Here is a 144,179-nt window from a genome sequence, read left to right on the forward strand (position 1 = left end):
CGGTGATTAGGGCTACCACTGTTGTGTCGTCGGCAAACTTAATGATGGTGTTGGAGTCTTGCTTGTTCATGCAGTCATGGGTGAACAGCAATTACAGGAAGGGACTGAGCACGCACCTCTGAGGGGGCCCCGTGTTGAGGATCAGCGTGGCAGATGTGTTGTTACCTACACTTACCACCTTGGGTTGGCCCGTATGGAAGTCCAGGATCCAGTTGCAGAGGGGGGTGTTTAGTCCCAGGGTCCTTAGCTTAGTGATGAGCTTTGAGGGCACTATGGTGTTGAACGCTGAGCTGTAGTCAATGAATAGCATTCTCACATAGGTGTTCCTTTTGTCCAGGTGGGAAAGGGCAGTATGGAGTCAATAGAGATTGCATCATCTGTGGATCTGTTGGGGCGGAATGCAAATTGGAGTGGGTCTAGGGTTTCTGGGATAATGGTGTTGATGTGAGCCATGACTAGTCTTTCTAAGCACTACATGGCTACAGACATGAGTGCTATGGGTCGGTTGCCATTTAGGCAGGCTACCTTGGTGTACTTGGGCACAGGGACTATGGTGGTCTGTTTGAAACATGTTGGTATTACAGACTCGGTCAGGGACAGGTTGAAAATGTCAGCGCATGCTCGCATGCTTGGTCAGCGCATGCTCAGTGTACACGTCCTGATAATCCGTCTGGCCCTGCGGCCTTGTGAATGTTGACCTGTTTAAAGGTCTTACTCACATCGGCTACTGAGAGCGTGATCACACAGTCATCCGGAACAGCTGATGCTCTCATGTATGCTTCAGTGTTGCTTGCCTCGAAGCAAGCATAGAAGTTATTTAGCTCGTTTGGTAGGCTCGTGTCACTGGGCAGCTCGCGGCTGTGCTTCCCTTTGTAGTGCTTCGGAGCTGGTGTAGTATGATTCAATCTTAGTCTTGTATTGATGCTTTGCCTGTTTGATGGTTTGTCGAAGGGCATAGCGGGATTTCTTATAAGCGTCCGGGTTAGGATCCAGCTCCTTGAAGCGACAGCTATTCGTATCATGCTCCTCTTTTAAATACATTAATTTGCGCTCATTAAATGCCATGGCCAGTTTCTCATGCATGCTCAGCCTCTGTTTTTGTCCTCTGGCCCAGTTTAGTGACATGTTCGCGTGCTGACCTTCATCCTGTTAAGTCCCCTCCAAGCTATGGTGATCATCTGCCTCTAGAAAATGATTACATTGCTGCATTAGAGAGCATTATGTCTTCAAGAGTTGTGTTCATTACATCATTTTTATTATGGGAGTGCAAGAGATGAATGACAACATCACATATTCCCTGCTGTCCAGGGATGGCATATGTTGAATGAATGTGTCCTACTAAATGAGGATTGGAACGGTCCCCAATCAGAACTGTCCAAATGGTCATCATCTGGGATACCTTCCAGGGGTTACTGGTTATCAATGATCCCGGTCAACAAGTCCCCCAGCACATCTGTCTGTCACACCCTGATCTGTTTCACCTGTCTTTGTGATTGTCTCCACCCCCCTCCAGGTGTCGCCCATCTTCCCCATTATCCCCTATGTATTTATACCTGTGTTCTCTGTTTGTCTGTTGCCAGTTTGTTTTGTTTCGTCAAGCCTACCAGCAGTTTTTCCCTCTGCTCCTGTCTCTCGATTGTTGCTGTTTCCTAGTTTCCCCAGTGTTGACCATTCTGCCTGCCCTGAGCCTGCCTGCTGTCCTGTAACTTTGCCCCACCTTTCTGGATTACGGACCTCTGCCTGCCCTGACCCTGAGCCTGCCTGCCGTCCTGTACCTTTGCCCCACCTTTCTGGATTACGGACCTCTGCCTGCCCTGACCCTGAGCCTGCCTGCCGTCCTGTACCTTTGCCCCACCTATGGTCCTACCAGTCTGGTCCTACCAGTCTTGAAATGCTCCCTACGAGCAACCGCATGTCTTCTTTAAGTAGATGTTTTAGTTTTTTCACAGGAACAGGAAGACAAGAGAATACAGAAATTATATTAGTCATTATGTATGATATTGTTTGTTACATTTGTCACACAAATACATTTAGAGGCCACTGTGTTGTATTACACAAGAACATTTTCCCATTTTACACTAAGTTGTTGTCGAGTCCTTTTGGTTACTTTTTCAGTTGAGTTGAATTCATTACAAATGGTAGTCCAGGCCTTCTTTTTCTTATTTTCTGTTGTCGATAATTAGGTGGTTTGACACAATTCGCTTCAAGAGGTTTTTTCAAAGTCACTGTAATTCTTTGAATGTTTTCTTTCACCTCCATCCATTGTTTGGTTTAGGTGACTTGCTCTAATTCCACACAATGCTTATGTATTAGTTGTCCATACCTGTTTTTTTAAGCATCCTCAAGTCCGTACCAAGTACACACTGTTAATGTAATCAGGCTTCAAAGATGAACTGGTTAGTCCTTACTTACCTTAGTCTGGGACTCCCTTGTCTATAACTGATTAATCTGAAATTAAGCAATGTCTCGAAGTACCATTTTTAAAATCTGGATTCATTTAAGTAGAATTAGCCTAGTCCTGATTTAAACTCTGTCTGCCCCGGAGTGTGTAAGAATGACAGTAGTAGTAATTGCATTGTAATCCAGAATCGTGTTTTACACATATGTTACTCACAGTTTGAGACCACTAAACCAAAACACTGCTATGCAGTCCAACAAAATGAACAATATATTCAGGGCATTAATACACTGTACATCAGTGTTTCCCAACTCCAGTACCCCCAAACAGTACACATTTTTGATGTATCCCCAGACAAGCACACCTGATTCAACTTGTCAACTAATCATCAAGCCCTCAATGAGTTGAATCAGGTGAGTTTGTCTAGGGTGGGGCTACAACAAAATGTTTTGCTGCAATCCTTATTCTCCCCACCATCTTCAGTACGGATCTCTGTTGATCTGTAGCTTTGGCAACTGCCTGTCTCTCCCTGGAGGGGTTGACATTGGATCCCCTCTCATTTGTGACCTCATGAAGGCCTAAGAGAGAGAGAAACTCATTAGAACAAAGAGACTATAGGCAGGGTTTAACGTTACGGTCATGATTTACAGTATGTTTAGCTCTGTCTGACATGTTATACAGCAGGTTTGACAAAGTACTGGGTGCTTTCTCTAGGACAACTACAGCTCTTTGATCACAGAGAGAGAACAGTATGTTTGTGAATCCACTTCATTCTCTTTGTCATCCTAAAACAATCTGATAAACACACACAGTGACTGTCTATACGCTTGCCTAGCATGGCTATGATTTCCCCTATGAAGATCCATGTTGCACGGATGGATTCACTGATCAAAATAGTGCCTAACTTGTTGGCAGTGTGTGAAGATGTTTTTCTGTGTGACACTTACAAAACATGTAGTGTTTTTTAAAATCAAAATACAAATTATAGGCCTACATTCTTTGAATCCTGACTGAAAGATTTGCTTGATCGACACAGACTCTTGTCTCTGTGGTTCTTTGACAAGGACACAATCTTTCTTGCTGGAAGGTCCTTTCATACAGGCAAAATCTTCATCTGATTGAACAAAAAATAATAATAATCCAAAACCTGGGGCTTTGACATTCTGTAACAGTTGGTATCATCATCATCATCATCATCCCCATACCATCAGCAAGCTCCATCAAGTCTGAGTAATTTAATTGGTTCTTGGCTCTGTTGACAAGAACAAATAGTCCTCATTCATCACACTCAAATGAAACAGTTATCATAGTCTTTGCGGCTGGGTCGTGCCATGTCATTTCAGCAAGCCATGACACCCACCATCTCAGATTGTTCTGAAATCGTTTCTGTAGTTAGAAACAGATCAAATTAGCATTCCTGCTACATTATTATGTTGAAATATAATTTGATCTGAGAAATTAAGTTTATTGATTGCACCCAAATTGGCCGTTTTAATTTATAGGATGCATATAATATTAAATAAAGTACCTAACATCCGAGTTGGACAAAACTTTTTTCTAACAATGTGTTAGACATGAGGTACCCAAAGAAAAGGTCAAAAGCCACCCACGGACCCCTCCCCCCACACCAATCCCAACCCAACAACAAGTATACAGTATCAGTTCTATATCTCTGACAAGTAGCCTGGTATAGAGCTGCGGCTCAGAGTATTGTTCTCAGTGAATTTGGTGTTTTTTCCCCGTTCAGAGAAATTAGTGATTGACGTTGTTAGGTTTATGTCCCATCCTACATCCTGATATTACCAGCTTCTGATCCCCCAATGTTAAAGGGATAGTTCACCCATACAAAATGACATTGTTTTTCTTACTCTGTAAGCAGTTTATGGACCAGGTATGACAGCAACCATGCTTTGGTTTAGTTAACCTGGTCCTTGTTTGAAATGCTAACTTTTTAGCATTTGTGGCACAAATCCAATGCAAGTCATTGGTACCTATATTAGCATTTTCACACTTCATATCCAAATAATCTATAAGTAGCATCATTGAGTTGCAATCAATTTTAGATACTTTAGGATACTTCGAACATGAAGCGTGAAAATGCTAATATAGGCACCATTGACTTGCATGGTTGCTGTCATACCTGGTCCATAAACTGCTTACAGGGTAATAAAAACAATGTCATTTTGTATGGGTGAACTATCCCTTTGTGGCCAACAAAACCAAAGCATGGGTTGCTGTCATACCTTGTCCATAGACTGCTTACAGGGTAAGAAACAAATGTACATTTGAAATTTGGGTGAACTATCCTTTTAAGATTGAGGTGGATCTTTAAACTTGTTTTACCTAATGGCAGAAACAGCACCATCTAGTGGTCAGGGTGTAGTATGGGACATTAACCTAACTTCAATGACTAATTTCTCTGAAAAGGGGGGAAAGAAACATTAGCAATTTCACTGGGAATACATTACATAGGATGAAGAAACAATTCTCAGAGCCGCAGCTCCATACTAATGTCAGACACAGAGAACTGATACTGTATAGCTAGCTAACGTTAGTTGCTAAATGACGTGTCTCAAGTCTCTTAACAGTATACAAACTATACCGAATGAATACTGAATAACTTAGCTAAAAGACCACATTGAAATAAGTACTTGATTACTTATTTCAAGCTATCCAGAGACAAACTGAATCTGGCATATCTATATTGTGTTTCTGTTTAGGTGATTCGTTCTTTTTTTGTGTACATTGACAAAATGTTGAAATATATAACCTTACTGTTAATGACAATGGAAAACCATTATTCGACTAATAAGATATAAAACTCCATATGGTTACACTTGTGTGTCCTACATTTACAAAAAAATACAATACGACGAAAGTTGTATTTCAAAAGCCCAGCTAGCTCAGTTGTGTCAATCAGATGATTGTCCAAACAAGGACACTTACACGGGCGTCAGTTTACATCCACAAAATACTAATGTACAGGTAAAACTAGACTTCTCCCATCTTTATTCTTCTGAAACAAATGTATCACGGCTGCAGTATGATTAGTGTCAATATTGTTGCTATTGGTTGCACTAAGCTAGGCACCGACCACTGCAATATTAGCTACTATTGCTAACTAGCGAAAGCTTTAGTTACGTAACCTGACGCATAATGACTATATACAATACATGACCAAAGGTATGTGGACACCTGCTCGTCGAACATCTCATTCCAAAATCATGGGCATTAATATGGAGTTGGTCCCCCTTTGCTGCTATAACAGCCTCCTCTCTTCTGGGAAGGCTTTCCACTAGATACGGAACATTTCTGCGGGGACTTGCATCCATTCAGCCACTAGAGTATTCGTGAGTTTGGGCGATTAGGCCTGGCTCGCAGTCAGCGTTCCAATTCATCCCAAAGGTGTTTGATGGGGTTGAGGTCAAGGCTCTGTGCAGGCCAGTCAAGTTCTTCCACACCGATCTCAACAAACCATTTCTGTATGGACCTTGCTTTGTCCACAGGGGCATTGTCATGCTGAAACAGGAAAGGGCCTTCCCCAAACTGTTGCCGCAAAGTTGTAAACACAGAATTGTCTAGAATGTCATTGTATGCTGTAGCGTTAAGATTTCCCTTAACTGGAACTAAGGGGCCTAGCCTGAACCATGAAAAACAGCACCAGACCATTCCTCCACCAAACTTTACAGTTGGCACTATGCATTGGGGCAGGTAGCGTTTTTCTGGCATCAGCCAAACCCAGATTGATCTGTCGGACTGCCAGATAGTGAAGTGTGATTAATCACTCCAGAGAACGCGTTTCCACTGCTCCAGAGTCCAATGGCGGCGAGCTTTACACCACTCCAGCCGACGCTTGGTATTGCACATGGTGATCTCAAGCTTGTGTGCGGCTGCTCAGCCATGGAAATCCATTTCATGAAGCTTCCGACAAACAGTTCTTGTGCTGACGTTGCTTCCAGAGGCAGTTTGGAACTCGATAGTGAGTGTTGCAACCCGAGGACAGATGACTTTATGCGCTACATGCTTCAGCACTTGGTGGTCCCATTCTGTGAGCATGTGTGGCCTACCACTTCGCGGCTGAGCCGTTGTTGTTCATAGACATTTCCACTTTACAATAACAGCACTTACAGTTGACCGGGGCAGCTCTAGCAGGGCAGACATTTGTTGGAAAGGTGGCATCCTATGACAGTGTCACGTTAAGTCACTGAACTCTTCATTAAGGCCATTCTACTGTCAATGTTTGTCTATGGAGATTGCATGGCTGTGTGCTCGATTTAATACATCTGTAAGCAACAGGTGTGGCTGAAATAGCCAAATCCACTCATTTGGTGTCCACATACTTTTGTATATAGTGTATTACCTAACGTTAGCTGAAGGGACCAATGGGGCTACACATTAATGCTTATTGTTTTTACTAGCTATCTAGGTATCTGTCAGCAATAATCTGAACCTTGCAAGCCTGGTAGTTAGTTAAATGATTCTATTTCCAATTGATACTAAATGGCCCCAGGCTATTTCTGTAGCCAGCAGATCCGACCCGGTTGCTTACAGATGCTCTAGGGTCGGACAGGCTTCCTGTGTAGATTAAGATACTGCAGAGCCGGCGCGAGATATTGCCTGGAAACGTACCTCACTCCAGGGATGAGAAATACGTTGTACTCCGAATTGTCCCATTATCCAACTATTACACCGAGAAGATTGAACGACTACTCGTTTTTTATCAGTCGTTCAATCTTCTTGGTGTAGTAGTTGGGATAATGCAACAATTCGGAGTACAACACATTTCTCATCCTTAGATTGAGTTATGTTTTCCAGGCCATATCTTGCGCCGGCTCCACGGGGTCTTAATCTACACTGGAAGCCTGTCTGACCCTAGTGCAGTTGTTAGCAAGTGGGTCGGATCTGCCTATAATTTCTGTAGAAATTCAGAATGATAGCTTGCCTTAAAGCACTGCAAAGACTTGGAAAATTTCCTTACAAGCCAGAATGTTGAATAAAATTGTATTTCTAATTACTGTACTGGTTGTCCCTGTTTGTTCATATTAGGGTTGAAATTAAAGAAGAGTTATCCAAAGGAAAGTATTATTCAACCGACTTTTCATAACGCTGGTACTGCCATTGGGGTTTCTACCACCAGGCACATGCGCAAAATCATGAAAACACCTGCAAGACTTTCAGTTAGTATGCGTGTATGTACTTCCGTCTTGTGCACCTGCCGTAGCAATCAAACCATGATGGCCACGCACAGAGACACTCGTGTTTAAGTCGCGTTAATAACACTTTCGTGTGGGTGTTTTGTCTCATATTTCCATCCGAATAACATTAAAGTCAGCGGACAACATTCTTGCTAGTAAAAGGACTGTTAGGAATTTTTTGTCGTATACGTTCGAGAGGAAGGAAATTCCACACTGATTGGAAAGGGGCAAAATGATAGTCTGAGATGCATATCTGGTATACATGACACAGGATGTGATTGCATTCTTATTACTGTACATATACTCACTACTCTATTCATTTTCATTGGTTTATAACTTCTTTCATCTGCTTTCAGCTGAGAAAATGAAGAAAAACAAGGGAAATGTGAACACCACCACTGAGAAGGAGTTTGTGTTTCAGTTCAGGGCAGGGAGGAATGTCTGTGTCCTCAAAGTACCTCTGCAATTCCCTGTCCAAGAAAATGTCAGTGATCTTCATGGACGACTTATGCTGCTGCACAAAATACCTTGCTTCGTTGAGAATGGTGAGATTTCCATTTAACTAAATAAAATGAAACTTTGTCTCTTCTATTCATCCACACATACCTTTTGGTACTAATCATTTAATGTATACTGGTTTAGAACTGAAGAGCACACTGTCCACCTTTATTGAGAGTGAAACCATCCAGGACTATGACAGAGAAGCAGAGTTGGCCCTACGGAGGCTGACAACAGGAGAGGTGGACATCAACCAGCTTACAAACACATGGGCAAAGGCCTACTCGGAGGTAAAAGCAGAACTCAAAACCAAAGACCATGTTTAGAAGCATATTTTCATATTAACTTGTTCGTCCCTAAAGCTTCTAACCCCGTCCCTGCTTCTGTTCTCTCGCTTCTTCTCCCTGATCCCTCGCTTCTGTCTGATAGTGTCGCACCCGCTGATTATTATTTTTTTTTTTTCATTCCCTCATGTTGTTCACCTCACATTACAGAAGTGGATGACACTGTTGGATGTATGAGACTACAGTGCAATCTGTATTCTTATGCTATTTTCTGTATGGAACAATCCAACTATCTGAAAGATGAGCTAGAGAAGTGTTTGCATACTGTGCCTCCTGATAATATGATTATCTCCCAGTGTCTGAGTTGTGGTCATAGATCATTATATTGATACAGAAAGTCAGTGAGTCACAGACAGTTGACTGCTCCTTAAGTTTCGGAGACAATATATCAAATTAGATTGGAAAGATTTGCTAAAAGTTCTTGGGAGTTGCCAAGATGTAGTGTTTGTCTTTGAGTTGCAGCTCATCAATTTTATACAAGCAAGACCTGCGTCATCTGTCTGACAGTTTGAAGGGGAATGTAAATCATTAAAACATCTGTGGTCTGATGAGAGAGATTACTAGACATGGTGGCTTTTACTTTAAATGGATGAAAGCGGAAACTCCCTTTGAAACAGAATATCTTCCGTATTTTTTTGTCTTTTAAAGTCAACAAGATCATCGGCTTCATGCACTTCAAAGTTCTGGACTTAAAATTCTGCTGCCACTTGCTCAAGCACTTGTAAAAGTAAACAAGGCTGCCCCTCCAATAAAGCTTGGTTGCTCACTGCTGTGATGTGTACAGGGTAACCATTAACATTTTACTGCACTAGCACAGAAATACTCATGGATGCTGTCCAGTGTATTTGAAGGAACTGCGATGGTCTTTTTAATGTATATCATGTTTGTTGCGTAAAGATCCCTGGACTTGTATTAATAGAGGAAGTGTCTAAACTTTTCTATGCCCATTCTAAATATGGCACAAGTACAAGGTCCCTCTCGTAGCTTCCCCTCTATTACGTTTGTTAAGGAGAATCACCTCTTGCTTTTCACGCTGTCCACTCACAATTGTTGACCGGGTCTTTCGTACAGCACAGTCACTCACTTTTTCACTTCCTACAATTTCCTCTGATCTACTGAACAATGTCTTCCTGTGATTTTCCTTTACTCTCAAAAGATTACTCCCACACGCCATCATCCTCTTTTCCTTGTTCCTATTTAGACCACGCTGGAACATGCTCGTCCTGAGGATCCCTGCTGGGATGAGGACTTTGCAGATGTTTACCACGAGCTCATCCACTCCCCGGCCTCTGACACCCTGCTCAACCTGGAACACAACTACTTTGTCAGCGTTTCAGAGCTCATCAGTGAGAGAGACATGGAGCTGAAGAAGTTACAAGAGAGGTTGGTATGATCATAGAGATAAGTCCTCAATTGCAAAGGAGCCAATTAAGTCATCGTAGTTGAAGTTAGTTTCATATAACAAATGCCTAATGTGTTTAGCATTGTTCTGTTTTTCTCAACTCCCAGACAGGCAGCAGAGATGGACAAAGTCATGCAGGAGCTGGGAAAGACATTGACTGACCAGGATGTAAATGCATTTGCCTCTCAACACTTCGATGCCCAGCAGGTAAGACACCGAACCAGTCAGTTTGGCCGTTTGAGCTACAAGCATTGCAATGCTCTATGCACAGAGCTACAGAGTCATGAATATTCACGATTGGTGATTCTTCTCTCTGGTCAGGTGCTGGAGAACAAGTGGGCCAATGAACTGAAACAGGTGACTCATATTCAGAAGCAGGAGTATCAGGAGTGGGTGATCAAACTGCACCAGGACATGCAGAACCCCAATAACAGCACTATTAAGTAAGAGAGAGAGAGAGTGTTTGTGTGTATATGTGTGTTTGCGTGCTTGTGAATGCATATGTGCAGAAATGTACTTACTCTCAAGTAGCTTTTTAGGGGGGTGCAAATCAGCAGGTTTTTGTCTGTTCCTTGAAATCCTACTAACACTTTCAAGGCTCACAGTGAAGCAACATTGGTTAAATCAAGATAATGAGTAGTCGAGTCAGGTGGTTAAGTGCTTGGATGGGAAAGAAAGCCTGCACACACAGTGGAATGACATATGCACACACAGCAGCACTTTCAAATGCACGCGCAAGAGGCATTGAAAGAGCATCCTTGCTGATTTTTTTGATGTCATATATGGTTTACTCCTTTTTATGTGCAGTTCGTCAGTCCCAATGCACCTCATCTGGGGTTTGATTGATAGAATTTATTTGACAATTTGTAAAATCCATAGATAAGGGCGCTCCAGCTGGTGACGCCTCCACATACAATTGAAGAAAATCATCAAGGATAACACAATAAAGCTTAACAGCTTATTTCCATCCTGGTCCTTTTGAAGAGGGAAAGGGGAAGGGGGAATACAACAAGGTTAGGCGGGGATTGTAATGACAACAGACAATGACAAACACAATGATTGTTTGTTTCACAACATCCGATATTAATACAATTTCCGTTCCTCATAAACAACTATGGACAGGTACATCTTCCTTGTCTCACATACCCTTAATATATCAACAATATATATACAGTGGGGCAAAAAAGTATTTAGTCAGCCACCAATTGTGCAAGTTCTCCCACTTAAAAATATGAGAGAGGCCTGTAATTTTCATTATAGGTACACTTCAACTATGACAGACAAAATCTTACATTGTAATATTTTTTATGAATTTATTTGCAAATTATGGTGGAAAATAAGTATTTGGTCAATAACAAACAAGCAACATTTCTGGTTCTCACAGACCTGTAACTTCTTCTTTAAGAGGCTCCTCTGTTCTCCACTCGTTACCTGTATTAATGGCACCTGTTTGAACTTGTTATCAGTATAAAAGACACCTGTCCACAACCTCAAACAGTCACACTCCAAACTCCACTATGGCCAAGACCAAAGAGCTGTCAAAGGACACCAGAAACAAAATTGTAGACCTGCACCAGGCTGGGAAGACTGAATCTGCAATAGGTAAGCAGCTTCGTTTGAAGAAATCAACTGTGGGAGCAATTATTAGGAAATGGAAGACATACAAGACCACTGATAATCTCCCTCGATCTGGGGCTCCACGCAAGATCTCACCCCGTGGGGTCAAAATGATCACAAGAACGGTGAGCAAAAATCCCAGAACCACACGGGGGGACCTAGTGAATGACCTGCAGAGAGCTGGGACCAAAGTAACAAAGCCTACCATCAGTAACACACTACGCCGCCAGGGACTCAAATCCTGCAGTGCCAGACCTTGTCCCCCTGCTTAAGCCAGTACATGTCCAGGCCCGTCTGAAGTTTGCTAGAAAGCATTTGGATGATCCAGAAGAAGATTGGGAGAATGTCATATGGTCAGATGAAACCAAAATAGAACTTTTTGGTAAAAACTCAACTCGTTGTGTTTGGAGGACAAAGAATGCTGAGTTGCATCCAAAGAACACCATACCTACTGTGAAGCATGGGGGTGGAAACATCATGCTTTGGGGCTGTTTTTCTGCAAAGGGACCAGGACGACTGATCCGTGTAAAGGAAAGAATGAATGGGGCCATGTATCGTGAGATTTTGAGTGAAAACCTCCTTCCATCAGCAAGGGCATTAAAGATTAAACGTGGCTGGGTCTTTCAGCATGACAATGATCCCAAACACACTGCCCGGGCAACGAAGGAGTGGCTTCGTAAGAAGCATTTCAAGGTCCTGGAGTGGCCTAGCCAGTCTCCAGATCTCAACCCCATAGAAAATCTTTGGAGGGAGTTGAAAGTCCGTGTTGCCCAGCAACAGCCCCAAAACATCACTGCTCTAGAGGAGATCTGCATGGAGGAATGGGCCAAAATACCAGCAACAGTGTGTGAAAACTTTGTGAAGACTTACAGAAAATGTTTGACCTCTGTCATTGCCAACAAAGGGTATATAACAAAGTATTTAGATAAACTTTTGTTATTGGCCAAATACTTATTTTCCACCATAATTTGCAAATTAATTAATTAAAAATCCTACAATGTGATTTTCTGGATTTTTTTTTTTCATTTTGTCTGTCATAGTTGAAGTGTACCTATGATGAAAATTACAGGCCTCTCTCATCTTTTTAAGTGGGAGAACTTGCACAATTGGTGGCTGACTAAATACTTTTTTGCCCCACTGTATCTATATACACACACAATATAATAAACAACAGGCACCAAAAAGGCAGACACCTACTTTAATTTTACCACTCACTTTTGAGACATGCTACTATTTAGCCATTTTTTCAGTGAGAACTTGAAACTACCTATGGAGGTTATACATTTAACAATTCTTCGGAAGATTATTCCAAAGAATGGCAGCCAAGTATACATTTTTTCCCCCCTATACCACTTTTAAATCTAAAAGGAACAACGTCAGTTTCACTCCTTCTAGTTGAATAGTTATGGTTATCCCTTACTAAGTTAAGGTAGTTACATAAGTATCTGGGGACCATACTGTGGACAATCTTATGTACAAGACACAATTTTATCTGAGCAACTCTCTGCTCCACTTTAAGCCATCTAAGGCTTTCAAAGTGGGAGTAGTCAAGATGCGTAAGTGCTGGAAGTTTAAGAGTAATCCTGACTAATTTGTTTTAATACATTTTTTAATATCTTTGGGGCACGATTGTACCAGGAAGAGCTTGCATAGTTGAAGTGGCACTGAACAAGGGCCCCTGCCAATGTCCCCATTGCATTCTTATCCAAATATTTGGAGGTTCTTGCCAGGAACCTAATTTTACGGTTCACTTTGGCAATAACATTTTGTGCCATGCTCTCCCATCAGATGGTTATCTTTGTAGCCCTGTGTCCACTCATCTTCCAGTCCCAGATCTGTTTGTGCTGTTTAGCCAACTTCTATGCTCATTGGCGTGGGCAAGACGGCAGACACAGGTCTGGGACAAGGCTAGTCATCTTGTAAACCCTGCCCTTTACAGTGTGAGGTTGTGTTTGTCAGTGAGGAGATCAAGGTGCAGCCCAGTCAGCTGACAGTGGAGTCTGAGCCTGGGGCCAGGCTGTATGAGGAGCAGCGACAGCTGGAGGAGAGCTTCACTATCCACTTAGGTAATATACTGTCTGTGTCCCCATGGAAACACTGCTGCCTGGTCCAACAAGCCTATGATAAAAATGAACCCTGATGACAGCCACTGGATTTATACTTTACTTCCTGACATCGTAAAATATAAAGACGTCCCATACGTGTTGAGTGTATATTTTTGTTTGTTTCTGATGTATTTTGACGGTGTCGTTCCTGTGGTGTCGTCCAGGTGCACAGCTGAAGACCATGCACAACCTGCGGCTGGTGCGGGCAGACGTGCTGGACTTCTGTAAGCACCGTCGGCATGGCAGCAGCGGGACCAAGCTGCGGCGGCTGCAGACTGCTCTGTCACTCTACTCCTCGTCCCTGTGTGGCCTGGTTCTTCTGGTGGACAACCGGGTCAACTCCTATAGCGGCATCAAGAGAGGTGAGAGGTCAGTGGCCAAGGATCAGTGGTCAACATTAAGCAGGAGACCACACTGTTAGGCCCTGTTAGTTACATGAGAGTGTAAAACCCATTTATCAATACTGAATTGATTCATTCTTTCTTATTGCCATGACCACATATGAAGATGTTTGGCTTGAGGACACCAGTGAGTTAGATGTTTGAGCATGATGATAGCTCATAAAGGTTTTGTCACAGTCAGAACATACGCCAACCCCTAACCTTCATAAACATTGTGAGATTGTAAGAGTCCTCATCATGTGTTTGTGTGTGTTTTCCAGACTTTGCCACAGTATCTAAGGAGTGTACAGACTTCCACTTCCCTCGGCTGGAGGAGCAGCTGGAGGTGGTCCAGCAGGTGGTGCTTTACGCCCGGACTCAGAGGAGCAGCAAGCACAAAGTTCAGCCGGGTGAGTCAGTCACACACACACCAACAGGGGTGAAAATGATTGGCACCCCTGTTTTCAATACCTTTCAATACATCCCCTTGTGAAGATAACGGCACTGAGCCTTTTTCTAACTGTTTTATGAGGAGAACACATTGGGAGGGATGTTAGACCATTCCTCCATACAGAATCTTTCCAGATCCTTGATATCCTTCGTCTGCTCTTATGGACTGCCCTCTTCAATTCAAACAACAGGTTTTCAATGGGGTTCAAATCCGGAAACTGAGATGGCAATAGTAAAATGTAAAAAAAAATTGTGGTCAATTAACCATTTCTTTTTGGATTTTGATGTGTGCTTGGGGATATTGTCTTCCTGGAAGATCCACTTGCGGCCAAGTTTTAGCCTCCTGGCAGAGGCAAACAGGTTTTTGGCTGAAATGTCCTGCTACTGGGTAAAGTTCACGATGGGGCTCCCGAGTGGAGCAGCGGTCTAAGGCACTGCATCTCAGTGCTAGAGGCGTCACTACAGAAACTGGTTTGATTCTAGGCTGTATCACAACCGGCCGTGATTGGTAGTCCCATAGGGCGGCACACAATTGGCCAAGCATCGTTAGGATTTGGCCGGGTTAGGCCGTCATTATAAATAAGAATTTGTTCTTAACTGACTTGCCTAGTTAAATAAAGGTTGAATCATTTTTATTGGTCTATTAACTAATTTACCGCACTAAAAGGGCATTGTAAATTTCACAGTATTATTCCAAATAATACTGTGAAATACACTACATGATCAAAAGTTTGTGGACACCTCGTTGAACATCTCATTCCAAAATCATGGGGATTAATATGGATTTGGTCCCCGCCTTGCTGCTATAACAGCCTCCACTCTTCTGGGAAGGCTTTCCACTAGATGTTGGAACATTGCTGCGGGGACATGTTTCTATTCAGCCACAAGAGCATTTGTGAGTTCGAGCGATTAGGCCTGGCTCGCAGTCGGCGTTCCAATTCATCCCCAAGGTGTTCGATGGAGTTGAGGTCAGGGCTCTGTGCAGGCCAGTCAAGTTCTTCCACACCGATCTCGACAAACCATTTCTATATGGACCTCGCTTTGTGCACAGGGAATTGCCATGCTGAAATAGGAAAGGGCCTTCCCCAAACTGTTGCCACAAAGTTGGAAGCACAGAATCGTCTAGAATGCCATTGTATGCTGTAGCATTAAGATTTCCCTTCACTGGAAATAAGGGGCCTAGCCCGAACCATGAAAAACAGCCCCAGACCATTATTCCACCTCCTCCAAATTGTACAGTTGGCACTATGCATTGGGGCATGTAGCGTTCTCCTGGCATTCGCCAAACCCAGATTCCTCCCTTCGGACTGCCAGATGGTGAAGCATGATTTATCACTCCAGAGAACGTGTTTCCCCTGCTCCGGAGTCCAATGGCGGCGGGCCTTACACCACTCAAATCGACACTTGGCATTGCGCATGGTGATCTTAGGCTTGTGTGTGGCTGCTCGGCCATGGAAACCCATTTCATGAAGCTTCCGATGAACAGTTATTGTGCTGACGTTGCTTCCAGAGGCAGTTTCGAACTCTCTAATGAGTTTTACAACCAAGAACAGAAGATTTTTTTCACGTTTCAGCACTCGGCGGTCCCGTTCTGTGAGCTTGTGTGGACTACCACTTTGCGGCTGAGCCGTTGGTCCTCCTAGATGTTTCCACTTCACAATAACAGCACTTACAGTTGACCAGGGCAGAAATTTGACGAACTGACTTGTTGGAAAGGTGGCATCCTATAACTGTGCCACGTTGAAAGCCACTGAGCTCTTCAGTAAGGCCATTCTACTGCCAATGTTTGTCTATGGAGATTGCATGGCTGTGAGCTTGATTTTATACATCTGTCAGCAACGGGTGTGGCTGAAATTACAGAATCCACTAATTTGAAGGGGTGTCCACATACTTTTGTGTGTGTGTGTGTATATATATATATATATATATATATATATATATAAAACGTAAGAAAATCATGTTTTTGACTGCACTGGTTCTTTAACAAGGGCCAATGACCAATGGAAGCAAAAATAACCCCATAACATCAAAGGTTATTTTCTGCATATGCATCCTTCTTTCGATGCCAAACCCACCACCGGTGTGCGTGGTCAAAGAGTTCTATTTTCATGTCATCTGACCATAGCACCGGTTCCAATCCAAGTGTCCAATGCCCTTTAGCAAACTCCAGGTGTTTACATTTTGTTGGATGACATGAAAATATAATTCTTTGGTCAGGATGACTGAGTGATGATGTAACAATGGCATATATACGGTCCAGTTAGAACAATGTTAAAGATCCTGGCCCAGTAAAGTCATGTTTGAACAAGGGCAAAGTAAATGGCAAACTGGACAGATGTGTTAGGGATTATGTCAGGAGGAAGGACAAGGCTCTTTTGACATCATTGCCAACGTGTGTTGTCGGAAACCTCTGTCAAGATCCGTATAACAATCCCCATTGAATGGCTGTTTGAGTGGAGAGCTATCAGAGAGCTCAGTATGGAAACAATCCTCCTGGCTATCAGGCCTTATATGGATGGGCCTTTGACCTCTGTTGCTATTGTCATTTACTTCCTGAAAAGTCATGTTTGCTCACACGATTTCCATACAGGAAATTCTGAACTCCTCTCTTGTTTTCCTTTTGACAGAGGTTCCTAAGAATGGAACTAATAGTGAAGATAAAAACAAACATTTGGAAAGGAATCCCTCCAATATCTTACCAGGTAAAGTTGACTGAATACATGGTTTTGACTAATTCTTTAAGGGACGAATCCTGACTTTGTGCATTGTGAACATTTTACTTAAAGATGCACTATGCAGAAAACGCTATGCCATTTCCTGGTTGCTAAAATTCTAATAGTTTGCAAAAGTTCAGATTGTGACAAAACAAGCAAGTACAGTGTAGCTAATCATTGTACCATGATGAGGGCGGCAGGTAGCCTAGTGGTTAGAGTTTTGGGCCAGTAACCGAAAGGTTGCTAGATCGAATCCCCGAGCTGACAAGGTAAAAATCTGTCGGTTTTACCCACTGTTCCTAGGCTATCATTGTAAATAAGAATTTGTTCTTAACTGACTTGCCTAGTTTAGAAATAGGCTTTCATAGGGCCTCCCGAGTGGCGCAGCGGTCTAAGGCACTGCAGTGCTTGAGGCGTCACTACAGATCCGGGTTCGATCCCGGGCTGTGTCGCAGCCGGCCGTGACCGGGAAACCCATGAGGCAACTCAGAATTGGCCCAGCGTCGTCCGGGTTAGGAGAGGGCTTGGCCGGCCGGGATGTCCTTATCCCATCGCACTCTAGAGACTCCTCTGGCGGGCCGGGCGCAGGCACGCTGACACGGTCGCCAGGTGTACGGTGTTTCCTCCGACACATTGGTACGGCTTGCTTCCGGGTTAAGCGAGCAGTGTGTCAAGAAGTAGTGCGGCTTGGCAGGGTCGTGTTTCGGAGAACACATGGTTCTCGACCTTTGCCTCTGCCGAGTCTGTACGGGAGTTGCAGCGAAGGGACAAGACTGTAACTACCAATTTGGATATCACAAAAATTGAGGGGGAAAAAAATACACAAAAAAACAAGACATAGGCTGTCATTTCTAATATCTTATCTTATTCCCTAAATTCTCTTCTGTCACGGTCTCAGGGGAATTCTACATCTCCCGCCACTCCAACCTGTCTGAGGTCCACATAGTGTTCCACCTGTGTGTGGATGACAACGTGCGCTCAGGCAACATCACGGCACGGGACCCTGCCATCATGGGCCTCCGCAACATCCTCAAGGTCTGCTGCACTCACGACGTCACCACCATCACCATCCCTCTGCTACTGGTCCACGACATGTCAGAGGTGAGAGAGAGCCTCATGTTATGTGTGTAAAAGGAGAAGATCATTTACCTCGAAGTCCCAGAAGTCAGATGCATAATGCATGTACAGTGTTGTACATTATTTACAGGTGAGAGATGACAGTTATACATATGCTATGCATGCATAACTGGTGCGGTGTGACTTGAGTTTATGTAAGTTCAGGTCACCAGCAGTTACCATTATGCTACATTTTGCATTGTTATGAACACCAATCAAAATAGTTCTTTGGGGTCCAGCATGTTGGTGATGTTTAATAGAAAAGGGTTGTGTGAAGAGCTTTTTATTTTTTACATTTTTTTTGTAAACCCAGTGAACTGTACTGACCACTCCTAGTTCCTTGGTTAGATGAATAGTGGGGGAAGGAGAAAAGGATGGAAAAATAGACGGAAGGAAAGGCGGAGTAATGACGGTCTTAGTTCAGGCCTTAGGAACTGATTTGCCCCTCCTGGCCTGCAGTTAAACAGTGCTGCAGACCTGGGTTCAGATCCTATTTCAAATATCTCCATTTCTTTCAGATACATTTCGAACTAAGTATTCAGATATTTTTTTTATTCTAAAAAACAATTAGTTGAATATTGGAATCTATTTGTAAATACACTTGAAATGTATTGGCATGTATTTTAAAATACTCGAATACACTTCCATGCATTTAACCCAGGTATTTTAAAATAGTATTTTAAAATACATTCAAATAGTTTTTTTTTTAATAGGAAATTATTTGAAATGACTTTAAAATATTTCCAATATAAGTAGTTGAGTTGGGCCACAAGATTTAAAAATACTCAAATACACAGAAAATAAGTATTTAAATAACAAATAATCAAATACACATGTATTTGAACCCAGGTCTGCAGTGCTGTGGGCTTCAGTCTGTTGTCTCCATTCCCAGTGTCATCCTGACATGTTCCTACCCTCCCCGATGGCACATTCACAAGCCTTTGATACTGTCTCTCATTTCTACTTCCTCCTCCACGTCTCTCTGCTTGTTTGTTCAGTGCAACCTCGGCAGTGTTCTGGCCTGTGCAGCTCTGGTTGTGAACTCTCCTTAGCATTTCCTCCATTCAGGAGTAGATGAGGGAAAAGCGGAGAGTCGTGAACATTTGTGTTTACTCAAACTGAGTATACAGCACTCTGTACACACAGAGCAGGGTAGCGATAGCATTGAAAGACAGCAGCACTCCTGAGTCCACATGGAGCAAACCAGAACCTGAGAACAGCCATTTCTCAACAAGCTGCTGCCTGATGTAGACCTCCTTACTGCGGTGCAGAGGGCCCTCTTCTTATCGTGCCACAACATGCCTGATGAAACACGCAAGAGCGTGTTCACAAATGTACTCTGTATAGTATTCTCACTTCCTAAGGTGCAGGAACCAGTCTCTTTTTCAGTTGAAAGCATTTCCGTCGGGATTCTTCTTTTCCAGTGCTTTTTCCAACTGAAGAAATTGTACTTTTGCCCAGCTCAGTTTATATGTACAGTGACACAATGTCCAGCATAGTTTGTCAAAGGAGCCATGAGAAAATGTTTATTCTTTATGAAAATATGTGTTTTGACAACGTCAGGCAGGCAGAATAGAAGGGAACAGTGAGGGGATGACAGAGGTTTAGTGTGTTCCACCATCCTGTGGCCTGACTGACTCCTCTCATTCTCTCACCTGCAGGAGATGACCATCCCGTGGTGCCTGAAGCGGGCCGAGCTGGTCTTCAAATGTGTCAAAGGTGAGATAGTAAGAAGCACCAGTGGCATTTTCCCCTCTTGTGTCTCCTCTGAGACCTCTCTGTCCTGACTTAAGATGTTTCCCTCTGCAGGTTTTATGATGGAGATGGCATCGTGGGATGGAGGGATCTCACGGACTGTCCAGTTTCTAGTTCCACAGGTAAGAATAGGTCTGCTGGTAAACTGGCCAGAACCTTAATGACTCAGACCTAGCTTGCACTGTATTGCAGAATATATACAGTACCAGTTAAAAGTTTGGACACCTACTCATTCCAGGGTTTTTCTTTATTTTTACTATTTTCTACATTGTAGAATAACAGTGAAGAGATCAAAACTATGAAATAACACATGGAATCATGTAGTAGCCAAAAAAGTGTTAAACAAATCAAAATATATTTTACGTAGCCACCCTTTGCCTTGATGACAGCTCTGCACACTCTTAGCATTCTCTCAACCAGCATCATGAGGTAGTCACCTGGAATGCATTTCAATAACAGGTGTGCCTCGTTAAAAGTTAATATGTGGAATTTCTTTCCTTCTTAATGCATTTGAGCCAATCATTTGTGTTGTGACAAGGTTGGGGTGGTATACAGAAGATAGTCCTATTTAGTAAAGGACCAAGTGCATATTATGGCAAGAACAGCTCAAATAAGCCAAGAGAAAATGACAGTCCATCATTACTTTAAGACATGAAGGTCAGTCAATCAGGAAAATGTCAAGAACTTTGAAAGTTTCTTCAAGTGCAGTCGCAAAAACCACCAAGCGCTATAATGAAACTGGCTCTCATGAGGATCGCCACAGGAAAGGAAGACCCAGAGTTACCTCTGCTGCAGAGGATAAGTTCATTAGAGTTAACTGCACCTCAGATTGCAGCCCAAATAAATGCTTCACAGAGTTCAAGTAACAAACACATCTCAACATCAACTGTTCAGAGGAGACTGCGTGAATCAGGCCATGGTCGAATTGCTGCAAAGAAACCACTACTAAAGGACACCAATAATAAGAAGACATGCTTGGTTCCAGAAACACGAGCAATGGACATAAGACCAGTGCAAATCTGTCCTTTGGTCTAACCAGTCCAAATTTGAGATTTTTGGTTTCAACCACCTTGTCTTTGTGAGACGCAGAGTAGGTGAACGGATGATCTCCACATGTGTGGTTCCCACCGTGAAGCATGGAGGAGGAGGTGTGATGTGTGATTTATTTAGAATTCAAGGCACACTTAACCAGCATGGCTACCACAGCATTCTGCAGCAATACACCATCCCATCTGGTTTGCACTTAGTGAGACTGTCATTTGTTGGCCTCCATAATCACCCGACCTCAACCCAATTGAGAGGGTTTGGGATGATGGAAAAGCATTCCTCATGAAGCTGGATAAGAGAATGCCAAGAGTGTGCTGTCATCAAGGCAAAGGTTGGCTACTTTGAAGAATATCACATCTATTTTGATTTAACACTTTTTTGGTTACTACATGATTCCATATGGGTTATTTCATAGTTTTGATGTCTTCACTATTATTCTACAATGTAGAAAATAGTCAAAAATAAAGAAAAACCCTTGAATGAGAAGGTGTCTTAACTTTTGACTGGTACTGTACTTTTAGTGATATTATTGAGGTCTATAACTGTACTATTAGAGTTGAATGTACAAAACCAGACAGGTTAGATGTCTATGTCAGGTCTCAGATGAAAAGAACATCAACGCAACCAGTCAGTATTTAGGGCTGATTACTCTGAGTTGATAAAGTGTTGCCCGCCAAATATGATTTAGTGAAGCCACAGAATGAACCCTACTTGAAGAGCAAACAAGTACTTGAGGAGAAAGTTATGGTCGTATGTTTCAGAGCAGGAATTTGGACCTACATTGGAGTTGGCGCTATTGCTTGTCTCAGCCATTCAGCGTCCAACAATAGTACCCCTGTACAGTATTTCTCACAAAGGCACACCTGGTCGTGCATACTCTCCAAGTACACTCTGTAGTGTACACTGTGTACCTACATTCAATTTACCATTGCAAAAAAAGTATGTACTTTTAGGCTCAGTCAACAATGTCACTGTTTGATGAAGATGATTATGATTTATGTACAGTACCAGTCAAACGTTTGGGGACACCTACTCATTCAATGGTTTTTCTTTATTTTCACTATTTTCTACATTGTACAATAATAGTAAAGACATAAACTATGAAATAACACATGTAGTAACCAAAACATTGTTATACTAATCAAAATATATTTTAGATTCTTCCAAGTAGCCACCATTTGCCTTGATGACAGCTTTGCACGCTCTTGGCATTCTCTCAACCAACTTCACCTGGAATGCTTTTCCAACAGTCTTGAAGGAGTTCCCGCATATGCTGAGAACTTGTTGGCTGCTTTTCCGTCACTCTTTTCCTTCAACTCATCCCAAACCATCTCAATTGGGTTGAGGTCGGGTGATAATGGAGGCCAGGTCATCTGATGCAGCACTCGATCACTCTCCTTCTTGGTCAAATAGCCCTTACACAGCCTGGAGGTGTGTTGTTTCATTGTCCTATTGAAAAGCAAATGATAGACCCACTAAGCGCAAACCAGATGGGATGGCGTATCACTGCAGAATGCTGTAGTAGTCATGCTGGTTAAGTGTGCCTTGAATTCTAAATAAATCACTGACAGTGTCACCAGCAAAGCACCATCACACCACCACCTTCATGCTTCATGGTGGGAACCACACATGCGGAGATCATCCGTTCACCTACTCTGCGTCTTACAAAGACTCGGCGGTTAGAACCAAAAATATCAAATTTGGAGTCATCAGACGAAAGGACAAATTTCCACCGGTCTAATGTCCATTGATTGTGTTTCTTGGCCCAAGCAAGTCTCTTCTTCTTATTAGTGTCCTTTAGTAGTGGTTTCTTTGTAGCAATTTGACTATATTTTGGGCTGCAATTTCTGAGGCTGGTAACTCTAATAAACTTATCCTCCGTAGCAGAGGTAACTCTGTCGTTTTCTCTTTGCTTATTTGAGCTGTTCTTGCCATTATATGGGCTTGGTCTTTTACCAAATAGGGCTATCTTCTGTATTCCACCCCTACCCTGTCACAACACAACTGATTGGCTCAAACACATTAAGAAGGAAAGAAATTCCACAAATTAACTTAACAAGGCACACCTGTTAATTGAAATGCATTCCAGGTGACTACCTCATGAAGCTGGTTGAGAGAATGCCACAAGTGTGCAAAGCTGTCAAGGCAAAGGGTGGCTACTTTGAAGAATCTCAAACATAAAATATATTTTGATTTGCTTAACACTTTTTGATTATTACATGATTCCTTCACTATTATTCTACAATGTAGAAAATTGTAAAAAAAAAAAAAAAAGAAAGAAAGAAAAATCCTTGAATGAGTAGGTGTGTCCGAACTTTCAACTGGTTGTGTGTGTATTTATATGTGTGTGTAGTATTATTTATATGACTTGTTTTGGTGAGATCTCTTATTTCTCTATAGAACCATTCCCTTTATTAATGTGGCTCTGTTACAGGTTAGTTATATAAGTCTATTGTTCTGAGGGAGGTTCCCTATAGACTGGGTCGCCTATACTATGATTACATGTTGACAGGCTCAGAGGATAAGACCAGCATCAAGGGTTATAACAGCATTTACGTCTGCCAGCCTTACGCTCCGACACCATTCAAAATAGAACTTCTAAAACAGCATTTTCTACACCTCAAACGAGACACGTACTGTATGCTCTCTAAATACGAGTGTTGTGAGTGGAGACATTAATACTTAAAATGCTTATTAGAAGGCCTGTTAGTGTTGTAACCTAACATGTTCCCTATGAGAGCCATAGCTGTCAGAGCACACACAATTACAGCATCTTGACTGGTCCCACAGGAAATGGGACACCGAGCTAAAGGTCCCTGCTTAAGTTGTCGTTAACACTTGTACACAAACAAGCGACAACAAAAATGTTGTGAATTTGTATGTTAAGAATTCCCCCCAAGTTGATGTTGTATATGTAAGCCATTTGTGTCCGTTTAGGCTACTCTGTTGGAAAGACATCCGTTCCCTGCGTGCCCACTGCTCACTAAGCATTGCTGTTTGTCTGTGTTTTATTGACAGAGTATATCAGAGGAGATGTTCTACCAGTTGAGCAACATGCTGCCTCAGATCTTCCGCGTCTCCTCCACCCTCACGCTCACCTCCAAACGCTGACGGAGACACATGACCAATCACATTGGCTTGGCAACTGTCAACACTGAGTTCCAGCAAACATATTTAAATAGTTGCATTTCACAGGGGTTAGTGTGATGGATGACTTTAGAGCTTCCTGTTACAAGTGATTATCAACCCCTGTGTAATTAGCATCTTGAGGCAAGGCGACATCATCTCGGGGCAAGGCGACATCATCTTGCCAAAAAGATAGATTGTGTCGTTGTCCGAGACGAGCATTATGCAGTTTTTGTGCATTGCAGTGAATTATAGTGAAGGCTCTGTCATTATTCCTCTCCACTCCAGTAACAGCAGAGGGCACTGTTCTCAGAGACGAAGCCCCCAACTCTCTGATAGATGTTTAATCTACTTTGTGCCTTAACATGGACTTTATTATATTTTGTTATGAAACTGACAGTTGGCATTAAAGTTGCACCCTATTGAGCATACACAAGTTCAGCACTTAAACTTTTCGATGTGGCATTCCAATGAACTCATTCCAATTTACTCCGTGTTTACACCTATATCGGCGGTAAATGTTTTTAGTAGAAATGTATGTAAGGAGTGTTGAAACGGTTTCAAGGAGAATGACAGGCTGTGTATATAGTCACAAACTTACATTACAGATCTAATGTGAATCTCATCTCTGTGAAATGTTTCTGATTTGACATTATTTACACTTTTTTTTACTGGGGCCTGAAGCACTGGAGTATAGCCTACACCATATTGCAGTTTCTGCACAATTTTATTTACTGTTTAGGGATAATCCACGATTGGCTAATCTCCCTGAAGCTAATATGACATAGTAATTGCATTCCATTTCTGCTTGGATTAGGTCATTTTAGATAGATTAAATAATAATTATTGTCTGACACTCGGGCTCCCGAGTTGCGCAGGGGTCTAAGACACTGCATCTCAGTGCAAGAGGCGTCACTGCAATACCTGGCTCGAATCCAGGCTGCATCACATCCGGCCGTGATTGGGAGTCCGATAGGGCGGCGCACAATTGGCCCAGCGTCGTCCGGGGTAGGCCGTCATTGTAAATAAGAATTTGTTCTTAACTGACTTGCCTAGTTAAATAGACAAATAAAACACTTTCCTGCCCTGATTGTCAGTGTTGAGATGATTAAACAGATCAAGTGCACTAATCAAAACAGTGTCTTTTTCACGTGAAAAACAGATGGCTGTTGGCATTCCTTCCGAGCTCTCAAGTCAGTGTCGTGTTAACTTGCCACACTTTTTATACCGTACTGCAGTGGTGAGAACCCACAAACGCTATGGAAATGTGTTACTGAATGCCTTGCATTCTTGCCATTGGTCTCGGTGGCCTTAAGTGTTGGGTTCCCTGGGGCAGAGGAACCATGGTGCCGAGTCAGCAGCATCATACACCGGCCGGGCCCAGTGTTCGTCCTTCCTCCTCCCTGGTGTTGTGTGCAGCCAGGCAGCCTGGACTTCAGAGCCTCACACACAGGCCCTCTGACGAGGACAGCAAATCCCTGGAACAATTGACCTCCTAGGGGGCTGATTGGTTCCTGGGTTCAGGTACACAACTATCCCTGTGTGGCACGTTCATGTCAGACTAGTCTTGGTTTGACACGCTTTACTGACTTTATTGTCCCCATGGGGAAATGTTGTTGCAGCATCATGTATGTGTTTAAATACAGTAGACAACAAATTGACAATAAAAAAATCACAAGTTACATACAGTATATACCAATGAAAGAGACTAGCCTGCTGACCTTACTGGGTGGATAGGAACATTAACCAGCTGTTTAGGAGGGATATCACACTTGGCACAAATTATTGTCTCGTTCTGTTTTTCCTGCCGGGGGAGGGGGGTGCTCTGTTTACAGTACAGGGCCCTGGATTTAATCAAACCTGTAAACAATTGTTTCCACGGTAAGTCAAAGACATGAATACTCTTGCACAGCAAGAAATAAATGAATTTGAGATGATTTTAGTTTCACACTGTTGATTGATGGGAAAGTGGGGCTTTTTCTCTGCCAAGGAGGGTTCAGATATGAGTTAACTTGTATCTTGTTATCTGTTTTAGTAACACTTTAATAATAGCTTTGTTATTGTGTAAAATTGAGTTTAGGGGTTATTGCTGCGACACAAGTGGAATAAGGACCATTCGAAAAATGGGTTAATACAATATTATTACTATAGAAATACTACGCTGGCATGGAGCTACGCTGAAGTTTTACCCTTTCTGTATAGCACAATACATCCTGTCCACATGATGCAGAAGAGACTCTTATTGGCTCCCAAGAACCCAACAACAGTGTGCTGTTTTATGTTACCGTGCCAATGTGGAGGATTGACACAAGCTTATGACTGTTATGCATAGAAACCATAAGAAACTCAACAGATTATACAGTGAAAATTGATTTTAAAGGAACGTTCCCAACCTCACCAGTTTATAATTGAAGTCTAGGGAATGGCCTCCGGGGGGCTAGATGTCAATGCATTAAGCATGGAGGTGACCACAGGGCTATTAATCTCTGCCTACTTTGGCTTCATTAATGTTAAATAAAGACTAGGCTAGTCTATTATTAATATTGGTAGTAGCTAGTGTTATGTTGCCCAACTCCTTATACCTCTGGGTAGGCAACATGATGGTCCTGACACCTGATTTCATTCAACATGTCTTCTGAAATTGTGTAACACTGAAGTATACTGATCCCGCAGGTGAAGAAGACGGATATGGAGGTCCTGGGTTGGCGTAGTTACACATGGTCTGCGGTTGGACGTACTGCCAAATTCTCTAGAACGGCGTTGGAGGCAGCTTATGGTAGAGAAATTAACATTCAATTCCCTGACAACAGCTGTGGTGGGCATTCCTGCAGTCAGCATGCCAATTGCACGCTCCCTCAACTTGAGACATCTGTGGCATTGTGTTGTGTGACAAAACTGCACATTTTCAAGTGGCCTTTTATTGTCCCCCAGCACAAGGTGCACCTGTGTAATGATCATTCTGTTTAATCGGCTTCTTGATATGCCACACCTGTCAGGTGGATGGAATATCTTGGCATAGGAGAAATGCTCACGAACAGAGATGAATTTGTGCACAACATTTGAGAGAAATACGATTTTTGTGCATATGGAACATTTCTAGGATTTTTTATTTCAGCTCATGAAAAAGGGGAATAACACTGCATGTTGCGTTTATATTTTGGTTCAGTGTTGATGTAATGTAAACATAGCTTTGTAATTTTGTAGTTTTGACATGTGTCCCATCTCTTTCTGTTTGAGTCAGTATTTAGAAATAAAAACAATTTCTTCAAATGCCCTATTGAGTTCACCATCAAAATAAAGTGATTCAACTGTTCGTGTTACATTGAGTATCTGATACATTGTATAATTGATAAGCTGATACATTGTGTCAATCGTATTATTACAGGTGGGTGTAAAATAAAGGAGGCAAAAAAATGTCGTCTTCGCTAGAGTTCAGCATGAAGTCTACCATTGAGCCTCCCCGCACTCCTCAGGAAAACAGTCGCCTCCATCCTCCCATGATCTCTCTCCTCTCTTTCCCCGCTCCATAGAATCCCGCAACGTCACAGCAGTCCTTCCTACAAGTTGGGCAACGACGGAACATCGTGAAAAGTGTACAAGTTGCTGCATGGATTTACTGGAGTTGCGTCGACAAGGTACAGTATTTCGCAATTATATCTAAGAATTGGCCATTCTTATACCGGGTTTGTTGTGGTATGCAACATACTTTCCGTGTTTCCAAATGTAGCGCCGCAGCTCGCGATAACTGAACTACTAACATGTAAAACTTAGTAATTGTATGTTTATAACTTCCGCTTTATACAACGCGCCCACTGCAGGTTTATTGGTTTTGCTTTTGAAAAATATAATGCTTTGCTTTGAAGTCCTCTTGCGGTTATGGTCTATCTATCGAACGAACCTAAAGCAATGTGATGTTTCATTCAAAATGAGCGCATGTGTCTACGACGTTGTGGTTTTTGAGGACCTTAAGTTGGTTCTTACTGTCTTAGTTGCCATATAGTTTGCTCTCTATAAATTGATATTGTGCCAAGTGCCATGGTGGCAACGAGTGTATACCGATTGCAATGGCAATCAGTGGCTTTCTTTCTCCTCGAAAGCATTTTTATCTTTGCTCTAAACATTTGGCGCTGTTGGGGTGACCCCTGCTGTTTTGACACATGGATGTGGGGGAGGAAGCGTTTGCAAGTATTTTGAGGTCATAGAGATAAACCTTTTAAAATGAACTAATTGGTAAAGTGGAAAACGGTGTACTAACAGAGTAGTAGATCTTCTATTATAGTATGTTCCAATTAACATGAACCAGGAATAGAAAAATATATATATTTTAATATAGGGTTAGGCCTAATTAATTTTTTTAATCATTCAACAGGGAAAGTAAATTGTTTTCACATACAGTGTGACATGACAAAACTGTCCCAAACAACTTCCACCTCATAAATCTGGAGATGAATTCACATGTTATGCTTGCTTATGTAGACCACAACAGCTGACATTTCAATAACTTGACATTTTCATACTGTTGCCCTTATATTTTCAGAAGTCATTTAGGCCAATTTCATACATTCCTGGAGATCAAACATCATGATGTTTCGGGGTCCTGAATGGCGCAGCGGTCTAAGACATTGCATCTCAGTGCTAGAGACGTCACTACAGACCCTGGTTCGATTCCAGGCTGTATCACAACCGGCCGTGATTTGGAGTCCCATAGGGCGGCACACAATTGGCCCAGCATTGTCCGTGTTACGGTTTGGCCGGGTTAGGTCATCATTGTAAATAAGAATTTGTTCTTAACTGACTTGCCTAGTTAAATAAAGGTTAAATAAAAACAATTATATATTTTGAAGATGGATCCTAGACATTCAATCTGCCTAGAGTTTCAATTTAGCGATTGGAGTGACACATTTTCCTCTGTTGTAGATTTAAAAGAACTGCTCCCAATGCTAGACGAATGACTGTAGAGCCATTAGTCAAATGGTCTGTGTTTTTTTTCTCTGTTTCTATTTAAACTTCCCTGGCTGGAGAACAAAATAACAGGAACTAGGTAATGCACATTTTCCATGAGACTCATTCTGTAAACAGAGGTTGTCATATTACATGTGTATAAATGGCAATTACAACTAAAAGTTTCCAATGTTTTTAAATAGCCTATATATGATGCTTTGGTTTTACCAGGAACCGAATGGCCAAACCCACAGTACTTACGAAGAGGATCAAAAGGTTAAACAGCTTCAACTCATGACAGAGGGACTTTTATTGTCTCTGTGGCCATGACTCACGCTACCTCCGTACAAAGGCCACTTGAGTGTGTTATTCATGTATTTCAGCAAAATACAGACTTCCTTTCAGTCCTATTGCCTGAGTCGATCTCTCCTCTCCCATCCATATTAGGTTCTGCTCTGTTCTCAGCTAGTTACTGTGCAGTCCAGTTATAACGTCAGCAAATTAACATCTCACTTCCCAACCTATTCTTCCAGCCTCGGACTGATCATTACTTTAAATAGACTAGAGTTGTTTTATGATCCTGTTAATAATGTGTATTAGGCTCAACATTAACATCCAATAATCACTTAGCCTGCTAAGTAATAAGCTGATTATCCCCTGGTAATAACACACTTATTAAAACTTTTTTTTATTGAATATAAAGGAAAAAATCTTCAGAATATGCAATTAGGGACTGTAGGCAGACAAACACAGTGTGTACAGTATGTTGGGCCATGGTTTTTCACCAGAGCCTGTAGTCGCCAATTGAGAGGGCCTTGGGTTGATCTCCTTAGGCCACATCTACTCCATCCTGAAGAAATGTCCTTCACCCCGAATGCTCCTGCCTGACCAGCTGCACTGCTCCCTAATGCTGTAGCGAGCAGGATAATCACACACCACCCGGCAAGCTACTTAAAGCTACTCAAGACCTTTAAACACACATTGATAGATAGGCCTAGGCCAATATCTCCTGCTACTCCTTGTTGTTAACCTCATTGTAGAAGCATGTATTAGTGAAGTGTTGTTCCTAAGAAATAAGTTTAGCATGACCACTGTGAGTGAAATTAGCTCAATGCCTTTCACTGAGCTGAAAAACGTGTGTTTCAGTGGGCTTAGAGGCTATTCACTCCTCTAAGCTCTTCCTCCTGTTTAAAGCATTGTATGCTATACTGGTATCATATGATGCCATGAACAATCAGTGGTATGCAATCTACACAATGGTTGTCTAGCTTTTGAGAACTGCGAAGGCGGCTTGCATTGAAATCTTTGAGAGCACTCTCTGCCTGTTCATGGAATTGGATTTCATAGATTTTTTTTGTTTTGAGACTTACTTGTTGTCCAGTCAGAAAATATATATTCTTCGGGCCTCCTGTATCGTTGTTTTTGCATTTTGTTGGATGATATTACTGTTTATTGGCAAATTTTCTTTAATTTGATCCATAACATCTAGTTGCCTTTGTTGATTTTCTGTCCATATGAGACCTTATCTTTGACCACACTTGAATATTAACAATGGCTTTGGGTTAGAAGAAATCTGAGCCACTGGGTCTATTGACAAAGTCCAAGCAGCTAAGACCGTTTTTACATTCACAATAGCAAAGGGACATGGCTGCACTGAGCCATGTAAAACTATGGAAGCCATTCCTGCCACAATTTCTTTTTAATGTCGATACTATCTAAACATTTTGAGATATGTAAGTCAACATTTTGAGATAGTAGATCACACAAATAGAATATGTTTTTGCATTTGTAACATTCATGAAGTACGACTGACCCCTGTCACTGAAGCCACGGAAGTACAAGGCCAAACGCAGCACTGTAGGCATTGTTAGCAGAAAACACGATCCCCCATTATAGTGAATGGAAAATGGCAATCTTCGTGGTCAATAAAAACATTTTGGAAGACAATCATGGTACCAGTAATTAGTTCTAATACACCAGATGTATGTCCTTGAACAGATTATTTAAAAATTGCACACAGAAGAAGTTATAAGGATAATTTAGTTGCTTACTGGAATAGCTCAAACTGTGCATGTTATCCCTCCATGAGACGCCATCTTAACCAAATTAATTTGGCTTCAATGCGCTATTGATTCTTCACTTAGAAATCAATGGTGTCACGTGATTGATGGCTTTGTCCGTTCATATATACAGTCATTGGTAACATTGTGTGGTGATTTTAGAGGTGAGACCGCAGAGAGACCATGTGAGGATATGATAGAGCCAAGTGACTTGGTGTATAGAGAGAAGAAGAGAGGGCATAGAAGCGAGCCCTGGGGGACACCAATAGTGAGAGTAAGTGGTGCAGACACAATTCCTCTCCACATCACCTGGTAGGAGCGACATGCCAGGTAGGATGCAATCCAAAAGTGTGCAGAGCCTTAGAATCCCAGCCCAAAGAGGGTGGAGAGGAGGATCTTGTGGTTCACGGTGTCAAGGGCAGCGGATATAAATAGGGGAATGAGAACAGAGGAGAGAGAGTCCGCTTTGGCAGGGTGGCAGAGCCTTTGTGACATAGAGAAGAGCGGTCTCGATTGAGTGACTTGAAGCCTGACTGGTTAGGGTCAAGAAGATCGTTCTGACAGATAGCGAGAGTGGGAACAAACTGTTGCATTTTTTCTTTCTTTTTTGGGGGTGGGGGATAGATCAGCTATGAAACTAGCAGACAGATTAGTCTATCAAATAACATGCATAATTTCTAATCCCCTTTTTATTTTATTTTTTTTACCACCCCCTCACCTAGTTGGAGGACCTGGTGGAAAACATTAAAATACAATATAGCGTCTTCCTTTTGTACTGGACTCCAATTGCATCGTCAAATCATCCAATCACTCTAATTTTAATTGCACCCTTCAGATGTCCACATCTTTCCCAGTGCATTTGGAAAGTTTTCAGACCCCTTGACTTTTTCCACATTTTGTTACGTTACAGCCTTGTTCAATATACACACAATACCCCATAATGATAAAGCAAAAACAAGGTTTCTATAAATATTTGCAAATGTATAAAACATCAAAACAGAAAAATTACATTTACATAAATATTCAGACCCTTTACTCAGTACTTTGTTGAAGCACCTTTGGCAGCGATTACTGCCTCGAGCCTTCTTGGGTATAATGCTACAAGCTTGGCACACCTGTATTTGGGGAGTTTCTCCCATTCTTCACTGCAGATCCTCTCAAGCTCTGTTAGGTTGGATGGGGAGGATTGCTGCACAGATATTTTCAGGTCTCTCCAGAGATGTTCGATCGGGTTCAAGTCCGGGCTCTGGCTGGGCCACTCAAGGACACTCAGAGACTTGCCCCAAAGCCACTCCTGTGTTGTCTTGTCTGTGTGCTTAAGGTTATTGTCCTGTTGGAAGGTGAACCTTCACCCCAGTCTGAGGACCTGAGGGCTCTGGAGCAGGTTTTCATCAAGGATCTCTCTGTACTTTGCTCTGTTCATCTTTCCCTCGATCCTGACTAGTCTCCCAGTCCCTGCTGCTGAAAAACATCCCCACGGCATGATGCTGCCACCACCATGCTTCACCGTAGAGATGGTGCAAGGTTTCCTCCAGATTTGACTCTTGGTATTGAGGCCACAGAGTTCAATCTTGGTTTCATCAGACCAGAGAATCTTGTTTCTCATGGTCTTGAGTCCTTTAGGTGCCTTTTGGCAAACTCCAAGCGGGCTGTCATGTGCCTTTTACTGAGGAGTGGCTTCTTTCTGGCCACTCTACCATAAAGGCCGGATTTGTGGAGTGCTGCAGAGATGGTTGTCCTTCTGGAAGGTTCTCCCATCTCCACAGAGGAACTCTGGAGCTCTGTTAGAGAGATCATCGGATCTTGGTCACCTCCCTGGCCAAGGCCCTTCTCCCCCGATTGTTCCGTTTGGCCAGGCGGCCAGCTCTAGGAAAAGTCTTGGTGGTTCCAAACTTCTTCCATTTAAGAATGATGAAGGCCACTGTGTTCTTGGGGACCTTCAATGCTGCATACTTTTTTTGGTACCCTTCCCCAGATCTCTGCCTCGACACAATGGCTTGGTCTTTGCACTGACATGCATTGGACCTTATATAGACCTTATATAGACAGGTGTGTGCCTTTCCAAATCACCAATTGAACATACCACAGGTGGACTCCAATCAAGTTGTAGAAACATCTCAAGGATGATCAATGGAAACAGGATGCACCTGAGCTCAATTTCGAGTCTCATAGCAAAGGGTCTGAATAACTATGTAAATAAGGTATATCTGTTTTTTACTGCACCGTTATTTGTCTGTTTGTGGCCCGCCTGTTAATTTGCACGATTCTTGCCATTCTCCTTTGACCGCTCTCATCAACGAGCTGTTTTTGCCCCTGAGACTGCTGCTGACTGGATGTTTTTTGTTTGTCGCACCATTCTGGGGAAACCCTAGACACTGTCGTGCGTAAAAAGCCCAGGAGGGCGGCCATTTCTGAGACACTGGATCCGGCGTTCCTGGCACCGACAATCATACCACGCCCAAATTTGCTTAGGTCACTTGTTTTGCCCATTCCAATGGCCAATCGAATAGTAACTGAATGCTTCGATGCCTGTCTGCATGCTTTATATACCAAGCCACAGCCACGTGACTCACTGTAGGAGCGATCCATTTTCGTGAGCGGGGTGTATGTTTAAGGTGTTTCCTCTGCATTTTTTCTTTTTTGGACATCTATACTGAGGGATGCTGAAACGCAATACAGACAGCTTGTTTAGACCATTCCCTTGCTATGCCCTTAGGGTAGATATGTCTCATGGTGGACATTTCTGTACTACTGAATTTGCTCATCTGTGTTATAGCTAAGCTAAAGAGTGCACTGTACATATTGTCTTAACTTTGGCATCTGAAGGATGGGCTGTGATGCGCATGTGTGTATGACCTCTTTGACTCCTTGTATGATGGCTAATCCTAATTGGTTTGAGAGACTATCATTTTAATCTGATTTATCCTCTATGCTTTTTCTCTCCCAATCCAATTTACCTCATCAAACCCTTCTCGACTTCCTCAATGGCAAGAATAAACCCCCTCCATGCCAATCTGAGTGGGAACATTGGCACCAGTTCAGTACTGCAGTGGCTCTACCAACTGCTTACCTCTTCCATCTTTATTTGTGTTTTTAATTACTTTGTAGTTTCAATTTAACTACATGTGTTAATCCAGCGTCGTCTTTTTAAGTAGATATTTTAAAGTGAAAAGATGGTAGCAGATTGGCAAATAAATAACACAACCATGACCATTATGTTTGAAGGCAATCTCTAAAAATAGCTATATTTTATTGAGGGAACATTTTAATGGCTTTCAATTGGACTGGCAGACAAATCCAATTATTAAGGCCATGCTTGTTGTCCTTGTGCTTGTGTATGCTTAGTCTCTGCCTAGTCCCCAACAAAAAGAGAGCCTGTGACGCGACTTCTGCTTTTGGACGTTAACAAGGCGACATTCCATCTGAACTATTCCTCCACATTTACTGGATTGGTTGAACAGTGCAGAAGAGAACCTCCCCCGACAGTTTTTTCTTCTTCTCGTCAAGACCTGTATGTAGGGGTTCTAGTTTCATGCATTTTTTAAACTTATACTATGTCAGGTTAGTGTATGCTTGGGTGTTAAAAATAACCACCCACATACGTAATTAATCTTAACTTTTTAGTGGTTGGTAGCTAGACAATATTTTGTTTATTACACAGTGGTAAATGCTATCGTTCTTCACTAATGTTATAAACGTACATAAGCAGAGCCTTAAAGTAAAGATTCACCCATTTTTTATGTTATTGTTTTTGTGCATCTCTGAGTGATGTTCAATCGATTCCCGGGGTCATTTCTGCCTAAATGACTAGCGCCCGTACCACTCACGTCGATAGCCATGAAGTGCTTTGAAAGGCTGGTTATGACTCACGTCAACACCATCATCCCGGAAACCCTAGACCCACCCTAATTCGCATACCGCCCCAACAGATCCACAGATGACGCAATCTCAATCGCATTCCACACTGCCCTTTCCCACCTGGACAAAAGGAACACCTGTGTGAGAATGCTATTCATTGACTACAGCTTAGCGTTCAACACCATAGTGCCCACAAAGCTCATCCCTAAGCTAAGGACCCTGGGACTAAACACCTCCCTCTGCAACTGGATCCTGGACTTCCTGACGGGCAGCCCCCAGGTGGTAAGGGCAGGCAACAACACATCTGCCACGCTGATACTCAACACTGGGGCCCTCATGGGTGCGTGCCTAGTCCACTCCTGTACTCCCTGTTCACCCATGACTGTGTGGCTAAGCACAACACCATCATAAAATTTGCTGACGACACAACAGTGGTAAACCTGATCACCGACAATGATGAGACAGCCTATAGGGAGGAGGTCAGAGACACTGCCAGGACAACAACCTCTCCCTCAATGTCAGCAAGTCAACGGAGCTGATTGTGGACTACAGGAAAAGGAGGGCCGAACAGGCCCCCATTAACATTGACGGGGCTGTAGTGGTGCGGGTCGAGAGTTTGAAGTTCCTTGGTATCCACATCACCAACAAACTATCATGGTCCAAACACACCAAGACAGTTGTGAAGAGGGCACGACAACAGCTTTCACCCCTCAGGAGATTGAAAAGATTTGGCATGGGTCCCCAGATCCTCAAAAAGTTCTACATCTGCACCATCGAGAGCATCCTGACCGGTTGCATCACCACCTGGCATGGCAACTGCTCGGCATCCGACCGTAAGGTGCTACAGAGGGTAGTGCGTAGGGCCCTTTGCATCGCTGGGGCCAAGCTTCCTGACATACAGGACCTATATACTAGGCGGTGTCAGAGGAAGGCCCAAACAATTGTCAGAGACTCCAGTCACCCAAGTCATTGACTGTTCTCTCTGCTGCTGCACGGCAAGGGGCACAGGAGCGCCAAGTCTAGTTCCAAAAGGCTCCTTATCAGCTTCTACCCCCAAGCCATAAGACTGCTGAACAATTAAACAATTAATAAAATGCCCCCCCCCCCCCCCCCTTTGTTTTTACACTGCTGCTACTCGCTGTTTATTATCTATGCATAGTCACTTTACCCCAATCTACATGTACAAATTACATTTACATTTAAGTCATTTAGCAGACGCTCTTATCCAGAGCGACTTACAAATTGGAAAGTTCATACATATTCATCCTGGTCCCCCCGTGGGAATTGAACCCTGGTCCCCCCGTGGGAAATGAACCCACAACCCTGGCGTTGCAAGCGCCATGCTCTACCAACTGAGCCTGAGCCACACGGGACCAATTACCTCAACTAACCTGTACCCCCGCACATTGAATCGGTACCAGTCCCCCCTGTATATAGCCTTGTTATTATATTGTTACTTTTCATTACATTTTTTACTTCAGTTTATTTAGTAAATATTTTCTTAACTCTATTTCTTGAACTGCATTGTTGGTTAAGGGCTTGTAAGTAAGCATTTCATTGTTGGTTATGGGCTTGTAAGTAAGAATTTCACGGTAAGGTCTACCTACACCTGTTGTATTCGGCGTATGTGACAAATCAAATTTGATTTGATTTTATGTTTTTATGTGTATCTGAGCTATTGCCGTTCAAGCAGGCAGTAATTTGGCCGGCATGACGTAGCATTGTGATAAAGTTGCTCTCAGTACACTGGAAGTTAATAGGACCCCTTTTAGATCACGAAAACATGTCAGATTTCAATACGTGCCGATATCATAACGCGGGAGGCTGCCTTCTCTCGAATGAGCCATTGATCATATTTTTGCAATATTCCTACCTCGAGAAATGTAATTTAACAGAGGGTCCGCGGCATTTCTCCTATTTGTCTGCCTCTTCAATCTAGGGAGCATTGCATGGTGCCGTGAATGTTGTGCATATCAGACTCCACTCTGCAAGGCGTTGATCTGCAGGTTGAACATGGTGAGATTGTAGACTCCTAAATATATAGTGCAATTTGTTTAGGCGATTTTACAGGTAACTAGCTACTTCACATGCTGATATTGACTTTGGTGTTATTGTGTGTACTTACGTTTGCTAGCTAGCCAGCCAGCCCTTGGAGAGAGCATTGCATTGTGGGTTTCGTAGTTGACTTGAGCTGCAACAGATTTCCACAATGATTTTCACATGTTTCTACCAAACTTATTATAACGACAAAATGAAAAATTTGTTCACCAAAAATATTGTTCTCACATATTAGTGTTATTTATCACTGTAAATGATAAGAATTGGTGGTTTTGGGTGGATTTTTCCTTTCAGACATATGTATCCATTGAAAAGCTCTTTGTCTCTCCCTTAATCCCCCAGTGCTTTTGAGAGTAGGCTAACTAAGTTACTCACACAACAATGAGAAAGAGAAATCAACAACTTACCCAACTGTTCCTTGTGCCTCATTGCAGTCTGACACCCCCTCCCTAGACATGATTGAATTTAGCAACTTTACTCAGTTCCGCCTAATTTGGTAATGTGTTTTCGTGGGAACTTGGCGTCTGAGGAGAAGGCTGTAGATCCAACTCTCACGAAAGCAGGGAGTGGAGGGCACAAGGCCCATCGCCTCGGCTAATTCTCCAGTAATGAGAAGCACGTCTTCAGTCTGATGCTGTTCAAAATAAAACCCCACACCACACTAATGGCAGACATTTGTGCCAGACTGAGACTGGGCCCCGCAGCTTGGATAACACAGAGGCTTGTCCTCCAACATTTTCCCATGGTGATAAGGACTTGGCCAGATGTTTTGCAATACACCCAAAGCACCAGCCATTGAGTGAAGTGTGGTAGAGGGGGCTTTAATTGTACCAAGTATGGATGTCATTGCTGCTACGCTCTTAGAAAAAAAGGTGCTATCTAGAACCTAAAAGAAGAACCCTTTTTGGTTCTATGTAGAACCCGTTTGGTTCTAGATAGTATGAGAGAAACCACCGTATTCTCTTTTATGTCGTGAGCTGAAAAGGATTAAAGGCCACTGTTTGAGGGAAGTGGGAGAGACCTTTGATGTCTGAGAACAACATATAATCTGAAATGATAAAGCCCATGATTTAAATCAATATAGGCGCGTTCACACTGCACCTTATTCCAGTCTCCTTAGCCCTGGGCTTTTTGCAACCTTAGTAGGAACTAGAGTATTTCAATGATATTTCTGCTGTGCGCATCCCATGGGATGATGCGGTGCACTCTCTAAACCCATAAGTCTATTCTTTGCTGTGTTATAGCCACTGAGGGTTATAGCTATAGCCTATGCAGACGGGACTATTAGGCCTATTACTAGAGACGTTGGTTATGTAATTATTATCCAAGCATGTGCGTTAATCCAGAGGACAATTCGCATGGGATTAGACAAACTGCCCCCTATAATTCATAATTTTCTTCTTTCAATTTTGGTGAATTTACAAGGCATTGCAAGACAAAACATTGCGAGATACAGATTACCAAGCAATAGCCTATGTGCACGGTTCCGACTCTGTCTGCCTGCCTGCCCCTCATCTTTCTCCCCCTCTTGGTCACCTGCTCTTTCGCTTCACTATGAAAGATGCGAGTGTGTGTTCAGTTCGAAATATAGCTTTTGATTACCAATGCCCGGTTCTGACTGTGTCTGGTGGCCGACTTGCCTACCTATGTCTGGCTGTGCCCCTCCCCTCTCTCCCTAGCTACCTCGCTCTTCCTTTGCTGTGAAAGATGTGAGAGTTTGTGTTCTCGGAAGAAGCCTACGGAACTACTCAGTCTCCTATGTTTCAAAAATACTAAATCTTAGAATTCGAGAAGTCGATTCTGAGCAAAATCTAAGCTTGACACCCAGAAATAGAAGTCGACACCGGGAGTTGACGGGCAAGGAGTCGAAGAATCGATTATTTTGGAGTTGACTCTCCATCATTAACCAAAGCTACAAACTTTACGGCATTCCCTGTACAGGGGAAAGTTCGAATTTCAACAGTGAAACATTTCCCCCAGATCAGACAGCAAGGTTTATACAAACAATCGCTGATGGAAATCAAATGCTAGGCTAGAAGCAAGATCAAATAATGTGTCGATAATTATTGCTTACAACATTGGTCGCATCAGAGCTAGAATGTTGGTGGCATGTTGTTTGTCCGTTAGCCCAGGGCTTTAGAATACAAGTGTGAATCCTTAGCCCAGGGCTAAAGCTTAGTTCAAGGTTAACAAATGCTTGTGTGAACACAGGTTAAGATAGCCCACGGCCAGTCTAGCTTGGGGTTAAGATAGCCCGGGGCTAAGAACAATGCAGTGTGAAAAGGCCTTATGTGTGACTGCTTTAATGCCCGTTTCAGCTGGACCATTGTCAGAAATGGTTTCCAACAGCAGGCTTATGGGTTCTGCCCTGAATCCGATGATGGGTTAGTAAATGTCTGGCTAGTGAATCAGCAACATGCATGTGTCAGTCAAAATGTTTCAACTACACATGCACACTAGGGATTAACATTAGTAACCAGGATCCCGGGAACACTCTTCATATTTCCCCCCAACATTAAAAGAACTGGGAAATTAAAAATAAATTCCCCAATGTCGGCACTAATACAGTTCCACAAAATACACAACATGTAATAGAACATTATCCAAACAGGTTATCTTATGGAAGCCTTTAGCCTAGAGTATTTAGTCATCATAAATTTAAAGCACACTCATAATTAACACAACCGGACTGCACACAAGACACAAATGTCATTAATAAACCCTACCGGAAACCCCTACAATATAGCCTATAAAATAAATTGTTTCTCCTTGTGCTTTCATTGTGACTCTTCAGACATTTGATAGGCCAATGAACAATTCACTACATGGGTATCTCTGTCACAGACATGAAGTCTGTTAACAATTCAGAGAGGCATCAGGGGAAATTATATGTTCTCCCGTCCTAAAGCCTAGGCTATTTTCCTATCCAGTTCCAATCCCACTGAAACCCATAATCTTGACTCCTGTCTCACATAAAAATGTGTAACTTTATAATGTAATCCATAGGTTGCGTTATCGCCTATGCATGTCAAAATACCGCTATAACATTTCTTCCGCTTCCCTGCGCTGTCCCATACTTGCTGCCCATATGAGGGCTTCGGTAGAGAATGTGTGATCAACAAATGGTATGAGAGTAGATATGGATATTTTTATATCTCCTTACGAAACCTTGATATTTAAACTATTTCCACTCTTCATCTCGTTATTCATGAGCTGATCTGCTATCTGCATCAACTTGATTTAGCCAAATTTAGGAGATATTCTGTAATTCGTTGAAGGTTATCTAGCAAGTTTAGGAACTTGGGTCATTTCAGTCGTTTGACTGCCGTTACAAAGTTTGTATGAATCGACAACGCTATACTTGGGGTGTGCTCTGTGTCGAGATGAAATGCCCTGAATTAATTGAGGAATATTCGCAAATCACTCCAATGTCATTGGCGATCAAAGATAGTTACTCTATCATTACTAAATATCAGTTTCATTTGCTCTGAAGTCTTTACAGCAGCCAAACCAAAAAGGTGTCGCAGGGCCCTCTTATTTGGGGAGATCCCTGGCATAGTGACCATATCTTGGTTTTAAATGCTTTAAATGGGCACTTCAGATTTTTGGGGTATTTCCCAGGACTCTCTGGATAAATATAAATTATTCCCGATATTGAAACTTAGTATATTTTCAGGAAAATATGAATCCCTAATGTACACACCAGGATGTTTTGTTACTCTCACACACAGAAACTTGTATTACTACCATATCATTTATTATTTTTTATTTAAAAAATATATTTTACCTTTATTTAACTAGGCAAGTGAGTTAAGAACAAATTCTTATTTACAATGACGGCCTACCCCGGACGACGCTGGGCCAATAGTGCACCGCCCTGTGGGACTCCCAATCACAGCCGGATGTGATACAGCCTGGATATAAATGATTAATACTCACCATTGAATGTCTCTGAAAACCCCCTCTGACTCACCCTCACACAGCTGAGTGACAGGGGTAAAGAGTGGCATGTAGAGTGGCATGCAAAGGAATTATAATCATTTGGTTCTTGTTACACTGTATCAGATAGACCTACAGTATGTGCTGTGCTGGATTGAATGTCATAGATCTAAAGAAATACCAGCAAACGGGACGTCCTGAGGACATTCAGCGACGTTCCCATTAGGTCCCTAACTGGTTTTCAGTGCGACGTTATCCCATTGACGTTCTGAGAATGTTGTAAGAACGTTGCGTTGATGGTCCCAAGGAAATGTTCTCTGCGGGACCTTTGTCTCTATCCCTGTAAGTTCCAAAAGACGTCACTGAGGACCATGTCAGGACCTTTATAGGACGCTCTCAGGACTTTAATTTTACTAGTCATTAGGTCATTGCATGATTATAGTTCCCGGTTTCACCCGGGGATGTTTTTAGGACGTTCTTTGGATGTTGTGTTATGGTCCCCTGGAGGTTTTGTCTAGTTCCCGGATGGTCCCAGGGATGTCCCCGAGGATGTTTTTATGACATTTGTTGGATGTTGGGTCAAGCTGTACAGCTAAAATAGTGTAACAAATATTTAATCAATGACAATATGATAACATTTGACATGATCACTTAGGACTGACTTTTCAATACAGTGCATTCGGGAAAGTATTCAGATCCCTTGAATTTTTTCCACATTTTGTTACGTTACAGCCTTATTCTAAAATAAAAATGTAATTAAATAAAACAATTCTTAATTAAATAAAAACAATTCTCATCAATCTACACACAATAGCCCATAATGACAAAGTGAAAACAGGTTTTTAGAAATGTTTGCAAATGTATTTTAAGTAAAAAACAGAAATACCTTATTTACATAAGAATTCAGACCCTTTGCTATGAGTCTCAAAATTGAGCTCAGGTGCACCCTGTTTCCATTGATCATCCTTGAGATGTTTCTCCAACTTGATTGGAGTCCATCTGTGGTAAATTCAATTGATTGGACATGATTTGGAAAGGCACACACCTGTCTATATAAGGTTCCACATTTGTCAGAGCAAAAACCAAGCCATGAGGTCAAAGGAATTGTCCGAAGAGCTCCAAGACAGGATTGTGTCGAGGCACAGATTTGGGGAAGGGTACCAAAAAATGTCTACAGCATTGAAGGTCCCCAAGAACACAGTGGCCTCCATCATTCTTAAATGGAAGAAGTTTGGAACCACCAAGACTCTTCCTAGAGCTGGCCGTCTGGCAAAACTGAGCAATCGGGGGAGAAAGTCCTTGGTCAGGTTGGTGACCAAGGACCCGATGGTCACTCTGACAGAGCTCCAGAGTTCCTCTGTGGAGATGGGAGAAGCTCCCCAAATACAGGTGTGCCAAGCTTGTAGAATCATACCAAAGAAGTCTCAAGGCTGTAATCACTGCCAAAGATGCTTCACACATTTCTTGTTCACAAACCAAAGTTTTTGAATTTTTCCAACAATTGTTTACAGACAGATTTTTTCATTTATAATTCACTATATCACAATTCCAGTGGGTCAGAAGTTTACATACACTAAGTTGACTGTGCCTTTAAACAGCTTGGAAAATTCCTGAAAATGATGGCTTTAGAAGGTTCTGATAGGCTAATTGACATCATTTGAGTCAATTGGAGGTGTACATGTAGATGTATTTGAAGGTCTACCTTCAAACTCAGTGCCTCTTTGCTTGACATCATGGGAAAATCAAAATAAATCAGCCTAGACCTCTACAACTCTGGTTCATCCTTGTGAGCAATTTCCAAACGCCTGAAGATACCACATTCATCTGTACAAACAATAGTACGCAAGTATAAACACCATGGGACCACGCAGCCGTCATACCACTCAGGAAGTGCAAATCAATCCCAGAACAGCAGCAAAGGACCTTGTGAAGATGCTGGAGGAAACAGGTACACATTTATCTATATCCACAGTAAAACGAGCCCTATATCGTCATAACCTGAAAGGCCACTCAGCAAGGAAGAAACCACTGCTCCAAAACTGCCATAAAAAGCCATTCTACGGTTTGCAACTGCACATGGAAACAAAGTTCGTACTTTTTGGAGAAATGTTCTCTGGTCTGATGAAACAAAAATAGAACTGTTTGGCCATAATGACCATCGTTGTGTTTGGAGGAAAAATGGGGAGGCTTGCAAGCCAAAGAACATCATCCCAACCGTGAAGCACGGGGGTGGCAACATCATGTTGTGGGGGTTGCTTTGCTGCAGGAGGGACTGGTTCACTTCACAAGATAGATGGCATCATGAGGAAGTAAAAGTATGTGGATATATTGAAGCAACATCTCAAGACATCAGCCAGGAAGTTAAAGCTTGGTTCCAAATGGGTCTTCCAAATGGACAATGACCCCAAGCATACTTCCAAAGTTGTGGCAAAATGGCTTAAGGACAACAAAGTAAAGGTATTGGAGTGGCCATCACAAAGCCCTGACCTCAATCCTATAGAAAATTTGTGTGCAGGATTGAAAAAGCGTGTGCGAGCAAGGATGCCTACAAACCTGACTCAGTTACACCAGCTCTGTCGGGAGGAATGGGCCAAAATTCACCCAACTTATTGTGGGAAGCTTGTGGAAGGCTACCTGAAACATTTGACCCAAGTTAAACAATTTAAAGGCAATGCTACCAAATACTAATTGAGTGTATGTAAACGTCTGACCCACTGGGAATGTGATGAAATAAATGCTGAAATAAATTATTCTCTCTACTATTATTCTGACATTTCACATTCTTAAAATAAAGTGGTGATCCTAACTGACCTAAGACAAGGAATTGTTACTCGGATTAAATGTCAGAAATTGTGAAAAACTGAGTTGAAATGTATTTGGCTAAGGTGTATGTAAACCTCCGACTTCAACTGTATGTAAATGTGATAGTTCCATTTTTGTTTTTAATAAATATGCAAACATTTCTAAAAACCTGTTTTTGCTTTGTCATTATGGGGTATTGTGTGTAGATTGATGAGTATTTTTAATACATTTTAGAATACGGCTGTAACGTAACAAAATGTGGGAAAAGTCAAAGGGTCTGAATGCACTGTATGACCCCACCTGGGATTTGAACTCATAACCTCTGGATTTGAGGGTATGCTGATATTTCTGCTGCGCTACAAAGTCTGAAGAATTTCAGAAGTCCCTTACAGATTCATTACCTATGATACTGCCCTTAGCAAAAGAGTGTAATCTGTACTGGATGTGTGATTCACCAATCAGTGGTTCACCAATCAGGGCCTTGATGGGCTTGGGGGGAGAACGTTTCTTTGCGACCATCAGGTGACCGGGAACTAGGCAAAAAACTCCAGGGTACCATGACACAATGTCCCAAGAACGTTCAGGGGACATCCCCGGGACCAACCAGAATCTAGACAAAACCTCCAGGGGACCATGACGCAACGTCTCAAGAACGTCATAAAAACATCCTCGGGAACATCTCTGTGATCATCCGGGAACTAGAAAAAACCTCCAGGGGACCATGACACGACATCCTGACGAGTTTAGGCAACCATTTTGTGACGTCATGGGGACGTGCTACCGACTCATTATTGTTTGCAGGGATGTTCTTGCTTCAGTGTTCCTGACATATTATTCTCCTGTATTATACCTGGAATTCCCCATCAGAAACTGTATGAATGGCCATTGTGTTCCTGTGACACATGGCTTCTGCTCCTTCTCACACACATGTACCTAGAACGGAAAGGAATTTCTGTCGGTTGATAAACGCCGAGAACCATGAGAGAGGCCTATTTTGTGAGGGGATTTTTGAGGTCTTTATTTAGAATAAGGTTAGTGATGGGATTTCTGCCAATCCCAGCAATAAACAATTTGCTATAGACCATTTGATGTCTAGTGTAGTGTCTATGTTTGAGAGGCTAATCAACGTAAAGGAAGGAAATCTTGGTTCTAGCCATTCATAGCCTTTTGTGTGTTAGAGCTGACGATTGACATGTCTTCTGTCCCAGCCGACTTTGACTTCCCTGCTGTGCCTCTGTAATGATTTGGGCTCACCATGAGGGTTATGTTTCAAAAGCTCTTTTATGTTTTGATTTTGTGTTTTAAGTACTTTGTCTGTATGTCTGTGAGGGAGTGGTTGTGTGATGTGAACGCTGCTGCTAAGCAACACACAAAGCGATTGTGTGTGTGTGTGTGTGTGTGTGTGTGTGTGTGTGTGTGTGTGTGTGTGTGTGTGTGTGTGTGTGTGCAAGTTAAATTTGTCAGTATAGTATGGGGGCAGAGGAGCCCTTCCTGCCTTGTCATCTCTCACTTCACCATCTGGTTTGTGTAGAGTTTGACTGAGGCGTTAATCATTGGGCCCTGAGGCTCGCTGCAGTCTGACAACAGCTGGAGACATGGACCTTGTTGATGTCCCACCAATCCCGAGCAACAGCCAGCCAAGCTCCGGCACCCTCTTTCTCTGAGGACAGATGTGTGTTAGGTCGAGACTCTACACTCCCAGCTTACCTAACAAAACAGCTGGAAGGGTTACACATGTGTGTCATGACTCCCAAGCCCAGAAACTTCACACAGATCCCGACAAACACAGGTTTAAGTGTTCCCCAACGCATCAGAGATATACAGATTTCATTTGGTAGTGGACTCCTATAAATGCATCTCTTGTTATAGGCCCATAAGTGCGGTCTGTGCTGTCTGTATTAGGCTGTGTGTTTATTATAATGTTGGCCTGTTTTCCCAGCAGCTTAACTCATGTCCTGCAGTGCGGCTCCTTTTCACCAAGAAATCACACTGATAAGGCCCAACCTTACTCTTTCATTGTCATCGTCTCTCGGGCGCTCTCCCCAACTAATAAGCTATCTATTTAGAGCAAGCAGAGAACAATATAGCTGTATGGTTACTTGCAAGGCAACCTCTAAGGATGGAAGCCAGTGCTTAAGCTAATGAATGTGCAGATCTGCGTTTTAGCAACAGCATCACGTATTTTTATTTAAAGGTTAATTTGTTATGTGAACACACAATGAGTGATTGAACCTTCCTCCGTCCACCGACTCATATGTGATGTGGGTGACATTTAAGTTTTATTGGGTCCTTCCTCTCGATGCCAAGAGCAGTAGCATTTCTGGTATATTTCTGACATGGTGGCTTTCATCTCCTTCTCAGTTAAGTGCAGAGAAGTCTGTCATAGCTTATTATGGACTCTGGGTTTGGCTTGTAGTCCTGGAGCAGGGTTTGTGGAATATTCAAACCAACATCTGATATGTTTTCAGCCAAGACCGGCTGTCATTTATTTATTTGCATTTTTTATTTAACCTTTATTTAACTAGGCAAGTCAGTTAAGAACAAATTATTATTTACAATGACGGCCTACCCTGGCCAAAACCTAACCCGGACGACGCTGGGCCAATTGTGCGCCTCCCTATGGGACTCCCAATCAAGGCTGGTTGTGATACAGCCTGGAATCTAACCAGGGTCTGTAGTGACGCCTCCAGCACTGAGATGCAGTACCTTAGACCGCTGCGCCAATCGGGAGCCCAAATTAACCATAATGAACCGTGAACAACTTCAATTAAACTAAACATCTCATGTTCAGTGGAATAGTGCTTCTATGAAATTCCAGATTTACTGACTCTTTGCAGGTAAAATCTGGATATTGTGGTCTATGTCTAGAGCTGTATCTATAGTCTTAAAGTGTGTCCTATGTGTACTTGTCATATGCTCCTATTTTAGTCATTTGGGCCGGCTGGATATAGAAATGAGACTGGGTGGCGCTCTAGTTCCTTGGCGGTTTGACTTAAGTCAATTTACTCAGCACCAACCCCATTATTCTTCCTTTGTTAAAGGCCCATATGTCTCCTTTAACTCTGTCACATACTGAAATGCTTGTGCATTTATGCTGCTTTTACTCTGTTAATGAATAACAAAAGGGGTATGTCTAGACTTGTGTTTAGACTCTTGTTCAAGAACATCCAGTTGTATAATTATCTCACATTCACACTTATGACTGGGGACTGGACATGGCTACCTTTTTTAATAAAAGATAGCCTAGTTATTAGAAAGGATCATTCGGAGACATCCTCATTTCATTTGCCTATGGTACGTTTTAAAGCAGAATCATTTCTGTTCAGTTATGCCCGGGTCAATGTATCTGGATGGAGAAACAAAAAGGAGCAAAAGCTTTTGTTAGTCAGGAGGATATGGTCTTCTAACAAACTCGGATCATTCCCTAAGCTGTGAGCTCTCTAAAGCTTATCTAATGCAATGCAAGCCACTCTTGTGGGCAAGGGACGTGTTACCAGCAGCCATTTGCTGCACTCATATTGATCTGCCCCTGGGCTCCAGGCTGCAGGAATGGAGATTCCTTAAACTACAGGCCATGCTCTAATGACTTACTCTCTCTGATTCCTCTCCACGCCGCTCCACTTCTCCTGTCGGTTCTCAAATTGAAAGGTTCTCCGTAGAGAGCTGGGCCTGCTTGGAGATGTGAGGAGCAGACATGTCAGCAGCCGTGGGGTTAGTGGCGTTAGTGTGTGTGAATGGGCCTGTGACCGAGGCTCTGATCCCAGGAACGGGAGTACATACAGGGGTATGGCTTAAGGCTGGGAGGAGGTGAGAGGGCTGTCCCTGATAGGCAGTTTAACATCATACCGGGTCAGGGGCTTTTATACAAACTTTTTGGGGAGGAGGAGTGATAGACTGGGAGATGGGAGGAGGAAGGGGAGCTCTGAGGTGGAACTGATATGAATTCACTCTTTGTTTCCGAACAGCCTGTTGTGCTCTGGCCAATCGCATATGTGTGTGTGTTTTAGGAAGAGGTTTGAGCCAGCGTGCCATATCTTTTCCTCCAGGAGAAGATTCCTGAAGTGCTCAGGGTTTTTTCTCCGACTTTACAGGATGGGAGAGCGTGAGAATATAGGGAGGGCTAGTAAGGAGGAGGAGGGTTCATTCTGAGAGGAGGAGACAAAGAGGGGGAGAGCATAAATGATATGAGTTTGGCCAGGTAGTAAGAAGAGGGATCTGTGTAGCTGTCCTCTAGCCAGTGGAGTGTTGATTGGATAAGGTGTGAATGCAAATATCCAGTGGTCAGAGTGTGAGTGGTTAGTAGACAAAACTGTGGGGTAGTCAGATATGCACTTCTGCAATTCTCTTGGACATCAGCTGTACTTCTCTACTTTACATAGTAAGTATTTTGCTAAATTCTACTACCCATTACTTTGAATGATTATAAAGTCCTAATTGAATGCGCAAACTGGTCGGAACCATCAGACTGTGAATTCACAGATGCAAACACTGTTCTTATAGGATCCTTTTGTTATGTGTGACAGTTATCTGACTGCAGACAGACAGTCACTCAGTTGTGTATGTTCATTGACAGTTAGGATTTGAAATATTGGCAGCCATGCATGATGCCAGTCCACGCCATGCTCATTGTAGTTGATGATGCTTGACTACACCGATTATTTGCTCGCATGAGGGAGCTGTGCCAACAATGCCAAGAAGGAGGCATGTATTGACCATTTGAGGGCAGACGGTTTAAAAGCTCTGTTTTTACTTAATACTATAAATATGAGCGAGATCAATTCTGCACAGGATGAAAACCATTTAATTTCAGGTTTTTGCCTCTCAATTAACTTAGTGCAAATAACTCTATTAGGAGGCTATTTACTCATAGTAGTCGTTTGACCTTTACATAATAGGGTTTGAGGCAGTGAAAAGAAGCGTTCCTCGGGGACGTTATCAGGCATTGATTCATTAGAGGCTACATGACTGGAATCTGGATCTCCATTGTTGTGCTATTTGTGTGCCAGGTGTGATAACAGTCACCTCCCAGATCTGTTACTGGCTCCATTCAACAGTTTGAAAGGACTGGGAGGGGTGCTGGATCTTCCTCTCCTACACTCTCAGATCAGTCACCCCCAGCTTGCATTCCTCTGCTCTGTGTCCACCTGATAACTGTCTGTGTGTGTGGATCCCCTATCCGTCTGTCCCTCTGTCTGTCAGAAAGGCTAACCAGCACTGCCCCCACCACCCCTGAAAGGAGAGCTGATTGGGTTTATAGTTCCACACCTGTGTGGCAGTGGACTGTGGCCTGGGGTGCAGGGATGGAGTGATGCGTGCAGGGGGGGCAGGGTCAAAAGTGGAATGGACAATTGAGTCTTGATCTGCAACAAAATGTAATACTTTATATAGGCTACATACATAAATAAATAAAGTTTCAAAACAATGAATAACAAAAATGAATTGCCTATAACTTTAAATTAAAGTCTGCTTTATATTCAACTTACTTCTAAGATGTATTCTGAGTCATTGACCTAATTATGTAGCTGGAGTGTGACACGGCCAAATGTATTATTAGACTCTCCAGAAATAAGACAAGGACGCCTTTCCTCCTCAGCCCAGACAGAGTTCTTTCAGTCAACTGGTCGACAGCCAGCACTGTAATGTTCACTAAATTCATGTGCCAATGTCTCGCGAGAAGATGGTAATACCAGACTGAGACTGTCACTCGCACTTCGAGTTGTTCTGTTGGTCACCAGATTGGCCAAAGCCGGGGGTCATGTATGACAGATGTGGGGGGGAAGATTATGGGTTTGGAGGGCAGTGGGGTCATGCAAGCCACTCTCATGTGATGGGAGTCTGAGGCTCCAAAGAGAAGGCCTCTCAAGTGCGAGATCCTCCCCAGCCCAGTCCCCACCCTGCTCAACCTCAACTGGAATCCATCTGGAATTCACTGTCTGGAAGACTGGAGGCTAAAGCCACGCAGGCGGCCTGCTGTTGTTGGACACAGCTCTGTTCCTCTGTCTCCTGCCAGCAGTGCCTGAACAGGAACATAGAGGGGGAGAACTAGTGTGCTGTATCCCTGCAGCCATTCAGAGGGAGCCAGAACACCACAAGAGTCTCCTTGAGGTTTCTTCATCCACTGCCGAAGCAGCACTTGTGGTTGTAATGTCATGTCACAGCAATTCTCCTCCTCCTGGCTCAGACTCACAGACACAGACTCTTCAGTTGCTGTTTTTTTTTGTACTGTTTTATATGAAACCCCGCACTAATAAAAGCCCAATTGAATGGGCCTGGTACCTCACTATATCAAGTTACTCAGAGTGGCACAATGTATACAAAGCCTGTTTTGTATTGTAATAATACCCCTCAGAGCCATTAAGACTGATTTGGGGGGCCTGGGCCTGAATGGGCCTGGGCCTGAATGGGCCTGGTAATGGGGCAAAGGGAGTGTAGGGCTGACAAGACAAAAGCACCTCTTCCCCCTCCTCCTCCTCTCTCTTCCCCCCTCAGCCCCATCTCTCACTCTACAGTAGCTGGCTCTGGCTGCCCCTGTGCCTAGGCCCTGTGTGTGTAATCACTCCAGAAGACTCTAAGGGCTGATGCTCTGATTAAGTACGGCTGGGGTTATAGCCAGACGATCGATGGGCTTGACTGGAATATATTGTGGTGCCAGAGGTGTCATTAAACTTGTGTGGAATGGTTGTTGTGTGGGTTGATTGTGTGTGTCTCGGCTACCTCGCTCTGCTCCATCCAGGCAGGAGTTGACCCCCGAGAGCTCTGCTCCGTGCCATGTTGATGTTATTTGTGAGGAGTGCCAGGTTTAAACCAAACACGTGGGTTTTATTCTACACATAATTCGGGGTTCGCTAAACGTGCTGATAAATCCTCTGCACAGTAGTCTGACTAGTCTCTCCTCCCTCACATCCCTCCCCACCTCATCCCTGACTCATCCCTAACTCCCCACCAATGCTTAGGTCAATACCTCTGCAGCCATTCCATTTTCAGCACTGGCTGGTCTCCTGATGGGTCCATTTCAGGGTGTTTGAGGCGGGTAGGAATGAGATTTGACGGGTGTGAAAGTCCCCTCTCTCCTCCATAGGAGTGACCCAGGCCCCATGCTGGTTGCTGGCTGCTAAAGCATCTGCTTTGTCCCGTTTCTACGCTCACGTTGCTCACTGACACTGATGATGCGATCGTTAATGGTATCCAATGCTGGGTTGAATTACCTGCTATTCGATATAAAGACATGTTATTCTAATATTTATGTAACATTTGAATTAACTAGATTTCCCACTCTACTAACAGCCTAATGCGGTGGTTTTTCTGTTTCTTCACCACCTCTCATTGTTGTTGAACCAAATAATCACTGCTAAAACTTTCCTGAAGGACACAGACTCAATTCCTTCCATGCACCTGAACAGTATTTATTTACTGTGCTGGGTTTCTCGTGACTAACTGAGTCTGTTATTGAAAATGACATATCCATTTGATTTGCTAGGGATGAACAGATGGACCACACTGGCGGAGGAATCTCACACCAAATATGAATATAGCACCTTGTTGTTTTTGCGTCTGCGGCTGTCCTCAGTGTTCTCACACATCTCTTGCTCAGATGGCACCTTGGCAGTAGGATGAGTCTTTTCTATTAGGAGGCTGGAACATGGCAAGACTCCCTTTTCTGTCTGACTCTGAATCAGTCTGGTACCTAGGCTGAGGAAATCGGATCCTGTATCAGCTGGGGTTTCTCCCAATCCATTTTTCCTGCGTGACCGACTTGAGGAACACTCGATCCATGCTCTTTGGAAGGGTCTTTCATTGTTCCTATATGTGATATTGCATCAACTCAGTGGATGAGCTCAGTTGAGGGTTAGAGTACGCCGCTGTTGCTCCCTCTGCTTTTCCTCTTCAATTTCCTTCAGATAAAAATCGAGCTTTGCTCTCATGAGAAAATAATATATATGACTAAAGAGGGGTATTTGTGTAGAAAGGACAGTGTGCAGGGAAGCAAGGCATGAAATGGAGAATGGCACTTCTTGTCATCGTTGGGGGGGTAGAGGTCCGTCAGTAGAGATTGACATGTCAGGCACAGGAGGATTGTGAGAGGAAACGATCTGGGAGATTGAGGGTGTACACTCTGGTGTTCTGTTACGCATGGGATGGAGTTGGGTCGAGCTCTGTCTGCGTGCGTGCGTGCGTGCGTGCGTGCGTGCGTGCGTGCGCGCGTGCGCGCGCGCGCGTGAGTGTGAGAGAGAGAGAGAGAGAGGGATGGGGCAGACGTTTGAGGAACTGTGACACCAGAATCAGTAAATTATGTAGGCCTAGATCTGTTTAGGCGTTCACTTGCATCTTTGAAGCAGGATCATCAGATCAGGGTGTACTTTCCTTCTGTCTACTGGAGCGGAACTAAAGCTAAAGCCACACCTCGCTCATATTTTGTTGGAAGACTAGGAAATATTATTTTGCTCTTGGGACCATTGACCCTCATCTAGACAACGTCTCATTATGCTCACTATGCCTTTTACTCCAATTTGAATTTGATGACGTTGCTGCCTGGAGTCCGGGCCGTTATCAATCGGCATAATGTAATCTTGCCTAAAAGACCCCTGTGTATCGTAATGTCCCCTTTCTGAGCTTAACAGAAAATGACACAGAATTAGTATCACCTGCGGTCTGAGTTGATCTGCCAATGTTACTGTTCGTTGTGTGTGAGGTCTTGGTCCTCTCAAAGGAGGAAGTGGTAGAAACGGGCTCATTAGCAGCGATTCAGGTGAACAATGGGTGGAAATGAGAGCGAGGTGCTCCGTGTTAGGAGCGTCTTGACTTGGCATGGTGTAATCAGCCCTGGATCGGATAGTTTAATGACAGAGCAGAGAGAAGTGGAGGGCCGGCTCCCAGACACCACCTGCTGCTGCTGCCTTGCAGGCAGGAAAGAGAGAAAGCTCCTCCGGAATGTCTCTCTCTTTCTTTCCCTTTGTCAACCACCACTTTTGTCATGCCCTCCCTCCTTCCCTCTCCCCGCCTTAAGAAAACAGAGAGGGAATGATAGTGCCAAATCGGTGCATTTGCCACGTTGCCACATCGGGCTGACTCATCTCTCTGTTGTTCAAGCTGCCCTGAAGCTGAGCAGTCAAGTTGGTGTATCAATCCCTTTGTGTCTGGTTGTGGCTTTCTAACAGTCCCTGTCTCTGCGTGTTGGAGTCCTGCTCTTTGTCTTGTGAGAAAGCCTCTCCGCGGCAGCAACAATCAAGCAATTTCAGTGCCTGAGGCGTCTGACAACCAGGTGCGTTAGCCTGAAGATGACCTATCCGGTCTCTCTCAGCCTTCATGCTTTCCAAAGTGAGTCCATCAGTTTTTCTGTTTTTGTCAACGGCTGTTTCTCTCTCCTCTGTTCTATTTTCTCAGATCCAGAATGCTGAAACCAGAATGGATCCTCCAGGTCATCTGAGACGGTGTCAGTGTGTCCTCCCTGCTCTCCCTCCGCGGTGGTTCTCTCGTCCCCGAGACTCGTTCCACGGGGAACCGTCTGCCTCCTCCTCTCCTGGCAGCAGCCCCCCTGTAACGGCGTAGCGGTGGAAAAGCGACCCTGTAAATATGCCTGGATGGAGGTCTCAGTGCCGTCTCGTCCTGCTGAACTCCCTGACCTGCGGCCTGGAGATCTGCGTGGCAGCTGGGATCACATACGTGCCTCCCCTGCTTCTGGAGGCTGGCGTAGAGGAGCAATACATGACCATGGTGCTAGGTAAGCCAGCTCTGGCTTACCCTGACGGGGGGGGGGGGGGGGGGGGGGGGGGGGTACATTCATTACACATGAAAGAGTCTTCATCTAGAGGGGTCCTCCTGATGGGTGTGGAGGGACAGGGCTGTGCCCCACCAGCCCGTTGGATACTGTATCTAAAGCAACCTGCTGTCTCTTTGGGTGCTGGCCTGATAGTACAGTACCTCATTTACAAAAAAACATACACACTGTCCCCCTGATGGAAGAGACTAATTTTAGATCCCCATAGTTGAGTTTCTAATCTGGTCCTGGACTGTGGCTTTGGATTTGTTTTACATTAACAACAGCAGAACAAATCTAAAGATGTGGAGCAGAGGCCTACTCTTCCTGATAGACACAAAGATGGGTTACTGTTGTTGTTATTAGACCTCATTGCTTGCAAATCAGTGACATGCTGTTGTGTTTGACCTAACCTTAATGCTACATTAGAACTTCAGGTTTTTAAAAAAGACACCGTGTATATATAGCCACCGCGCGGCAGGGCATTTTTTGTGTAGGCGATGTGAATAGCTGCATTATCCTATCGCGCGCAAATGGCTATCACATGGTTTGCTGTGAAGGCATTTCTTCTCTCTCTCTCAGATTACGTTGTGACCAAACGGATTGAGATTGCCACTCCGAAACGTGCATGTGGCAATTACATCTCCAATAGACAGATACAGTAATATTATGTGTGTTAACGTACACTCCTCTATCCCTCTCTTTAAACAGCTGCATGCGAATGGGAGAAAAATAGCATTTGTGTCATCCCCCACAGCCTGTAAACCTCATCTGGAAATGGCACAAAATAAATGCTTTGCTCCCCCCCCCCTTAGTTTTGTCTAATGGAACGGCAGAGTGTTTAGTAATGGAGATGGATATTGTGTCCTGGGGTCTTAAGGCTAATTTCCCCAGGAGTAGTGTCAGATTCTCAGATGCAGGCCATCTACTTGATCTAATGGCCACTTCTGGATTAATACTGCCAGTTGCCACTCTTTAATTGTTTAATCGACTCTTCTATGTCTGTCAGGAGGAAGCAAGCTTTCTGGATAGGGGGCCAGGGGCATGTCTTATGTTAGAAATTCACACTGTAGAGTTTGTACTGTATATGACTTGGAAAGCACATGGTGTTGTGTGTATACTGCATATGAGTTAGAGATAGGCTTGGGCGGTATACTGTATATAACGTAGAACTGGGTATTTGGAAATAGCCACGGGATGGTTTTTCAATACCGTTTATGATAGGGCTGGGCGATATGGTCACATATCATATCACGGTATGAAAAATGACGGTATTTTATGTTTTTTAATAATAAAAGTTATACATTTGCTTTCTGAGTAGTGCGTGACCCTAGGGTGGCAACACATACATCATAAGCGATTTGAATGGGTCTTTCTCCATTCTGATTGGAGCAAAGTGAAAACAGCATCGCTGTCATCAACATTGTTGCATGTGCTGCCTTAACCATGCAGACTGAACGCAATTGTCTCGTAGTCGAGGAACAACAAATGCGCTCCTTGAGTGACAGGGGGCGGGAATAGGTACAGTGCATTCGGAAAGTATTCAGACCCTTTGATTTCGTCCACATTTTGTTACGTTTCAGCCTTATTCTTATTCTTCTATTATTAAATAGTTTTTTCCCCCGTATGTCATTGGTCACTACTTCACAGGAGAGCCTTGAACTTAAAAGTTCATTTATTTTCATCAAAATGCGTTTTTTGGCAGAAATGCCTTCTGGAACATGTGAACTTTCATGTGCCTTAATAACAAACGTGTATGCCATCTGTAAATACGAATAAAATTGTTAAATTACGAGCCTAGTTGGTTTAGCCACAGAAAAAGTAGCAACGTAAATGGCTCTGAAATACGAATAATAAGATCATACACGTAACATTAGCAAGCAAGCCAGCCAGCCAGCTAACGTTAGCTGGCTGGCTTGCTTGCTAATGTTACGTGTATGATCTTATTATTCGTATTTCAGAGCCATTTACGTTGCTAGTTATAGCCTAATGTTAACTAGCTATTCATGCAGGGTAGTAACGTCATGAGTTGGGATTATGATTCATTGTTTAGCTAGCTAGCTAGCTACATGTCTTAACAAAAGACTCCACTATGCAAGTATCCATTTCAATAGAATGTCACCGCAACTGTTGATAGACATAACTGGTAAATTCGCTCTGACTATCTACTTCGATTTCAGAGCGCTTTCGTCTGAGTGCAGAATTTGTGACGAATTTTCGAACGCTCAACACCCTGAATATGGCCGGTGTCAGTAAACGTTGGCAAAAAAGCACAAATTGTTGCCAGCAGTACAGTTGCAGTCACCAACGCTCTGGATAACATAAAAACAGCCTAACCATCTCTGCTAGGGCAAGTAAAATGGTCAGTGAGCTGTTCTCTCATTTGTGTCTGGAAGTAGCTAGCAAATTAGCCAGTTAGCTTGGGTGCTTGACTGCTGTTGTTAGGGCAGAACACTCAGATCAACCCTTAAAGATATGGGTGGGGCTAAAGCTTAAGAGGCTGTGAACGATGCTGAATGGGTGTAGACAAAGAAGAGCTCTCCAGTAGGTACCAAAACATTCAAAGGCCATTTTCTCAAAAGTGAGGTCACAAGTTTAACTTTCAAAGCAGAATTACTTTCCCATTGTTCCTCAAATGCATTGTATGCTATACCTTTTTGTAGCTTTGTGTCCCTGCTTTTATCCAATGTAAAAAAAAAAACACAGTTTCAAATTTTGCTACATAAGACTGAATCAAGGCAGTCAGTCACATTTACATAAGTATTCAGACCCTTTACGTGGTACTTTGAAGCACCTTTGGCAGCGATTACAGCCTTGAATCTTCTTGGGTATGACGCTACAAGCTTGGCACACCTGTATTTGGGGAGTTTCTCCCATTCTTCTCTGCAGATCCTCTCAAGCTCTGTCAGGTTGGATGGGGAGCTTCACTGCACAGCTATTTTCAGGTCTCTCCAGAGATGTTCGATCGGGTTCAAGTCCGGGCTCTGGCTGGGCCACTCAAGGACATTCAGAGACTTGTCCCGAAGCCACTCCTGCGTTGTCTTGGTTGTGTGCTTAGGGTCGTTGTCCTGTTGGAAGGTGAACCTTCACCCCAGTCTGAGGTTCTGAGCTCTCTGGAGCAGGTTTTCATCAAGGATCTCTCTGTACTTTGCTCCATTCATATTTCCCTCGATCCTGACTCGTCTCCCAGTCCCTGCCGCTGAAAAACATCCCCACAGCATGATGCTCCCATCACCATGCTTCACCGTAAGGATGGTGCCAGGTTTCCGCCAGACGTGACGCTTAGTATTCAGGCCAAAGAGTTGATTCTTGGTTTCATCAGACCAGAGAATCTTGTTTCTCATGGTCTGAGAGTCCTTTAGGTGCCTTTTGGCAAACTCCAAGTGGGCTGTCATGCGCCTTTTACTGAGGAGTGGCATCCGTCTGGCCACTCTACCATAAATGCCTGATTGGAGGGGTGCTGCAGAGATGGTTGTCCTTCTGGAAGGTTCTCCCATTTCCACAGAGGACCTCTGGAGCTCTGTCAGAGTGAACATCGGGTTCTTGGTCACCTCCCTGACCAAGGCCGTTCTCCCCCTATTGCTCATTTTGACCGAGCGGCCAGCTCTAGGAAGAGTCTTGGTGATTCCAAACTTCTTCCATTTAAAAATGATGGAGGCCACTGTGTTCTTGGGGACCTTCAATGCTGCAGACATTTTTTTGTACTCTTCCCCAGATCTGTGCCTCGACGCAATCCTGTCTCAGAGCTTTACGGACAATTCCTTCCACTTCATGGCTTGGTTTTTGCTCTGACATGCACTGTCAACTATGGGACCCTATATAGACAGGTGTGTGCCTTTCCAAATCATGCCCAATCAATTGAATTTACCACAGGTGGACTCCAATCATGTTGTAGAAACATCTCAAAGATGATCAATGGAAACAGGATGCACCTGAGCTCAATTTCGAGTCTCAAAGCAAAGGGTCTGAATACTTATGTAAATATGGTATTTCTGTAATTTTTTCTATACATGTGGGAAAAAATGATAAAAACCTGTTTTTGCATTGTCATAATGGGGTATTGTGTTTAGATTGATGAGGGAAAAATATATATTTGATCCATTTTAGAATAAGGCTGTAACGTAACAAAATGTGGGAAAGGGATACTTTCCGAATGCACTTTAGGTGTAAAAAGCAGCATGGAGCGAGGGAGAGCAGAGAGAGATGACTCAAGTAGTGAAGTAAACTATAAAAATGGACGTTACACAGAGTGTATCACATTTAACAAACCAAACATTCAAATACTGTTTTAGAAGGTAAAGTAAAAATGCAAACTGGTCCGTGCATCAATACCGTTATATTGTAAAACACAGTATATCGCCCAACTCTACATTTTAATATTTGTGGCTACTTTTTAAGTAAATACCTGCAGTCAACTTGTGCAATACGTTAGGAGATTAAGCAGATTGCATTCTTCATTTCACCTGTCACATTATTTTACATTGTGTTTGTTTATAAATAGCACAACGGGAGAAAGTAGCCAGAATTGACAGGGTTTGTATTTTATATTGAATGTAAACAATATTTTTTTGCTTCAATAGAGTGATCAGGGACGTGTTAGTATAGTTTTCCACAGAAAATAAATTAGTGTGACACATCAAATACCTAGGTGTCTGGTTAGACTGTAAACTCTCCTTCCAGATTCATAAAACATCTCCAATCCCAAGTTAAATCGAGAATTGGCATCCTATTTCGCAACAAAGCATCCTTCACCCATGCTGCCAAACATACCCTCGTAAAACTGACCATCTTACCGATCCTCGACTTCGGCGATGTCATTTACAAAATAGCCTCCAACACCCTACTCAACCAATTGGATGCAGTCTATCACAGTGCCATCCGTTTTGTCACCAAAGCCCCATATACTACCCACCACTGCGACCTGTACGCTCTCGTTGGCTGGCCCTCGCTTCATATTCGTCGCCAAACCCACTGGCTCCAGGTCATCTACAAGACCCTGCTAGGTAAAGTCTTATCTCTGCTCGCTGGTCACCATAGCTGCACCCACCCGTAGCACGCGTTCCAGCAGGTATATCTCACTTGTCACCCCCAAAGCCAATTCCTCCTTTGGCCGCCTCTCCTTCCAGTTCTCTGCTGCCATTGACTGGAACGAACTATAAAAATCTCTGAAACTGGAAACACTTATCTCCCTCACTAGCTTTAAGCACCAGCTGTCAGAGCAGCTCACAGATCACTGCACCTGTACATAGCCCATCTATAAATAGCCCAAACAACTACCGCTTCCCCTACTGTATTTATTTATTTATTTTACTCCTTTGCACCCCAGTATTTCTACTTTGCACACTCATCTACTGTCAAATCTACCATTCCAGTGTTTTAATTGCTATGTTGTATTTACTTCGCCACCATGGCCTATTTATTGCCTTTACCTCACTTATCTCACCTCATTTGCTCACATTGTATATAGATGTATTTTTCTACTGTATTATTGACTGTATGTTTGTTTTACTCCATGTGTAACTCTGTGTTGTTATGTGTCGAACTGCTTTGCTTTATCTTGGCCAGGTCGCAGTTGTAAATGAGAACTTGTTCTCAACTTGCCTACCTGGTTAAATAAAGGTGAAAAGAAATATGTAATTAAACATTCGGCAGAAAAAAGTGCAACGCTAATTGGCTGGCAGCCACAGAAGTAAATGAGCTAACAATTAAAAAGCAAGGGCTTTTTTTGCTAAATCGATGCATGGCTATCATATTTATAATGTTTATCATAAAAAGTGTTTTGCTTAAAGTTGATCTTGCATTTTACCAGGTCTGGCAACACTGAGAAATGTACCGGAGAAAAATAGCTACACATCAGTCAGAGCTCTGTCTGCTGATAGAATGCCAGTTCATGAATTCTCATCTCAGTGGAGAAGTGCAACTGAAGCATGAAATTAGTCTAATGCCGAGCAGAAATTACAATAACTAGCATTTTACATCTGCGTTTACAAAACCCAGCAAGATAATTCTTATGCGTTTTATCTTTTTTTCCTGCGTGAAAAACGCAGAATTCTGCATGAACGCGACCCCTAAATTGAACTTGCTAATTAATCTAAGTAAGTGGCTGAATTAACAAGGTGACGGGGCATCATATTGTGTTAGCTTTCTGGATGAGTTATTTGTACAGCTGCCACTATCTTGAATTCCTTACATTTTTCCTCCTCTCAGCCTGTCTGCTCCTCCCCAATCCTCTCAGAGCAGGCAGGCCCATTGCGACTCCAGACAGACACAACTTGTAGCCTACACATGCAGCTCCAGAGCCAGACAAGCCAGAGCCAGACAAGCATGCGTCCAAACTTTGTTAATTTGCACAATGTCTCTCGTTCACATTCGCATGTAAATGTCCAAACTCACCAAAAATGACATTTGGTAGCTCCTACCTATATACAGTATGTATAACTTTATGAACTGGATTGCCTGTCTTTACAATTAGTTGATTTTTGTTTGCTCTCGTTAGCATACTTAGCTAGCAGCCTCCATTGAAATGTGCTATTACTTTGTTAGCGTTCTGTTAATAGACACCCAATTGACTTTTTTTCTCGTTTTTTTGGCGACCCCTTGTCTGCTAAGCCGGTAATACCGTATATCCAAGTATGAGAGTAGGACAATATGACGATAAGAAAGTCTGGATACCGCCAAACCCTAGTTAGAGAGCACATTATGTTTGTAATGGGAATATTTAAGATGAATAAAGTGTATATCCAGTTAAGAGTGATCAATGCAACGTTCTGTTTGTGCAAGGTTGTTGGTCGCCAGACTTGTTGTGGATTTTTCTCATATCAGTTGATAGTGTTTGATGTCAGACATGGCCGAGGACACACTGATAATTTGTATTGGTGACAATCACTGTGTGATTCTGTAGCAGCTGACAAAGTCACTGCCTGGTATTGTATGTGTTGTGTGGTGAGGTAAGGATAGCTTATATTAAGCAGTGTAGGGTTGTGTGTGAGTGAGAGTTGAAGCTGTACACGCTGGATTGTTATGATGGGCCTCCACAGCTCCTGTGGCAGCCAGGCAAATATGTGACTGAGGGTTGGACTGTAGTGATCCACTCTGTCTATCCGTCCGTCTGTCCATCTGACGCACACAGTGTGTCCCTTCCTCTCTACTATACATAACTGTGTCTTTTTTACCTTAAGAAAACATTTTTTCCTGAGAACGGCTAAATCCCGATTAAATGTATTGTATTTAGTTGTGTAACAGTTTCAACAATATGTTGTTGTCAGATATCCATCAAGGTAGATTATCCCATACTTATACCATCGCACTGTTGAACACTCGTTTCTGATTGGCATTCTAGAGCATGCATTATTTAAGTGATAATGCCAGAGAAGCCGGTGTTTGAAAGATATATTGGCACAGATGTTGTTAGCAAACCGTGCCAATATATCCTCCAAACAACGGCTTCAAGGGCATTATCACTTTTATATAAGGGGTTACCAACATATTCAAAAAATGATTTACATATTCTCATTAAAAACATTATTTTGATTATTTTATTCATACTATTTCATCCTTCCACAAGATATAGTCCTGACGCAAATCTAGAGTTGCTACCCAAGCCAGCTGATTGTTCATTCTATCGGTTCGGTTGCTAGAGACACGACCCAGTCGTTAAGTCTTTTTGTTCTGCATCTATGGACAGCTTAGACAGCATCTATGGACAGTCATTCGTTCAAAATGTTCCATTGCCATACTGGCTGGCAACATTCTTATCCCTTGCTTGCTAGCTAGCCAACTACGGCTAACTTACAGTCACGTCAAACAGTGAGCCAGAATAACAACAAAGTAGCAGCATTTGTATTTGTTTAAGCTGTTTTCTAGTGCTATTTATTTGGATACATCCATAACAATGAGCTAATGATGCACGATTTCGCCTGGCACAGAACATGTTCTCTCTCATCAGGACATTGTTCAGAGGAGCTAGCCAACAACACCGCTAACACAATCACTTCAAACTGAAGCTGAAAAGACTGCAAACTAGCTGCACTTCGTTTCTTTTTACCAGTTTTCCATAGATTTTTCTTTGTATATATCCATAAAAATAATGCTAATTCCATGCAACAGTTGGAGATCGAATTTGAATATTGAAACAATGTTGCAAATGTCAGAGAGACAGATAGCAAGGTTTATACAAATAAATGTTAGCCTAAAAGAAATGTGAGATAATGTCTTGATGCTTTTTAAAGTGGAGATTAAGTTTATAAATTGCCTGGTTAGGCTGATGAGACAGTGGTTTGCGTAGTCAGATGGAACAGGGTAAATCGGCATTTTAACTCATAGATTTAGCTGGTGGTAACTTGTGGAATACACCATCTGGAATGCAGTTTTAACCAATCAGCATTCAAGATTAGACCCACCCGTTGTATAATTCCCTATAACGCACCGTATAGTTTAATCTTACATGTTCTATGTTTGAGCTGCTTTTGAAATAAAAAAATAATTGACATTATTTGAGTCAATTGGAGGTGTACCTATGGATGTATTTCAAGGCCTACTTTCAAACTCAGTGCCTCTTTGCTTGACATCATGTAAAAATCACAAGACCTCAGAAAAACAATTGTAGACCTCCACAAGTCTGGTTCATCCTTGGGAGCAATTTCCAAACGCCTGAAGGTACCACGTTCATCTGTACAAACAATAGTACGCAAGTATAAACACCATGGGACCACGCAGCCGTCATACTGCTCAGGAAGGAGACGCGTTCTGACTCCTAGAGATGAACGTACTTTGGTGCGAAAAGTGCAAATCAATCCCAGAACAACAGTAAAGGACCTTGTGAAGATGCTGGAGGAAACAGGTACAAAAGTATCTATATCCACAGTAAAACGAGTCCTATATGGACATAACCTGAAAGGCCGCTCAGCAAGGAAGAAGCCACTGCTCCAAAATGACCACAAAAAAGCCATTCTACGGTTTGCAACTGCACATGGGGACAAAGATTGTACTTTTTGGAGAAATGTCCTCTAGTCTGATGAAACAAAAATAGAACTGTTTGGCCGTAATGACCATCGTTATGTTTGAACGAAAAAGGGGGAGGCGTGCAGGCCAAAGAACACCATTCCAACCGTGAAGCACAGGGGGTGGCAGCATCATGTTGTGGGGGTGCTTTGTTGCAGGAGGGACTGGTGCACTTCACAAAATAGATGGCCTCATGAGGAAGGGATAATATGTGGATATATTGAAGCAACATCTCAAGACATAAATCAGGAAGTTAAAGCTTGGTCGCAAATGGGTCTTCCAAATGGACAATGACCCCAAACATACTTCCAAAGTTGTGGCAAGATGGCTTAAGGACAACAAAGTCAAGGTATTGGGAGTGGCCATCACAAAGCCCTGACCTCAATCCTATATATTTGTGGGCAGAACTGAAAAAGCGTGTGTGAGCAAGGAGGCCTACAAACCTGACTCCATTACACCAGCTCTGTCAGGAGGAATGGGCCAAAATTCACCCAACTTATTGTGGGAAGCTTGTGGAAGGCTACGCGAAACGTTTGACCCAAGTTAAACAATTTAAAGGCAATGCTACCAAAAACTAATTGAGTGTATGTAAACTTCCGACCCACTGGGAATGTGATGAAAGAAATCAAAGCTGAAATAAATCATTCTCTCTACTATTATTCTGACATTTCACATTCTTAAAATAAAGTGGTGATCCTAACTGACCTAAGACAGGGAATTTTTACTAGGATTAAATGTCAGGAATTGTGAAAAACTGAGTTTAAATGTATTTGGCTGAGGTGTATGTAAGCTTCTGACTTCAAATATAGCTATCTAGTAAACTTGCTAGCTACTTCAATGGAGGTTGAGCACATACCTTCTTGCAAATGAACACATTTCTAGCGTCAAATGTGTTCAATTATAGCCATGGTATAAAAGGGATAATCAACTCTGGAAAATAATGCAACTCCGTGGAAGGTTAGTTCCAATCGGCTAGCACATCATAGAACACACCTTCCACGTCGTTCATTATTTTCAATAGATCGTTGATTATCCCTTACATAAAAGGTCATTGTCTGGAAATGGAAAATGGAATGTACCTATTCATACAGTACTCCAGTCTACACACATATTTCATCAGAATGACACTCATGGCATCCCTCATGTGGATCCAATTAATGTTCTATTTTTCTTCTCTATGGAATTTTAAACCATGTTTTCAAAACAAGCATCCCATGCATGCTCCCATTGTGAAACCAGAGGCATACATCTGGCCATTGTGGGGAATGTACGTTGTGTTGCTCCACAAGCATCCTTTGTCATGGGGTGTTTTAATTAGCCCAATCCAGCAGTGGGGAAGAGAGGGACGCCTATGGTGGGTTAGCTTGGGGCACAGAACCATCTGTAGGCAGCCTTCACTAGCACTCAGAGAGATGGATGGAGCAGTGATGGGGCCAGTGGGCCACAGACCCCCGGAGATCCTGCCTCCAAGCCCTATCAGCATGGGGAAGGTAGTAAACTGGAAGATACCAGACAACATCAGATGCAGCCAGGACATTTGTTGGATTAGAGTTCACAGGGATATTTTGTGGAAAAACTCAAATCCAATAACTATTATGTTGGCTTATAACTCACGCAATTGTTCTTGAAGGGAATCAGCGTTTACCTACTTAACTATTTTATGTGTTTATGACTATTGCTTTGATACTGATAACTAAACTAACTGGTTTTACACACCAACCTAGAAACCCTTTGACTTTGTAACTGACAACCAATGAATCAACATCACTGATGCCCTCCTATCTCTATCTCTCTATCTATCTCTCTCTCTCTCCTCCCCCAGGTATCGGCCCAGTGTTAGGTCTCATCTTCATCCCTGTGATTGGCTCAGCCAGTGACCACTGCAACAGCAGCTATGGCCGCCGTCGGCCCTTCATCTGGCTGCTGTCCCTGGGTGTCCTCCTAGCCCTCCTCATCATCCCCCATGCCGACCTGCTGGCTGCCTACTTCACCTGGGGCGGACGCACCCTAGAAGTGGCCTTCCTCATCCTCGGGGTGGGCCTGCTCGACTTCTGTGGCCAGGTGTGCTTCACGCCGCTAGAGGCGCTCCTCTCGGACCTGTACCGCGACGAGGAGGACTGCAACCAGGCCTTCGCCATGTTCTCCTTTATGGTCAGCCTCGGAGGCTGTGTGGGCTACCTGCTGCCTGCGCTAGACTGGAGCCGGGGCCTGCTGTCCGTCTACCTGGGCGGCCAGGCAGAGTGCCTCTTCTTCATGCTCATCCTCATCTTCGTGACCAGCGTGCTGATCACCATGAAGGTGTCGGAGGAGCCGCCGTGTGCTGGTGTGCCGGCCCTGGAGCCAGCTCCTCTCCTGGAGGCGGGCCACTGCAGCATTCCACGCTCCTGCTGCTACCTGCTCAAATGCAAATTGCGGCTGCTCAAGTCGGGCCCGCTGCTGTGCCTGCTGAGGACGTTCTGGTCCATGACGCCAGCCATCTACCACAGCTACTGCCACGTGCCCCAGGTAATGAGGCAGCTGTGCGTGGCACAGCTCTGCAGCTGGATGGCCGTCATGTCCTTTATGCTCTTCTACACAGACTTTGTGGGGGAGGGGCTGTACGAGGGCGTGCCCAGTGCCGCTCCCGGGACCGCCTCCAGGCAGCGCTACGACGACGGTGAGTTGTCTTTCTTCTCTGTGGATATACTGTGTGATCTATCACTTACTTTGGCGAAATGCCTCTTCATCTCTCATGTAGACAATATTTGATATTATCACATACATACTTTGGCTGGGCAAGCTCTGCTTCATTATGTCCTTGATCTTTGATGTATTCACAATCAGAGAACCCAAAGTTCTCAAACGGCCACGTCCAGTAGAGTGATTTTGTATAGAGACAGTTAGAATCCTCCCCCAACCTACTAGTGAGGCCTCAAAGTGCCTACAGCCCCAGTCCAGTTCACCCTGACACTCCTGTCCTCAGTCCGCACCTTCACCACTACCACCTGGCCACTCAGCTGCTTTGCCGGCTTGGACAGCTCCCTCCGCCACAGCTGGGCCGGATGCGTGCACATTCCAATGGCACAGGTGGGAGGTAGTCAGGCAGAGGAGCAAGCTTCGGTGTTGCCATAATATTACCTAGAGTTTCCAGTCACTGTACCTTTCTCCCTGGTAATAAAGCGTGCATTAAGAGTCATTAAGAGTCTGGTTCCTAATCCCCTAGAATATTGCATAGCTTTATTGGATGAGGAGAAGATGATCAGTGTAAAAGAAGACCTTCAAACTGCGTTGAATCTGACTGACATAATACCCCAGACTCACAGCAGAAAAACAGAGATGAGAGAGACAAAGTGAGAGAAAAACTAATGGTGAGAGGGACAAAAAGAAACCTTCTTCTCCCACACTGAGAAGTTTCCCAGGTCTGTTCTCTGTGTGTAGTGGAGCTCTGCAAGGCTTCATGCTTCTCCCCCACCCCCATCCCTACCACCCACCCCCATCCCTCCCTCCCATGCCTGCAGGACAAGGAGGAATGTCACACTCACAGTGCATTAATGTCAAACAATCAGTGTACAAAGAGCATGTTCATTCAGGTACAGGGCAGAGGCCAAGCACAAAAGTCTGAAGCCTGACATTTATTTAAGTTATTTAAATTGTATTTATTGTATTTAAACTTTATTTAACTAGGCAAGTCAGTTAAGAACAAATTCTTATTTACAATGACGGCCTACGAAAAGGCAAAAGGCTTCCTGCGGGGGCGGGGGCTGGGATTAAAAATATAAATAAATTAAATAAAAATATAGGACAAAACACACATCACGACAAGAGAGACAACACTGCATAAAGAGAGACCTAAGACGACAATATAGCATGGCAGCAACACATGACAACACAGCATGGTAGCAACACAACATGGCAGCAGCACAACATGGTAGCAGCACAAAACAGGCTACAAACATTATTGGCCACAGACAACATCACAAAGGGCAAGAAGGTAGAGACAACAGTACATCACGCAAAGCAGCCACAACACAGTATTTACTACAACACCCCATAATTGAGATGACCTTTTTCACCGCAATGTGGTTTATCCTCAGTGCAAATGTGATTGTATACCCTGAACTTCCAATGCTGGTTAAAGCTAGTCCACTATCTCATGCAGTGTTTGTAATGTGGGCTTGGTCCTTTGCTTTCAAACAGCTAGTCGATCCACATCCTTCTCCCATGTAATATTAGCTGCCATGTTGCTGAACTTGTGTCCTATGCACTTAGGGGGGAATTCAAACCTCAGTTATGCGTGCATAAATGAAACTTAATTCCCTTTTTATGCACTTTTCTCTCTACGCATATTATTTTCTGTGAACAATTGTTTTTTATTGGGTCACAAGGGCAATCCAACCATAAAATTAAAATGACACTTTTCCCCCAATTTTTTTATCTAAATATATTGTTTAAAATTAAAATAAACAACACGCACTACACTAGAATATACACAGCAAAGTCAATTTGCTAATACAACACCATCAAGTAAGCATTTTACATCACATCCAACAGTTTAGAGAGATTTCTGAGGCGGATACTTTGCATGTTTCCAGAGTGCTAGGACTGGCTTTATTCATACAAGCAGTGGATAACTCCAACATAATTACATCCTGAAAGCATGCTAGCCATTTCCTTATATTAAGGTCATGTGGTGACAACTAGCGCTGAACAACACGTTTTTTGGCAGCAGTCAACCCAGCCAGCCAAACTTTTAGCTGTTTCTCATTCAGCTGCATACCTGTGTCATTGTTAAGCAACAGCGTAATTGGTTCAAGGGGTACAGTGTTATCAACCATGTCAGAGAGGATATACGACACTTTCCTCAAACTCATAAACCTCAGGACAATCCCATATCATATGTTTGTATGTACCAAGTGTATTGAGGTTACATAGGTCACAGTATGGGTCTGTTTTGCATGAAATCTTACAAGTGGTGTCCAGTACGATCTATGACAAAGTTTAAAATGAATGAATTGATGGTTCGGGTTCTTTGATGAGTGAAATATATTCTCCCAAACATTCTCCCAATCAATAGCCTCATCATCGACAGCCAAATCATCTACCCATGCTTTAACCATTGAGAGATCTTTCTGCTTTAATCGTTGTAAGATGAGAAGAAATAGCACACACAAAACCTCTGGACTGGAATGTAAAAATCCACTCTATCACCGGGTGCCTTCCCACACTTGTACCCCACGGAACCCCACAGGCACAAAGCGCTGACTGTAGTCTTAAGAGTATAGAAAGAATGACGACCCTTGCAAATCAAAACGAAGACAAAGTTCCTGAAAACTAAGAAGACCCTTTGAGTTGCCTAGTTAAATAAAGGTCAAATAAATCCAAATATTGATCCCTTTTGCAGACCAGGCTCTAGACTAACGGTTTATTACAGGAAGTGATAGCCTTGTTATGCCATAGAGGGGTATGAAGATGCCATTTCCAGTTAACACCTACACACTTCTCAACGTTCCTAAAATTCTCTATTGTGTTAGAAATGATAGGACCAAAATACAGCATGCATTTCCTATTAGATATACCAGACAATAACACATCCTGCAATCTAGTAGGTGAAACAAGTTCTTCCTCAATAGTTCTCCAAGAGACTGATGTAGACTGATCAAGATTGGTGGTAAATACAAACATTTGGTAATGCAAGTCCACCATTACACTTCTGTAGTTATAACACCTCAAACCCAATCTTTGGATGTTTGCCATTCCAAAGGTATGTATGTATATGTTTATCAATCCTTCCCCAATAGCCTACTGGTGGAGGGATCGGGATCATCATGCTCAGGAAACTAATACGTGGCAACACATTCATCTTTATGGAAGCGACCCTAGTTTGTAAAGAAGCAGGCAACTTCTCCCAAACTGTTAAATCTCGTTCAACCTCCTTGTAAATCTTCTCATAATTACACTTCGCCAGACCATGCAGAGATGTCTCTACGCATATTCTGACTATTAATTTAAGCATGGGCAAACGCCAGTATCAGCCAGTGGCGTTTATGAGGCAGGACAATTAATTTTTTCCATGAGCATGGTCTTATTTCTATTACTGTCATTCATATTCCATTCACCCAGTTTAATGTAACATCGATAAGTTTAGGCTACTACATGATACTCAAATGTTCCCTAAACCCATCATGAGGTTGCTACAACCTAGCCTTTAAATTAAAGTTTACAACGTAGGTGCACACAGATCGAGAGAAGTGACACATTCAATACCGCCTTGCACATGTATTCTGCCGATTCTGTGGGAAAACATTTCTTGAACGGAAGCAAACGAAACGGTGATACCTGAATACCTGAATTTGTACAATAGAAACTCTTGCCTGCATCTAGCTGATATAGGGTGTAATCATTAGTTCAACAGTTGCAAACAAGAGTTTCTATTGGACAAATTCAGGTATTCAGGTATCACCGTTTCGTTTGCTTCCGTTCAATAAATGTTTTTCCACAGAATCGGCGGAATGAATACACCCCTGATCACGCGCAAACACAGTTCACTTTCATAGCAGCCACATTGTATTCCTTCTCGCATCTATGCACTCTCCTCCTCTCACCTTTTCCCTTCGCTTGTGGACTTCAATGTACAACACATCAGCTGTATGTGACCAGGCAAAAAACCTTTCTAAGCCAAACCATATAAAAACCGCTGCACACAGCCTACATCGTTGTCCCCATATTAGCTATAGTAACGTCCTAGTCAACGTAGCTAATACAATCATGCAGTAAGATTAGTGTATAGTCAGTAAGCAATTTAGCAGTTCACCGGCAGGCCCTGGTTGAAATACATTTATAAAACCAAAAGTCCCTTTGACTTGGAAGAGTTCCAGTGTTGTGTTGGATAGTCATAACCTGTTCAACTTTTGTCTTTCTCTCTCTTTGAGTCAACTACTCACCACATTTTAGCTGTAGCTAATGCTTTCAGTAATATATTAATTCTCTGACAACATGTCAGTTCATGCTCCAAGAGTTCTGATAGGTTGGAGGACGTCCTCAGGAAGTTGTCATAATTACTGTGTAAGTCTATGGAAGGGGGAGAGGACCAAGAGCCTCCTAGGTTTTGTATTGAAGTCAATGTACCAAGAGGAGGACTGAAGCTAGCTGTCCTCCGGCTACACCACGGTGCTACCTTACAGAGGGCTGTTGAGGCTACTTTGTAGACCTTCATTGCAAAGCAGTGTGTTTTAATAAATGATTTGGTAACGTGAATATATTTAGTATAGTTGTATCTAAAAAGTATATTTTTAAATGTTTTAAACATTTTATTTTAATGAAATTTAATGAGAAGGATGGTCCTCCCCTTCCTCCTCTGGAGAGCCTCCACCAGTGTCAGCTATTGATAAAAGCTAGGTAAATTAGTAATCTGTTTGGAGAAAGGGATTGTAAATACACTTAGCAATTGTTTTAGATTATTTTTCCTTGTGATCCCTGAGAACGAATGTGGAACCAGTCATATGGAAGCAAACTGAAAATCAAATCAACAGGTCATGTATTACGGCCTCTATTACACAGTGAAGTAAGCTATAAATAGCTGTGCCATTGTTCAGAATTTTAATTGTATGCCCTCATAATTTGCCGGGATGAAATTTGGAGACCCAAGCTATAGACTTCTGTAGTGCCGAACCTGCCGAGTTGATTTATGTGCTTTAGAATGTTTAATTATATGCCTGGGCTTTTCTCAGTTTTATCTTACAATTTGTATCATGTTAAATATTAACCACTATCGGGAGCCACCGTCAGTAACCACATTTCATCCACAGCTTTTATGCGGGTAAAGTCATACCTTAAAAAAATACACAAGACAGCTGTGCTGGAAACAGGAAGTCTCGATAAAATGTTATAGATGCCAACAGATAATTTGTTCATTCAACATTATTAGGCTACAGATAAATTATGATGAATTTCACAGGGTGGTGAAAGTGCACGGTGATGAGCTTGATGCTGCTTTCCAATAAATATCTAGGGTCTTATTCTGGTGACATGATGATCAATGATTGACTGCCGTTTGACAAATAAAAATAGGCAGAATAATATCCATAATAATCTCATCATGTAGACTAGCGTACCCACACAGACTACCTGCACTGTATCTGTGAGCTGTTGGCTAGAGAGCAAGTGCCAAGACCAGAGTAGGCACATTTGTTATTTAAAGAAACATTTTTATGTAACAAGTTTAAAATGCTTTAAACTTTCGATTTTTATTCGGAACATAAAAACTTGCGTGAAAATGTACATTTTGTGTGCACTACCTCATCGCGCACTGATTTTTATCCGCAACAAGTCCGTTTGGTGGAAACACACCACTGGTAGGAAAATGTGAATATTTTCTTTATGCAGATAGTTTTATATTCACATAAAAATCCGTTGCCAATTGGATGGAAACCTAGCTCAATTTGTATCCTACATTTTGCATCATTCCATTCCACTCCGTTTAGCTTTCTTTCCTGTTCCTGAGGGTCGCTAGCAATAGTGGATCATATTAGACTGATGTTGTGAACATTTGGGACATGTTGCCTATTTGAATCATTATGGAACTCAGACCACACGTAGCAGCTTAAACCTGGAGCCTGGTACACGTTCACGACGACTGGACCGTTGTCATACAGTTCCAAGATTAGTGAGAATTAGGGTAGATTTATAGGACTATTGTTCAACCCCTATTGTACACTTTTTTTCACCTTCCAATATGTCATGGATTGAACTTGAATATGGCAACTTTCAGGATGAATCAAACCACTGTATTTTTGATTCATCAATATAGGCATTTTTTTGTACATACTTTCTTAACCCTAACATTTGCCTAAATAATCTACGAGATCAAAGTATTTTTAAATCTACCGGTTGGTGCTGAAACAGAGACGAATATACATATATTTAGATGGCTTTCTTTCATTGATCCCTATATTCTGAACCCATTCTCTCAATGTATTTTAGTCAGTCTGTCAACAAAATTCAAAGTAAAGGTACACCGTATTTAAAGGGATGGCTTAATAAGATAAATGTACTGAAAACCCTATCGAATGAAAACGCCACGAGAAAATCTGTTGGCCAGCAAGTCGGAGGGTGTTCAGCGGTTGAATTAAATGTGTTCAGTGTGTGAAAGGTAGCCACATCTGTAGAACGCATTACGCGACTGCATTAGGTGTCTGAATACCAACTACTGAGAAGTGTGTAGGAAAGGCGTGCGTATGAAGGTGTACATTTCCTAAGTCTAAATCGGCCCCTTACAGCTAACAGTAATATCAAACCGCTTTAAATACTACAAATAAAGTCGGCTCAGGCAGCCGACCTTTCCATAGTAGTTGTAGGCCACTTATTATGTTGATTTGGAATGAAGACCCTCCCTGTGATGCCATGTAGACTAGGGAAGGTAGAACAAACTGGGTTTCAGACATACAGTATTTGTGCTGAGGAGTCTGCGCCTCTTCTTTCAAATACTTGGAGTGTTTGCTCTAGCTTACCTGAAGTGCAATATGGGTGGGGTTTGCAGTTTTGGGACTATTCTATTGGTCCATTAAGCCAGGCATACTCAATCAAGCACATATTAACTATTTGAAAGGATATCATATAGTCTTTGAACCCAGGTCTGGTTAGACCGGAGCAAGAGCCACCGCCTTAGCAAACACGGGCCGCCTCCTGTCTCGCCCGCAGAGCTCTCACTCAGGATTTATTTAAGGTTAATTTGGTCTGTGATGGTTTCTGATAAAGTCCGGTCAAACTTTTTTCTGACTCAACTGTTTGCTGACAAACCAATTGTTTTCTGGTCGTTAAAATCCTCACAGACCTGAGTAGTACAATATACTTAAGCAATAAGGCACGAGGGGGTGTGGTATATGGCCAATATACCATGGCTAAGGGCTGTTCTTCAGCACGACGTAACGCGGAGTGCCTGGATACAGCCCTTAGTCATGGTTTATTGGCCATATACCACAAACCCCTAAAATGGCTTATTGCTATTATAAACTGGTTACCAACGTAATAAGAGCAGTAAAAATAAATGTTTTGTCATACTCGTGGTATACAGTCTGATATACCACGGCTGTCAGCCAATCAGCATTCAGCGCTCCAACCACCCAATTTATAATACAAAGCCAGCTCCAAAAGTATTGGGACCAATGTTCCCTTTAAGATGCTGTGTGTGCGCAGTAGCCCCGAGACTGCCGTGCAGAAGAAATACAGTATCAGCCCACTGCGAGAAGCACGAGTTTTACCTGTTAGTTAACACTATCAATGTTTCCTTTTTACTGTGGCATTTGTGATCGAATCAACACAGTATTAGCCACTTTCAATGCAACATACCGAAACAAAATAAACTATGCAAGACTTAGTATGCAAAACTAGCTACGCAAGAGATTTTGTTGTAGGCAGCACGCATCGGAGTAGGATTCTATTGCATTTACACACAACTCAGCCCATACTCTACACAGACTAGTGCAGCATAACCAATCAGAGCTGCACTAGGCTTATATGCAAATGGACCATTGCCATATATGGATCTGTGCCATTTACTTTGAACTAGACTGTGATGGTAGGCCTACATTATGATCAATAGCCACAGTAGCTTGCTTGGCCACTGTCTAAAACTGTAACTTAAAGCGGGTACAGTCTCAGTGTTTACAGTAAACGCGCGCTGGAAGTTGCACAGAATTTTCACAACGTTCAAGTTTGCGCTCAGCAGACCTGAAATTTGCTCACAGCCGCATTTTCTTTGAGGGAACATTGATTAGGACATTGACACATTTGTTGCTGTTTTGGCTCTGTACTCCAGCACTGAATTTGAAATGATGCATGACTATGAGGTTAAAGTGCAGACTGTCAGCACTCTTTGTACATAGACCCTCCATTTTAGGGAACCAAAAGTATTGGTAAAAATGTACTTATGTGTATTAAAGTAGTAAAAGTTTCATATTTGGTTCCATATTCCTAGCACACAATGACTACATTAAGCTTGTGACTGGATGCATTAGCTTTTTTTTGTGTGTGTGTTTCAGATTATTTTGTGCCCAATAGAAACTAATGGTAAATAATGGTATTGTGTCATTTTGGAGTCACTGTTATTGTAAATAAGAATATAATATGTTTCTAGACACTTCTACATTCATGTGGATGCTATCATGATTACGGATAATCCTGAATGAATCGTGAATAATGATGAGTGAGAAAGTTAGACGCACAAATATCATACCCCCAAGACAACCTCTCACCATTACAATAACAGGGGAGGCTAGCATTTTTTTTTTGGGGGGGGGGGGGTGATAATTATGCCACAGAGCAGGTTAGTTCTGAAGGATTCGTTGTCATAGACATTAACCTGGCTAAAAGTTTAGCCACTTTTGTGGTACCGGTTATCCCAAGTTGAACTCAGAGTTGACCAAAGTTAACTAACTCCTCAACCCTGATTCGTAGATTAGGGCTCTGATCTGTTCCGTGTGTTGATGGCATGAGCAAACCGAGAATTGAAAACACATAAAGATCCATTAATGCGCCACAGTAAAAGCAGCTATAGGTTAATATGTGGTGAAGAGGTCTGTATCTTTAAACATGATTAAAGTATTATGTGTTGTTGAGACTGTGAAATGGAACACCCCCACTAATAACTTAAATCATAAAGCCGGCTCCTACAGGGGTATTTTTTAATAGTAAGTGTCCGGATGAGGTTACTGGTCGTATTTTGCATTTGCAACCACAACCTGTTGTGGTGTTATAGTACTGTATGTTTGACCTTGTTCTTGGGTTGTGTCTGTTTGTCTATGCATGAATCTAGGACAATTAGCTAGTTAACTAACTAGAATTATTGTTCCCATAAATGTTAGGGACATAATTGATATTACATAATCTTGTATCTTAATTTGTTACCACAACTTCAATCCTGTCTTGCAGGCATCCGTATGGGCAGCCTGGGCCTGTTCCTGCAGTGTGCTACCTCTACTGTCTTCTCCCTGCTCATGAGCCGACTGGTCCGCCATTTTGGCTCGCGCCGGGTCTACCTGAGCAGCATGGTGAGCTTCACCATCTCTGCCCTGGTCATCTGTATGTCCAAGAGTGTGGTCCTGGTCACCGTGATGTCGGCTCTGACCGGCTTTGCCTATGCCACGCTGCAGACGCTGCCGTACACCCTCACCTGCCACTACCACAAGGAAATGGAGGTAAGGACAGAAAGGCACACATACATACAGTACTCTGTGGTCCCTGTACTTCCTGAGCATAGTGTACATATGAAATCATATTTGAACTGTGATACAATTCTGTTGACTCTTTTAGATGCCGTAGGAGTCAACAGCCATGTATTAGGGCTGAGTAAACAGCCATGTATCAGGGCTGAGTCAACAGCCATGTATGTTACAATACAAACAAACGCTCACATCCTGGTCATAGTCATATCATTTTTCTCCCTCCCTCCGTACACATACCCAGTCCAGCCCTACACAAACAAACTCCCTTGCACACACTGCCTAACCCTAGACTGTGTATTGAATTTACTTATCTCTCTTTGGATTTCAGGTTTACATGCCAAAAAAGAAAACAAAAAACTTGCTTAAGTACGGGATTGTGATCAAGCAGGACTCGATCACGCATTTGACAGCCGTGTCCGAGGAGGCGGGGCTGGCCCACAAACTGGGGGGCACCAACGGGCATGCCTTCTTCAGCCAAGACGGCTCAGACTACTACCCCCCTCCCCACGGCCAGAATGGGTCGTCCCACAAAGCCACGGTCCCCGAGCAGGATGAGCCAGAGGGCTACGAGAAGCGTGGCGTAGGGTTGGACTTTGCCATCCTGGACAGCACCTTCCTCCTCTCTCAGGTCTTTCCCACTCTCTTCATGGGCATGATCGTTCAGTTCACAAAGTCCGTCACTGCCTATATGGCCTCCTCCGCCATCTTCGGCATCATCGCCATCTATCTGGCCAACCACATCATCTTTGACCAAAAGGACCTCAAGAGCTGAAAAAACAGGAACCAAGAGTGAAGGAATGCACCCCTGGCTGCACTACCACTCCCTGCGCTTGCAACGCTCCAGTGTCTTCGCTGACCGTTGCCATGGTATTACCAATGGATTGCAATGAGGCAGCCCGTTTATACGTTTGTGTGTATGTGTGCGGCAGGAATGAAAGAAAAATGTATACCCATGACAATTGTTCCCTCCAGAATTTACTGCAGCTGATTACTGTGTCGACAAGAGAGAGACTGTGTCTGTGTATTTAGAGTGTCTCTCACCTTGTTCCTCTCAGACACGTAGATGGCCTCTCAGAAGGGTAATTTCTCCTTCTCCTCAGGTACAGCTAGCTTCACAGCATGATCGGACTCCATCAGCCCTTAGACAACTGGAATACAGATTTATTACCATTTCCCTCTCATCTATGTGAGGAGTTTGTCAATGCTATATCTTTAAAACAGTCTGCTGTTAGGGCTGGATTCAATCCGTACTGTGGAAGATCTGTGTTAAAATGTAAAGGTAATTTCCGATTAAGCCGACAGCGTTTACCGTGAATGCAGTCCGTGGGAATGCGGGAACATTGCCTATAATGTGGATCTTCCGCGATACTTCTGCAATATGGATCGAATCCAGCCCTTAGTCCAAGTCAACAGGAGATTATTGCCCACTTCTCATGCAGACTGGCCAAGAGAGAAAAATAACCAATCTGGAGAGCCCATCACCTGCTTGGGAAAGGATCTGGGCTCACATAGCTCCATGCTGCTAATGTAGGGGCATTTCTGTCTGTTTGTTATTCTCAGCCAGGTTGTGCTTGCAGTCACAATGGGTGGATTATGCATTGCTTACCGAAACGTACATGTTATCACACACGTGATAAGTCAAATGAGACCATTGGACTTGTTCGTCAAGAAACTGCGAATAGAAAAATTGGGAATGTTAAGGGTAACTGGCCCCTAGTTTTGGATGTTTTTTTGGTAATAAACAGGTTTACTGTATATATTTTGTATATGAATTCATATATTTATATTCCTATGGGAATTTCTTATGCAACCTGTTTGGGTGAGGTCATCTGTGTAACTGTGGTGTTGTTAGAATGAAGTGGCTCAATGGCATCATTGCATTTTTGTTTGAAGTCTGTCATCTCAGGATAGTCACCTCTTTTCTAGAAATTTCAGACAGTGCCATATTGTGCTATTTATTACATCATTTCTACTGCCATTATCACGTTCAATCTGAAATGACACTAGGAAAGTAAATGAGGTGAATTAACCAATGCTGTAAAAAATTCAGGTACACTTCTTTTTGGAAACTCCATTAATATTCCCATGAGCAAAATACCAAAAAGTCATACTAGCAACACTGCAGCATTACAGTGAACTGGGTTACTGAAAATAGTTTTGGTATGCAAGATGACAGTTTTTTGTGTTCTGTCATATTTTTTATGCTTTTCTCTGTGTATCGTACATCTCTTTTGAAGGTCAACATGGGTCTGTGAAAAGGTGTGTGTGTGTGTGTTTTTTGTTGTTGTTTGGACCAGAAGTCCTCACAAGGATAGTAAAACAAGGAAAATTTGGACAAGTGGCGACATTTCAACGGTCCCCACAAGGAAAAAGGCTGATTTAGATGTTAGGGTTAGAATTAGGGTTAGGAGTAAGGGTTAGGTTTAGAGTTAATGTTAAGGTTTAGGGAATCAATTGTTTGGTCCCCACAAGGATAGTAAAACAAACTTGTGTGTGAATTTCATAGTGCAGTGGAGAGAGCAGGGCAACATGACATGACTTTGGATGCAGTCTCTCCTGGAGTTCCAGTCACCTAACAGAATACTGCACACAAATAATAGCTATAAGCTACAGACTTTCTGTATCCCATCTGCTGCTGTACACTGTGGCCAGTGTATTAGGTACAACCATTTAGTACTTGGTCGGACACCCCTTTGCCTCTAGAACAGCCTGAATTCTTCGGGGCATGGAAACTTCGCTCAACTGTTACCGTTGACACCAAGCAGGATTGGGCCATGGACTCATGCAGTTTACGCCAAATCCTGACACAACAGGAACTGTGATTCGTCAGACCAGGCTATGTTTCTCCACTCCTCAATTGTCCAGTGTTGGTGATCGCGTGCCCACTGGAGACGCTTCTTTATGTTTTTAGCTGATAGGAGTAGAATCCGGTGTGGTGGTCTGCTGCAATAGCCCATCCGTGACAAGGACTGACAAGTTGTACTGCGCCGTTATTTGCCTGTTTGTGACCCGCCTGTTAGCTTGCACGATTCTTGCCATTCTCCTTCGACCTTTCATCAACGAGCTGTTTTTGCCCCTGAGACTGCTGCTAACTGGATGTTTTTTGTTTGTCGCACCATTCTCGGTAAACCCTAGACACTGGCCGGCCGTTTCTGAGATACTGGAACCGGCGCGCCTGGCACCGACGATCACACCATGCTCAAAGTCGCTTAGGTCACTCGTTTTGCCAATTCGAACGTTCAATCGAACAGTAACTGAATGCCTCGATGCCTGTCTGCCTGCTTTATATAGCAAGCCACGGCCACGTGACTCACTGTCTGTAGGAGCGAACCATTTTCATGAACAGGGTGGTGTACCTAATACACTGGCCACTGAGTGTATATTTAAATAGTAATCAAAATATATTGTGGCCTTCAGTTATTCTTCAGAATTGGGGTTTTGTTAGTAAAACGCTTGTGTTACAATCAATATGTTATTTTATATGCATTCTGTGTATGATTTGCCTACTCTTTCTGACTTTCAATCAGAAATATGGCTGTATAATAACCAAACATAATGTAATAGCTCATTTATGCAATGATGAGATTGGCTAAATACAGTTGGCCCTATTGGATATATACTCTCATTTTGAGAATGGGGTCAAAATGAACTTGTAATATTTAATTGGCAGTTAGTGAAAGATAATACCACGTCACTCATCGTTGAAAACCAATTACTAAACAGACATGGTAACTTTTTGAAAATAGCAGATGACTTTGAGAAAATTCCCCCTGCACACAGACAAGTAAATACTTATCTGACGTACTGTAGAGCATATGGACATACTGCCAAGTCCCTTGGGAAAATAGCAACATTTTGCAAGTGCCTCTAGAATTTTTTTTATTTTTTGGACATAACTATTTATTTATTGTTCTTTTAAAAATCATAAGCACATATTAAAGTATTTAGCATTATTTTTGTTGCATCTGTCAAAAGTGTAAAGGGCAAAAGCTATTTCTGTGAAGAAATGATAAATTATTATTTTTGTATAGATGTGAGACATCTTGCCTTCAGCGCTATAATTTATTTGAATATTCTTCCATCCCACTCGTTCATCGTGGGTTGCTTACACTCAGATAGCTTATTGATCTCAACTGCTGTCAATTTGTCCCTGTAGGATGGCAAAGTTATACTACGTATCATTATTTCATTTCACTGTAAGTTGTCAGGAATCCAACTCAACTCACAAAGTTGATGATTTCCTGGTTTACCTTGCAGAATAGTACATTAATATTTAAACACATGGTTTTGTTTCGCTTTTAAGTTGTTGGTTTCATCCTGACTATTTCCTCTATGAGTTTTGGTTTTAAAGGAGCAACTTTGCTGGATGTGCATGTCTTCATGATGACTAATACCTTTGCAGAGTATGGTAAACAACCTTCTGTATCATTATTTATTAGTAAACAGGAAGTAGTCAATACTGTTGCATCAGGATCATTTATAACCACTGTATTGTTTCTCTGTGTTGAGTTTCCCCTATATTTAGTTTTGTTGATATTTGTTAGACATACACTATATATACAAAAGTATGTGGACACCCCTTCAAATTAGTGGATTTGGCTATTTCAGTCAGACTCGTTGCTGACAGGTGTATAAAATCGAGCACACAGCCATTCAATCTCCATAGACAAACATTGGCAGTAGAATGGCCTTACTGAAGAGCTTAGTGACTTTCAATGTGGCACCGTCATAGGATGCCACCTTTCCAACAAGTCAGTTTGTGAAATTTCGGCGCTGCTAGAGGTGCCCCGGTCAACTGTAAGTGCTGTTTTTGTGAAGTGGAAATGTCTAGGAGCAACAACAGCTCAGCTGCGAATTGGTAGGCCACACAAGCTCACAGAAAGTTGCCACCGGGTGCTGAAGATCGTAGCGCATAAAAATCATCTGTCCTCGGTTGCAACACTCATTACCGAGTTCCAAACTGCCTCTGGAAGCAACATCAACACAATAACTGTTCATCGGGAGCTTCATGAAATGGGTTTCCATGGCTGAGCAGCCACACACAAGCCTAAGATCACCATGTGCAATGCGTCCGCTGGAGTGGTGTAAAGCTCACTGCCATTGGACTCTGGAGCAGTGGAAATGCTGAATCACATGCTGAATCACGCTTCACCATCTGGCAGTCCAACGGACGAATCTGGGTTTGGCGTATGCCAGGAGAATGCTACCTGCCCGAATGCATAGTGCCAACTGTAAAGATTGGTGGAGGAGGAATAATGGTCTGGAGCTGTTTTTCATGGTTCGGGCTAGACCCCTTAGTTCCAGTTAAGGGAAATCTTAACGCTACAGCATACAATGACATTCTAGACAATTCAGTGCTAACAACTTTGTTGCAACAGTTTGGGGAAGGCCCTTTCCTGTTTCAGCATGGCAATGCCGCTGTGCACAAAGCAAGGCCCATACAGAAATGGTTTGTTGAGATCAGTGTGGAAGAACTTGACTGGCCTGCACAGAGCTCTGACCTCAACTCCATTGAACACCTTTGGGATGAATTGGAACGCCGACAGCGAGCCAGGTCTAATCGCCCAACGTCAGTGCCCAACCTCACTAATGCTCTTGTGGCTGAATGGAAGCAAGTCCCCGCAGCAATGTTCCAACATCTAGTGGAAAGCCTTCCCAGAAGAGTGGAGACTGTTATAGCAGCAAAGGGGGGCCAACTCCATATTAATGCCAATGATTTTGGAATGAGACGTTAGACAAGCAGGTGTCCACATACTTTTGGTCATGTAGTGTAAGTAACCATTGAATTTCAATAACTTAGCAACAGTGTTGTGGTCCTTTAATTATGTGTCCAAATGCCCAGTGTTTAGGTTAGTTGGGTCTCAAGATAGCAAGTGCCAAGGGTCACCTTTAAGATGGCTTTGGTTAATTGACAAAACTGTTTTGTAAATATGCTGGGGTGTATAAGACTTAATCAGGGCTCTATTCACATTGGTCCTATTTGCCGAGGACTGTATGATTATGAATCTGCTATTATGTCCTCAGTTTTAATTGATGCTCCAAATGTGTTGTTCTTTGTGTTTTCAGCCTTCATAAAAATCATATAATATTATTTTGATTATAAATCCCTCAGCTTGGGTATTGTGCAGTCACCAAATAGATTTTTTTTAATACAAAATAAATGTACTGCATTGTAAAATGCTTGTCTGGGATTTTTTATGTCACTGAGAACAACTTTGTAGTCTGTCGAAATGATTTGAACTATGGTCAATGATGGTTGCGCATGAAGCACAGTTAAAACCTTGGAGATAGCGCCATCTATTGGAATCCCAACCAACTGGATGACATTGAGGGGACCGGTGGAAGCGCGCCACTGACGTATAGGCATATGCTCCATGGTGTCATCATTACAAAGATAATATGATATGCATTTATGTTTCAGGGGAAGGAATAGTCTACGAGAGACGTTTCGGGTAACTAAATTACGCACCACTGTGCTCATGAATGCATCTTACTTTAATTGTAAACCTATTCAAGTGTTTTAAGATAAGAATTGGTTGGGAAAGTTCTTGAACCAGCAGCATAGGAAGTGGCCCCCAAGGGTGCCATTGCTCTCCGGTGACAAGTGGACTGTTTTTACACCTTCTTTCTAAATAAGGAAGCATGCTGTCAGACATATGACCACCGACCCAATTTGGGAGCTGCCAAAGTGTCCATCATGTTCCGCAGTTGCTTAACGCCACCCAATGAGATCTCTCCCTTCCTCGGTTTCACGGGCGCTGTGACAGTGTTCCGTTGAACTCTCCACAGACTTGGCACTGCAGTTCAGCGCCTCTTTTCTTGCTTGCTTGCAACTTCACTCTCCCCATCCTCCGCCCTTGTATTATTCGAAGGGGCAGCAGTGAACTCAGCATGATGTAATCTAGAGATGCGATAGCCTGGCAAGGTGAAACAGGGTTTTGGTGAGTGGTGTTCTCCACGGCCTGCGTTGCCCACAGAGAGAGAGAGAGAGGCGCGGGGCTGCAAAACATGGTAATCATCACCGCCACCATCTCAAGCACTGCCACGCGCACTCCCATTTCTACTCCTCTGCATTGGGGCTGTCGTGTCATGCCCAGACCCCTGATCCGCGTTCCAAAAATAATCCTCTGCCAGCATGCCGAAGGAAGAAAAACAAGAAGAGTGGTATTTTTAGGGCCATTCATTTTGACCACGTGCCCCGAAGGTAAACCGGATGGCCATTGCGCAAAGGTTCCTCATCAGTATGTCCTACGAGGCCAGCACGCACTGGACGTTGACTGCGATTGTTCTCTTGGGGTTCATAGTGGGGATTGTGTCATCATATCCTATTCCAAGCAGGACAAATGCAACGTTATTGGAGAAAAGATGGGAGACCCTCTTCTCCCGCTCCATTCTGGGCATCTCGGGGGAGAAATCGGACCTGAACTGGGAGAATGACTATTTGCTAGGTATCAAAAGAGTCCGGAGGCTCTACTGCAACGTGGGTATCGGGTTTCACCTTCAGGTCCTCCCAGACGGCAGGATAAATGGTGTACACAATGAAAACCAGTACAGTGAGTTGCTTCCAAAGATGTAACGCAATATACATCACATAAAGGGGCCGTCGTCAATAATTATGGATCTAACAGCATCTATAGCCCATTTTGCATGATATGTCATCAGCCGCGAAGGGAGCATTGAATGTCTTCTAGAGCAAAGACACATCTATTAAAAACAGTATCCATCAGTGCTAACTATCTCCTTAATCTCAAACATGACATGAATGTATGGACGTATTTAGACAACAACCTATTTTTACACTGGCTCCTACAGCGGCCCAGAAACTAACAGTCACCGTGTACGTCCAAAAGGGCAATTATTAAGCCTACATGATAGCCTAAACCTATACATTTCTGAGCATATATCGAAAATTGAACGTGGGAATTTATATAGAACAAAGACTCAGCATCCTGCGTAGCAATCTGCAAGGTTACACCCACAGACGCACAGCATATGCTATAACCATTATGAACCATATTTTGTACCTATCTGATCGGATGTATTTTTCCAATATCTAATATCTGGTATTTTGTTCAATTAGGTCTAATAGAGATCTCAACGGTAGAGCGAGGAGTGGTTAGCTTGTATGGGGTAAGGAGTGAGCTGTTTGTCGCAATGAATAGCCGAGGAAGGTTATACGGAACGGTAGGTATGCACAGTTGGCTATTCCATTTATTTTCCTGCAATATTTGTTAATGTTAATGGCTCCGAGAATAGTGGTCTTTGCTATTACGCTATGACTGGTCGGGTTTTTATTTGCATGTCATATTAACTATTGGGTGTGCCTATCTTAACGTGTGCTGTGAATTATGTGAGTATAAATATGATAATGGAATGGTAGGCTATTTGGTATTGTTAACGATATGTTCCCCCAATCTTATTATGCATTCTTTTGAAATGATAAGCAGTAAATGGGCTAAGGGCCTGTTCATGGTCGATTTGCCTTCGGCTATAATGATGAGGTTAACAGACGCATAATTGTGTCACGCGCTGTAATATGGCCCTGCGTGCGAGGGAAAGCCCCCCGATACTCCAGAACCTTTTCATCGGGACCTGGGATTGTATGCAATTAGTCCTTTAAAGATGAATATGAGGCCTATTTACATGTTAGGTTACACTTATAGGCTATGGCTATCACTGATTGAAGTGCATCCTTTGATTATGGACATTGAACCAAGAGTCAGGAATGATGATTTCAAAAGTGATTCCATTAGGGTATCTCTGACGGACATCATCAGGCAGGCTTGTTGGAAGTCCCAGCACATCCCGTCTTTTCACAACGTATTATTGCAGAACATTTTCAAACATTTCTATCCAACAAATACTCTGAAAAATATTGTTAGAGAATTGTTTAGACAATTAAACAAACACGATTAGCAATTAACAAAGTGCAAGGTGCGCACAAGAAGGCCCACAGCTCTCCAATTGCGCAGGAATGAACAGTCCCCCCAAAAATACACTTACAATTAAAAACCTTTTGACATCAATAATTTCACAAATAACACATTGGTTAATATGCTAATTAATTACCCATATGGGTGAGAAATAAGTGTCACAGCAGTGCTACATGTGCGTAATACCCCAGTTATTGATGTTTAAACGGATGGTTCACATTTGCGTCATCTTATTAATACACAAAAATAAGTCAATAGACCCAGGGAGTAAGCAAACCAACATTTGTTTTTGTTCAGTAAGCTGCAGTTTAGCATTGTCTTTATCAAGCACAAAGTATGGGAGTGGTAGGGCCTCTGTTAGCATGCTCCTAATAGCACAAATTACTCCAAAACAGCAACATTCACATTGTAATTTCCTTTGAAATTGAATGAATATGATATTTCAAGATGATCTCAGTTGATTTAAAGTTTTGAGTTCCAGGTTTCAAAAAACATGTGGTAAATTTAATTTTCGTTAGATATCGCCTCAAGGACATACGTTTAAGGTTTTATAAACACTTTTATTTCTTATGAATTTTAGATTGAGCAAGAGATGTGCTAGTCTTTAGAGACAAAGGTTTGCAGGTTCTTGGCCTGCTATCAGCCCCAAATGTGCTCCAATATATTAGTGCATGGCTCCCCTACTTTACACGTGAACCAATCCCGGATGAGGATGAAATGATTGCATGGCAAGTATTTTTCTGTGCATCCTGTACAACCATATCAAACTGCTAACTGTGAAACTAGACTTGGCCACGCATTTTCTTAGGCTTGTTCTCCTTTGCTATTTTCAGGCAGTCTTCCATGATGAGTGCAAGTTCAGAGAGAGCATGCTGCCAAACAACTACAACGCCTATGAGTCTTCCGTTTACAGAGGCTCCTACATTGCTCTCAGCAAGCATGGCCGTCTGAAGAGAGGCAAAAAGGCCACCACTGCCATGACTGTTACACACTTCCTCCCCCGAATATGAGCAAAACTGGCAATAACTCACTTATTTGCACATGTGGATTGTTTTCCAGGTAACATTATGCTGTATACATGCATACACCAATACAAATGGACTGCAAAAGAAAGAAATACCACTATATATGATGGTATTTATTCAGTCTTTTGTATGTACATTTCGGTAGCTTACTTTGTTTTACAACTTATGGATATGCCATTATTTGCTGCTTATTATTTTAATGAGTATTATATAAGGGGTGGAGAAGCTTCATCTGACCCCTTCACTTTATATGGGTGCTTGCCATAGCTGGTGGAGGCCTTGCCCTGTCAGTGGATGACAGCTCAGCCTCTAGAAGTGAAATGGATACTTTTTATTACCTCAAAGCGCCACGTCCCGAATGAAAAAAAGGTGTGCATGAAATTTCTACTGAGAAGAATGCCTGTTTACTTTGAACTTTTGTCGTTATCAATCAAGGACTAGACATTTTCCATCCTCTGTGTCAACATTATACCATTGTATAGTAAGGGTAACTAGAGCACTTGTTTGTTTCCTTGCTTTGTGATGAGATGGTGTGTGCCTTTGATTCCTACTTGCGGGCCCCTTCCCTTGCATGCGAGAAATGCGCCCCTCAGTCAGAAATAGGGATGACACGCAGGTCATCACTAACCTCATACACTCCAGGGGGCTTTAGCCCAATTCCTAGAGGCCCACAAGTATCTTCAGTTTCTTTTCTTTTCAGAATAACATCAATCAAGTAATTGAGGCTCTAATTGAGACTGTGTCCGAGTTCATAGCCGTTGATGTGGGAAGCTAGAACTGGAGACCCACCATCCTAGGGGGCTTGACAATCCTGGCTTTTATGAGGCTAGATGGTTTTATGAGGCTAAGTGTATGGTGGCTAGATGGTCAGACCAGATTGAAATGTGTGTCTGTGCCTGGTCTTGGACTAAAGGGAGCCTGCTGTAGAAATCAAACAGTTTGATTCCTTTTGAAACTGATGAGGGTTGAAACCTTAACTTGTGCTGGTTCGATTTCTGTTGTTGCACTTACAGTATCTCCATTTCTGCAGTAAATGTTGAGCTGCAGAAATAGTGCTTGTTTTCACATTCACTCTGGAAATGAGGGTCTGCTACATTCATTTGAAGTAACGTCAATATTACATTGACATTTTTTGAGAGGTGTTGCTTATTTCATGCAACTGAGATTTGCTACCTTTCAGGTAGCTAGTGCAATCTGTATTTTACATATAATATCTGTTAGTTAGATCATAAGGATTGTACTCATAGGTACCTGTTTCTCTCTTTTATTGCTTAAACCAGTTTTTAAGTTGTAAGGTCTTGTGTGAAAGAAAAACAGAAGCAATGTCTCAAAGCATTTCCCCAAAGGCTTACAGTAGTGATGTTTGGGCTTTGTGCATTGAAGTCAATGCTTGCTTGCTCTCCTCCTCGAATACTGTACGTTTCCATAGTGGAGGGATAAACATATACAGTGATGTACTGACATGCAGAAGAGTACTTATATGGGACTGTGCATGTGGTACCCATTGTTCTTTTAACCTGCTAAGGATGCAGATCATATTGGACAAGCTACTCCCCAAATACCCGAGCAGACCCCCCTTGTCCAGTTGACACTGTAAAACCCTTTGTTCAACAATGGCCATGAGATTCCAGAAGTATCCTTCCTCTCCCATCCGGAGCCATTTTAGTCCAAGGTCAGAGTCATAGACTTCTTTCACTGTGTCTAGGCACGTGATGTTCAGGTTGACCCGGATCTCTTTTCCCCTTTGACCCGCGTTCGCTTTGTTATTCCTTTATTTATTCATGGTTGATATGTAGCTCGAAGAAAACCTTGCATGAATGACATACAGTGATTTTTAGGTGTAAGTGGTTTGATGATTCTGTACCTCTCTTTGACTGGTGGGCAATGAGCATGCTTATTGGGAATGGAGTTGCATAATCTGATTTAAAGACGGTTTATCTTTGGTTATTACAGTGCTATAGGTATGTTTGGTGCGTCAGAGTAAAATCCATAAGAAATGTTGTCATCTTTTACCTCTTTTACATTTACACCTGTTCAATTCTTATTCCAACACAGCATTCATCGGTAGCCAACTGTAAAATGGATTTGAGCTGGTACTTACCTTCACCCAAGTGCTTGTAGTAGGAAGAGACAGGCTACAGGCTCGATGCAGTGTCTAGTTGAGATGGAACACAGAAAGCATCCATGTGTACACCCATCATACTCTGTATCTGCCACAGCAAAAGAGAAAGCAGAGGTGTTATCAGATCAATTTACCTTGAGTCAGGAATAAGATGGAATTGTCTTGCTGTGCAGTGCTAGCAAAGCACTACTTCCAAGGAAGATGGTATACAAAGAGGATGGCAGACAATGAAAATATGTAACACAAAGGCTGTTTTGGATGTGGGCCGTTATGAAGTTTTGTTCAGTCTTCCAAGTAGAGTTATCTCTACAGATAGCACCAGATCAAGCCTACCTATATGGTCACAATGTAACTGAAAAATGTCTTGAGAATGATCTATTCAGGATTGTGGAATGAATGAAAACTAGCTTTTCTACTGTTTTGCATGTGTCTTTCTGGGATGATGTAGCAGGATTCATGGTTTCATTTAATCTGGGTGGTGCAACAACATCTTATTGTATTTATCATTCATATTTTTTTTGCCGGTCCATATGGACAACAGGACACTATCTGGACAACCTTGAGATTTTGTATGAAAAGTGCGATATAAAATAAATCTATTATTATTATTAACAAGCAAATACATGAGCTGAAATGGAGATATTTGGAAGTGTGAGAATTGTGCCTCAGTCAAAATGGTTTCTTATGTCATAAAGAGCACCTAGTTCAGTGTACACCTGTTAGACCTACACACAAGTCGTTGTACTAAATGCATTAAAGCTGCTCAAAGAGTGTTAGATACTCAAATGGTGTTCAAGCCTACAGTAACTTACAATGCAATCCATTGTGGGCTCTCCAACTTGTGCAAAGGTGGCGGTAGCGAGTCTGTGTGTGCCCTGTGTGTCGGCAGCCTTAGTTTGTGTTCTCACTCAGTTTTATATTCCTGCACTGAGGGGAGTGTGCATCCTCTAAACCCCCCTCGTCTTTTTTAACATATACCTTACCTTCTGCCTTAGTTCCGATTTATTGAAATGATTGTAAATTAGTTTGAAAAACAGACTTCTCCAATCATTTGTTTCTGAAAAAAAATACGTTGACGAGTAAGAATACTAATATATAAAAAATGGTTGACCTTTTATTTTTGTACGTATGTGCTGTGCACAACAGTCAACTGTATTCCTGCAATAATAATAAAACATGTTTTATATGGGTTGTTGTTATGCCTATGGTTCATGTCAATTGTGAACTGGATTTAGCATATGACAGAACCTCCTATATATTGATTTTGTCAAGGCCACCCTGAGTATTTTAAATTGAGAAGTATATTATACACTATTCAAAAATAAAATAAGCCAGCGAGTGTTTCTTTGTGGCAATTGATATGTAAACTGAACTCTTTCAAGGATTATACTGCAATTTTTAGCACACTCATATTACCTTGATGTGTGTGTGCAGCTGGGGCTCCCCCCTCTGGCAAAAATAAATATAGCCACGTTTTGGGAAGAATATGGTTCCATTTGGTCCCCTACACTCCAGATGTGTTCAGGGATAGGAGGATAAGCCAGGGGACAAAAACTGGACAGAAGTGTGTGTGTGAGTGAGTGAGTGAGAGATTGAACCTGTCCAGTACTTTAAAAAGAAGAGGAGAGGCTAGGGGGCAAAAACAAAAGAGAGCCCAGACCCTCAGGTAGGCAACCTCTACTTGCAGGTAAAATGCAAATAAACTGTACCAACCAATAGAAATGCAGACCACTGTAAAGGCGATTGCTCAAGCAGAGAGCAGGAATGGCACATGGGCCAATTACCTTTGAGGTGAGGGTTGTGAAGTTCCCTACTAATGTAAGATTAAAACGATTCCATACATCATTTCCCGCACATATAAACTACATCATTCTGTTGACCCTGAGAGTTTTTAACACGTTTTTTAGGTAAAAGCGAGCATAATGTACTGTTAGCCGTGTTATATAATGAGTTTTTGAAACTCAAACTAACATCCGGTCAGACAAAAAACATCGACAGGATTGGGCCAGTCACAGAGCTGTCAATCTTCAAATATAACTGTGGTCAACACTGCAGCTAGAGCACATCGCGGATTACGGTGTGAACCCGCACATTTCCCCAACATGCACCCGGCTTTCTTCGCGATCTGGCTGGCCGCTCTACACCAATCAATGCCGGTAAATTGTTTCCCTGTGCATTTAGACCCATCGCAGCCGTGCAAAACAATTAAAGGAACGAGCAAGCGCTCAGCGTCTGTCGATTTAGGAGATTATTTATTGAAGGTGAATTTGAATGGACATGTAAATAAACCCATCTCCATAAACTCTCTGGGTAAGTTTAGTTTTCTGTAATAAACTATTTTCACACTATACTTTATTTTAAAGTTATCTATTTGTGAAATGTAAGTTTTCATTCAAGTTTTTATTTTACACACAAACTAAAAGCGAGTGTTCCATTTACACTGCCATTTATAAATGAGGACATGTTCTTTTTCTGGAGTTGGACAGCTGTGTAGGCATTGCTTAGGACATCTGAGCTGAAGTTTAATATTCAAGAATTTACAGAACCTGTCCCATTTCAGATTTCTAAATATGTCCATAATTTTTCTTAAGAGTTTTTTGTACTTATCTAATGAATGTATTTTACAGGTGCTTCCGTTTCTCAGTAGTTTGTCATTCTGTTTGCAGCGTTTGTATCAGGAGTTATCAAAATTGCTGTTGACAATCCACAGCGTTATGCAGGCTTTTCTGTTCAAGCCCAGTGCTACTCAGCGGTTCATCAAGACCATGAATAGTAGAATCAGGTGTAATATGGAGTTTTCCCGCCTTTGCTGCTATAACAGCCTCCATTCTTCTGGGAAGGCTTTCCACTAGATGTTGGAACATTGCTGCGAGGACTTACTTCCATTCAGCCGCAAGAGCATTAGTGAGTTTGGGCACTGATGTTCGGCTATTAAGCCTGGCTTGCAGTCGGTGTTCCAATTCATCCCAAAGATGTTCGATGGGGTTGAGATCAGGGCTTTGTGCAGGCCAGTCAAGTTCTTCCACACCGATCTCAACAAACCATTTCTGTATGGACCTCACTTTGTGTATGGGGGCATTGTCCAAACTGTTGCCACAAAGTTGGAAGCACAGAATCGTCTAGAATGTCATTATATGCTGTAGCGTTAAGATGTCTTCACTGGAACTAAGAGGCCTACCCCGAACAATGAAAAACAGCCCCAGACCATTATTCCTCCTCCACCAAACTTTACAGTTGGCACTATGCATTGGGGCAGGTAGTGTTCTCCTGGCATCCACCAAACCCAGATTTGTCCGTCGGACTGCCAGATGGTGAAGCGGGATTCATCACTCCAGAGAACGCGTTTCCACTGCTCCAGAGTCCAATGGCGGCGAGCTTTACACCACTCCAGCCAATGCTTGGCATTATGCATGGTGATCTTAGGCTTGTGTGCGGCTGCTCGGCCGTGGAAACCCATTTCATGAGGCTCCCAACGAACAGTTTTTTGGGGGGTATTTTATTAGGATCTCCATTAGCTGTTGCAAAAGCAGCAGCTACTCTTCCTGGGGTCCACACAAAACATGAAACATAATACAGAATGACATAATACAGAACATCAATAGACAAGAACGGCTCAAGGACAGAACTACATAAATATTTTTTAAAGCTACACGTAGCCTACATATCAATGCATACACACAAACTATCTAGGTCAAATATGGGTTTGAAACCAGGGTTGCTGTTTATTTGAGCAATATGAGATCAAATCAAATTTATTTATATAGCCCTTCTTACATCAGCTGATATCTCAAAGTGCTGTACAGAAACCCAGCCTAAAACCCCAAACAGCAAGCAATGCAGGTGTAGAAGCACAGTGGCTAGGAAAAACTCCCTAGAAAGGCCAAAACCTAGGAAGAAACCTAGAGAGGAACCAGGCTATGAGGGGTGGCCAGTCCTCTTCTGGCTGTGCCGGGTGGAGATTATAACAGAACATGGCCAAGATGTTCAAATGTTCATAAATGACCAGCATGGTCAAATAATAATAATCACAGTAGTTGTCGAGGGTGCAGCAAGTCAGCACCTCAGTAGTAAATGTCAGTTGGCTTTTCATAGCCGATCATTAAGAGTATCTCTACCGCTCCTGCTGTCTCTAGAGAGTTGAAAACAGCAGGTCTGGGACAGGTAGCACGTCCGGTGAACAGGTCAGGGATGGAAGGAAGTTCCATGCAATAAGGGCTCTATATAATACTGTACGCTTTCTTGAATTTGTTCTGTATTTGGGGACTGTGAAAAGACCCCTGGTGGCATGTCTGGTGGGATAAGTGTGTGTGTAAGTTGAATATGCAAACAATTTGGGATTTTCAACACATGAATGTTTCTTATAAAAATAAGTGATGTGCTGATTTTGCTTCCAGAGTCAGTTTGGAACTCGGTAGTGAGTGCTGCAACCTTCAGCATTTGGCAGTCCCATTCTTTGAGCTTATATGGCCTACTACTTCGTGGCTAACACGCTGCTGCTCCTAGACGTTTCCAATTCACATTAACAGCACTTACAGTTGACTGGGGCAAATGTGAACTATTGTTGCATCACCATCTTTATCGCAAAAAAGAAATACAAGTACAAACCTAACTTTAAGCTACACATGATTTTAACAGAAGTAATGAACTGTATATTGATCAGCACAGCAAATGATAAAACAGGACCATGTTTGAAACACAAGTGGTTCTGAGCTTAATTCAATATTACACAGGTGAGCTAATAGTATCAGGAATGCAGACAGGCTCTATCTATCTGAGCTACTGTGTCTAACACACCGCCACCTGTTGTTATGTTGGGCACCTACTGACCAAAAAAGGATGTTATTATGATAAAAAATGTTAAACCTTTATTTTAGCAATACATGTCATTTAAGGAAATACAGGCATGTCCCACATTACTACAAGACAAAACCGCTTAATCAAGCCTGATGGTCTTGTACATATAAAAGCAAAGTTAGCTTTCATTTAGCTTGAAAAAGTAGCATAATGGGATAATGTCTTACTGTGGTGTGTGAATAATCCAATGCTTTATCTTGTATGCGGTACAAATCACATTATTGTGGAAGCACCTCCTCTAAGAGCCTGAATTAGGCTGTTTGAGAAGGTTTGAATCCTAAGGAACCTGCCTACACATAGTTTGAAGTACAACACCAACATAGCTACTGTTGTAGGTCAAAGCTGTGTGCTGGAAAACCTTGGTAGAGCATGGGTGGAATAGGCGTTGTGGTGTTCATGTGAATTTCCTTTATTTTTTGGCTTCAGACCAATGCCTAGTCTCACTTAGTTTTTTGTTGTGTTTTTAATAGATGATTTTGACATGCATTGATTGCCCCAAACATACTCACTTTAAATGTTACTACTTAATTAAAAATGTTCTCTCTAACCAAGTGGATTATTTATCTTTAGGCTCCCCTACTGGTTTATATATGTAAACAAGTTTATAGATCTAATTTCATTAGATTATTTATATATACAGTGCATTCGGAAAGTATTCAGATCCCTTGACTTTTCCCACATTTTGTTACGTTACAGCCTTATTCTAAAACTGATGAGGAAAAAAATGTATTTAATCAATCTACACACCAATAATGACGAAGTGAAAACAGGTTTTCAGAAATTTTTGCAAATGTATAAAAAAACAGAAATACCTTATTTACATAGGTATTCAGCTATGACACTCGAAATTGAGCTCAGGTGCATCCTGTTTCCATTGATCATCCTTGACATGTTTCTACAACTTGATTGGAGTACACCTGTGGTAAATTAAATTGATTGGACATGATTTTGAAAGGCACACGCCTGTCTATGTAGAGTCTCACAGTTGACAGTGCATGTCAGAGCAAAAACCAAGCCATGAGGTCGAAGGAATTGTCCGTAGAGCTCCGAGACAGGATTGTGTCAAGGCACAGGTCTGGGGAGGGTACCAAAAAAATTCTGCAGCATTGATGGTCCCCAAGAACACAGTGGCCTCCATCATTCTTAAATGGAATAAGTTTGGAACCAACAAGACTCTTCCTAGAGCTGGCCGACCGGCTAAACTGAGCAATCGGGGGAGAAGGGCCTTGGTCAGGGAGGTGACCAAGAACCCGATGGTCACTCTGACAGAGCTCCAGAGTTCCTCTGTGGAGATGGGAGAACGTTCCAGAAGGACAGCCATCTCTGCAGCACTTTATGGTAGAGTGGCCAGATGGAAGCCACCCCTCAGTAAAAGGCACATGACAGCCTGCTTGGAGTTTGCCAAAAGGCCCCTAAAGGTCTCTCAGACTATGAGAAACAAGATTCTCTGGTCTGAAGAAACCAAGATTGAACTCTTTGGCCTGAATGCCAAGCATCATGTCTGGAGGAAACCTGGCACTATCCCCACGGTGAAGCATGGTGGTGGCAGCATCATGCTGTGGGGATGTTTTTCAGGGACTGGGAGACTAGTCGGGATCGAGGGAAAGATGAACGGAACAAAGTACAGAGACGAAACCCTGCTCCAGAGCACTCAGGACCTCCGACTTGGGCGACGGTTCACCTTCCAACAGGACAATGAACCTAAGCACACAACCAAGACAATGCAGGAGTGGTTTCAGGACAAGTCGCTGAATGGCCCAGCCAGAAACCAATATTTTTTAATGTTTCTAAATAGGACATTCACCAGCACAAAATGCACACTCTTCCATGGGCACTGTGAGGCTGGATAGGCTGCGCTTCAGCTCTCAAAATCCATTCCAATATCAACTGCGCTATCGTTAACTAGCTTATGTGGGTCTTAACTTCCCATTAGCGCTGCATGAAATTGTCAGTTTTGCACTTGTTTTTAAGGACACACCTCGACTATTACCACCCCTCCCACTCAGCACAAGCGAGCTGTTATTAGACAGGCAGGCGTTAAGGCTGGAAAATGCCAGTGCGCCAGTTTTTTTACATGAAGAAATTGCAAAAACAAATGCATTTGACACTTAATGCCAGCTGTAAATAGAGCCCAAGTGTCCTGACCATGTCCAAATTAACTAATTCAACAAAGTGCCTTATTTTGTAGAATTGTTAAATCATTCGCCTAAAGGAATAAATTGTCTGTCTCCATACTTAGTGTGATTTTTTTTTTTTTTTTTTCCAGTAGTTGTCCTCCCAATAAGAACAGAAACAAGTGACGGTGTGCCAATATTGGACTTTAAAAGTAAACACTTCTTATGTGTGGACATCGAGGGAAAGTTGTTCAGTTCTGTAAGTATTGCATGGCAAGGTCATCCATGGATGGCCACCCTGGGAACAGTCAAATCTGCTCTCCCAAATCACTATTCACATTCATTGTACCATATGATTTTGTGGATTTAATATAACCTATTCATGTAAAATTCAAGTTGTGTTTCTGTTGTCACTCCCCACCAGATGATGGACAGCAGGAAAGAGTGCCTTTTCCAGCACCTGCAGATGGAGAACCATGTTGACCTGTTCTATTCATCTAGCAATGGACTGTTGCTCCACCTGGAAGGGGCTAAGATCCATGTTAAAAGGCATGACTTGTTAAAGAGACACCTGGTTTACAGAAAGAAGAGGAGCCAACAGGTCAACGCAGAGAACCCAGAAGCAGAGCCCATCATGTCTGATCAGGATATGCAACAGGACCAAGAACGAGCTGGTGCCGTTTCCAAGGAGACCATCACTTCTTGTGACGACCCTTTGCGGGTGTTGCATTCCAATAGCCCAGGCAGTCCTATCAAAACGGCTGTGGAAAAGGCAGCGAAAGAGTGAAGTACTGACCAAGAACTTGACTAGGAAGGCCAGAGAAATGGGCTTTGAGTTTGACGCAACCTTTTGCGAGATAACATTAAGGGAGATATCTCCATGCACCAGTGCCTCAGTCCTTGTGAGTTTGTGATTTGGCATTGTCTGGATGGAGTGGTCACAAGACAATTTGAGTAAGAGCATGTTAGATTGAAACAAGGAGGTGAATTAGATCTGTGCCCATCACTAGAAAGAGTCTTACAGTATATGTTGAGGTAGTTCTTCCTAAAGTCAGGAATGAGTTGATGAGGATCGGTGGATGAGACCATGTGTATAGCACAGTGAGATACCAACATTTTGGTTAAGCAAGGGCATGATGAACTTTTAAATATTTACATTGCGAAAGGCAGGGCACGGTGGGAGTACGTTGAATGTTTCAAACAGTTGGGTTTTCTCTGAGTTAGGGATGAAAGTCCGATTTTAAATCATGATGATTCAGGCTGATCCTGAAAATGTGCAGGCTCATTTTAAACCAGGCACTTCTTGTTTTTATTACGGCCTATAAACAATTCAGGCAGGTCACCCATCATTTCCTTATCTACATTCCAAAGTATCTTATTTTAATTAATACAGAAATACATGTTTGAGTAGCAGTTCACGAGGAGCTGGCCAGTTTGGCAACATTCAAGGTAATTCTTCTCTTTAATGGTATGACAGGGTTGAAAGAGTGTCGATGTCCTTTCACCCCTTTTACAAAGTTAAATTTTAAACTGGTTTGGCATTGAGCCTGATGTTGCAATATTTTAGTTGCATTAGATTTTCCTATGTCAAAATGGACCAAAATTGCTGTTTTAATTATTGTAATTATTATTTTATACAAGATTGCATTGTAACTTCTATTAATTGCAGGCCATTTTTCAATAGATATGTTATGAAATTACTATATTTCGTCAATATAAAGGTTGTGGATGTTAACTACGTTTAAATATGGTAAATATACTGTACATGTATCAAGGTTGTTTGACTGTCATTATACAGTACAGACATGTGGCTGAATGATGTTACTTCAACACCCACAACAAATTGTAGCTGGTGCTGGACACCATTAGGAAAAAGCAATGAGCCATAACAATATAATGTTTATTTATTCAAATGTATTCACATATTGTTATTTATAATGCTTGTTTTGTATGGATGCTTATTGTCTTATCATAAAATGTATATATTGAAACATTTCTACAATATAACAGATTCTGACAATGTAATCATTACTGTACATATCATTTGAAATAATGTTCATTTTATTAGGTTAATACCCTTAAATGTTTGTTAAATATATCAATCGAGTTTATTTTCTTCAGCATTTTAGAATAAAAACATTACGTCCTTTTCACACTCTAGGTTCAGGAATACACCTTGTTCACACTGTTTTCAATGCAGCTCTTGGTAACACTTTACATTAGTAGCCTGCTTTTAGATAGGCAGCCCAATTCTGTTATGTTTTTCACTAATTGGCTCTGAAAAAGATCTGATGTGATTAGTCAAAAAGATCTGATGTGATTAGTTACTTTTTAAATGTAGCCTTTATTTAACTAGGCAAGTCAGTTAAGAACAAATTATTATTTACAATGATGGCCTACATAAAATATCAGAATTGGGCTGCCTGTGTGAACGCAGCTATAGTAATGCTGTAATTCAAATCAAATTTGATTTGTCACATGCTTTGTAAACAAGTGTAGACGTCTTGCTCCCAGACAAACTAAACACCTTCTTTGCCTGCTTTGAGGATAATACAGTGTATACATCTGGCCCTTCTTTGGACACTGTGTTAACTAACCTCCAAACAAGCTTCAATGCCATACAACACTCCTTCTGTGGCCTCCAACTGCTCTTAAACGCTAGCAAAACCAAATGCATGCTTTTCAACCGTTCGCTGCCCGCACCCGCCCGCCCGACTAGCATCACTACTCTGGACGGTTCTGACCTAGAATACGTGGACAACTACAAATACCTAGGTGTCTGGCTAGACTGTAAACTCTCCTTCCAGACTCATATCAAACATCTCCAATCCAAAATCAAATCTAGAATCGGCTTTCTATTTCGCAACAAAGCCTCCTTCACTCACGCCGCCAAACTTGCCGTAGTAAAACTGACTATCCTACCGATCCACGACTTCGGCGATGTCATCTACAAAATAGCTTCCAATACTCTACTCAGCAAATTGGATGCAGTCTATCACAGTGCCATCCGTTTTGTTACCAAAGCGCCTTATACCACCCACCACCGCAACCTGTATACTCTAGTCGGCTGGCCCTCGCTACATATTCCTCGCCAGACCCACTGGCTCCAGGTCATCTACAAGTCTATGCTAGGCAAAGCGCCGCCTTATCTCAGCTCACTGGTCACGATAACAACACCCACCCGTAGCACGCGCTCCAGCAGGTATATCTCACTGGTCATCCCCAAAGCCAACACCTCCTTTGGCCGCATTTCCTTCCAGTTCTCTTCTGCCAGTGACTGGAACGAATTGCAAAAATCGCTGAAGCTGGAGACTTAAATTTCCCTCACTAACTTTAAACATCAGCTATCTGAGCAGCTAACCGATCGCTGCAGCTGTACATAGTCCATCTGTAAATAGCCCACCCAATCTACCTACCTCATCCCCATATTGTTTTTATTTACTTTGCTGCTCTTTTGCACACCAGTATCACTACTTACACACCATCATCTGCTCATCATCATCTGCTCACCTAGCACTCCAGTGTTAATCTGCTAAATTGTAATTACTTTGCTACTATGGCCTATTTATTGCCATACCTCATGCCATTTGCACACACTGTATATAGACTTTATTTTTTTCTATTGTGTTATTGACTGTACACTTGTTGACGTAGTGTCCCCATGAGTGACAGAACACTAAGCCAATCACGGCGCAACTAGAGAACATTACAAACTCCTACGCTCCGTATTTTCTGCTGACTGCCCCACCACCACAGAAAGCACTGAGTTAGGCTGAAACACATGCATTTTGGAGCTGCCTTACTCAAGAAAGCAAAAAAGAGACCATGTTTGTATGTGGCTTTATTAACTCAATTATGAGTTTTGTTTACATTGTTTGCAAACTGATGTGACACGTATTAATGCCAAAATAACATGCACAATTATTATTTTTATATTATATATAATATTATATATCTATATATTTGTTTTGCCCTGAATGACACGTCGCAACTGATTATAGGTGTAATTAATGTTACCCATGATTCATTCATTGACATTGGAACAATAGGAGGTAAATTGATTCTGATAAACTAGTGGTAGTGGTCAATAAACTTGGATTCCAAGAGGTAAATCTGTGGTCAATCACGCATAACCTTTCAAAAGCATGAAGTTCTATTTTTCAGTCTGATGACAAAAACATATAGAACGTGATGTCAGTAGTTTCAAAAAGGAGATGTGCTGTACAGTCCGATGAGATATATAAATAAACAAATTAACCCAGCCAAAAGTTGATGTAATACAAATAGGCATTGTGCCTGGATAAACAAGTCTGGAACTTCCGTTCTTTCCTAAAGTGTGTTCTTTACTTATCAGCGATTTATTTGAACGTTTGTGCAATAAGCCACATTTCTACATTTCATTCACCAAATAAACAACCAGTAAAATAGCTGTAGAAAATTACACCATTAAATTGTCACAATCGGAAATTGATGGAGATAACCTCAAAGGTAAGAAAAAGGTAACCTCAAAGGTAAGAAAAAGGTAACCTCAAAGGTAAGAAAAAGGTAACCTCAAAGGTAAGAAAAAGGTAACCTCAAAGGTAAGAAAAAGGTCAACTCAAACACTTATCAAGTATGAGCATATTGTTGCCTATTTAAGTGTCTCTTGTCTACACTAGTGGTAATTCACAACAATAAAAAAAGTTACAAATGTCCAGTCAACAACAGTAGTTTCACTTAGTGTCCCTCCACAGTTTTAACCATCACACAGGAGGATATATACTGAACAAAAAATATAAACGCAACATGCAACAATTTCTAAGATTTTACTGAGTTACAGTTCATATGAGGAAATTTGTCAATTTAAATAAATGCATTAGGCCCTAATTTATGGATTTCACATGACTGGGAATCTGTGGCATTGTGTTGTGTGACAAAACTGCACATTTTAGAGTGGTCTTTTATTGTCCCCAGCACAAGGTGCACCTGTGTAATGATCATGCTGTTTAATCAGCTTCTTTATATGCCACTCCTGTCAGGTGGATGGATTATCTTGGCAAAGGAGAAATGCTAACTAACTGGGATGTAAACAAATTTGTGCATTTGAGAGAATGCATATGCGTATGGAAAATGTCTGGTATCTTTAATTTCAGCTCATGAAACATGGGACCAAAACTTTACATGTTGCGTTTATATTTTTGTTCAGTGTACAATGAGTGTACAAAGCATTAGAAACACCTTCTTAATATTGCGTTGCGCTCCCTTTTGCCCTCAGAATAGCCTCAATTCGTCGGCCATGGACTCTACAAGGTGTCGAAAGTGTTCCTCAGGGATGCTGGCCAATGTTGACTCCAATGCGTCCCACATTTGTGTCAAGTTGGCTGGATGTCCTTTGGGTGGTGGACCAATCTTGATACACACGGGAAACTGTTGAGCGTAAAAAACCCAACAGCGTTGCAGTTCTTGACACACTCAAACAGGCCCGTCTGGCACATACTACCATCCCCCGTTCAAAGGCACATAAACATTCACCCTCTGAATGCCACACACACACAATCCATGTCTCAATTGTCTCAAGGCTTAAAAATCCTTCTTTAACCTGTCTCCTTCCCTTTATCTACACTGATTAAAGTGGATTTAACAAGTGATATCAATAAGGGATCACAGCTTTCACCTGGATTCACCTGGTCAGTCTATGTCATGGAAAGCCCATGTTAATGTTTTGTACACTCAGTGTATATAGAAGCAGAGACTGATAAGAGCAAAGAGCCGCACCGGTTAACAGTGAATCAATAATGATGAGCAGCCTGAGAGGAACGCAGTGATGTCAGTACATTGCAACACAGAAATGGGAACTGAGGTTAAAATAAGGTATTCAACTCAAGTTATGAACGGCTGAATTTAGATGGTGTCAATTAATCTGAAATTTGAATTTTAAGGACAGGTTTTTAACAAGTCAACTGGTTGAGCAGTGATGAGATGGGATGGGAAAGCTTCAAAATATGATTGTTTATTTTGTCAACCTTGATTGTTTTAAATAATGTACATTGACAAAGTATGAGACAAAACAAATACATATATGACTTTAACATTTTTAAATAACTTTAAACCAGATGCCTGTGTGGTGTCTCTGTGTATATCTTAGTTAGCACTTAATAGCCTGATCCACACTATAGGGCCAAGCCGAGTGAAGCCAAGCTCCACTGGGCTGGCTTGGTTAGGCATCCACCATAGTTGCTGGAGCCATGCTGGAAAGGACAATGTGAAAAGAACAGTTCCTAAAGAGCACAATACGGTTCTAGTCGGCCCTATAGTGTGAACAAACCAGGAGATGTGTTCCTCCCTTCAACCCCTTCCACTCTACCCCTTATACAGTTGAAGTCGGAAGTTTACATACACTTAGGTTGGAGTCATTTAAACTAGTTTTTCAACCACTCCACACATTTCTTGTTAACAAACTATAGTTTTGGCAAGTCGGTTAGGACATCTACTTTGTGCAAGACACAAGTCATTTTTCCAACAATTGTTTACAGACAGATTATTTCACTTAATCACAATTCCAGTGGGTCAGAAGTTTACATACACTAAGTTGACTGTGCTTTTAAACTGCTTGGAAAATTCACAAAAATGATGTCATGGCTTTAGAAACTTCTGATATTCTAATTGACATCATTTGAGTCAATTGGAGGTGTACCTGTGGATGTATTTCAAGGCCTACCTTCAAACTCAGTGCCTCTTTGCTTGACATCATGGGAAAATCAAAATAAATCAGCCAAGACCTCAGAAAAAAAATTGTAGACCTCCACAAGTCTGGTTCATCCTTGGGAGCAATTTCCAAACGCCTGAAGGTACCACGTTCATCTGTACAAACAATAGTACGCAAGTATAAACACAATGGGACCACGCAGCCGTCATACCGCTCAGGAAAGAGACGTGTTCTGTCTCCTAGAGATGAACGTACTTTGGTGCGAAAAGTGCAAATCAATCCCAGAACAACAGTAAATTACCTTGTGAAGATGCTGGAGGACACATGTACAAAGTATCTATATCCACAGTAAAATGAGTCCTATATCGACATAACCTGAAAGGCCGCTCAGCAAGGAAGAAGCCAATGCTTCAAAACCGCCATAAAAAAGCCAGACTACAATTTGAAACTGCACATGGGGACAAAGATCGTACTTTTTTGGAGAAATGTCCTCTGGTCTGATGAAACAAAAATAGAACTGTTTGGCCATAATGACCATCGTTATGGAGGAAAAAGGGGGAGGCTTGCAAGCCGAAGAACATCCCAACTGTGAAGCACGGGGTGGCAGCATCATGTTGTGGGGGTGCTTTGCTGCAGGAGGGACTGGTGCACTTCACAAAATAGATGGCATCATGAGGGAGGAAAATTATGTGGATATATTGAAGCAACATCTCAAGACATCAGTCAGGAAGTTAAAGCTTGGTCGCAAATGGGTCTTCCAAATAGACAATGACCCCAAGCATACTTCCAAAGTTGTGGCAAAATGGCTTAAGGACAACAAAGTCAAGGTATTGGAGTGGCCATCACAAAGCCCTGACCTCAATCCTATAGAAAATATGTGGGCAGAACTGAAAAAGCGTGTCCGAGCAAGGAGGCCTACAAACCTGACTCAGTTACACCAGCTCTGTCAGGAAGAATGGGACAAAATTCACCCAACTTATTGTGGAAAGCTTGTGGAAGGCTACCTGAAACGTTTTACTCAAGTTAAACAATTTAAAGGCAATGCTACTAAATACTAATTGAGTGTATGTAAACGTCTGACCCAATGGGAATGGGATGAAAGAAATAAAAGCTCTCTACTATTATTCTGACATTTCACATTCTTAAAATAAAGTGGTGATCCTAACTGACCTCAAACAGAGCGTTTTTACTCTGATTAAATGTCAGGAATTGTGAAAAACTGAGTTTAAATGTATTTGGCTAAGGTGTATGTAAACTTCCGACTTCAACTGTATGAGGACCCCATGGCTGACCACCAGCGCATGGGCAGGGATGTCTCTGATCCCATCGTCCGGCTTGCCTGCGAGATCCCTGTCTCCTTCTGTCCTGGTCAGCAGTGGTCAGCCACCATGCGCTGGAACAGGTGCTCCAGAAACTCTTCGATCCGTGTCTTTATCTAACACAGAACAAAGCACTCTTATTCACAACACAGACTCATCCTTCCCGTTTTTCTTCTACACCCACACAACAGACTGGTTGACACCGGTTCCATCCTGATTGAGGGGCCTACAACATGTCCTGGGTGGTTAGAGAGATACTGAGATCACATACCATGGCAGATCTGCATCATCATCTGGACAACGTGTCACGTAAACTAGCTGTTGGATCACACTGACACTGGACGTATGACCTGCAAGCTAAGTACTAATTGGTAAGTCTTAGCAAAATGTAAGTTATTGGTCTCATTAGAACCTGTTATGCAAAACATTTATTTGGCATATTCATTGTCAAGAATGGATTACCCTGTAATGCATGCCAAAGGTGCCATCTAGTGTTGATAAAATGTATTGCCTCTGGGCTCCAATCAGGAGGAGTATATAGAGAGCGAGAGAGTGAGAAAGAGGCAGACAGACATGCTCCCTTAGGATCCCCAGAATGACTTACGTGTTCTATAGTCTCTCTCCCTGGAGGACGGAAGTTCAGCCACGACAGAACAGCTGCTGTAGCCATGTACTTCATGTTCACCACCACACACACACTCTGATATATAGTTAATAAGAACAGCATATATGGAAATTAGATATTGACAACCTAGAGCCCAGAGAAAGGGTACTCACCCTCTCTTTAAGTGATGGGTCACAATTTCTAGGCCAGAGCAACAACTGTTGTGTTTCAAAATCGCTCTGTAACAAAACGGATAAAACAACCATTCACATACATCTTTCTAAGGAGAGATTGTTTCAATAATACACAATCAAATAAAACCTGTGGACCATCCCAACACATAATACTGGTGTCAAAAGTGTATTATAAAAGATGACATGATCTCTGTGACATCGTTCCTGTAGCCTCTGCCTGCTGCATCCCTAGTCCGAAAGACACGAGTCTATCGCCTGGCCTGGGGGATTGGGAAATTCCCAGGATTGGAGTGACACTGTAAACCTCACAGTGTCAGTGATATGCCATTGAAACATGACATCTAGGAAATCTATTGGGATTATCTGTTCCTAAACTTCTACGTTGTGCTGTTTGACACATTTCATCCAAGGCTCTCTAATGTATCCAAAACGGTATGAAAACAGTAGCACCAGATGTACTTTTATAGTAAATTACACCTTGTAGAAGGTATTTTCTATTCCATTATGTTTCACCACTGGGGGAAAAAAGTATCTATAAGCATGTAATAAGACAATATACCATAGAATACATTTCAATACAGAAGACACCATCTAATGAGAAATACATCAAAACGCATGGCTTAGTTTAGTAGGGTAATTATCCAGTCATATTGTATTACTATTGAAGCAATGATCTTATCCATAGACTCTATCCATAGACTGTTCTCTCTGCTTGTGCACGGCAAGCGGTACCAGTGCATCAAGTCTGACACCAACAGGCTCCCGAACAGCTTCTATCCCCAAGCCATAAGACTTGCTAAATAGTTAACTAAATCAATTACAAAATGGCTACAGACTATCTGATTTGACCCTTGTATTTATTTTTTACACTGTCTCTATGCACACTCACAGGGCCCTACACACACAAACACATATAATATGCACTTATATTTATTCTGACTCTACACGCACACCCACTCACATACAATCATCATATACTCTGCTGCTACTATTTATTATAAATCCTGATGCCTAGTCACCTTACCCCCTTACATATCTACTTCTATCACTCCAGTATCCCTGCACATTGTAAATATGGTACTGGAACTGACTGACCCTGAATATAGTATGCTTACTTACTTACTTTCTCGTGTTCTTCTTATTTCTCGTGTGTTTAATTTCTACCTTGTTATTTTTAGTATTACATTATTGATTATTTCATTGTTGGATTTAGCGCTTGCAAGCAAGGCAATTGTGCACGTGACATTACAACGTGAAACTTGAAATTGGACATTTTCTGAGAAGCAGGGCTAAACATTCGTACTCAGTTTGACCTTTTATCTGGACGTGCACTCCAGTCATTGGAGACTGGAGAAATGCGACACCAGCTCAGTACAGAGCGTTTGTTGCGGTGGCGTGCACTGATTGTAGCATGTAAACCGTTCAAATTCTAAAATGTACAGCATTATGATAACCATTCACCCATTTTTGTCGACTTGACGTGTACCTTGTCAATACCCGAGGGCTATTTGCCATTCACTGTAGTCAACAGTAGCAGCCTATGCAAATGTAAACTGACACTGAATAGTAATGAAGTGACCGAAGTATCTTCTGAATAATTCACATTTACTGTTGGACTATCGTTATGGCAAAGGTAAAATAAGCATTAAGGTAGTTGATGCACTTGAAATTACAGTTATTGAAGTGTAGCTAGCTCTCTTCCAAAACCACCCACAAAACACAGCATGCACGTCACACACGGGATCATTTGGACGACCCCACCCTTAACCTTAATTAAAACCTACCCTAACCATAACCCCTTTTAAACATCAACTTCTATGGGATAGGGACGTCCCAATTATTCGGTATAGTAAGGACCCCACCCTCAGCGGGCTCGGGAATAGAAAAAAAAATGGTTTTCAGGGGAAATGGAAAGAGACTGTAACGGTATTCCTCCTCTTCAACCGAAGAGGAGGAGTAGTGATTGAACCAAGGCGCAGCGTTGTGAAATGACATATTTTAATTAAACAAGACGGAATAAACACGAAAACACTTGAATAATTAACAAAATAACGAAACGAAAACGTAGGCAGACCTGAACTATACGAACTTACATACAACACGAAGAACGCACGAACAGGGAAAATAGACTACACAAAAAGAACGATGTACAAACAAACCGAACAGTCCCGTATGGTGCGACAAACACTGACACAGGAGACAACCACCCACAACGAACACTGTGAAACAACCTACCTAAATATGACTCTCAATTAGAGGAACGCCAAACACCTGCCTCTAATTAAGAGCCATACCAGGCAACCCTTAAACCAACATAGAAACAGAAAACATAGAATGCCCACCCAAACTCACGTCCTGACCAACTAACACATACAACAAACTAACAGAAATAGGTCAGGAACGTGACATAACCCCCCCCTTAAGGTGCGAACTCCGGGCGCACCAGCACAAAGTCTAGGGGAGGGTCTGGGTGGGCATCTGACCACGGTGGTGGCTCAGGGCGAGGTCCCCACCCCACCATAGTCAATCCCAGCTTACATCTCCCCCTACAAATGACCACCCTCATATTACACCCACTTACCATCGAGACAAGGGGCAGCACCGGGATAGAGGGATAGCTCAGCACAGAGGGATAGCTCAGCACAGAGGGATAGCTCAGGACAGAGGGGCAACTCAGGACAGAGGGGCAACTCAGGACAGAGGGGCAACTCAGGACAGAGGGGCAACTCAGGACAGAGGGGCAACTCAGGACAGAGGGGCAACTCAGGACAGAGGGGCAACTCAGGACAGAGGGGCAACTCCGGACTGAAAGGCAGCTCCGGACAGAGAGGCAGCTCCGGACTGAGGGGCAGTTCTGGACAAATAGCCGCTCTGGGCTGAGGGACAGCTCATGACTGGCTGACGGCTCTGGACGCTCATGGCTGGCTGACGGCTCTGGACGCTCATGGCTGGCTGACGGCTCTGGACGCTCATGGCTGGCTGACGGCTCTGGACGCTCATGGCTCACTGACGGCTCTGGCAGATCCTGTCTGGTTGGCGGCTCTGGCAGATCCTGTCTGGTTGGCGGCCCTCGCAGATCCTGTCTGGTTGGCGGCCCTGGCAGATCCTGTCTGGTTGGCGGCCCTGGCAGATCCTGTCTGGTTGGCGGCTCTGGCAGATCCTGTCTGGTTGGCGGCTCTGGCAGATCCTGACTGACGAATGGCTCTAGCGGCTCCTGACTGACTGACGGCTCGGGACAGACGGGCGGCTCTAATGGCTCGGGACAGACGGATGGCTCAGACGGCGCTGGGGAGACGGATGGCTCAGACGGCGCTGGGGAGACGGATGGCTCAGATGGCGCTGCGGAGACGGATGGCTCAGATGGCGCTGCGGAGACGGATGGCTCAGATGGCGCTGCGGAGACGGATGGCTCAGATGGCGCTGCGGAGACGGATGGCTCAGACTGATCCTGTCTGGCGGAAGGCTCTGTAGGCTCATGGCAGACGGGCAGTTCATGCGGCGCTTGGCAGACGGACAGTTCAGGCGCCGTTGGGCAGACGGCAGACTCTGGCCGGCTGAGACGCACTGTAGGCCTGGTGCGTGGTGCCGGAACTGGAGGCACCGGACTGGAGACACGCACTTCAAGCCTAGTGCGGGGAGCAGGGACAGGGCACACTGGACTCTCAAAACGTACTATATGCCTGGTGCGTGGTACCGGCACTGGTGGCACCGGGCTGAGTGCACGCACATCAGGACGAGTACGGGGAGAAGGAACAGTGTGTACAGGGCTCTGGAGACGCACAGGTGGCTTAGTGCGTGGTGCCGGAACTGGAGGCACCGGACTGGAGACACGCACCATAGAGAGAGTGCGTGGAGGAGGAACAGGGCTCTGGAAACGCACTGGAAGCCTGGTGCGTGGTGTAGGCACTGGTGGTACTGGGCTGGGGCGGGGAGGTAGCGCCGGAAATACCGGACTGTGCAGGCGTATTGGCTCCCTTGAGCACTGAGCCTGCCCAACCTTACCTGGCTGAGTGCTCCCCATCGCCCGACCAGTGCGGGGAGGTGGAATAACCCGCACCGGGCTATGTAGGCGAACCGGGGACACCATGCGTAAGGCTGGTGCCATGTAAGCCGGCCCAAGGAGACGTACTGGTGGCCAGATATGTAGAGCCGGCTTCATGGCGCTTGGCTCAATGCTCCATCTAGACCTACCAGTGCGGGGAGGTGGAACCCGCACTGGGCTATGCACACGTACAGGAGACACCGTGCGCTCTACTGCGTAACACGGTGTCTGCCCGTACTCCCGCTCTCCACGGTTAGCCTGGGAAGTGGGCGCAGGTCTCCTACCTGCCTTTGGCCCACTACCTCTTAGCCCCCCCCCAAGAAATTTTTGGGTAGTACTCACGGGCTTTTCGGGCTTCCGTGCAAGACGCGTCCCCTCATAACGCCGGTTCCCTTCTCCGATTGCCTCTGCTCTCCTCAGTGCCTCCAGCTGTTCCTATGGGAGGCGATCCCTTCCAGCCAGGATCTCCTCCCATGTGTAGCAACCTTTACCGTCTAATACATCCTCCCAAGTCCATTCCTCCTTCTTGCGCTGTCCCTTCCTCTGATTACACCGCTGCTTGATTCTGGATTGGTGGGTGGTTCTGTAACGGTTGTTCTCCTCCTTTTCAACCGAAAAGGAGGAAAGGCGCAGCGGGTTGTGAACACATAATTTATTTAAAGACAAGACGAAAAAACACGAACTTCACTATAACTAACAAAACAACAAACGGAGTAGACAGACCTGGACGACGAACTTACATAAAACACGAAGAACGCACGAACAGGGAAAATAGACTACACAAAATGACGATGTACAAAAACAAACCGAACAGTCCCGTATGGTGCGACAAACACTGACACAGGAGACAACCACCCACAACGAACACTGTGAAACAACCTACCTAAATATGACTCTCAATTAGAGGAACGCCAAACACCTGCCTCTAATTAAGAGCCATACCAGGCAACCCTTAAACCAACATAGAAACAGAAAACATAGAATGCCCACCCAAACTCACGTCCTGACCAACTAACACATACAACAAACTAACAGAAATAGGTCAGGAACGTGACATAACCCCCCCCTTAAGGTGCGAACTCCGGGCGCACCAGCACAAAGTCTAGGGGAGGGTCTGGGTGGGCATCTGACCACGGTGGTGGCTCAGGGCGAGGTCCCCACCCCACCATAGTCAATCCCAGCTTACATCTCCCCCTACAAATGACCACCCTCATATTACACCCACTTACCATCGAGACAAGGGGCAGCACCGGGATAGAGGGATAGCTCAGCACAGAGGGATAGCTCAGCACAGAGGGGCAACTCAGGACAGAGGGGCAACTCAGGACAGAGGGGCAACTCAGGACAGAGGGGCAACTCAGGACAGAGGGGCAACTCAGGACAGAGGGGCAACTCAGGACAGAGGGGCAACTCAGGACAGAGGGGCAACTCAGGACAGAGGGGCAACTCAGGACAGAGGGGCAACTCAGGACAGAGGGGCAACTCCGGACTGAAAGGCAGCTCCGGACAGAGAGGCAGCTCCGGACTGAGGGGCAGTTCTGGACAAATAGCCGCTCTGGGCTGAGGGACAGCTCATGACTGGCTGACGGCTCTGGACGCTCATGGCTGGCTGACGGCTCTGGACGCTCATGGCTGGCTGACGGCTCTGGACGCTCATGGCTGGCTGACGGCTCTGGACGCTCATGGCTCACTGACGGCTCTGGCAGATCCTGTCTGGTTGGCGGCTCTGGCAGATCCTGTCTGGTTGGCGGCCCTCGCAGATCCTGTCTGGTTGGCGGCCCTGGCAGATCCTGTCTGGTTGGCGGCCCTGGCAGATCCTGTCTGGTTGGCGGCTCTGGCAGATCCTGTCTGGTTGGCGGCTCTGGCAGATCCTGACTGACGAATGGCTCTAGCGGCTCCTGACTGACTGACGGCTCGGGACAGACGGGCGGCTCTAATGGCTCGGGACAGACGGATGGCTCAGACGGCGCTGGGGAGACGGATGGCTCAGACGGCGCTGGGGAGACGGATGGCTCAGATGGCGCTGCGGAGACGGATGGCTCAGATGGCGCTGCGGAGACGGATGGCTCAGATGGCGCTGCGGAGACGGATGGCTCAGACTGATCCTGTCTGGCGGAAGGCTCTGTAGGCTCATGGCAGACGGGCAGTTCATGCGGCGCTTGGCAGACGGACAGTTCAGGCGCCGTTGGGCAGACGGCAGACTCTGGCCGGCTGAGACGCACTGTAGGCCTGGTGCGTGGTGCCGGAACTGGAGGCACCGGACTGGAGACACGCACTTCAAGCCTAGTGCGGGGAGCAGGGACAGGGCACACTGGACTCTCAAAACGTACTATATGCCTGGTGCGTGGTACCGGCACTGGTGGCACCGGGCTGAGTGCACGCACATCAGGACGAGTACGGGGAGAAGGAACAGTGTGTACAGGGCTCTGGAGACGCACAGGTGGCTTAGTGCGTGGTGCCGGAACTGGAGGCACCGGACTGGAGACACGCACCATAGAGAGAGTGCGTGGAGGAGGAACAGGGCTCTGGAAACGCACTGGAAGCCTGGTGCGTGGTGTAGGCACTGGTGGTACTGGGCTGGGGCGGGGAGGTAGCGCCGGAAATACCGGACTGTGCAGGCGTATTGGCTCCCTTGAGCACTGAGCCTGCCCAACCTTACCTGGCTGAGTGCTCCCCATCGCCCGACCAGTGCGGGGAGGTGGAATAACCCGCACCGGGCTATGTAGGCGAACCGGGGACACCATGCGTAAGGCTGGTGCCATGTAAGCCGGCCCAAGGAGACGTACTGGTGGCCAGATATGTAGAGCCGGCTTCATGGCGCTTGGCTCAATGCTCCATCTAGACCTACCAGTGCGGGGAGGTGGAACCCGCACTGGGCTATGCACACGTACAGGAGACACCGTGCGCTCTACTGCGTAACACGGTGTCTGCCCGTACTCCCGCTCTCCACGGTTAGCCTGGGAAGTGGGCGCAGGTCTCCTACCTGCCTTTGGCCCACTACCTCTTAGCCCCCCCCCAAGAAATTTTTGGGTAGTACTCACGGGCTTTTCGGGCTTCCGTGCAAGACGCGTCCCCTCATAACGCCGGTTCCCTTCTCCGATTGCCTCTGCTCTCCTCAGTGCCTCCAGCTGTTCCTATGGGAGGCGATCCCTTCCAGCCAGGATCTCCTCCCATGTGTAGCAACCTTTACCGTCTAATACATCCTCCCAAGTCCATTCCTCCTTCTTGCGCTGTCCCTTCCTCTGATTACACCGCTGCTTGATTCTGGATTGGTGGGTGGTTCTGTAACGGTTGTTCTCCTCCTTTTCAACCGAAAAGGAGGAAAGGCGCAGCGGGTTGTGAACACATAATTTATTTAAAGACAAGACGAAAAAACACGAACTTCACTATAACTAACAAAACAACAAACGGAGTAGACAGACCTGGACGACGAACTTACATAAAACACGAAGAACGCACGAACAGGGAAAATAGACTACACAAAATGACGATGTACAAAAACAAACCGAACAGTCCCGTATGGTGCGACAAACACTGACACAGGAGACAACCACCCACAACGAACACTGTGAAACAACCTACCTAAATATGACTCTCAATTAGAGGAACGCCAAACACCTGCCTCTAATTAAGAGCCATACCAGGCAACCCTTAAACCAACATAGAAACAGAAAACATAGAATGCCCACCCAAACTCACGTCCTGACCAACTAACACATACAACAAACTAACAGAAATAGGTCAGGAACGTGACAGAGACTCTGTGACGGGTCTCCCGCTTTTGGACATTAACAAGGTGACAGCGGAGAGGGAGAGGCGAAGAGAGAGGGTATACTCCGCCCAAAATCTGTCCACGAAAATAATATCACAAAGACAGGAATTTTTGTATGGTCAATGAGTGTCAAATTTGGTCAACAACATTTTTTATTGCTAATTTGCTATGTGAGGGTTATTTGATCGAATTTAAGTTTTGTAATGATTAGGTTGTTACAAATGCACTGATATAAGCAGGGGTGAAAGTAGGTTTTATTTCTTCCAGGTATAGGACCTGCGCCACATTTTTCTATGGACCTGATCATAGAATTATATACAGTACCAGTCAAAAGTTTGGACACACCAACTCATTCAAGGGTTTTTCTTTATTTTTACTATTTACTACATCGTAGAATAATAGTGAAGACAACAAAACTATGAAATAACAAATATGGAATTTGTTATTTTATTTAACTAGGCAAGTCAGTTAAGAACAAATTCTTATTTACAATGACCTACACCGGCCAAACCCTAACCAGGACGAAGTTGGGCCAATTGTGCTTCACCCTATGGGACTCCTGATCAAGGCTGGATCATGTAGTAACCAAAAAAGTGTTAAACAAATCAAAATAGGTTTTATATTTGAGATTCTTCAAATAGCCACCCTTTGCCTTGATGACAGCTTTGCACACTCTTGGCATTCTCTCAACCAGCTTCATGAGGTAATCACCTGGAATGTATTTCAATTAACAGGTGTGCCTTGGTAAAAGTTCATTTGTGGAATGTCTTTCCTTCTTAATGCGTTTGAGCCAATCAGTTATGTTGTGACAAAGTGATGATGGGCTGTCATTTCTCTTTGCTTATTTGAGCTGTTCATGCCATAATATGGACTTGGTCTTTTACCAGATAGTGCTATCTTCTGTATACCACCCCTACCTTAAGACATGAAGGTCAGTAAATCTGTAAAATGTCAAGAACTTTGAAAGTTTCTTCAAGTCGCAAAAACCATCAAGCGCTATGATAAAACTGGCTCTCATGAGGACCGCCACAAGAATTGATGACCCAGAGTTACCTCTGCTGCAGAGGATAAATTCATTAGATTTAACTGTACCTTAGATTGCAGGCCAAAGAAATGCTTCACAGGATTCAAGTAACACACACATCTCAACATCAACTGTTCAGAGGAGTCTGCATGAATCAGGCCTTCATGGTCAAATTGCTGCAAAGAAACCACTACTAATGGACAACAATAAGAAGAAGAGACTTTCTTGGGCCAAGAAACACGAGCAATGGACATTAGACAGGTGGAAATATGTCCTTTGGTCTGATGAGTCCAAATTTGAGATTTTTGGTTCCAACCCCGTGTCTTTCTGAGATGCAGAGTAGGTGAACGGATGATCTCCGCATGTGTGGTTCCCACCGTGAAGCATGGAGGAGGTGTGATGGTGTGGGGGTGCATTGCTGGTGACACTGTCTGTGATGTATTTTGAATTCAAGGCACACTTAAGCAGTATGGATACCACAGCATTCTGCAGTGACACGCCATCCCATCTGGTTTGCGCTTAGTGGGACTATCATTTGGACTATTGGGACTATCAAAACACGCATCCAGGCTGTGTATGGGCAATTTGATCAAGAAAGAGAGTGATGGTGCTGCGTCAGATGACCTGGCCTCCACAATCACCCGACCTCAACCCAATTGAGATGGTTTGGGATGAGTTGGACCGCAGAGTGAAGGAAAAGCAGCCAACAAGTGGTCAGCATATGGGGGAACTCCTTCAAGACTGTTGGAAAAGCATTCCAGGTGACTACCTCATGAACCTGGTTGAGAGAATGCCAAGAGTGTGCAAAGCTGTCATCAAGGCAAAAGGTGGCTACTTTGAAGAATCTAAAATCTAAAATATATTTTGATTTGTTTAACACTTTTTGTTACTACATGATTATGTGTGTTATTTCATAGTTTTGATGTCATCACATTATTCTACAATGTAGAAAATAGTAAAAATAAAGAAAAACCCTTCAATGAGTAGGTGTATCCACACTTTTGACTGGTACTGTATATACTGAATACAAATATAAACGCAACATGTAAAGTGTTGGTCCCATGTTTCATGAGCTGAAATAAAAGATACCAGAAATGTTCCATATGAACAAAAAGGTTATTTCTCTCAAATATTGTGAACAAATTTGTTTACATCCCTGTTAGTGAGTATTTCTCCTTTGCCAAGATAGTTTATCCACCTGACAGGTGTGGCATATCAAGAAGCTGATTAAGCAGCGTTACACAGCATTCCACAGGTGCACCTTGTGCTGGGGGCAATAAAAGGCCACTCTAAAATTTGCAGATTTGTCACACAACACAATGCCATAGATGTCTCAAGTTTTAAGGGATGGTGCAATTGGTATGCTGACTGCAGGAATGTCCACCAGAGCTGTTGCTAGAGAATTTAATATTAATTTCTCTACCATAAGCTGCATCCAATGTTGTTTTAGAGAATTTGGCAGTACGCCCAACTGACTTGACAACCGCAGACCACGTGTAACCACGCCAGCCCAGGATGACCAGATTCGGCTTCTTCACCTGCGGGATCATCTGAGACCAGCCACCTGGACAGCTGATGAAACTGTAGATTTGCACAACCGAAGAATTTATGTACAAACTGTCAGAAACCGCTTCAGGGAAGCTCATCTGCCTGCTCTTCATCCTCACCAGGGTCTTGACCTGACTGTATTCCGGCGTGGTAACCGACTTCAGTGACCAAGAGATGCATTTCTGTATTCCCAGTCATGTGAAATCCATAGATTATGGCCTAATGAATTTATTTAAATTGAGTGATTTTCTTTTATGAACTGTAACTCAGTAAAATCATAGAATTTTGTTGCATGTTGCATTTATATCTTCTTTTTCAATGTAGAATCCCTATTAATCCAATAGCAACTGTGAGCCTAGTCCTAAAGATTTGTCATTTACATTTTAAAATAAATTAGCTTTTATTGTGGCATTAACACAACCAATCATGATGTTGTCAAAAAATCACTTCAAAGGGCTCCTTTACTAGGCTTTCTACGCAAGTTCATCCACTAGCAACATATTTCTAGCCTCCAAGCAGTGATGAATGGAAAGTGACATCTGTTACACAAAACACCATAAAGAGAAAGGCATTTGGCCATTGTCAGTTGGTCAAAATGTATGCGTCCACTGCTGTCCACGTGCGTCTCTGTGTCGACCACTCATCTCTGCCTTGGCAAAAATGATATGTTATCCTCGAACCACATGGCATTTTGGAGTATAGGCTATACCACGCGTTCTCAAGTCCATTCCCTCATTTTTCATGCCTTGGACATACGTAATGATAAATAATAGTGTAATAGCCTACATTTTTCTTGACATTTATTTGTATTATTGTGATAGGCTCATGTATTTTTTAATTTTTTTAATTTTTTAAAATCCTTTTAATTTGTTGTTCAATTTGTTTTTGTTGTGTACTTTTAACCCTTTTTCTCCCAAATTTTCATGATATCCAATTGGTAGTCTTGTCCCATCTATCTATTTATTTTTATTGGTTATTTGGTTATTTTGTCCGGCTCTGTACCTGAGACTACAGCTTTACTTTCACCGCTGGATATAAGTGGACACACGTGGCATTTCGTCAAAAACCGCGTGTGACCGCGTGTTCACACGGGTATCTTCCCTTTCATTGGCTAGAAAGGTCCCACCTGGTCTCGCCTCCTCCCGCCTGCCTTCCATCTTTGAGGACATGTATTTCAATTGTTAGAGCGGACACTCGACCATCTTGTCAATATAATAAAACATCTTTGTCAACACTCCATTTTAACTCCTCCTCCACATTTACTGGATTGGTTGAACAGTGCAGAAGAGAACCTCCTGACAAGTTTTTTTTCTCGTCAGGACCAGAAAGAAAGGAACACAGCTCAGGCGATTTCTTTCACGCCTGCTGCTTTAGGGTAGTGTCTACGGGGAATGCACTCTGCAGTCGAGGAAATATATAAAAAGTGTGAGATAGAATTGTATAAATTGTATTTAATTTCAAATGAAGTAAAACTAATTTGTCTGTACATTATGTATATTATTTTAAAAATCCATGAGTAATGTAGCCTACATCATTTATTATTTTCTTTCTAACAGTTTGTAATATAAAGGTCCTCAGAGACTTTATGAGTGAGAGAAGATTTTATAAGTGAAAGAATAAAACAATTTGTCATAACCATAAAAAGAGCAGAGACAATCTATTTAATTCATGGTGAGTTTATTGATTGTACAGCATGCCTTGACCCTTAACACTTGAAGGGATCCTTTCAGACAGACCAATAAAGAGCTGATTAATCATAAACAGAAGTTATCAATACTGAATTCAACGCTAACTTCGAAACCAACTTATTCACTTACTAGGCCTACATGATCCAGTCCCCCTAAAAAACAGCCCAACAAGAAGCTGCATAAGAGTGCCTTAGGGCCCCAGAGTCAGAAGACAAACTCAGACAGACACCAATCTCCCACTTGCCTGAAACCTGACTGATTAGTGTGTTAACACTTCAGAGGACGTTATACAGGGGAAGCAACAGAAATAAACACATTCTTAATAGCAAGTTTTGGTTGGTATTCAAGCAGGGGGTCTGTCTTCTTAACTTTTGTTTTAATTCTTTTTTTGCCCTTCACCAGACTGCAGAATCATCAGTCGCCCCACAATCTCAGCTCCACTCTACTTAACATCTCTCCAGTCCTCTTGGTTTCATGACTACAGCAACCTCTAGTGTTCACCTCACTTTATGTACACAATCACATCCTACAATCTGCTCCACTAACCATAATAACGTACAAAAAGAAAACAGAAATTAGAATAACATTGGACTGGTATGGTGTCACACTCTTTAAAGCAGAAGTTTATTGAACAGAGGTTGTGCAACAGACATTTCTGAGGTACATTATGTAACTTCTAGTGGACGGGGGACAACTAAAGGGAAATCCATGCTGTTGAAACACACTTCCTCATGTCAGATGCAGTATGTGGTGAGCTTTTTGATTTATTGGTTTAGCCATTTTGTATTGGTTTTCCAGACAATAGGACCACCTGGAACACACAGGTCAACTAAGCTCATCAAATCAGGCTTAGGAACCAAAATCCATCGACATTAATTGGAACAAACCATGTAATTAATCATCAATGACATTTGAGACATTTTCACATTTGTCTTTGCAATGAATGTCACATGAGTCTCACAATTAGCACCACCATCAACTTAAACTGACCATGGAAGTGTTGACTTGTTGTTGTGCACCCTCCACTAGGGTTTACGTCCAGGTGGGAGCCTTGCATGCTTGCCACTCAACACGGTCAGTACATTTCACAACAGACAAAACTACTGTGCCTTCTACTGTACTGTTACCCTTCCCAGGCTCCCTAAAAACTGTAGTTGTGAGGTATTCAGATATTCTTTTTTTGTCCAGTAAACCTGAGGTATAGAGATACCGCAATGTGACTGAGAAAGTAGAGCAAAACAGATAAAAAGGAAAGGAAACATGCTATCTAAGCAAACTGTACAAAGAACATTTCCAGTCGAATACTCATGTCATGTTCTTCTATTACCATCTACTTCAGTATTCTGAATGTATCTCTTAAGCAGTAAAATAATTATATTATAATACAAATGTTTATAAAATAGCAGCACACTCAAGTGACACATCACAACTAAGTAATGTAAAAAAAAATTGTATATAAGAATGAAACAAAATCATAGCTTTTAGCAGCGCAAAAAGACAATAATAATAACTCAATAAAAATATTGACACTGATGTCTTCATACCTCCTCCATCTCTCTTCACTTTGGAATACAGTATCTAACCCCTTACAAACACTCTACAAACTGTTGGGGGGGTCTGGACACCCCATAAAATAAAACACAAATTGAAGGGGGTCTAAATACAAATTCAAACCTAACACAGTCAACTACTTTGTAAAAACAAACCAATCATAATCTATGCTCAGAATAGAGCTTGCAGGGGGAAAAAGGGCAGACATCCATGACAATGATGAACAGGGGCTAGTTTTGGTGAGAGGTTGAAGATGGCCTTGTTTATAAGATTGGTTTCTAGAAAACGTTTTCCTGAAAAACATTTATTTTGAGTAGCCTGCTAAAACACTGAATCCTCATTTTCCCCTCATACCTACCACACATGCAAACACAAACAAACGTACACACACACACACAAAAACACACAAAAACCTTGATACACCTTTAAATGTAGCAATGAGAATATTGCGTGATCAAGGCTGCCTTGTGCTGGCGATGTACCCTGTGTCAGTCTTGGAAGTGAATTAGTCTAATTCTGACGTCTGGGTGACTGATCAAACCCCATGGCAATGAAGTGACTGAAGCAGCAAATCTCACTGGACGAGAGGGTTACACGCAGAGATAGAACTTTCATAGAGTTTTATCACTACGGGTTCACAGACATCAGTCAGGCCTGCACAGCCTCGGGGACAGCACAACCACACAGGGGTATCACCGAAGACAACAGGCCAGGCTTTACTAGCAAAACCATCAATAAGGTATAGCTTTGAACATAGAACAGCTTCATCTTTTTGAAAGAAAACCTAATTTGCCCTCAGAACACCAGATGTTCTATGATAACGTTTTCTGTATAGTTCCCACCCATGTGACTTTTTGTTGTTGTTGTGAAGCAGATCAAATAGAAAATTCAAGTAGAACAAATATTTTAGAATGTGATAACTTTTAAAATAAAAACATAATCATTAACCTTGTCTGTAGCCTTTCTTTTTTTTTTTTTTTTTTTTAAATTAGCATTGGCATTAGTTATTTGTTAAAACACACGAAAAATGGTCAGACGCCCCTTTCACCTTGCACTTTTCTTTATTTCGGAATGTTTTTAGATCGGAATGTGCTCATGTCATAAGGTGTTAGGCATTATTTTGACACTTGCTTGCCAAGTGGGTACATCTGAATGTGGGAAACCAGCCCTACAAAGTAAAAGCTAACAAGAAAACAGAAAGCATCCATAGATCCCCACACCGTAACCATTTCATTTGTCCATTGGGGAGCGTGTTTTCAAAGTGCTTTGCTGTTGAAATCACAGGCGTGTTGAAATAACTCTATGAGGGACTACAGATGCATTGATCACAAATCTTCCCCTGCTCCAATACATTTTTCTCTCCTCTATTGAACCCAGAAAGTTCATTCTCAAATAATGAGTCTGGTTTTGATCCTAATATGCCACCCGTGGCCTCAGTCTGCCCAAAACGCAGAAATCAGATAGATGTCATATGAGGCTTTTAGGCTCCTCTCCTGTATCTTCCAGCAACTCCACTACATCTCCTTCCTCTACACAGCAGCACGCTTCTGCACTGCAACAAACCCTTTCTTTCCATCTATACCTGTCCACCCCCCAAACCCCCTACAACCACCACAGACCACAGGCCTCCCCTCTCCTCTGAGATACTAATGTACCATCAAGAGGGGCACACACTCCTCCCTGCTGACGCTAAGCAGCCTGAAGCTCCTTCCGTAACAAACAAAAAAAAACTCAACAACATAAAAATACAAACGCTATTTGATTGGTATGTTGGCAGTGAAAAACACAAACACCTCGAATGAAACTTCTGAAAGCAGACGGTCCATTGCCAAACTCCTCTAGACAAAAACGAGGGAACACAGCCGCTCCTCTCTCTCTCACCCACTAAGTGGACTCAGACCCCAGCTTTTTGTCGGCCGACAACGCATATTAACTTAAGGCAGTGATATAACATAGATGCCCTGCAGAGAATGAGTCTTCTGCCTGTTCCATAGTCTACCACTAGTCTAGTCTTTCCACTCAAGCGCCAAGCCATAACACTTCCACACACACACACACACACACACACACACACACACACACAGTTGAGCTGATACAAAAATCTCACATCATGGCAGTTACACCCACACAGATGCACGCACGCACACACACACACACACACACACACATGTAACAGTATAACTTTACTACGTCCCCTCGCCCCGACCTCGGGCGCGAACCAGGGACCCTCTGCACACATCAACAACGGTCGCCCACGAAGCATCGCTCCACAAAGGCCACGGCCCTTGCAGAGCAAGGGGCAACACTACTAATAGGTTTCAGAGCAAGTGACGTAACTGATTGAAACGCTACTAGCGCGTACCCGCTAACTAGCTAGCCATTTCACATCCGTTACACACACACGAACAATCAGCCTGACATAAAGAGCTTATTGACGTCTATTACTCTATATTCACAAATACGTTTCTTAATAATAATAATCATAATAATGTAATTCACTATTATATACTTGGCTGTTCCATGGACCCTACTTGTCTCTTTCTTAGTACAACACTCTGCAATTCCTGCAAAGTGCTCCCCTCGTCACCAACACACAGCCAAACCATGCCACGTTGAGACCTGCCATTCACGGTCAGCGGAGCCCTTATTGGGCTCCTATCTCCGGTAGACCAACATTAACCAAAATAATTAACCAAACAAAACAGAAAAACCTTGCCCCGATTGTGATCCCATATATGCAAGCCTCGAATGGTCTCCCCAAACATTTTTGAACTCCTTATTATTAAGCTATTGTTGTCTTATTCGATATAACTTTATTATGACTATACAATCAAAAACAGAACGCAACATATAATTGGCTTGCCTTCTGTATATCTGAGGCACCATAGAGCGTCCTCATATCAATTCATAGCTTTTAAAGTATATCTATTTTATATCTAAAAATAGCTTTCCTTTCATACAATACGTGGGCGCATGTTTTTATATTACAAAATAAAAAAATCTCTAAAAATATTTTGCAAGCATTTCTTTTCAAGGGGTAGTTTGTTTTTGTCGTTTTTGTTTTTTGTTGTTTTTTTATGTTGATTTGATGCGTATTCCGGATGCGCTGCTTCTCTTTGCAGGCTCACAAGTTGATGTCGCGAACATCCGTTGGGGTGCTGGACTGATCCAGCTCGTCCATGGTCTTACTGCTGGGGCCACGCTGGACCTGCTGCTGCTGCTGTTGCTGCTGCCGCCCCTCGCGCAGGCTGCTCACCAAAACCCTCTCAATCTGCTCCTGACACTCCTTCAGACAGTCCTGCAACACACAACCAAACAGACATGTCCGTCAATATAGGAACCGTGCACAGTACACATGGATATGCAAATACAGTCAGATGAACATATATACACACACACACACATTATTCCACAAATACAAAAAACCTTCCAAATTATAGCCAAAGCAAACATTGGAATATTTTGTAGATTACTTGATTAGCATATAGGGTCACAGCCACTTATCTGCCTGTTATTTTATAAGGTAACTTATCCTTTCCATAATACATAGCCCCAGCCCTGACAGAACAGAAGTGACACAAACCTTCAGTCTCCTAACTGTACCGTGCTGTACTGTACGGGGCCCCTGGGAACTGAGCCCATGCAGGGTTTGGATGACCGCTACCCTGCCTGCCGCCCCCACAGACAGCTAAGGCTGAGCGGAGAAGAGGACCAGGCCAAGCATTACCTCAGCCCACTATGGCCCAGCACTGAACACGCCTCCCCCATCTCCCTATTCATCCCACGCACAACACACCAGTAGCCTTGACAACGGTGAAAACACAGGTATAGGCCCCAGTGCTGAAGCTAAGCTATGTTAATTACATCCACTATCCTGTGGGAACACAAAGGTGGTGCTTTTTTAACGAGAGCCAGTCTCTGCCTGCAGGGGGCCACCTGAGAGCCAGGCAGATTGTGTTTCAGCATCAAAGAGAGCCGACGGAACCTGAGAATCTACCAGCGAAAGCACCCTCTCAACACTCCTAAGCCCCCCGTCAGCCTGCTGTGGCCTCAAGGTTCAGCTCTCAGGTTGGAAGTATTAAAGAGGAAGACTTCTGATCTGACTATTAACATAAGATTGCCCTGTAATAACTATGCGTATGGCTTGCAGTGTATGACACTGCTGCCCTCTGGTGGTTTAAAACAGCAACGCACCCTCAGCCTTCCCTCCCCCTGTCCTCTGTTGGTCTTAAAGGCCCAATATCAAATCATTTCTGGGTAATTAAGTACCTTACTATATTAGTTTTCCATTCAAATTATCAAAAAGAAGAAAAAGTAGCTTTTTAGCAAAAAACTATTTCTCAAGCTAACATTTTGCTAGGACTGTCTGGCAGAGAGATTTGGAACTCTCTTTGTTATTGGTTTATTAACTAATATAGCGCTTGGTGATGTCACCAGGCAAGCCAAAACCCCACCCACGCAAAACCTGCTGATTAAAAAGGCAATGTGTCGATTGTATTTTCAAACAGGAACTATCAGGAAAAAAACACAGATCAAATGTTCTCACACTTTTACAGCGTTTAGGTTCATCAGCTGTTGTTCCGATATGATAGAAAACATGGGGCAAAACTGCATTTTGACTGCACGGGGCCTTTAAGCACACAGGGGTGGCTGTGGGAAATATGACTGAGAGAGCCCCATGGCCAGAAGCTTATGGAGAGGGGAACATTCCTTTGACATTTACAGGTAATTTAAACCTGATGGGCCACCGTTTGAACCTGGTTTATATGGCTTCTGGGCCTGGGCAAGTGTTGCCTGCTGCCTTGGTGAAATGAGAACAGAGGCCTATCACATGGGAATTGCTCCTCAGGAGTTGAACGCGGCTGAGTGACGAAAGGTCACCATGTCAAAGGTCACAATGCCAGAATCTCCAGGAAAAGCCTTGAGCTAACGAACGCCACACCTATAATGCACTACTTAGGCTAGATTAACTGAGCATATTATTATGATTCTGTATTTGCGCCAAATTGAGGACAAGGCAAATGAATCAGATCAATGGGCTCAATTCATACCTAAATAACAGTTAAGACATTCTTTGATTTTCTACCTCTAGTGACCCTGGATGGGGACAGATGTGAGAAGGCTGTGTGAGGGCTAGGGTTAGTGGGCCTAGGAGTGGGGCTGTAAGACCACTAACATGTTGAGGGGGCCTCAGGCGTCTGACCTGGAGGAAACCCGACCGTCACCCAGCATCCCCATAATCTGCTCCAGGGGTGCCCAACTTCCCACCAACATGTGCTCCATTAGTTTTAAAAAAAATTTTTTAAAGCACAAAACATGTTTTGTGTTTTACCGCAAGAATGCAGGCCTTTACTTCTTAAAAGACATTCCCCTCTCTGCTGCTCTTTATAGCTGCAGATTGGACCTAATGCCAAGGCCCACATGCTTCATTTGAGAACCTTTAATGGCTTCAATGTGTGACTACTGGAAACACCAATATTGTTTTCAGATAGGTTTTTAGGTATCTAGATCCTAAGGAAGGCAGCGTTGGAAATACACTGGGAACAAAGTAGGAATTTTGTACCCAATCCTGAGTCCCCATTCCCCCACTGCCACCCCTTAATTCAAGTCTGACACCAACAGGCTCCCGAACAGCTTCTATCCCCAAGCCATAAGACTTGCTAAATCACTAACAAAATGGCTAGCTGACCCTTGTATTCGATTTTTGCACTGTCTATGCCCACTCACAGGGCCCTACACACTCACGCACACTGACACTGACACTGACACTGACACACACACACACATTTATACTGACGCTACACACACACCCATCCACTCACTATCATCATATTCGCTGCTGCTACTCTGTTTATCATATACCTGATGCCTAGTCACCTTACCCCTATACAGTACAGTAACCCCTACCACTCCAGTATCCCTGCACATGGGGCAGCAGGTAGCCTAGTGGTTAGAGCGCTGGACTAGTAACCGAAAGGTTGCAAGATCGAATCTCTGAGCTGACAAGGTAAAAATCTGTCGTTCTGCTCCTGGACAAGGCAGTTAACCCACTGTTCCTAGGCCGTCACTGAAAATAAGAATTTGTTCTTAACTGACTTGCCTAGTTAAATAAAGGTAAATTATATATATTTTTAATTGTAAATATGGTCCTGGAACTGACTGACCCTGTATATAGCATGCTTACTTCTCATGTTCTTATTTTTATTCCTTGTGTGTTTTTGTTCTACTTTGTGTTATTTTTAGTCCTACATTGATATTGTTGACTTTATTGTTAGGTTCAGAGCTAGCAAGAAAGGTGTTTCACTGTACTTGTGCACGTTAAAACTTGAAACTGAAACAGAACTCCACCCAAAGACAGCCATATCTATAAAGATGATTTTGACAGTCAAATCAAACAGCCATGTGAGGAGGAACCACGCTGCTCGGATTATCCACAGGCATCCACTGTGACGTCACAGCGCCCAAAGGAGGAAGTCGAGCAGACCGCCAAAACCAGAGGGAAAAATGTGTGAAACCGTGGAATTTTTTAACTACTGTACCACACTTGGCAGTGCTACTCTGTGCCGAGACCGAGGCTGAGACAGCATGCTGTGTGTTTAGGAGGCGTGTCATGCTATACCCTGGAGGGTATGCCCAACCCATGACCTGATGTAGAACCCATGACCCATGACCCCATGTTGAGCAATGTCATGTTTGAGCATCACAAGGTGCTATCCCATTCCTTTTGGCTATAGTTCTAAGAGTGACACACACATTAATAGATACATCATTGTTCAATATACACAAATTCCAGATGAAATTACAAATAACTTTGGCTAAGAGCAGATCGCAATGTGAGTCAGGAGGGCTGGACGATGAGTGGAGGGGTGCAGGAAGGGAAGAAAAGGGAGAGAGGGGGTCAGGGAAAGAATGAAGGGGCTGTGGAGGACAGGGGTGTGTGTGTGTGTGTGTGTTTCCTGTGTCCTGGTGAGCTACTCTGAGAGAAAAGATGAATGGGAGAGAGGGAGAGGGGACACTTGCCAAGAAAAGCAGACAAAAACGAGGAAACAGTATTCTAGCCCCTCCGTCTCCCCCTTCCTCTCTTCCTGTCTCAGCCTGCTGTGTGCTAGAACAGAGAAAGACCTTCTGCGCATTGAGCTTCAATGGATGTTTCAGATTAACGGAGCTACAGTATGTTTTCTGTCAAACCACTTTCTATAGTCCTACCTTTCGCTAGCAATGCTTCCGGCTTCTTGGATGTTGAGAATCAAAACAGATGGCAGATGGTAGCACCGTAGATGTCAGCAAAGCAAAACCCCAGCGACAGAGAATCCCTCAGGTCTTACAGGAATCCCAACAAATCGAAACCTCCTAGAAACACAGTTTTCATTCTTCCTCTGTGCCAGCCTCTTGCCCATCATGGCTTGGCGTGACGTCTCACTAACTGGCTGCTGTGCCCGACTGGCTGCTTTCTGTGCCACACCAGGTGTATCTAAGGCTATACACAAATTCCTCTGGGCGGCGGCAGGCGGCAGTGACTTGGCCCCATCGCATATCCTCTCTGAAAACCACCGGCTCTAGATACCACAGATGACAGTGGGGTGCCAAGGGGCGGTGTAGGCATCGGCAGCCAGGTTTTACTTCATATTTTGCCTGGCCATCTCCGTCCCAGCTCAGTGCCATCTCCCCAGCCGGCGCGCCAAACCAAATGTGTGTGCACTTTCATACTCCGTTTCGTACCACACTGATGACTGCTTTCAAATTGATCATTGAGGTGGCGGTAGCCATTAGGATTGAAGCATTAAGTGGCGGAGCTTGGAAAAGGTGGGGTATGTGTAAAATGACACAGCCAGTTATCACCAACTCCTGTTTTTCTGTTATAGCGAGAACATAGACAGAGCAGTGCTAAGTCATCGTCAAGCATCTTCTTTCCAAAAATGCTGTTCTGGCAGACCAGTCTACTGTAGCAGCGTTGTGCTAAAGCTCCTCGGACTCGTGGCATACGTTGCATCACAAGGGCGTCCCTGCTCTGGTGTTTTCTGAATCCATGGCCTGTCTGCATCCAGGAATGTGAGGAACTGATCATGGAGCCGGCAGTCAACTCCCTTGCCTCAAACCTAACACCCCTGGGTCCCAACACACACACACACAGAGGGCCTGTGCTGCTTAGGCCAGCTATTTGTTTTTCCTCGGCTACGGAGCAAGACTTCAGCAGAGATGCATTATTGGGCATGAGAGAGAGGGGGTAATCATCGCAAGTGAGGCGGGACACTGGCCATGCTTCCCTGGTGTCCCTTTTCACACTTCAACAGCTTTCTCCCCTCCTATCCTCCTCTCCCCACAGCGGGAAAGGCCTTGTGAAGCTCAGAGTCTGTCTCTTGCTCTGTCTGGCGTTAAGTTTAGCCAGAGAGAGCCAGCCAGAACAGAGGCCCATGCAGCTCAGGCAGCCTCGGCCCCACACCCTCATGCCCCTAGGTCTCCCCCCCCCCCCCCCCCCAAGCCACAGCAGGGTGGACTGGCATTACAGGCCCCCATTCAGGACAGAGCAGGCAGCCCTCAGGTCACTCAGTCCGGCCTCACAGGAGGAATGCCCACAACACACGATCCAGGAATGTTAGGATGCTACCGACAGACGAGGTTTTAAATGACAGCACTGTTAACCACCCCCACCCCGCACACCCGCCCTCCCTCACCAACCCCCATCCTGCAGACCCTTCCCCCACCCCCGCAGATAACCCAGCTAGCTCCGCCCGCTCCCCTTCTGACGAAAGCCAGGCACAGGAGCCAGCTGAGGCCCAGCCTGGATGTCTGTGTTTGGACTGAGCTGAGCGCCCCTCCACCACCACCCCGCCACAGTGCTGCTCTACCCCCAGAACCACACATAGGGCGGCCTGGCTCTGCTTCCCCAGTTTGCGTGGATTAACAGCTCTTTTATATCAGGCGTGGGCTGCTGCCTGGGCTGTCGGAAACTAACCTGGATTGAAGGGGGAAATCACAGGATGACATTTCACTACCTTTGCATAGCAACTCCACGCAGACGTGGCATGTGACCTTTTGGGATGAATTAGGTGGAACGTGAGCTACGTTTCGATTGACAGACCCAGTCAAAGGCTGTCTATCAATCGTAAATCAGTGGTTGAGGTATTTCTGTATGGGCTGGCGCAGCGGTCTAAGGCACTGCATCTCAATGCAAGAGGCGTCACAACAGTCCCTGGTTCGAATCCAGGCTGTATCACATCCGGCCATGATTGGGAGCCCCATAGGGAGGCGCACAATTGGCCCAATGAAAAATAAATTATAATTTGCAGGAGATGCTGATTGGCTGAATGGATCAAAGACTTAGTTGTGGTTCAACTTTGACTCATATATTTCAAATGAACTTTACTGTAAGTGCAGGTACTCAGATGTACCCAACTGAATAATGCTTCTGAGAAAGAGTCCGTGAATAGACGTCAACCTCTGCTCTTACTCTACTGATCAGGCTGAGAAAATATCCCAGAAAAGAAAAATATACATTTGAAAGAGCATTCTCCTACATCAGATTTGGATAGAAAGACAGGTCACTCACCACTTCAGTGTTGGTGATTTTGGCCAGCAGGTCTGTGAGACTGTCCCCCCACTGTGACTGGTCACCCGAGTCCAACTGAAGGCCACAGATAGCCGCTCCCACACTGCCTGTGGCGATCATGGACGGGGGGTACATTGCGAAGTTGAAGTCTGTTGGAGGACAAAAAAACACGCTGATGAGTCATATGCAAATACACACGCATGAAAAAGTTGTACTCTAAGGCTAAATGGCTGTAATGGAGGAAGCATTTGTCCATCTGCTCAAAAACAGTTCTATAGAGGTAAAACTGATTTCAAAAAGGTACCCAGCCCGAAAGCTTTATAACATGTCCATTTTAGAGGAACATATCCCCAGTTCAAACACCTTTACACTGATTCACACTTCCAGAGATACACACCACACACACACACTACAGGTGAGCCATCAAATGCCACTACATTTAATGAGTGAGAGGTGAATAGTTTTCTTCAAGGGACACAATAGGGGTACAGACAGTACGCTCCCCCTAGAGATCTGATTGGCTAATCTGGCGGTCATAAATAATCCTCTTTAGCTCTGGCTCCCACTAATGACCAGGGCCCTGTGTAATGAGGGTTGTAAAAGAGCTGAAAGGCAAAACCCCAAACCCCCCTGCTCCTCCACCCTTCTGCCCCAGTCACCTTCCCTGGTCTGGCACCTTTTCTTCCAGCTCCTGAGTAAACCGTGCGCTGGCTGAAAAAAGACCCATAGCGCTTAGAAAGGGTGGAATAAAGATCCACAGTCCCTTTGCCAATGCTCACTGCTGTAGGTCCTTTTTCCACGTGTGGTCGCAGGCGTGCGTCTCAAAGACCAATAACCTTGTTAGCTCCCCTCACTGTCATTCATAATGCAAATAAGACAGCTTCGTGAACGGGCCAGGAGACCAGGAAGGGAGAAAAAAAAATCCTTCTACTCCTACGCCCCCCCCAAGTTTCAATTCCTTCTCTCTATCACTCCACTGTCTATCTCTCTTCTCCTGTATTTTTGTCCCTTCTTTCCAGAAACAAGCTGGTTGAGGTGACACACATGCCCAGCTCCTTGTTGCTACAACAGCCAGTGACCTGTATTATCGGAGCTCCTATTTATTTGCATATTGATTGAGTGCAGCCAGCGGCAGGCCTGAGAGGAAAGGCAGGAGAGTGTGTGGCTCCATTGTCTGAAATCATCACCTCATCTCACCCAATTGAGAGACCAGGCAACAGACCCTCTCCACTGATACCAATTCAATCCAATTCAATCCGAGGGCTGTACAAAGAGTAGTGGGTGGGGGGGCTGGGGAGAGTAGGGACAAGTGGGAGAGTAGGGGACAAGGAGGGAGGAGCGGGTGTGAGGGGGGACAACGCTCTGCTGCACATTGGTCTCTAGTCCGTGTCCGGACCCTTTTGAGTCTTTGGTAGAAGAAAAATGTCACCCTCCCACCTCCCCCCACAGCTATTGCACTGTAGCCGGACCACCTATGGGCTTGAGGAGTGGACAGGGCCATAGAGAAACAGCCGGTACATTTACATATTGCCACGCTCCACAGCAGACGCAAACTGTGGCTCTGAGTGTTTCCTTTTCTCGTTATTCTCTCTCCAAATCAAAGAGGTAAAAGTCCTTTGATAACGTGAGGAGCCAGGCGCTTTCTCATGTTGTGGCTCAGTGTTGACAAATAAATGAACTTATTATACACCCCTGGGTTAGCTGCTGGGCCACTGCCACGGGCCGATTTATTAAAGACAACCTCCAGCCAACAGGAACGAGGGCAGAGAACCCAGAGCATTACATCACGACTTTAACAGCAGAGCTTTCTATAGTGAAAAAAAGGACAAAGGCATACATGGACCTATTGTAAGCCTATATGTGCGCACGCTCACGAACACACAAAATAAGCAAGGGGCCTAAGTGGAGCAGTGGGCAGCAAGCAGATTTTTGGCGCCCGGAGGACAAGACAGGTCTGTTGCAGAACAAGGGGCATACGCGTGCAGCCGACGGAGCCTGTTACTCGGGGGCTTGTGGGTCAGTGGTGGCTGCTGCGTGTAGTGGGGGAAGAATGGCTGTATTTTAGGCTAGCCTCATTGATATTCATGCAGACGATAAACAGTGTATGTAGCCTGAGTGGGGACGCCTGCGACGGAAAGCTCCCTGCGAGCAGCGGCTGGCTGGCCCGGCCTTCAGGCCTCTCACCCCCGTTCAATGGTTCATTCTCCTCCCCCTCCCCCACAGCATCCATCCCCAGGCCTCCTCTCCGTTCCACTCTGCTCACCCAGCCTGCCTGCCTGGCCTGCCATGCTCACCAGGGCCAACTCCTGGGTGGGTGAGATGCACTGTACACACATTTAAACTTGAGTAACAGCCAAAAAGTTAACAAATATTGTCTAGTGCAACAAATCAAAAGCCTGTGTTCTAAACAGATGTGTATTATTAAAGTGTATTACTATTTTCCTTACTAGGTACATTTTGAGGAGCTGGGCCCTATTGATTCATTAAGGTCATAGACAAACATAATTTTGGGGCCTGGATTTACGCTGTTTTTCACCACTAATGGAGAGGGGCAGGTAGGCAACACAACATTCACAGACATTTAGTTAGACTGTAAACTAGCATGGGTTAGAGAGATGAGGCACTACAAGCTTCACAACTGTGAACTTTGGCTTGTATTGCAGTATGCTTACTACTGCAGCATGGAAAGAGAAAGTTCCTTTCCTAGGAAATATTCATCTGCCACTCTTATCTTAGCAGGTTTCATAATGTTGCCTATTCCATAATAGCAGATCTACACCAACTGAAAAAAAGAAATCCTGAAAGACGAAAGGAGTTTTGGGTCACCACAGCAGAGCCCCAAAGGCACAGTGATTTGCCAGAAACAAAAACAGGAATCCTCCTTAACGGTTGGATCCTGTAACAACTTGCTTCAGTGTTGCACCACCGCGACCCAGAGACTTGAGCAACAGCACTCTGGCTTAGCGTGGGAGGACGCAGACCCCTCCGAACTGGAAGAATATGAATTGGCAGCTTTTGTTTGGAGCCCAGTTAGAATCCCTCATCCCTGGCTTTCTGTTGTTGTGTTTTGTTTCTAGACAGGATTCAACCGATAAGATTGGATAAACAGCTGACCCGAGGCATCTTTACCCAGAAACCCCAGCTGTGCTCAGGGAGACTTCTCATGTCATGAGAACAACATTCAGGTCAAACTCAAAACCCACCAGCCACTAACATTTACTTTACTTCCAAACCTCAGATGTTATTCCTCGTGGATAATGTCCGTCCCTGTAACGGCTGTTCTCCTCCTCTTCGTCCGAAGAGGAGGAGTAGAGATCAGACCAACATGCAGCGGGTTTAGAAAACATAATGAATTTATTAAACGACGAAGACGAACACGAAACACTTGGAATAATTACAAAATAACAAAACGAACGAAGACAGACCTGAACTAGAGAATTTACAAATAACACGAAGAACGTACGAACAGGTATAGACTACAAACCAAAACGCTACAGTCCCGTGTGGTACGAACATACATACAGACACGGAAGACAACCACCCACAAACAAACAGTGTGAACACCCTACCTTTATATGGTTCCCAATCAGAGAAACGTCAAACACCTGTCTCTGATTGAGAACCATATAAGGCTAATTACCAACGACCTAAACATAGAAACACAAAACATAGAATGCCCACCCCAACTCACGCCCTGACCAACTAAACACATACAAAAATAACAGACAACAGGTCAGGAACGTGACAGTCCCCTTAGAAAATACCTCCTAACATACAGTTGAAGTCAGAAGTTTACATACACCTTAGCCAAATACATTTAAACTCAGTTTTCACAATTCCTGACATTTAATCCTAGTAACAATTCCCCTCTTAGTTCAGTTAGGATCACCACTTTATTTTAAGAATGTGAAATGTCAGAATAGTAGTAGAGAGAATGATTTATTTCAGCTTTTATTTCTTTCATCACATTCCCATTGGGTCAGACGTTTACATACACTCAATTAGTATTTGGTAGCATTGCCTTTAAATTGTTTAACTTGGGTCAAACGTTTCGGGTAGCCTTCCACAAGCTTCCCACAATAAGTTGGGTGAATTTTGGCCCATTCCTCCTGACAGAGCTGGTGTAACTGAGTCAGGTTTGTAGGCATCCTTGCTCGCACACGCTTTTTCAGTTCTGCCCACAAATGTTCTATAGGATTGAGGTCAGGGCTTTGTGATGGCCACTCCCAATACCTTGACTTTGTTGTCCTTAAGCCATTTTTGGAAGTATGCTTGGGGTCATTGTCCATTTGGAAGACCCATTTGCGACCAAGCTTCAACTTCCTGACTGATGTCTTGAGATGTTGCTTCAATATATCCACATAATTTTCCTCCCTCGTGATGCCATCTATTTTGTGAAGTGCACCAGTCCCTCCTGCAGCAAAGCACCCCCACAACATGATGCTGCCACCCCCGTGCTTCACAGATGGGATGGTGTTCTTCGGCTTGCAAGCCTCCCCTTATTCCTCCAAACATAACGGTGGTTATTATGGCCAAAAAGTTATATTTTTGTTTCATCAGACTAGAGGATATTTCTCCAAAAAGTACGATCTTTGTCCCCATGTGCAGTTTCAAATTGTAGTCTGGCTTTTTTATGGTGGTTTTGGAGCAGTGGTTTCTTCCTTGCTGAGCGGCCTTTCAGGTTATGTCGATATAGGACTCGTTTTTACTGTGGATATAGATACGTTTGTACCTGTTTCCTCCAGCATCTTCACAAAGTCCTTTGCTGCTGTTCTGGGATTGATTTACACTTTTCACACCAAAGTACATTCATCTCTAGGAGACAGAACGTGTCTCCTTCCTAAACACCTTCCATGGTGTTTATACTTGCGTACTATTGTTTGTACAGATGAACCGTGGTACCTTCAGGTGTTTGGAAATTGCTCCCAAGGATGAAACAGACTTCTGAAGGTCTACAATTTTTTTCATGATGTCTTGGCTGATTTCTTTTGATTTTCCCATGATGTCAAGCAAAGAGGCGCTGAGTTTGAAGGTAGGCCAATTGACTCAAATTATGTCAATTAGCCTATCAGAAGCTTCTAAAGTCATGGCATCATTTTCTGGAATTTTCCAAGCTGTTTAAAGGCACAGTAAACTTAGTGTATGTAAACTTCTGACCCACTGGAATTGTGATACAGTGAATTATAAGTGAAATAATATGTCTGTAAACAATTGTTGAAAAAATTACTTGTGTCATGCACAAAGTAGATGTCCTAACCGACTTGCCAAAACTATAGTTTGTTAACAAGAAATTTGTGGAGTGGTTGAAAAATGAGTTTTAATGACTCCAACCTAAGTGTATGTAAACTTCCGACTTCAACTGTACAAGTAGGCAGGGGCTCAAATCAGAGACTTGCTAGAACAAGTGCAACGTCTACAAATGAATTCCTTGGCCTTATGGTGGATGTATGGGCGAACTGCTCCCAGTCTTTCAGATGAGGTGTTGATTACCACAGTGAAGTGAGGCTAGCTCAGGACATACCATTCTATGACACACGGTGTATCACATTCCTGTGTGCATACTGTGAGAAAGCTTCCTCCAGCCTCAAGGATGGATGCTGAAGACATCAATGGAGTTGGAGCGGACGGAGACAGAGAGGATCGTTGGTAGGAGGAGAATTTATTGGATGCTCTGACTAATCAAATCGGAAGCTTTTTCAGTTAACAAACACTGGTAATAAAGATGAAGGACCTCTGCCATGCAGATCAGTAGAGTCTGAATCATATCTCACTAGAGACGCTAAGGGAGTCTCCAACTCTCCTTCCAACAGGCATTCAGGAAGAAAATGAGAGGGCAGATTTGAGAGGGCAATACCTAACGACTGACTCTCCCTACCTACAGCGGAAACCTATTTACACGGTATTCTACACTCTAATCAAGTGCTTGGGGAGCCCAAGAGTGTCCAAACAGGCTAACTGACAACCTGATGGGGTCTAACGGATCCATTGTGTTACTCCATCTTGCCTAATAACCCGGGTGGACTTCAGGGGTTCGTGACCCACTAGTTTAGGTCACGGTCACACTAACTGCTGTCGAAGCCACATCTCCTTGCATGTTGCAGCAGGTCTCCTCGACCATGTTTGACCACACGGCGCGATCTCTCTCAGGATGACTCCAGTAAAGTAGGATAGATCTGATTATCACCAGACATGTTCAGGCCTATCTGTTTCGTTCCCCAACCCCGTCTTTATATCTATTGAAAGAGAATGGGACAAGAGACCAGGGGGGGGGGGGGGGGGGGGGGGGGGGGGAAGGAGTGCTTGGTGTCTCTGTGGAAGAAGGAGGCCATAATCTCCCTTAATGAGCTTGTTTCTCCACCATTATCCTGTAGGCTGCCCTGGGGAGAAGCTGGTGTTTCCTATGGAGTGCCCCTGCTGTGCTGACCCTTACATGCTTCTGCATATGAAATGTAGGGCCGGATCTTTGTCTCCTTTCTCCTGGGCTCTAGCAGAGCCCTAGACTATTTGCATAGTGCTGAATGGACCCTCCCGCGTTATTAATTAATACTGAAACGGCCTGCGCCGCCTGGCCCGCCGTCGCCACCTGACCAGATCCCCACCGAGTGCCTCGAACGGAACTTTCCCATCAAAAGAGAGGAACCATTAAAATGAGAGGCTTTTTTGTCTCTCCACCTCTCCTCTCTCTTGCTCCCTTGAAAACAGAAGGCTTGGTTTATGCAAGTTTCCCAACAAGAGGGGGTGGAGGTGGGGGTGAGTTCAATCTCTTCTATGCATGAAATACTGAGGCCCCAGGTGATCCTTTGTCAACTCTCTTGCAAATAGCAAAGCCTTAGAAACCTCCTCTTCCAGCGTCACCTTCTCAGCATGTTTGGAGGGGGATTCTCAGGGAGGATTCTCACAAGATAGTTCAGTTGATTTATGGCTGGGAACGTTGCACAAAATGGGTTTTGAATTCCCAGAGATCTTCAGATGCAACAAATTGTTCAACTCACTCTTTGCCTGGATACCGATCTGAGTTCTGAGGAGAGTATTCAGACAAAATGGCCTGCTGCTAATCTCAGTTATCTGCAGCAAGGCTCCCTTCTACAAGACGTCGGGAAGACATCTTCCTCCACGAGACTCGTAAATGTATATCCACGGCCTCATTGAAGCAATTAAGGACAAAGTGCACTGGGAGCCTTGCACAATGTTGCTTTGGGAATAGGTCCGATCACTGACACAGTCGTTCCTCACAGTAATCTCTCCATTGGCACAGAAGAGAAAGAAGGAGAAAATGAGAAAGAGAGAGAGGTAGGAAGAGAGAGAGAGAGAGAGAGAGAGAGAGAGACAGAGAAATGGAGAACAAGAGAGAGGCAGGAAAAGAGAGTGAAAGAGATCGAGAGAGTAGAGTGAGAGAGATGGAAAATTCCATGTCTTCAATGGGACTCTGGCCAGTTCCCATGGAGACCATCAATGTGCTCCGTCTTTCACAACATACACTATCAATTGCACAATCAGAAAAGGGATTCCACATCAAAAGTGGAAATGTTTAGAGACCTGTCACCCTAGCTCCCTTCCATCCATCCATACACACACTCCTCTACCACCACATGGATCTCACCCATGAAGGAGTGTAGGGAGCATTCCTGTGGGGCCAGAGGTGGGACACTGGGGTGGAGTCCAGGGAGGCCTGGGAGGGAGAGGGAAGCCTTGATGCAGCTCTGGATCCCATTACCCCCCATACTGATGGGGTGTGTGCTGGGAGAACCTGCCCCACAAACACTCCCTGAACATGGGAAAGTCATCATGCCCCCAAGCAGTAGGGAGGCGTGAGAAGATGGGGAGATGAAGAGAGAGATGACGACATGACGTGCCTCACTATTCGGCACTGCAGGAACAATATACTCCTCCTCTTTCTCTTTTTTCGCTCTCGCTCTCCTCCTCCTCTCCAGTTCTTCAGATCATATCTCCTGTCACTCCCACGGCTCGATGTTTGATCTTAAAGAAACAATCCAACCTGGAGAGCAGAGGAGACAATGTCCAGTCCCCACCCCCGTCAGATCGTCCCTCGGTCGCGGAGCACACGGGAACACGCAAATCTCCCTTAAACCAGGCCCCTGCCCTTTGAAGTGTCACTCCATGCTCTATTAGCCACTGACATGCCTCGAGAACATGACCGTACCAGACGCCACAGCCGGGAGAGAGAAACACGATGGACGCGGACATGAGACTCTCACAGATACACGTCCTCCATGACACATGCTTTTCTAGACCCCACATATTTTCACAAGGAGGTAATACATCTCACTTAAGTTATAAGGCGTCACGACACTGCATGACGGGCCCACAAAGCAACCTGAATGGGGATCCTCCGGTCATTGTTGATCAGAATGGGATTTAGATTTTGCGTCGAGAGAAGGGGAGACAAGGATATTTTGCAACAGCCGCAACTATGTTGACGCAAGACATCAGCACCTAATTGACTTGGCAGCACATCCATTATCACTCTGACTTGCAAAACGTGGCTCAGGAGCCCAAAAAATAAACGCAAGCCAAAAGTGATATCAGATGGCAACCCACATCCCCATTGGCTCATCTTTTGAGAAAGTAAATGTTTCTAATCAAATGCTATCATTGTCCCCCAGAGAGACTTTAGTAACAATACAGAACGCAACATTGTTTCCTGTCGTACCTGTAGCACAGAGGGCAATGAAGGTCTGCACGTGTTTGCGTATCAGCACTAACTTCTCCTCGGGCAAAGGCAGCTTCCTCACAATGTGCTCTATGAAGTCATTTGGAGTGACAGCCGCCAGGTTCCACTTCAACTTCCCCAGCACCACCAGCTCCCACTCCTAAAACAGAAAGTGAGGGAGAGGAGAGACTGTGTTAGAATGAGAGAGGCTATTAGGCTAAACATTCTGTATATACACGGCACCACCCTAGCTGACACCGAGCCAGGCCCGAGGAGGCTGTACTGTATGTGGCAGGCTGTCTCTTTGCCTGTGTGAGCCCCTAGCCTTGCCCTACCCTGGCCTACCCAGCATAGAAGGTGGAGTGGTTGAGAAGAGAAAGATCGTTATTATATTACTCTCCCTGGCTAGGAAAAAGAGCAAAGCAGGCTGGCTGAGGCAACAGCAGCTCTGACACCCGAACGACCCGAACGCAGGTGACCTCACGACATTCGTCTAGTAGTTTGGCATCTGGGACTTTCCTCAGGAGAGACCTGTGAGGTCTGGGGATTGGATGGGGGTGGGGGGGGGACTCTGAGACTAGCTCTTACTAACATGTTCAAGCCAACAGAGGCAATGAATGGGTTCCTAGCTATATGGCCTTTTGGTCAACTGTCTATGCAGAATGAATGACACAGTATCAATTTTACATGTACAAATGCATGACAAAATGCACAGCAAATAGGTTAGCACAGGATAGCATGGTTTTACCTTCGTCATTAGCTGTTGCAAGCCATTCCATTTTGCCACAGTTATGGCCTGCTTTGCTACTTTGGGCACCTAACAATTCATTACACCCCATCTAAATGAACATTGACACTGGCTCTGTATTCGATAATGTTAAACAGACGCCAAACAGAGCTAATTTACAACGATGTGTAGCTCACCAGGTACCCAGACAAAACAACTCTATACCTAATGTTTGACATTAACAGCATAAAAGGAGATGCTTCAAATAAAAAAATGCAACAATTAGCATAACTATAAGCGACAGATTCACCAGACCCAATTAACTTTAACTTTCAACTGTGAGCTGTAGCCTCAACTGCCCTTTCCCAATGTCTACCAGTAATAGCCAATGACATTTAGGCCGAGCTTAATTTACATGGTTTTAATTTCTTGGGGGGGGGGGGGGGGGGGGGGTGAGAGGTTATGTTTGAGTTGTACGGTTGCCCTCGCTTTCTTAGAGAAGAAAGGGTGAGTAACGGAAGAAGCTGGTGACTAATTTGGGAGGAATTGTGTGGTTCGGACTGTCCTTGTGACTAGGAGCTAGTGATTTTCCCCTTCAGAGAGCCACATGGTTCTTAGTCATGAGATGACGCCGGTCCAATGTGGCAGCCATTAACTGCTCTCAGAGCTCCATGACACGGTAACTCTGGACCGATGACTACATTTCATTCCCAATCTCAGGTGAACTGTATCTCTCCTCTCTTCTGAAAGGGGACCACACACTGGATGGCGCAAGCGGCACTTAACGTCCAGATGATACTTCCCTATGATATCCCCACTTCAGTTTCACAGGGTGTTGCGTTTCCCTATCAACTTACATAGAACGGTTGCAAACTGCTAAGGTTCAGTGTGTCACTTCTTAACAATACCACAGATACCGCTGTGAAAGAAGCCATTGACAAATTTGATTCTGCAGTTAGAATTCAAGGACTCAATTAGGAATTGTATAGATAAGATGGCCCTGACTACGACCTAACTCTTGTCCGCACTCCGCAGTGTTTCCCAGACAGAGAGAGAGAGAGACAGAGACAGAGAGAAACGGAGAGAGAGACAGACAGACAGAGAGAGAGAGAGAGAGAGAGAGAGAGAGAGAGAGAGAGAGAGAGGAGACAGAGAGAGAGAGAGCGAGAGAGAACTTTGCAACACACCCTCCAATGCAGTGCTTCCGGGTCACACCTTCTGGGTGACATTGTGGTTTCTTTTACAAGAAATTGTTACCAAAGATGGGGCCAAAAAACGATCACATGGGCTGAGCAGCTGATCTCCTGTTTCCTGTGCCTATTTGTGAGCCAAAAGACTGCCTTATAGAGAAGCTGGCTGTGAACACACCCAAGCAGCCCACATGAAACCATCTCAAGGACATGGTGCACCACTTCTCCTCTCACCCAGGCCTAAACAACATGAGTATGGGTGGATACAGCCCAGCCCGGTTCCCAGCTAAAGGTAGTTCTTCACCTCATGTTGATCCTGCTTCTGTCAGCATGTAATATAATGACAACTAATGATAGATAGTTGCTGAGGTTGTCTCGCCTAGCCACTAAACTGGTCCAGGGCCTGTCATCACAGGGAATGGCTGGCATCTCCAGCCCATACCTACTTAGTAACAAAGCGTTGGGATCAGCAGCACCCCATCTTAAATTAACACTGCCGCTGGCTGCAGGAATCAACTGAGGAGCCGGGCCAGGCCCAGGCAGGCCCTGAGCTCTCAGCCTCCACGGCTGAATCATATGTGACTTATTTCACATCATGAGTGGGATTCACTGTTGTTTATTAAATAATGTTTATAAAACTGATGTGAAAAACAGACTATTTAAATGTTTGGGGGTGAACTATCTAACAACTGGTACGTCTGGTCCACCATGACCCTATGACCTTGCCAAGGGCTCTAACTTTGGGGTACCAAGGACTGCAGAAAGAACCCTAACCAAAACAAGCAGGATGTGATCACACCAGGTCAAGTGAAACCTTGCTGTGAGCACCTACAGCCAAGTCATCCAATGAACAAATCTCATGCCGAATTGTAATGTAAAAAGTATTGTATGCATGTAATAAACATCTTTATTCTACCACATTGGAAAAGGTGCTTTTTGAAGCAGGATCTACAAAAAACAGTAACAGTGTCCATTCTGTGAGGACATCTAGGTCAAACCTTGAGTGAGGCAAACTTTTGAGGTTAAAGACAAAACGGTGTTTGCCAGGACAATCAAAATGTGAGACTTCCTCTCTGCAGACTACAGCCTCTGAAGATCACTCACTCGATCCAAAACTTGGCTTCAACTCAACACTGACCTCGACCTACTGCAAATACTTGCCACTAGATGGCGATGGAGACCACTGTACAAAAACCTACTGTACAGTCCAATATTACAGAGCTCTTGGGGGACAAACACTCTGGGTCCTACAGTGATGGGGCCAAAAATGGTCAGATAAACAATTGATTTACATGGAATCTAGGTTTGCTGATAAATCTAGGATTGCTGATGATCTCCATGAATCTCCATGCATGTAAATAGGGCCAACATAGTTTTTTACAAGAAAATAATATGAATAAATATAAAAAAAGATATATGTAGGTGGCTTTTGAGATATGGCTCATAGCATAAGCATTGATTACATTAACAATTAGCTATGAGTTTCATATAGATGTTGACAATGTCATAATAACAATCTGAAATTGAATAATTTTTGTTGGCAGAAACCAACTGCTTACCAGCAACTCCTGTGGTCTGATGGAGTTATCAGTGTAGATGCAGAGTTTCTCTGCAGTTAATGGACGAGTTTCTTTCAGTTTGGATGCAAGGAACATGCAAACTGCTCCAAGAAGTTGCAGATTACACTTTCTGGTTGGAACCGCGGCTAAAAATCTGTCCAAGTAGTTCATTGCCAAGGGAAACACCTCTTCCTCGCACTTCTGTTCTTCACAAACCTAGAGAGAGAGGCGACTCGTGACAATGTGCAGCATTTGGCATCATCAAATTCCAGTTATTTCAATTACAATTTCAATTGTTCAATTCATGTGAAACATAAAAATCATAACGAAATTATGGAAATAATGTAATAGCCAGATATGCATATCCATTATTTGAAACGCGTTGGGACCTGGCCAAGAATTGAGCCCAGCCCAGAGTTGTTTGTTGCGACATCATCAATACATTCTAAATGGATTATTTTCTATGTTTTAAAAAGGTCTCCGGCACAGGCTGTCAATGCACTCGCCTTCCTTCAGTTCATTCAGTAAGAAATGAATTCAAGTCACAATCACCCCAGCCAAAAAACACCCAAGCACCACAGTAGCCTATACGGAAACTCTTTTTTTTCTCCTTCGTCATATTTTCATAAAATATTTAAAAATATTAATAAATTGTCTACATCTATCGTTTTCACATCATAATGAACACCAATGTCTTTCACATCAGACCCGACAATTGATAAACATGTAATTTGAAGTTCAATGCGAAATAATTGTCAAATTTAAAACGAAGTAGCATGCGGTTGCTCTCGAGTGCGTCACCGCCAGGTCGAAATATTTTTTCCTAAATTAATATAAAATCTTTAATGAATCCTAGTCAAATACCTCTTACATGAAAATAAAGCTCAGACGGTTGGGTTTCTTTTCAGACCATTCCAAACTGATTATGTCAAACAAAGTGTAAAAAATCTAACTTAATTCCTGGGTGACGGACTTCAATGCGGAGACCAGAGGAACAGATAGGCCCGCGCCCATTCCGCGACCCGATATTTAAAAAATAAATAGAAAATGTTTGCTAAATATTTCGGATTATTTTCAATTATGACTATGTAGTTTAGACACTGCTCTTTCACTTCGGACACGTTTTAACTGCTGTTATAGCGTTTATGACACTGTAAAATCGTCATTAAAACTGCAACAGTTCCAATAAAAACCAACATGGCGTTAGAATATAGGCTAGAATAGGGCAAGGATTAACTGCATACGTGTTCATGGAAATATTTTGGCAATCTAAAACATAACAAAATAATCCAGGGCACCTTTCCTAGATCAGACATATGCAAAGAACAACTTTATCTGGTGATATACACCACTGTAACCGCATGTCTATGTATCTCTATCAAAATCGTAGGTGACTTGGTTCAAATATGCTAGATAATAAAATCATATAAATACTAGTTGATTATATGCTATCAGGATTGTCTATTTGGCAATGTGATATGCAACACTCTTTCTCACACCATGCAAACCTGACAAAATGACAGTGAAAAGTCCGATGTTAGTGTTTTGAGATGAGTCGTAGGCACGGAAATAGCCTACAGAGTTGAAGTGTTTCGGTACAAACCTCCAGCATCCAAGTCGCAACCATCCTCCTCATAAATGGCTGAATATCTTTCTGAACGCACTTGAAATAAGAACATTGTGGAAGAAAACGTTCTTCAATGGTCAACAGCCTTTGTAATACCCTGTCATCACACAGAAGATTCGGATCAGGACTAGCTCTTACGATGGTGTCCACTTCGAGGCAAAGCAGCTCCATGGTCGTTTCAGTTTTTAAAAAGTTGGGTTATTCTTGTGAAAATACTATAGCAATATTGCTAGATTCAAATAAACTGGAAAGAAAGTATTTTGGAGGCATAAAGTGAGACTGCAGGGCTCCCAAGAGTTGTCCTGCCTCTCCTTGCGAACTTTTTCCTCTCCCCCACAGTTCACTTCTACTTTCTTCTGGCTGGATACGTTTGAAGCCTGCCTTTACTGACCATGACGCAAGCCGCAAATCTCATTATGTAGAGCAGTTGCCCAGACGCAACATGCTCTCATCAAACATTTGTTACTCTTTTCTCTAGGCTACACTTTTACTTTACAACTATATACTTTATATTTATTTATTTTATCATGATAAAAATCTATATGACCACAATCAAAACCCCACCCCCACACATGCGTCAAATTTACAAATAGAGACAATTCACATGGATAAAAGTCTATATTTATATCAACTGATTAATTATACAATGTTCATGTATGCATAAATAAGTCCAGCAAGTGCTTGAGTTAAAACTCGTCAAGGGAACAGTTTCTCTGCTTTCATAGGGGATGAAGCATGTAGGCTATGCATGCAGGAATATATAGTAATAGTTCCAATTGTACAACTTTATAAACATGCATTAGGATAATCTTATTTCTCTATTTCAGTTTATTAAAAGCAAAACTAATCCTTGTTCATTTGCTTTCTCTTTTATCTGATGAACTTAATGAATTTATAGTCGCCCCCTCCCTCCCTCGCCGGCATACACACGCCCGCGCAGACTCGCCGACATTCACACGCCCGCGCGCACACACACACACACACACACACACACACACACACACACACACACACACACACACACACACACACACACACACACACACACACACACACACACACACACACACACACACACACACACACACAGGTATACCATATACAGTATCTTTTATATAGCAGAAGTCGTACGCATGTGGTTGAATGAGATAGCGTTCTAGGAAATGCATTGCAGCATAGAAAAGTTGTTGCGACAAACTTATTTTATAGATAACACCACGATGACAGCCTATGCCCTGTATTGGACAACTGTATGTATTAATATATACATATAATACCTATTTTTGAGGTTGTGATCATAACACTCATATGCAGAAAGAGATACATATAGGACCCATGTCAGAATTAATTATAGGCAACCATAATCTTGCCTTGATAGAGATCAGTTAAATAGGTCTATGTAATCTTGGAGGAGCACTAAGCAGATCTGATATAGTTTGTCAAAAAAAGCTTAAGCTTGCCTCTAATAATAAACTACCCCCAAAGATGGGTCAACTAGACTATCCTGCATTGATTGTGTTTCAAATGCAGAGGGGGCAGTCTCCCGGTGCGATCAAAGTTGTAAAATTCCATTCGAGTGGGTCTCTCTATCATTCTGAATGGCAACACTTTTGTTCTTCTACTTGTAAGAGAACTAGGAAATGATTCTTTAGAGCATTTTTTGTCTCGAGATTGTTTCCTCCCCTTGTCACAATTTGCATATAGCCAATAGGTATTCTGCGTGCGACCGAGGCTTGCCGATTGTTACTGGGCAGACTTTTATTGCATAGGCTACCTTCGGAGCACCAGGGCTGTCCAACTCCTGCAATAACCATTTATCAATTCACACGATTAGCGGATGTTATTGTACCCCTAGGATAGAGTGACATCGTAAAATGATATCCAACTATCAAGCAACAAAACATTGGAAAGCAACACATTACATATGGATGAAACCACCACCTCACACACGTTTTAAAGTTGAAACTAAAAAACAATTTGACTTGGAAAAGTATAAAGCAGTTCTATAAACTACTACAATATTGATCAAAATTGCTATAACTTGTTTATTACGCAAAAATGAGAGAAATATAGCATCGGCTGCAAGTAGGCAACTGTTTCTTAATTAGTTCCGTGATAAAATGTTACTTCACAGCAAAGGAGACCTACGCTTATATGATAAAGAAATGGATAAAGGATTAAAAGCTATACCAAACCACACACACGGAGAGAGGATAGGAGGGATATCTAGAGAGCCAGCTCCTGTAGAATATACACACCAGTAAAAGGACATTCTTCATGCAACGATGGCCTGCCGCAATTTTTTTAAACGTGCTCTTATCTCATTACGTCCCAAAAACAAGGGCAAGAGCGAAATAAGAAAGGTTCATTGTCATCTCCCGACGTCTTGTGGGCGAGGGGTGATGCGTCTGAAGGGGCAAGGTGAATACCATATACCCTCCATGTTAGGGAGATGAATCGATGCTGCAGACAGATGCACCTGCTTCAAACTTGTTCATGCTATGTGGGGATGGTTACACGTTACAACCGGTTACAAAGTTGCATTAGTCTGGACCTTGTGTCATTTGAATGATCTTACGATATTTGCAGTTGCCACAAAAAGCTTGGGAACAGACATGATCAAGATAAGGACAAAGCGCAACGAACAACACGTAACTCTATTATTGGTTGTCATGCAACACATCTTCAAAACACCCAGCTGTTTCTTAATTGGTTCCATGACAACCTTTTATGTTGTTATGACCATCAACAACAAGAAAAACTAGCCTACATGAATGAGGCACTGAGTGATTAAAATCTTCCCTTTCTTTTGGAATATTTTGGACTACAAAAATGACAACGTTTGAGTAGGCATCAAAGACAATACGGGACGTTTTTCAATGAAGAATAGTTTAGGCTTTAGCCTACCAGCCAACACATCCAGCAAGTTGCTCGTTGTGTGGAAGCAGTGTATATAGGGGGTTCCCCCCTGCTCCTCCAGTCCCTGACGCATCTCAACGAATCACTATGGTAAATGAATCTCCCCTCAGAGAAACAGAATAAGCAATCAAAATTCTACATCGTGCAAACCCATCCGCGCCATAATGACTGATCGCGAAGGTTCACATAGGATGCAATAAACAATGCAGAAGTAGAGTAAAATTGAGCCAACATGTCCACAATCATGTCCGATGGAAGTTTCCACCTCACCAGACCGGACAGATACTATTTGATGGCCACGCGTCTCAACCAAATCCTCGGATGGCAAAGTGCATTTGATTTGTTATAATGCCCAATAAAATGCATATTTCAACTTATTTCTCATATTTTCGTCTTTCATAACGGTGATTTATTCAAGGCGGTTCATGTTCTGAATGCCTGCATCTCATGACTTGCTCATGCACCTGTCACTGTCATCAGAAATTACTTTTTAATATCAATTACTTAGACAACAGATGTCTAAAAAAAGGTACAAATAAAGACAGCAAAATGAGCCCATTTCCTATATTCCAACAAAGACAAAAGTTTTGCCGCAGCATTATCGACTTTGGAAGAAGTATGAAAGAACCATGCTGTATTTTCGCGGAGTAATGACGTCATCACAGGCGCTGAGCGTCAAACGCAGAATTGGGCGGAGGCGCATGTTATTTCCCGGATGCATGCAATTAACATGATATCCAAATGGGACACACACGCACACACAAGGCAATGCAACGTTTGTTTTGAACTTTATTCTGAGTTGAAAAGGTTTAAAAAGATATCTCACCTCATAGTGTGACTGTAATGGTTTGTCTCACTCAACGTTCACTCACTCAAAGGGGCATGATACAGCCCTACATAAGGTTTTGAAATAATGGGAAGATAATGCTAGCATTTGGGCTAGGCTAGGCTGCATACCAAAAGCACAAGTAGGTTGCTGACCAAAACAAGAATTAAGATGCTTTTAAAACTCTGTCAAACAAACAGACAGGGGCATTTTCATCAGGAAGGAACTTTATGAGTTTAAGGTTTCAATGCTCGACAAATGACAGCAGTAGCCTAAACTATAGGTTGTGAGTCTCTGCCTCCCTTCAAACAAATTAGATTGAAAAAAGAGGATATTGAAATCAAAAGAAAAATAAACATTTTTATGTTCACAATTCAGAAAATGAACATATTTGAAGTGAAAACCATCTAGAATTTCTATACCATATGTTATAATTTCAAATTCATAAAAAGTGGATAATTTTACAACAACAGTTTATAACATATTTCTGACATTGTTTATCTTCCCTGTGAGCATGTTTACAGATAAATTATGCAGCAATGAAACAATCATAATGTGTTGATTGGGCTTTTACATGGAACTATATTTGAAACTACTACAAAATAATTATCAAACAGGTTGAAAAAGATGTTCTAAAAAGAAGGCATTTCCACAATCTTACTAAAGTAGGCTGTGTGAAAGTTGGCTGATTTATAGAGAATGCCAATTATGACATGTGATAGAAGCATGTTTTGAAAAACATGTGAAATGTGGGATACCTAGAGATCATTCTAACACACCTGCAGCTATGTGCAACAGCGACAAGCTGGAATTAATGCAGTTCTGCAATGACAAATAACATCTTTCTAAGCAGATAATTAACACGAAGGAAAAAACACATTT

At 43.3% G+C, this 144,179-nt stretch overlaps 5 protein-coding genes and 2 long non-coding RNA genes across 8 annotated transcripts; 5 read left to right on the top strand and 2 right to left on the bottom strand.

Annotated features, from left to right (window-relative positions):
* The first annotated feature begins 5,295 nt into the window (after nt 1-5,295).
* On the top strand, nt 5,296-24,772 carry LOC120054104 (protein C12orf4 homolog). The gene is made up of 14 exons (XM_039001492.1): nt 5,296-5,383; nt 7,950-8,138; nt 8,236-8,381; nt 9,637-9,818; nt 9,945-10,044; nt 10,159-10,280; nt 13,414-13,520; nt 13,724-13,921; nt 14,221-14,349; nt 17,017-17,091; nt 18,002-18,204; nt 19,881-19,938; nt 20,029-20,096; nt 24,040-24,772. Exons 2-14 carry the CDS (start codon nt 7,958-7,960, stop codon nt 24,130-24,132), a joined length of 1,662 nt encoding a protein of 553 aa, XP_038857420.1. The 5' UTR covers nt 5,296-5,383; nt 7,950-7,957; the 3' UTR covers nt 24,133-24,772.
* Nucleotides 24,773-27,571: 2,799 nt separating this feature from the next.
* On the top strand, nt 27,572-77,655 carry LOC120054105 (solute carrier family 45 member 3-like). Its single transcript, XM_039001493.1, has 5 exons — nt 27,572-27,782; nt 53,187-53,523; nt 64,382-65,215; nt 74,464-74,729; nt 75,085-77,655. The coding sequence occupies exons 2-5, from the start codon at nt 53,376-53,378 to the stop codon at nt 75,526-75,528; spliced, it is 1,692 nt and encodes a 563-aa protein (XP_038857421.1). The 5' UTR covers nt 27,572-27,782; nt 53,187-53,375; the 3' UTR covers nt 75,529-77,655.
* On the bottom strand, nt 74,289-88,488 carry LOC120054109. Its single transcript, XR_005477565.1, has 4 exons — nt 88,253-88,488; nt 86,816-86,924; nt 75,798-75,904; nt 74,289-75,524 (listed from the first exon to the last, which is right to left on the bottom strand). It is a non-coding gene; the product is annotated as an uncharacterized LOC120054109 (long non-coding RNA).
* LOC120054107 (fibroblast growth factor 6-like) lies at nt 81,970-84,699 on the top strand. Its single transcript, XM_039001496.1, has 3 exons — nt 81,970-82,309; nt 82,837-82,940; nt 84,523-84,699. Exons 1-3 carry the CDS (start codon nt 81,970-81,972, stop codon nt 84,697-84,699), a joined length of 621 nt encoding a protein of 206 aa, XP_038857424.1.
* A 149-nt stretch (nt 88,489-88,637) lies between the features above and the next one.
* Nucleotides 88,638-95,964, top strand: LOC120054106 (fibroblast growth factor 23-like). Of its 2 annotated transcripts, none has more exons than XM_039001495.1 (3): nt 88,638-89,146; nt 93,960-94,063; nt 94,229-95,964. In XM_039001495.1, the coding sequence occupies exons 1-3, from the start codon at nt 88,939-88,941 to the stop codon at nt 94,589-94,591; spliced, it is 675 nt and encodes a 224-aa protein (XP_038857423.1). In that variant the 5' UTR covers nt 88,638-88,938; the 3' UTR covers nt 94,592-95,964. The 2 variants fall into 2 exon arrangements, with proteins under 2 accessions (XP_038857423.1, XP_038857422.1); XM_039001494.1 differs by having other exon boundaries at nt 88,639-89,146; nt 93,957-94,063.
* Nucleotides 95,965-99,543: 3,579 nt separating this feature from the next.
* LOC120053510 lies at nt 99,544-112,944 on the top strand. The gene is made up of 3 exons (XR_005477517.1): nt 99,544-99,654; nt 102,000-102,179; nt 112,895-112,944. It is a non-coding gene; the product is annotated as an uncharacterized LOC120053510 (long non-coding RNA).
* A 5,589-nt stretch (nt 112,945-118,533) lies between these two features.
* Nucleotides 118,534-139,922, bottom strand: ccnd2a (cyclin D2, a). Its single transcript, XM_039000642.1, has 5 exons — nt 139,529-139,922; nt 137,926-138,141; nt 134,450-134,609; nt 125,779-125,927; nt 118,534-119,529 (listed from the first exon to the last, which is right to left on the bottom strand). Exons 1-5 carry the CDS (start codon nt 139,721-139,723, stop codon nt 119,356-119,358), a joined length of 894 nt encoding a protein of 297 aa, XP_038856570.1. The 5' UTR covers nt 139,724-139,922; the 3' UTR covers nt 118,534-119,355.
* Between the last annotated feature and the right edge of the window lie 4,257 nt (nt 139,923-144,179).

Source organism: Salvelinus namaycush, chromosome 9 (genome assembly GCF_016432855.1).
Source record: "Salvelinus namaycush isolate Seneca chromosome 9, SaNama_1.0, whole genome shotgun sequence".
In the NCBI taxonomy this organism is placed as follows: domain Eukaryota; kingdom Metazoa; phylum Chordata; class Actinopteri; order Salmoniformes; family Salmonidae; genus Salvelinus; species Salvelinus namaycush.

Coding starts and splice junctions, on each gene's coding strand:
- LOC120054104 (XM_039001492.1), top strand. CDS start 7,958: ATGAAGAAAAACAAGGGAAATGTGAACACCACCACTGAGAAGGAGTTT. Junction 8,382..9,636: donor GGGCAAAGGCCTACTCGGAG/GTAAAAGCAGAA, acceptor GTTCCTATTTAG/ACCACGCTGGAACATGCTCG. Junction 9,819..9,944: donor CTGAAGAAGTTACAAGAGAG/GTTGGTATGATC, acceptor CTCAACTCCCAG/ACAGGCAGCAGAGATGGACA.
- LOC120054106 (XM_039001494.1), top strand. CDS start 88,939: ATGCACCCGGCTTTCTTCGCGATCTGGCTGGCCGCTCTACACCAATCA. Junction 89,147..93,956: donor CATCTCCATAAACTCTCTGG/GTAAGTTTAGTT, acceptor TTTTTTTTCCAG/TAGTTGTCCTCCCAATAAGA. Junction 94,064..94,228: donor AGGGAAAGTTGTTCAGTTCT/GTAAGTATTGCA, acceptor ACTCCCCACCAG/ATGATGGACAGCAGGAAAGA.
- LOC120054105 (XM_039001493.1), top strand. CDS start 53,376: ATGCCTGGATGGAGGTCTCAGTGCCGTCTCGTCCTGCTGAACTCCCTG. Junction 53,524..64,381: donor ATACATGACCATGGTGCTAG/GTAAGCCAGCTC, acceptor CTCCTCCCCCAG/GTATCGGCCCAGTGTTAGGT. Junction 65,216..74,463: donor CAGGCAGCGCTACGACGACG/GTGAGTTGTCTT, acceptor CCTGTCTTGCAG/GCATCCGTATGGGCAGCCTG.
- LOC120054107 (XM_039001496.1), top strand. CDS start 81,970: ATGGCCATTGCGCAAAGGTTCCTCATCAGTATGTCCTACGAGGCCAGC. Junction 82,310..82,836: donor ACACAATGAAAACCAGTACA/GTGAGTTGCTTC, acceptor TTGTTCAATTAG/GTCTAATAGAGATCTCAACG. Junction 82,941..84,522: donor GAGGAAGGTTATACGGAACG/GTAGGTATGCAC, acceptor TGCTATTTTCAG/GCAGTCTTCCATGATGAGTG.
- ccnd2a (XM_039000642.1), bottom strand. CDS start 139,723: ATGGAGCTGCTTTGCCTCGAAGTGGACACCATCGTAAGAGCTAGTCCT. Junction 125,928..134,449: donor CATTGCCCTCTGTGCTACAG/GTACGACAGGAA, acceptor GTCCTCCAACAG/ACTTCAACTTCGCAATGTAC. Junction 119,530..125,778: donor AAATCACCAACACTGAAGTG/GTGAGTGACCTG, acceptor TGTGTGTTGCAG/GACTGTCTGAAGGAGTGTCA.